The sequence below is a fragment of the Chionomys nivalis genome, chromosome X (genome assembly GCF_950005125.1).
Source record: "Chionomys nivalis chromosome X, mChiNiv1.1, whole genome shotgun sequence".
NCBI lineage: Eukaryota > Metazoa > Chordata > Mammalia > Rodentia > Cricetidae > Chionomys > Chionomys nivalis.
This window is the reverse complement of record NC_080112.1, coordinates 111,249,533-111,393,711: the sequence shown is the minus strand read 5'-3', so window position 1 is coordinate 111,393,711 and position 144,179 is coordinate 111,249,533. Positions and strand designations below refer to the sequence as shown.

The following is a 144,179-nucleotide window of genomic DNA, read 5'->3' as shown; positions in this document are numbered from 1 at the left end:
TTCTCATCCTGAACACAGTTAGAAACCTTAAGACTGTTTATGCACATCTGTAACCTGCCAATATTTTTAATGAGTTTATTGTACTTTGTCACTGTATCCTGAGATGGTAGAAGTAGTTAACTGTATCACAGATTGCATTTTTCCCTTGTTAATTTATCCATGGATGCTAGGTGCAGCTGACCAACATCATCACTTTTCTTATTCTTCCATAAATTTTATAAGATTTTATGTAGAGCATCACTAAAACCATTGGTTCTCACAGTATAATAAAATTCATTTGTCTTGATAAATTTTGAAATAGTTCCACCATGTGTTGGAGGAAGGCCACTTGTTCGTTCCTGGCTGCTCAGCCTTGAAATAATCACACAGAAACCATATTATTTAAATTACTACTTGGCCCATTAGTTCTAGATTCTTATTTGCTAACTCTTACATCTTAATTTAATGCATTTATATTAATCTGTGTATCGCCATATGGCTGTGGCTTAAGGGGTAAATTTCTGTCCAGATCCAGTGGAGCTCATGGCTTCTCTCTGACACTGTCCTTCTTTCTCCCAGCATTCTGTTTAGTTTTCCCCACCTAGCTCTATTCCCCTATATCTCTGCTATAGGCCCAAAGCAGTTTCTTTGTTCATAGAAGGACATCCCACACAAACCGTGGATGTTTGCTACTCTCTATGCTTTTCTGAGAGGCTTCATTAAATGTGACTGTAAATAATTTGGATTAATACAAACATGCTTTGAACTTGAGGTTAATAATTTATAACTAGTGTGCAGTATGCAATTTATTCACTTTTTTCTAAACTTTTTTTCATATTTATATTAGGAATAAGAGTGTTATACGAGGAGACTGCTTAATTGTTTCTGGATGCCCAGCCTCACAAAATAACCACACAGAAAATATATAATTTGAATCACTGCTTGGCCTGTTAGCTCCAGCTTCTTATTAGCTAGTTCTTATAACGTCTATTAACCAATTTCTATTCTTTTATATTTTACCTCACAGCTCATGGCCTACCAGCAAAATTCCAGCATCTCTGTCTCCAGCTCAAATGCTTCTCCTGACTCCATCTTCATTCCCCCAGAATTCAGAATAGTTTTCCCCACCTATCTATGCTCTACCTTATCACAGGCAAAAACAGCTTCTTTATAAATTAACCAGTAAAGCAACACATATACAGAAAGACTCCTCACATCACTCCTTTTTCTGTCTAAATAAAAAGGAAGATTTTAAATTTAGCACTGTAAAAGTACATATACAAAACAGGCATCAAGTAAGAATTATAGTGACAATATTTAGGCACTTGGGTAACAATAAACTGCACTTGCTTGGACTGCATGATGTTATGCTATGTGAGCTAGACATGTGGGACCCACAGAGAGATGACTCCTGAACTTGCCTAAAGGTGAGACTGTCCTTTGGCATTCCTGCTTCATGAAAGAGTCTGCCAGACATTCTGCAGGACACAGAAGAAAGTGCCTGATATACTGCCAATATAGATAAAACTGTCTTTGCAAATTCCTTGCTTCAGGAAAAAGTCTGCTGGACACTATGGACCTGTATGCTGAAGATGTATGTCCCAATGATACAGAAGGACTTTGGGTGACTGTCAGTAAGGCAGCAAGATTTCTCTGTTAATTATAGAGTTTTGGAAGTTGCTTACAATCTACTTCCTGTTAACTTAGGTAATATTATATCCTTCTGAAGTCTTTGATGAAGTTGAAGAATAGATAGTTACAGTTATAGTTTTCCTTAGTTATGATAAAAGATAAAGTAGATATAAATGTTGTGACTATAATTCTTACTTGATACCTGTTTTGTTATATGTGCTTTACAGTGTTAAATTTAAAATCTTCCTTTTTATTTAGACAGAAAATGGGAGTTGATGTGGGAAGTCTTTCTGCATGTGTTGCTTTTATTCATTAATGAATGGAGAAGTTGTTTTCAGCCAATGGCTTAACAGAATATAGCCAGGCTGGAAAAGATATATATATATATAGTGAGAGTAGGCGGAAGCAGATGTCACGCACCTGCGAGAGGGGTAAGATGCAAGTTGCCAGCGGGAACATTGGCAGTGGACCACAGACTTCATGGTAAAATATAAAATTAAAAGGAATGGGTTAATTTAAAATATAAGAGCTAGCCAGAAATACGCTTAAACTTTTGGCCAAACAATATTGCAAATAATATAGTTTCTGTGTTATTATTTCTAGTCTGTGCAGCCAGAAATGAACAAACAGCCTCCTACAGCATAAGAGTAAGTTCTTCTGGGTGTTATAAGAACTTTGATGATTAATTTTAGAAATTTGTAATGAGTCTAGATGTCTGATAAAGCCCTAAAAATCATTTTTTGTTTTAGCCCTATCTGTTCCCTTGACAAGGATTTACTCTGGTTGCCTTAGTTTATATAGAAAAGACATATTATACATAATTCTCTCTAATAATTGTGTTTTATTCAAAATATTATTTTCACAGATATGTAGTATTTGCTTCATCGTGAACTAGTACTTACTTTTGGTTTTCAAGATACAAATAATGTTTATCAATCAAAGCTTAACATATTAGATTTCAGTCACGGGCTGCTATGTAGCAAAAGTGTAAAACATTAAAAAAGCTTTTTAACTTCTATTAAGGAGTATGGATTCTTACTAAAGACAGCATAAGGTATATCACATTGGGACTATGTGACTCCTGAAATTCAACAATCAAAGTTAAACATGTAGGATGAGTCAAAAATATGATTAAACTGTTGGACCTGGGAAGAATCAGTAAAATTTGCAATTCATGATGAAAATGTAGAAAGAATTAATACTTGTAACAAAGACAACTTTAAGACAGTATTAAGAGTGACAATAGAATATATAACACATTTCTTTTTCCAAAATGTAGATTCTTCACATATCTTTTTTGAAAGTCCATCAAGATAACAAAAATATGAAGGCTGTAGGAATAGATCAGATGGTAGAATGTTCTCATAGCTCAAAGTAAATCCTACCTTTAATGCCAAGCACTGCATAAACTGAAAGTGTGTCCACATGCCAGAAATCATAAGACTTGCTCTGTGAAGACAGTATGATTAAGTATAAAGGTTATCATTGGCTGCATAATAAATTTAAGGCCTGTCTGTTCTAAATTATATCCTGACATACACACTCACATCCAAAAGTATAAACATAGATTATATATTTTTATTTGTTATTTCCCCTAATAGGATCTAAGTATACCATATTATTGATACATTTTTAAATTTCCTATGATGTAAATATTTTGAGATTAAAGATAGTTAGTCTGAAAAGTATCATATGTCCCAATACTAACCAAATGAAGTGCTTGTATGTTTAGCATGTATGTGTATTTGAATTTAGTTATATAATGCCCATGTTTTAAATGTATTTTCCCCTCCGTTTTCCCTTTTAGACAGAGTCTTGTTTAATATATGTCTTGTTAGGAATATACTATATGGAGTTGTTGCTTTCACTAAATGTAATCTACTTCATATTTTTATGACACAGGATATGTTTTCATTCCCAGTATTCCACAATGAGCTGGGATAGGACCACAAGCAGTTCAGACCTTTATTTTTTTATTGATTTTATTGAACTATACTTTTTTCTCTGCTCCCATCCCTGCCTCTCCTCTCCCCTTCAACCCTCTCCCATGGTCCCCATGCTTCCTATTTATTCAGTAGATCTTGTCTTTTTCTACTTCCTGTGCAGATTAGATCTGTGTATGTCTCTCTTAGGGTCCTCATTGTTGTCTAGGTTATTTCACTTAGAAGTGGTTTTTAAACAAATAGCAAAAAATAAAGCATACAAATTACAATTACAGTTCAGACATTTAAAGGCTGAGTTAATATTAGGGCAAATAATATTCAAGCTAATCATTGATCTAAGTTTCACATTGATAACTTGGAGAAGAATTCACAAACTTTCAAAAACAGATTAGCATCACATGTAAGAAACTCATATCTATACATCTAAGCTGTCAGTTGCTGCTGTTACTCTAGAAGAACTTATGATTAAATTATGAAAATATTTGCATTTTATGTAATTACATAAGCAGGAAGTCAATCATAGCTGGTCCATAAAAAAAAACAAATACCATAGATCTCAGTGATTACATATTTTTTTTATTTTCTTTTTACTTTGTATTTCATTACACAGAGAGATATTCCATTAACAAAGATGTTTCAGTTAAGAAAATACTTTCTCACTGTGTAGCAATGTACTAGAAAAATGTAAAGGCTCACACAATAAATATAAATGTATAGTTTGTTGATAGACTTAAGGTAATTTACTGCCTAATACTGTGTAGTACTTTATGTGTGCTAAAATATAATTTTATTTAAGTAACTGTCTTAATTTTATTTTAAATAAAACAGAAACCACTAAAGGTCACAGAAGTATAAAGTGTTCTGAAATGTATGTTATCCTTTACTTCATAAAACAGGTTTTCCAGATTCAGAAATGGTTCAGTAACTAAAATGCTTGCAGGACAAGTGTATGGACCAGACTGTGAAACCCCAGAACCCAAGTAAAAATTGAGTGGATCTGAGAATTCAAACTTTTATGATGATTACAGTACACTGGATAAAGTACAGCTAGCCAGCCACTTGAATAATGGTCCTAAATTTCTAAGGTAGACAGTGGTCTACTCTTTAAATAGCCACAACATAAGACATATGATTACTAAACAGAATTACTAAATCTTCATCCAGTCAACAAAATGACACTGTGTTCTTTTGTTTGTTCAATCATAATTTTCTTTTTTCCTATTTTAACTTTACAGATATTCATGCTAATATTCATAGCCTGATATGATTTTTTCTTGATTTTTATCAATTTTCCTTGTGGGTTAAAAATACAAATTATTTAAAGCATTTGTTAAATAACCAGGGTCAAAAAAAATCCTAATTTAAAGGATCCATGACAAAAAACTAATGTATGTGATTAAGGGGTGGGTCAGAGATTAAGAGTATTTGCTGCTCTTAACATGGAACTAAGTCTGGACTAGTTCTCAGATGGTACCTCAGAACTTTCATATTACAGTCTGTAATTCCAGTTCCCAGAATCTGAAGTACTCTTGCACTATTGGGGCACTAGGTACACATGTGGTGTAGACGTACATGCAGACAAAGTTCTCACAAATATGAAATAAAAGTGAAAAATAAAAATCAATGGATTTAGATATTTTATGCATTATTGCTTTGGATAGTAAAACTTAATGTGTTATTTTAGCAATATTACTCAAAATATTCATAGATGAGTACTCTTAATGTCAAATATGTTGCTGAGGGTTAATTAACAAATAAATTGATAGTAGTTACTGGAATAAGTACCATTTTAAATTAATTTATAAAAAAATGAGAAGAAACATTTCACATTATTACCATTTACAAAAGAAAAAAATGATTATGGAAACACCTATTGGGAAGAAAAATTATTAGCGAAGAATCCCACGTTAGTGAGTTTAAAATTCCAATGAGAAAACTTGGACATAGTTCAGAATAGTTTCTTTTATTTGAGTTGATTAGGGCATGGGTTAATTTAATTTTGCAAAACAGAAGTATTTTGATTTTCTTGTATTTTAAACAAAAAATATTTTCTAATGGCATTACTGAAAAATATATATACTACTCAAGAATAAAAATAGAACTGAGAATTTTTACATTTTTTACACTTCCAAAGATATAGCCAATAAATGTAAAAAACCCGTCTTCATTTCAAGGAAAGGATAAAATGCTATGGTATCATAGGTATGATTTCACTGTATCTAGATAGAAAACACTTCAAAGGTAAGTTATCATTTGAAACATAAAATGTTATACTCTTACATATGACCTGAGAGTTAACAAACAATTTAGTATAAAGAAATATTTGAAAAGTAAAATGTGTGACATTTTATGTGCTGGAATTTGACCATATCACAGTTGGTTTGAATTATAAAAGATAAATTTCAGGAAACATGTGAGTCAAACTGTAAAAATGATTGTATCTCTTCATGTCAAGTAGGGATAAAATGCAAAAGGTATAATCTTCCACACCTTTTTAATGAATTTTTCAAGCCGTGTTAGCCATGGCATTTTAATGCAGACAAGTTTGTCTCAGTAGTGAATCTCTGCTCTTCATTTTTAAGCTGTCTATAAATGTACACAAATAATGACTAGCAAAGAATTTTATGATTTATTATGTGTAATTGTATTTGTTTTGGGAAGTCATATTTGAATTGACCTTTGACAGATTGTATTTTATTTTCATGGTGAATAGAAAGAAAGCACAATGAGTCTAAAGAACACCTAATCTGTAGGTACCATGTTCAATTCTTTGTCTTCAAAATTTTATGTTCCTTATTTTATCATGTTTTTCTATCTGAGTCTTCCTGATTTTCATCATTGTTTCCATTTCCATCATCAAGGTATGCTGTGGAACATTTCTGTACACTGGTTCAGTTGTGGCACCGTGATTGGTTTAATAAAGAGCTAATTGGCCATTAGCTGACAGGAAGTAGTTAGGCAGGACTTCTGGAGACACAGTACTCTGGGGAGAAGAAAGGAGGAGTTGCTAGCCAGACCCAAAGGGAACAAGACATGTAGAAAGGGTAATAAAGGCCACAAGTCATGTGGAAGCACATAGATGAATAGAAATGGGTTAGTTTTAGTTATAAGAGCTAGTAGGACAAGCCTAAGCTATGGTAGGGGAGCTTCATAATTAACAATGTCTCCATGTTGCTTTTTAGTGAGTTGGAGGTTAAAAAAAAGATCCTTCTACAAAGCAGAAAGAAAGGAGAGATAAAAGTTTTACTCTTAAGGCTATTTTTTCTATTTCTAGTTGAAAATAAGTTGTTATATTAAAGGAAAATACTTTTGTTTGTGAAAAACAGGTCCATACAAGGTATTTGCAAACCACAAGTGCTTGAGACACACTATTTATCTTTAGAACACTTCACTATTGTGTTTCTTTTATTGATTTTTATTGAGCCCGACATTTTTCTTTGCTCCCCTGTGGTGTTTTTTATAACATGTTGTGTACCTGTATGACAATTACATTAACAAAAAACTCCATCACCATATCTACTTATTATACCGAATTATAAAACCTGAACTGCTTGGCTAAGGTACTCATTAGCCTTTTCAAAACATATAAAAGCAAATCTAATCACAAAGAGGTGGTAGAAAGCCTTGAAAAATTTGGTCCAATTGTCATGTACAGTATATTTTAATACCCAAGTTCTCGGTAAATTGGACAGTTTCATGAAATTGAATGAGGAAGTTCTATTTTATTCAGTTTAAAATATAAAATTTAAATTTATTTACACTGTAAAAATAATGAATATGTCTGAGATAAATGCTAAAAGACATTTACAATTTTATTCTAATTAAATTTCTTATATGCAATAATTTTATTTCTTTCTACATGCTTTAAGGCTTTAAAAGTTTGATTAAAAATGTATATTCAGTAATGAACATTATCAATTTCTCTCATTCTAGATTTTTTAAAAAGGCCTAGACAAAAATATCAAATGACTTATTTTTAACAAACAAGTACACCTGAAGTCTCATTTTGTTTATATATACTCTAATATATATCATGCTTAAAAATATTGAGTGTAGACAGAAGTGTCTGTCTCTCCCAATCCCACAGCCATTCAGTCCCAAAGAAACACACAGAGGCTTAAATAAAGTATAAACTGTTTGGCCTATTACTCAGTCTTATTACTAACTAGCTCTTATGATTTAAATTCACCCATAATTCTTGTCCTTGGTTAATCACGTGGCTTGATACTTCTCAGTAAGGCATTCTCATTTGCTTAATCTGTATCTGGATGGTGGCTCACACTCTGCTTTTTCTTTTCCCAGAATTCTCCTAGTCTGATTGCCCTACTATACTTTCTGCCTGGCTACTGGTCAATCACTATTTCATTAAACCAATATGAGTGACAAATCTTTACTGTATACAAAAACATTCTTCCACAGCATTTTCCCTTTTTTCTTTCCAAAACAAGAACTCTGTGATTTTTTCTGGCCATTATTTTTAACAACTTTTAATAAAACAACTTTTAAATAAAATGCTAAACAAAGACAAACATGCATAATGCATTTTTTTGAGGGGGATGTGGGCATAGTTTGATGGGCTACTTCTTGCTGATTGGGGATACTGATAATCTTATGGGCTCCCAAAGAAAATTTAGAATTATGGTCAAGTCCTGATTGGAATATTCTGTGATGCTTGTTCATTTCAAACAGCAGTCTAGAAGCTGTTCCTGATGCAGAACTCAGAGGAAACTGCAATAGAGGTGTCTTGAGTATTGGATCATCTGGGCCATCCATTCCCATTCGACAATTTTCAGAAGGTTTTGCTCTATCAAACCTCATTTTTTCTTATCCAGGAATGAACCCACAACAAAAACAAAAGCAAAAACACTTTTCCAAAAAACAAATCTTCTGACATAAATTTTGAAGTCAATGCATTTTCAAAATATATAGGTTGGATGAATCCAGCAGCATTTATAATCAAATGTTGTTTAGCAACTGTTGCTCCTTCCTCAGCAGTCAAACAATTCAAAGACAACACAATAATATACAACATACAAATTCTCTATGTATTTTCTACCTTTACATGGCTTTTATTTTATCTCTGTTTCTTTTCTTTTATTTTTTGAGACAGGGTTTCTCTGTGTAACTTTGGTTGTCCTGAAATTCATTCTGTACACCAGACTGCTCTTGAACTCACAGAGATCCACCTGCCCCTGCCTCCCAAATGCTGAGGTTAAAGGCTTGTGGCACAATGTCTGGCTACTCTATTTCTTTCCCTTTTTTTGGGGGGTGGGGGAATTACTCTATCCATTTTTTTTCTATCCCAAGTCTAAGTATAGCTTTAAATGTACTGAAAATGGTAATAGAGGGCTTTTATTAGGTCTGAATTTGTCTTTACTGTAAATATCTATTTTTTTCTGAGCTCATCAGTTTTTAATCTGCTAAACAGCATGGCTATCACTAAAGCTATGGCTTTAGTGGCTGACTCTGCCCCATTCTTTAGCTTCCTGAGATTTTATTGCTACAGTTCTGTGAATTTTCTAGGTCTAGGCCACCACCAAGAAGCCTGATGCTGGCTGCTCATAAACACCATTTAAATGTTTGGTAATAGAGCCTCTTAAACAACATGTGAGGTTTGATGACTAACACTAAGTCAGGAGGCCTCTTTTAAAAGACACCTCTGTTTGTCTTTTAGCAAACAGAGCCCACCTAAGAAAACGCTGCTACCAAGAAGCCGTTCTTAAGGCTGTTCTTTTTTTTTTAAAGAAAACAAAGTGTAGGAGCCACCCATGATAAGCTAAATTGAAACAGACCACCCGAAGGAAATTCTTTACTTCCAACCATTATCACCTTCCAGAGTAGGACTCAGCAACAGATAAGTTTCATGGAGGCCTGAGTCTCAGTAGTTTACCCTGAAGCAATACCTGGTTGCAGGAAAAAACACAGACTGAGATTACCCCAGCACCACCCAAGAACAGACCATCCAAAAAAAATGCCTAACATTCCAACCATTGTAGATAGGATCACCTTCCAGCACACTCAACAGGACATCCCTAGACAAACATCAGCCAATCAGAGGTCTTGAACCTCAGAAACCCCTCAACCCCACCTTTACTACTATAAAAAAATCTCTAACTGAACTGGAGGCAGTCTCCATTGGACATGCAAAACTTGCATAAAATAAAGGCTCTTTGCTTTTACATTTGGGACTCTGTCTCCTTGTTGGTTTTTGGGGGACTTCACGGATTGGGGCATAACAAAACTATCTTTTTCATTTTACATACCAATTCTAGTTCACACTCCCTCACCTCCTTCCATTCCCTTCAACTTTATCCCCACTCCACCCCCATCCACTCCCCAGAGAGGGCTAGGCACAATGCTATGAGGAAGGATCAAGGTGCTCCCCACTATATCCAGACTGAGCAAGGTATTCATCCAAAAAGAATGGGTTCCAAAAGCCAGTACAAACAGCAGAGAAAATTCTGGTGTCACTGCAGTGACCCCAAAGTGTGCCCCAGCCATATAACTCATATCCACATTCATAGGGTCTAGCTTGGTCCTGTGCTGGTCCTTCCCTGTTCAGCCCGAGTTAGTCAGCTCCCATTTGTTCAGGTAAACTGTTTCAGTGTGTGTCCCCATCACATCACTGAATTTGCTTATATTCTCACTCATCCACTCTTCAACTGGACTTTGAGACATCAGCCCAGTGCTCTGTTGTAGGTCTCTGGGCCTATCTTGATCAGTTGCTGGATGAAAGTTCTATGGTAACATTTAATAATAGACACCAATTTGATTACAGGGCAAGGCCAGTTTGGGCACCCTCTCCAATATAGCTTAGGGTCTTAGCTGAGGTCATCCTTGTAGATTCCTGGGAATTTCTCTAGTGCCAAGTTTCTTGCTAGCCCCATGATGGCTCCCTCAATCAAAATATCTTTCCTTGTTCTCAATTCTGTCCTTCACACATCTTGACTACACCGTTCCCTCAAGTTCTTTTCACCATTTCTGTTCTCCCCTCTTTCTCCCTTTACCCCACAGTCCCATGCTCCCAATTTTGTCAGGAGATTTGGTCTATTTCCCCTTCCCAGGGGAATTCATATACATTTCTCTTAGGGTTTACCTTGTTACTTACCTTCTCTAGTGCTGTGGACTATAGGCTCCTTATCCCTTTGTTTTACAGCTAATATCCATTTATGAGTGAGGATTTTTTTTAGTTCCATCCATTTGCATGCAAATTTCAAGATAGCAATTTTTTTACTGCTGAGCAATACTCCATTGTCTAAATGTACCACATTTTCTTCATCCATTATTCAATTGAGGGGTATCTAGGTTGTTTCCAGCTTCTAGCTATTACAAATAATGCTGCTATGAACATAGATGAAGAAATTTCCTTGTAGTATGATTGAACATCCTTTGGGTATACCCAAGAGTGAAATAGCTGGGTCCTGAGATAGGTTGATTCCAAATTTTCTGAGATACTGCATACTGATTTCCAGAGTGGTTGTTTACATTCATTCCCACTAGCAGTGGAGGAATGTTCCCCCTTACTCCAAATCTTCTTCAGCATAAACTATCGTTGGTGTTTCTGATCATAGCCTGACTGGTGTAAGTTGATATCACAGAGTTGTTTTATTTTCCATTTCAGTGTTAGCTAAGAATGTTGAACATTTTCTTAAGTGTCTTTCAGCCATTTGAGATTTCTATTTAGAGTTCTCTGTTTATATCTGTATCACCTTTTTAAATTTGATTATTTGGAAGTTTTGATGTCTAATTTCTTGGGTTATTTATATATTTTGGAGATCAGTCCTTAGTCTTATGTGTGGTTGGTGATGATCTTTTCCCATTCAATAAATAGACTGTCTTTTTGTCTTATTAACTATATACTTTGCTTACAGAAGCTTCTCAATTTCAGGAGAACCCATTTATTTATTGTTGTGTTTCAGTGTCTGTGCTACTGGCATTATATTTAGGAAGTGCTCTCCTGTGTCCAAGCATTAAAGGCTACTTCTACTTTCTCTTCTATCAGGTTCAGTGTGGTCAGATTTATATTGAAGTCTTAATCCATTTGGACTTGAGTTTTTTGCTTGGGGATATATATATGGCTTTACTTTAATTCTTCTACATGTTGACATTCAGTTATGCCAAAATCATTTGTTCAAGATACTTTCTTTTTCCATTGTACAATTTTAACATTTTTGTCAAAAATCTGGTGTTCACAGGTGTGTGCACTAATATCTGGGTCTTCTAGTTCATTCCATTGTTCAACCTGTCTGTTTTTATGCCAGTACCAAGCAGGTTTTATTACTGTAGCTCTATAACATAGCTTGACGTCATGGATGGTTATATCTCTAGACATTGCTTTATTGTACAAGATTCCACATAAAGTTGAGTATTGTTCTTTCAAGGTTTGTGAAGAATTGTGTTGGGATTTTGATGGGGATTGAATTGAATCTACCTATCTATATATATATATATATATATATATATATATATATATATATATATATATTACTTTTGGGTAGGATTGCCATTTTTGTTATGTTGATACTTCCTATCCAAGAGCATGGGGTACCTTTACATTTTCTGTTATCTTCTATTTCTTTCTTCAAAGACTTAAAGTTCTTGTTGAATAGGTCTTTCACTTCTTTGGTTAGTGTTACCCCAAGATATTTTATGCAATCTATGGCTATTGTGAAAAATGATGTTTCTCTGATTTCTTTCTCAGCTTCTTTATCATTTGTATGTAGGAGGGCTACTGATTTTTTTGAGTTGATCTTATATCATGCCACATTACTGAAGGTATTTTTCAGCTGTAGGAGTTCCTTGGTACAGTTTTTGGTGTCCCTTATGTATTCTATCACGTCATCTGCAAATAGTGAGATTTTGTCTTCTTCCTTCCAGTTTGTATCCCTTTGACATCCATATTTTTTTGTATTGTTCTTGATAGAACTTTAGGAACTATGTTGAATAGATATGGAGACAGTGAACACAACCTTGTCTTATTCCTGATTTTAGTGGAATCACTTTGAGTTTCTATCCATTTAATTTGATGGTGGCTGCTGGACTACTGTATATTGCTTTTATTATGCTTACATATGTTCCCTGTATCCCTGATCTCTCCAAGACCTTTATCATGAAGGGGTGTTGGATTTTTGTCAAATGCCTTTTCAGCATGTAATGATATGATCATATGTCTTTTTCTCAGTTCATTTATTTAGTTATTAACATTGACAGTCTTTCATATGTTGAACCATCACTGCATCTCTGGGAAGAAACCAACTTAATTATGCTGGATGATTTTTTGATGTGTTCTTGGTTTTGATTTGCCAGTATCTTTGCATTGATGTTTATTATGCCTATTTGTCTGTAATTCTTTCTTGGTTCAGTCTTTATGTGGTTTCAGTATCAGGGTAATTACACCCTCATAAAAAGAATTTGGCAATGTTCCTTCTGTTTTTATTATGTGGAACAATTTGAGGAATATAGCTATTACCTCTTCTATGAAGTTTTGGTAGAATTATGCACTGAAAGCATCTGTATCTGAACTTTTGGGGGTTGGGAGGCTTTTGATGACTGTTTATATTTTGTGGCAGGTTATAGATCTATTTAAATTGTTCACATGGTCTTAATTTAATTTTGGTATGGGGTACCTACCCAGAAAACTATCCATTTCTTTTACATTTTCCAATTTTGTGAAGTACAGGGTTTTGTAGTAAGACTTAAGGATTTTCTGGATTTCCTCTGTGTCTGTTGTTATGTTCTCCTTTTCATTTCTCATTTTATTAATTTGGATGTTCTCACTCTGCCTTTTGACTAGTTAGGATAAGGGTTTTTCTATCTTGTTGATTTTCTCAAAGAACCAGTTCTTTGTTTCATAGATTCTTTGTATTGTTTTCTTTGTTTCTTTTTTATTGATTACAGCCCTCAGTTTGATTATTTCCTGTCATCTACTCCTCCTGGGTGAGTCTGCTTCATTACAGTTATATTTAATACTTCAAGAAATTAAATATTTAAGTTTGTTGGTTGAGTTTTCTTCTTAGAAATTAATGAGCACTAATATTCTTTCATTACATTACTAAAAAATCAAAGCAGAAAAACATTATTCAGGAGCACCATATTCTATAAATAACTGAATAACTATTATCATCTATACAAATGCTATCACATTAATAGGCTCTTAAAATCAACAATACTTTCTTTAAGTAATGTTAGATAAAAGTTTACCAGACAATATAAAATATTTCCTCTTCAAGTTCAAAGATGTAAGAAAAGAATATAGATTCTATATGAATAAGAAAGTAGAAAAGTAAATTATACCAAAGTGCCATGCTATTTGAGTAATATCTTTTTTTAACTTTAAGAATTTTGGAATGTTTGTCAATTAGAGTAGTTTTTCAAACAATCACCTATACATGGTGAAATAAAACTTTTCATTTCCTCATACTAAAATGTATATATAACTTTAAAAGAAAAGTCTTGTTGGGTAAGCATGTCTAAAAATTTGGAGAAAATAATACCAACCATGTGAAATACTATGATATCTTATTCTGGTGTCTGATTATTTGTTCCACATTCAAATTATCTGTTTTAAACTATAGTTGAATTGATAGTTCTAGGGAGAAATACTATTGGAAGATGACTATGCCATGAAAGCAGATGCCGAATAAGTGGGATTACCTCAATAGTAGAGATTCCACAGATGCAGTCATATTCTCCTACTCGGTAAGAGTTCTCAAATAGATGCTGGTATCTTGATCTTTTGTCTCTAAAACAAAGGAAAATTAATTTACTTTATAAATCACCCAATTTACATATTTTTGTGCATAACAGCTTGAAAAGACCAAAAATCTGACTAAAAATATAGTATCTTATTGAGAAGAAGAATATATAAAATTAGAAATTACTAGCTTTTTGTTGCAACAGGACACTAAATCAGGCATACAAAAATGAGATAATACACACACCTATGGACATCTTAGTTTTGATAAAGAAGACAGAAATACATACTGAAAAAAAGATAGCTTCTTCCACATATAGTACTTGTCACATGGATATCTGAATATAGAGGAAAACAAATGGATACTTATTTATTACCCTGCACAAACCTCAAGTCCATGTGGATCAAAGACTTCAGACTAAAACCAGATAACACCAAACCTGATAGACAACAAAGTAGAGAATAGCCTTGAATGCACTGCCAAAGAAGAAAACATTCTGAACAGAACACATATAGTGCAGACACAAAGATCAAAAATCTCTACATGGGACTTCATGAAACTGAAATCTTCTGTAAAGCAAAGTACACTATCATTCAAAAAAATAGCAGCAGTGTACAGAATGGAAACTTTCTGCAATTCCATATCCAATAGAGGACTAATAAACAAAATAGATAAATAAAGAAATGAGATATCAAATAAAACAATCCAACTAAGAAATGGGGTACAGATCTAAGCAGAATTTTCAATAACAGAATCTCAAATGGCTGAGAAACATTTAAAGAATTGTTCGACATTCTTAGCCATCAGGGAAATGCCTACCCAGCACAAGATATATTGAGATAAAAGGATTACTTAAAATTCAAAGCCAAACTGGGCTGCACATTGAAGTTTGGGTTCAAGGTCAGTTTGAGCTACACAGTCAAACTGTCTCAAAAAATTAAATAAGCAAGCAAGCAAATAAACAACACTAAAACACACAAGCATTTGAATAAGAACAGAAAACATTTGGCAATAGATTGAGAGCACCTACCTCCTTTTTTCTAATTTCTGCTATCCTAAAATATGGTTGAACATCAGTTTTGGTGTATAAACAACAATTTATATACATACAATTTAGCACAGTTCCAGATATTAGCTTCCAGATTTATTCACATGCTAAGGAGAATTCAGCTTATTAGCATTGTTAAAAGAAACCATGTAATTTTGGTTATTGTTTTCTGAGCACTAGAAAATATAACTTGAGAGCATATAAGGAATACTAGGACTTTAGTAGTCTAAAATATGTCCAAAGTTATTTTGCTTTAAAGATTTGTTAGGACACAGCCTTTTAAGAGCATAACATTGAGCCTTTTTTTTTTTTGTATTACTCAGGACTGCTTCATTTATTATTTACCCAGAACTCATTTAGCCTCAAAGGCAAGCTGTGTTTAATCTGTCTAGCAATGTATTATTGGTCCCACATACAAACAAACATTACACCAGTAACATAATTTAACATAATTCATAGCAGGTATGTAGAATTCAAGAGATGTCTCAAAAGAATTGCCCAGCAATATTTTAGGATAATCTCGCCGGGCGGTGGTGGCGCACGCCTTTAATCCCAGCACTTGGGAGGCAGAGGCAGGCGGATCTCTGTGAGTTCGAGACCAGCCTGGTCTACAAGAGCTAGTTCCAGGACAGGCTCCAAAACCACAGAGAAACCCTGTCTCGAAAAACCAAAAAAAAAAAAAAAAAAAGGATAATCTCAAGGAGGTCAATCTATTGCTGAATTTACATGTTCTTTTTTTTAAATTGACTTTTTAAATTTCAAAAAACAATCTTTCTTCATTTTACATACAAATCCCAGTTCCTCTTCTATCCTCTCCTCCCATCCTCCCTTATTCCCCCATCCCATTTCCCATCTACTCCTCAGAGAAGGGAAGGCCTCCCAAGGGGAGTCAGCAAAATCTTGCACAATATATTGGGACAGGACCAAGCAACACCCCTTCCCAGTATCTAGACTGAGCAAAATATCCCTTCATAAGGAATGGGCTCCAAAAGCCATATTCATGTTCTAAGTATAAATCTTGGTCCCACTGCCAGTGGCCCCACAGAGTACCCAAGCTACACAACTGTCACCCACCTTTAGAGGGTCTAGTTCAGTCTTATGCAGGTCCCATAGTTATCAGTCCAGAGTCAGTGAGCTCCCACCTACCTGGTTCAGCTGTCTCTGTGGGTTTCCTTATCATGATTTTGACCCCTTGACTCATATATCACTTCTCTCTCTCTTCAACTGGACTCTGGGAGTTTGATCATGTAGTGATATTTCATTTGTATTCTAGTAAATAAAACTTGCTTGAAGATCAGAGAGTAAAACAGCCACACTGATCAATCATACAGACCAGACAGTGGTGGCACACACCTTTAATCCCAGTAACTACACTACTTTGTCAGATAAACTGGGAAGTAGTGGTGCATAATTTTAATCATAGTGATGGAAAGGAATATAAGATAGGAGGAGACGTTTCAGGCTCAGTTTCATTCTGCAAATTCCTTGGGGAAAGATGGCAATATTTGAACTGAGGAGGAGGAAAGAGCAAGTAGCTGGCTGCTTTATATTTCTGGTCTTCAAGTTGAACCCCGATATGGCACAGTGATTAGCTGTGGGTCTCTAAATCTGCTACCATCAGTTACTTGATGAAGGTTTTATGATGCCAATTAAGGTAGTCATCAATCTGATTACAGGAAAAGGACAGTTCAGGCACCATCTCTGCTATTGCTTGAAGTCTTAGCTGAAGATATTCTTGCGGATTCCTGGAAATTCCCACAGTGCCAGGTTTCTCCCTAACCTCACAGTGGTCCCCTTTATCAAGATATCTCTTTCACTGAGATACCATCTTACACCTGTCAGAATGGCAAAGATCAAAAATACTGTTGACAGCTTATGCTGGAGAGGATGTAGAGTAAGGGGAACACTCCTTCATTGTCAATGTAAAGAGAGAATATATAACTGTAAGGGGAGGCTGTAACTAAATATAAAAATGTAACTGTGCAGGAGAGAGATGTATGTATGTAATGAAAGATATGTAGATGTATGTAACTGTGTAGAAAGAAAGATTATTTTATTTGAAGTATAAGAGAAGTTTATCAACAGTAAAGCTTGTGAATGTTTCTTTTTGTTAGGTTTCCAGCAGAAAGTGTATGTTCCCTTATTTTTTCTTTCAGATTAAAAGTATAACAAATCTCAGATAAAAATTTTTCCTGAGACCTTACAACTCTGAGGTCTTCTTTTTACTACCTTGGAGCAGATTGGGTATCTTGCCTCTCAGTCTGCATTATCTGACTTAGTAAGATATGTAACATAAGTCCACACATCTAGGAAAGGCAGAAACACGCTGAAAAAAAGCAAAGCATCATTAAGAAATGGTCCTGGTCAAAATGGATGTTCAAAGAATGTATAAGAATGCAAATACATCTATATTTATTACATTCACAAAAGACTGAAGTCTAAGTGGATCAAAGACCTCAACATAAAACCAGATACCCTGAACCTGACAAAAGAGAAAATGGGGAATAGCCTTGAACACATTGACACAGAAGACAACATTCTGAACATAACACTTATAGTTCAAGTGTCAAGATAACTAATTATTAAATGGGACCTCATGGTATTGAAAATCTCTGTACAACAAAGGATGCCAGTCATTGGAGAAAGTGGTAACCTATGGAATGGGAAAATGTTTTTTAACAACTCTACATGTGATAGAGGTCTAATATCCAAAATATTCAAAGAACTCAAGAAATTAGATATAAACAAACTAGATAATCCTATGAAAAATGGACTACAGATCTAAAGAGGTGATTCTCAATAAGGGGCTCTCAAATGGGTCAGAAGCAAAGAAATATTTAACATCATTTAGCATTCAGTGTAAATCAAAACTACTTGCAGGTTCTAACTTATACTTTTAAGAATGACTAAAATAAGTAACAAAAGTGACAGTTCATACTGCTCAAGTTACGGAATAAGGAGAACTCTCCTCCATTGCTGGTGGAGGTGCAAACTTGTACAGTCACTATGGTAATCAGTGTGTCAGTTCCTCAGTAAGATGAGAATCAACCTACCTCAAGATTCAACTATATCACTCTTGAAAATACACCAAAGGATGCTCCATCCTGCCAAAGAGTCACTTGCTCAACTCTGGTCACTGCTATTATATTCATAACAGAGAAAAATTAGAAACAATCTATACGTTCCTTAAAAGAACAACGGATTAAGAAAATGTTGCATATTGACACAATGGAATATTTTCCATCTGTCTCCTTAGGAAAGTGAACTATAATAGATATGGATGGATAAGGACCCTGGAAAGGATTGATCAAGTAGGAAAGAGTAAGAGAAATGGGGGACAAGGTAGAGAATATCAGGAGACACAGCTAAAATTAGCCATCATTTGTGGGGAAATATAGAAATCTAACATAATAGAAACTTTCATATATATATATATATATATATATATATATATATATATATATATGTATGTATGTATGTGTGTGTGTGTGTGTATGTGTGTGTGTGAAATTGAGCAAAATTACCAAATAATGGTGGAGACATAACCCCAACTGAAAATCTTTCATCACTAAATAAAGCTTTGGATACTGAAATTAGGTTATACCTAAGTTTTTGGCCAAATGGGTCTTGTGGGTCTAAACAAACAACTCATGCTTTTTCTAAGACTATAGGGTGATCTCTACAAATTGACATCAGAGCCCCTATAAGTTTTATAGGTTTGCCAAAACCAATACCTATATAACTATTTAGACATGAAAAAGTGCCTACGTGAAGTCTTCCCCTATGTTCTAGTGTCTTTAGTACAGAACTTACTCTTCTTGCTACCAAAAAAGAAATGCAACCACCAACCTAGGCGCAAATTATTTAACTTCAATGCTGTCCCATTTCAAGATATGATATTGCAATGGTGGCACAAAGCCTGTGTGGATAACCAACCAATATATCATTTGAATCAAATCCCTCTCCATGAGATGGAAACTATACTCAATATTGTTTGTGTGGCCAAGTGATGTAAACCACAAGAATTATACAGTGAATCTACAGCTGAAAGATTCACAGACAGACCCACAAGTATACAAATTATGGGGAACCCAACTTTCAAAACTTTAGGAGTATGTGTCTTTTGAATAGTCTTTATCAGTTCTATAGAAATCTTGTGAAATATGGGATTTCCCACTTCCATAATGATATCTGTAAATGGAGGCTGACTATTCATTTCCCAACTTCTGAGACCCAAATAATCACACAGAAGCTCTATTCACTACAACACTGTTTAGCCTGTTAGCTCAGGCTTCTTATTAACTAACTTTTACATCTTAAATTAATCAACTTCTATTAGTCTGTGTATCACCATGGGTTTGAGGCCTACCGGTAAGTTTCTAGGGCATCTGTTTCCTTCAGCAGCTACATGGTGTCTCTTTGACTCTGCCTACTTTGTATATCTCTGTTTGGATTTCCTGCCTTGTTTAACTCTGCTAAGCCATTGGCTGAAACAGCTTTATTCATTAACCAATAGTAATAAAATATATTCACAGCACACAGGAGGAAACCTACATCAGGAATTCATCCCAAAATATCACAGCAGCATATAAATTCATTCTTTCAACCTGACTTTCCCTGCACTGACAAATACATACCTTTCCTCACACTGTGGTACCCTGGTGTAAAAGTATTCACTCAGCCAAAAATTTGTTCTAATAGTCAAATATACTTAAAGCTGGATTGTCACAATTGTTCTTATTGAGAGGACTCATTGACAAGAGAGGAGCTTTGAGTAGGAGGCACTGAACATGTGCCTCCTAAATAGGTCTGGGTGGCTTTGAATTCTCTAGCAGCTGACTCATGAAGGTGTAATCTACTGGTCTTTTGCTCTATGCTAACAAGCTATTAATATTCTGTACTTAACTTTACCTTTCATTTGCCACAACGTCTTATTCTAGGAAATTAACTGTTTGTACCTTTACCCATAACAGGAAAAAAAATTGGGTTGCTAAAGCAGTCCCAGAGAAAGATATTCCTTCTCATCTGGGTCCCAGTGGATACAGTTCCAGGATGCTTAGCACAGGGGCAAGCTCCATCTTAATGTTCTTGGTATTTGCCAGGGTGCTTCACAACCACACTCCCACTGAAACAAAGGGCACTTACCTTGTCAGTCTTTTATCCACCCTGTTAGCCCTTAAAAATAAATGCTTTTCAAATATGTCTGTGTGCGTATATAAATGGAAAACTTGTGGGATGGGTAGAACATTAAGGAACATCAAAAGGGAACCATGAGGCAGAGCAGCAAGGAACATAAAAAGCAGAACATTGAGGAGGAACATTGAAAATGAAACATTAAGAGAGCATTAGAGAGAGAGCATAATAAGGATAAATGGTACATGACAAAAAGACTCAGGTGAGCTAATTTATTTTGTTTATGCTCAGACCTTATTAGAATGGTTTTTACCTGCTCTAACGATCCTTCTGAATCCTGAGAAGTTTAGTCGGGCTTAATCACAACATAACCTCGATAGCCAAGAACATGACATATGATAGTCTAAGGACATAGAATAAATCCAAATAATATTGTTCTGAAAATTGCAATAAAATGATTCTTAATGACTTTCTGCTATACACATAGACCTTTGCCTTGTTTGGTCATCATCAAAGAAAATATGCAAAGAGTGAAAGACTGAAACACTCAGACCTAATGGGATATTTCCATTAAATCACTCCTGCCAGGGTTTAGGGAAACATGCTGAAGAGAAGACAGTGTAAGAACAGTGTAAGAGCCAAAGAGCCTAGAGGCACCAAGAAAACAAGTATCTCTAAATAAGCATGGGATAAACTCTCATAAACTCACAGAGATTGAAGCACCATACACAGGGCCTGCATGGGCCTACAAATAGGTCCTATGCTTAAATATTATAGCTTCAAGTCTGGTGTTATAATGCAATTCCTGAGTGTGCACATGATTGGGTCTGTAATTGTTGTGCCTGTTTTGTTTCTTTCCTTCTGTTTGTTTGTTTTGTCCAATTCCAATGTGTTAATTTTTTGTTTTATCTTATAACATTATATTTGAAATGAAATAAAATATGACAAATAAAAACATAGATAATCATACTAAACCACAAAAGTTTTCTCTTGGTCAACTATCCTGAGCATAACACTTGCCATAGTGTAGGGTTTGCATACTATAATCCTGTTATGGAATATTAGTTTAAGGTGTGTGATATTTGTTTATGCTGTGGATCATTTTTAAATGTGCAAAGATATGTTATATTTTATGTTGTATTTGTTTAATTTTGTAAAGCTATGTTATTTTGATTGTCTAAAACAACTGATTGGTCTAATAAAAAATTGAACGCCCAATAGCTAGGCAAAAGAGAAAAATAGAATCTGCCAAGCTGAGAGAATAGTATAGCAGAATAAGAGCAACAAGAAAAGGATAAGGAATTTAAGATGCCAGGGGCCAGCCACTCAGCCACACAGTGAGTCACAGAAGGAAAAAAAAAAGATGTATAGAATAAAGAAAGATAAAAAGCCCAGAGGTAAAATGAAATTAACGTGAAATGGAATAATTTCAGTTAGAAAAACTGGCTAGAAACATACCAAGCTAAGGCTGGACATTGACAAGTAAGAGTAAGTCCCTGTTATTTATTTGTGAATGGGATGGTGGGCCCTTGAATAATAATAATAATAAAAAATTGTCATTCCAACATGAGGGTTGTTTTTTTCATAGGGCCTGAGAAAGTTTTTTAAAAAAATCAGACATAGCTTCTTTAAGAAGTTCAACCTTATAGCAGATCACTCAAACAGCCTTTTTCATGCCAAGTAGAATTGAAAAACTAAATAAAAATGCCTGCCAGAGTTGAGGGCATGAGCATTCCAGATCTGCAGTGCTAGAATGTAGATCTTGGTAAACTATGGCTAACCCACCTATGAGTTTTATGCTTGGCTTTCAGAGACCCAGAAGTGGGTAGAACCAGGAGCCACAGTTATGGTAGAGGTAATAACTGCACAACTGAGCAATCTAAATGCTCATGTAGTCAAAAAGGCTGTAAATATGCAGTAATAGAGGTTCAGATGAAAAAAGAAACTTATCTAAACAGTTTCTAGAGTGTTTTAAAATGTGCATAGACTTAAGAAAGGAACAATAGAGTATAGCCATAGAAAGAAAAAAATATTAAAAAATAATAAAGCAAGCTGTTTAAAGAGAGAATGGAGGTAATATAAGAGCAAAATGGCACATAAAAGTAGAAAATATACAAATTGTCTGTATCCTATATAGTATGTATTTATTTTAAAATTTTGTTTGCTAATAAGCAAATGACATCTGGAATTGTGAACAGAGTGCTACATTGAACCAACTTAGATACTTAAGAAGGGCTCTCTTAAATTTTAAAAAGAAGTAAAAAATGTATTTTTCAAGTGAAATTCAATAATGCTTTTTGGAAGAGGTTAGTCTTTGATTTTCACAGGCAATGAGAGCCTGTGGATTTCCTCAGGATTGATCTAGATCAGATTTGATTGGCAGAGATTTTCTAAATCTTGACAGGTGGTACATATCAAGTAAGGTGGTGACTACTCATCTTCTCAGGACTTGGCCATTATATAAATTTTCTCAGCGACCCCTGAAGATGTCTTTGCTCATGGACAACCAGAAGCAGTCTGGAGAACAAAATGCCCACATTCCCAAGAAATTGGGTCGAGGTGTTGGTTATTTGGTGGGTTATGGATACCTGTTATCATTTAGTGGAATATAAGAATATAAAATAAAAAGACAACAATTAATCTCAGATTTTTTGCATTGGTATGGTTTATGGCATATTGATACAAATTTTGTTATTTTTATGATATATATATATATATATATATATATATATAGTGTGTGTGTGTGTGTGTGTGTGTGTTTTCTCATTGTTTCTGGGATCTTTGGTGAAATTTATGAATAATAGTTATAGTTTCATTATTTACAATATGAAATAAATTAGGTATAAAACTTTGAAATCACTAAGGTAAGATTGATAATGGACTTTTTTAATTTCATAAATATTTTGAGTAGACTGAATGCTGTCAATCTAATTCTTACTTGATAACTAATTTTGTTTTATATAGTTTTACTAAGTTGCTGTGGAATAATACTCTTGTACACTGTAAATATTTGTCACTTGAATTGGATTAGTAAAATGCTGATTGGCCAGTAGTCAGGCAATAAGTATAGGCAGGTTAACCATACTAAGGATTATGGGAAGGAGTAGGGAAGAGTCAAGAGTCACTAGCCAGATGCAGAGGGAGCAGGAGGTGAATGTGCCATGCTAATAATGTTGCCTCATTGCAGAGCCTAAATAAGAAATACGGGTTACCTTAAAATGTAAGAGCTAGTTAGTAATAACCCTAAGTTATTGGCCAAACATTTATAAATAATATTAAGTCTCTGTGTGGTAATTTGGAAGCTGCTGCTGGGATAGGCATCAGGTGGTCAGGAAAGAAAATATTAGATCACAATTGGTGTTCTAATGTGTGACAGAAATTTCCACATATAACCTGACAAAGTTTAATAAACATTCAACAGATGCAAAAAAATGTAATCAAGCACAGCTTTTTGGTGACTGTCTTTCAAGAGGCATGGCTCCTGTAAGACATGGCTTCCTAGTTCCTGCTGGAGGCATGGATGGCTCTTTTGGGAAGTCTTGCTACAGAGCACACAAATGGGGTTTGTGGGCAATAGGATGCTTTCTACTTTGTGGCAGCAGGAACCCAACAGCTTTCCAGTCCTGAGGTAATAAAGATGACTCTTGCTGATTATTCTTCCATGAAACTATGTTATCAGGAAGCTGAGTAAGGCAGAGCCAGCCACCAAAGCAAAGGCTTTGGTCCATGTCATATCATTTAGCAGTTTAAAGACTCATGTGGCCAGGTATGTGTGTGTGTGTGTGTGTGTGTGTGTGTGTGTATAAGCTTGAGAGAGAAAAGAGAAGGTAAAGATAGTTTAAAAAGGAAATATATTGTTTTAAAATAATAAAGTCTTCTAGAAGGGAGTAAAGTAATATAACAAGCACGTAAAGTTGGAAAATACACAGAGTATGAATACTGTATATTATTGAGTTGTCTTAGCATTGTTTAACTGTTGAGGAAGGAGCAAGAGGTGCTAAAACACATTTGACTATAATTGTTATTGTATTAATCCAACCTACATGTCTTAGAAATATCTTGATTTCAAAATTTAGGGTAAAAGATAAGTTATTTTATGGGGAGAAGTTTTGCTTTTATTTCCACAGGAAATGAGAGGCTGTGGATTCATTCTGGGTTTAAGAAATCAGGTTTGATGGAGTGTAGGGATAAGCCCCACTGATTAGGGGGCGTGTTCGCCTTGGGCTAATGTTTACTGATAAATCTGCCAGGTGTGATCCCAGAAGCCCCTCTTCTCTGCTTTCCTGTTCTCCGCGGGAACCTGTGGTCCTGTAAGTCTATTTCCCCATTAATGCTGTATATATTTTTATAATCTGTCTGCATTCATTTACGTCGTTACATTTTGGGGTCCAACGTCGGGCTATTTTGCCCCCACCCCAGCACGGGGGGGGCGCAAGCTCCATCTTTCCCAGCCTTTGCAAGCAAGTTAGCTACCAGAGCTCAGGAAGTGCAATTGGGTGAGCATAGCCTGCTAGCTTTCACAGCGTGCTCCCTGTTCGCTTTCCCTTCCCCCACTCCAGGCCACGATACAGTTGCAGAGCAGCTACCCCAACTCGGCCCCTTACATCTACGGTGGGCCTGCCCCTTCTTTCAGACTTACTCGGGCCAGAGCAGTTAACCGCTCCCTGCCTGGCTTGGCTAAGCCCCACTGCCTGAATTAATGCAAGCACCTGCGGTTTTGAAGCAAAAGCCGCCACAGCAGCAAACAAAGTGGCCCCTTCTGTGACCAATCTAACTTCTCAGGCAGTACAATAATTTTCGTTTTGAGTTAATTGTTTCAGACCGGCTCTGGCTTAGACCACGTGGACTCAGGTGCATTTCTTTTGCCACCACTGGCAGGAAAACATCATTACAGGTAAATAATTTTCTTTTATAAATAAGAAAAATGTCTGAAAACATTACCATTCAAGATTTTAACAGCCTTTTCAATTGTACCATGTGGGAGATTTTACAAGAAGTGTCTATCAGCCCACAGATATGGATCTTTCTGGGATTCGTAGTTTTCCTTGGTACTATATGGTTTGATAATAGAAATATGATAAAGTCTTTACGAGATGAGGTTGAATGCTTAAAAACAATTGAGAATGACAACAATCTTCTCAAAAATCAGTTTGAAGTCCTCCAGGCAGAGAACAGATCTTTGTTTAACACAACTCGACAAACTGAACAAAATTTAGAAGAGGTACAGGCTGATGTTAAGGAGAAATTCATTACTATGGAAGAGGGAACAGCTGATTTGGATCGTAAGCTTCAGTCCCTTTCTGTAAGAACTGAAACATTAACAGCTGATATTAAGGAGAAATTCATTACTATGGAAGAGGGAACAGCTGATTTGAGTCGTAAACTTCAGTCCTTTTCAGTAGGAACTGAAACATTAACTGAGAGAATCAAAACTGCTGAATGTGACAATCAGATTTTGTCTAAAGCTTATGACAGATTAGTGGAAAGATTGTCAATACAAGAAGGCACGGTTTATGCTATAAAAATTATGTCCAAAGATGAGATGTTATCTCTAATGGACAAACTTCATACTTTAGAATCCTCAATGAAGGCTTTGGAACATAATTCTGGAAAGGAGATTCAGACATTGCAGAAGGCAATGGTGAATAGAATTGAAAAGATTGAGGAATTTCTAAATTCTGATGAAGAAGAGCAAGGGGTAGAAAGGCAAATTTTAACTACATCTGTGGGTAAATCTCTCTGGAACAATTCCCACAAAGCTCTACCTACAGTTCTACCTGCCTTTCCAGTAGTAACAACAGAGAAAGTGGTTGGTTCCAGAAACCCTAAGGTCATCAAGGAAGATACATGGGAACCTGTCCGTATGAATGATCTCAAAGAAATTAAACAGGCTGTAATGACTTTTGGGATGCATGCCTCTTTTGTTAAAGAGATGCTAAGATCTTGGGCCACGACAAGCAAAGCAACTCCCTCTGACTGGTTACAGCTGAGCTCTGCTGTACTTGAGAGTGGACCGCAATTGAAATGGAAATGCATATTCAGACAAGAGGCTAGACTTTTAGAACAGCAGGAAAGAGCAAAGGGAATTGAGATTTACCTAGATCAAATTCTAGGAGAGGGGCTCTTTTCCGACCCTCAGGAACAAGCTAATTTGGATGAAAACATACTCCCCATGTGTACTATAGCAGCCTTAAGGGCTTGGGACAGGGTGGAAGACCCAGGACAGAGAATGGAATCATTTGTCAGAGTTAAACAGGGTCAGAGAGAACCATTTAGTGACTTTTTACAAAGACTAACTAAAGCTGTACAAATAGGGATATCTGACCCAGAAGCACGACATATAATGATCGAGTCTTTGGCTTATGAAAATGCAAATGTGGAATGCAAAAGGATTTTGGGACCTTTAAAGCTCAGATCAGCGCCATTGGAAGAATGGGTCTTGCATACACTGAATGTTGGTACATTTGACTATGGCACTGGAGCATGGGTAGAAGAAGCAATTTCCAATGGTAAAAGGAGACATCCGAATACCAAATATTTTAATTGTGACAAAATGGGTCATATAAAACGGAATTGTAGACAACAGATTTTCAGAAATAATAATAATGTATCTTCTAGAAAAAACAGAAATAGGAGGACTCAGCCTTCAGGTTTATGTAGAAGATGTGGAAAAGGCAGTCACTGGACAAATGAATGCAGGTCTACAAGAGATAGACAAAGCAACCTGATACAGATGGGAAACGTGAGAGGGGGGCCTCACAGGCTCCCATGGCAAACATGGTTCTGTCATTTCCAGTTACTGCAGAGAACGTGCCTCGTCAGGACAATTAGGAAGCCCCATGCCTACTGTTACAAGCAATAATGATCAGAAAGATGAGTTCTGTGTGTTCTGTCAAACTTCTATAAATGATCAAAGACCAAAGCTGAGAGTGTGTGTAAATGGCATTTTTATTACTGGCCTGCTGGACACAGGTGCGGATGTAAGTATCATTACCCCAGAATCTTCGCATCCATATTGGCCTCTTCAGAATGTAAATGTTCAGCTCCTGGGAATTGGAACCCGATCTTGAGTAAGGCAGAGCAAGAGATGGGTTGAATAATGTATAGGACCAGAGGGACAAATAGGAAAATTAAGGCCATATGTAGCCAATATTGCAATGAATTTATGGGGTCGTGACCTATTACAACAATGGAATACCAAAATTAACATTTCTGCTACTTCTAGAGCCTATATTTCTGAGAATAATATTAAAAAATATTACAAATGGAGAAAACCGGCCATTCGGGCTGTACAAGAATGAGCAATTGATGTCCCTTCAGAGATACCAACAGCCTTGCCTCTAAAATGGTTGACTGAGAAACCAATATGGACAAAGCAATGGCCTTTAGCTGAGGAAAAGTTACAGGCTTTAGAACAGCTGGTACAAGAACAAGTAGATGCTAGACATATAGAAGAATCTACCACCCCTTGGAATTCTCCTGTATTTGTGGTTAAGAAAAAATCAGGTAAATGGAGAAGGGTGACAGATCTCAGGGCTATCAACAAGGTTATTCAACCTATGGGCCCTCTGCAATCTGGAATTCCTTTGCCTTCTTTATTGCCAAAAGGATGGCCTCTCATAGCTATTGTTTTATAGGATTGTTTTTTCACTATACCTTTACAAAAAGAAGATAGAGAAAAATTTGCCTTCACAGTGCCTACTTATAATAATTCTCAACCTTCAGGAGGTACCACTTGGCCGTCCTCCCCCAGGGTATGTTAAATAGCCCCTCCCTGTGCCAATATTTTGTGAATCAACCATTGCAAATAATACGCAAGAAATTTCCAAAATCGATAGTATATCATTATATGGACGACATTTTGTTATCCGATTCAAACATGGATACCTTGAACAGACTGTTTGAAGAAATAAAAATACTTTTACCTAAATGGGGATTACAAATTGTTCCTGAAAAGATTCATAAGGGAAATTCTGTTAATTATTTAGGTTATGAACTAGGTTTGCAAAAAATTAGACACAAAAGGCACAAATTAGGAGAGATCGCCTACGGACTCTTAATGACTTTCAAAGACTGTTAGGAGACATTTCCAGTCTACGACCAGCTATTGGGATAACACCTGATCTAATAATTCATTTGAACAAAACCTTGGATGGTGACAAAGATTTAAACAGTCCCAGAGAATTAACAGCTGAAGCAGAAAAGGAACTGACAATGATTGAGGAAAAATTACAACAGGCACATGTGGACAGGGTAAATCCAGAGCTCGATTGTATTCTCATCATACTACCATCAAAAATTTCCCCTACAGGAATTTTAATGCAGAGAGATGATATTATCTTGGAATGGATCTTTTTACCACATAAACCAAGTAAGAAACTGAAAACTTATGTGGAAAAAGTCTCTGAGTTAATTATAAAAGGCAAGTTGAGACTTCGTCAACTGGCAGGCATAGACCCTGCAGAAATTATAGTGCCTTTCACTGCTGATGAACTAAAGAAATTATGGGAAGATAATGAACCATGGCAAAGAGCTTGTGCTAATTTTTTTGGAGACATTAATAACAACTATCCAAAAAGCAAGAGGCTTAACTTCATAAAGAGAACTTCTTGGATCCTTCCTCGAGTCTTCCGTGATGCTCCAATAACTGGAGCCCGTACATTCTATACTGATGCCAGTAAATCAGGGAAGGCAGGTTACAAATCAGAAGACTTGGGTAAAGTGGAACAAAGTACTTATGATTCTGTGCAGAAGGCAGAATTATATGCTATTCTTATGGTGCTAAGGGATTTTAAAGAACCTATTAATATAGTTACTGATTCACAATATGCAGAAAGAGTTATTTTACATATTGACACTGCTGAATTTATACCTGATGATACAGAACTAACCTCATTGTTTATCCAGGTACAAGATTTGATTAGGAACAGGCTTTGCCCTATGTACATAACACACATCCAATCCCATACGGGTCTGCAAGGTCCTCTAGCACAAGGTAATGCAGAAATTGATCAATTATTGATTGGTAGTGTGCTACAAGCCTCTGAATTTCATAAAAAACATCATGTTAATAGCAAAGGTTTAAAGAAAGAGTTTTCTATTACATGGCAACAAGCTAAAGAGATTGTAAAGAAATGCCCTACTTGCTCTTTCTATAACCAAATGCCACTGTCTGCAGGGGCTAATCCAAAGGGCACCCAAAGGAATAAAATCTGGCAGATGGATGTGTTCCACTTTGCAGAATTTGGCAAATTAAAATATGTTCATCACACCATTGACACGTATTCAGGCTTTCAGTGGGCAACGGCTTTAAGTTCAGAAAAAGCTGATTCAGTAATCACTCATTTATTAGAAGTCATGGCTATCATGGGTATACCTACACAAATAAAGACATATAATGGTCCTGCTTATGTCTCTAGGAAAATGAAACGGTTTTTTGATTATTACAATATCAAGCATGTTACAGGTATACCATATAATCCTACAGGTCAAGCAGTCATAGAAAGATCAAATCAAACTATAAAGGATATGTTGAACAAACAGAAAGGGGTGGAAAACACCCCCAGAAATAGGTTACATAATGCTTTGTTAACCTTGAATTTTCTCAATGCTAATGAGAAGGGAACATCGGCTGCAGAAAGACATTGGATAATGGAAAAGTCTACTGAACTAAATCAACCAGTTTATTTCAAGGATGTACTGACCTCACAATGGAAGCCAGGAGATGTGCTGCGTTGGGGAAGGGGATTTGCTCTTGTCTCCACAGGTGAGGAAAAATTGTGGATACCATCAAAATTAATAAAGGTTTGTTTTGATGAAGAGAAGCCACTTGGGAAAGATAAATAACAATTCAATCACATGGATGGAGATCATACTGATGGCAAGTAATACAGATAGGTTGGGGGCAGGGTTCTCTTCTTATCTCCACAGGAAAATACCCATCTTCAAAGAATTTAAGGGACCCTGAATATTTAATTACTGATGGAGGGACATGTTCTGTAAGTATTAATTTATATATATATATATATATATATATATATATATATATCTTAAACTTTCTTTGCCTTTTTTCATATCTGTGTCTTTCTTTATATGTCAATATATGTCCTTGTTGTTGATGTTTAAATTTCCCATAACAAGCAAGAGATTTTCCTACAGTAATCTTTGAAGTTTCAAGGATGAAGATGGGGCCCCACGACATCAACTCAATCTGGTTTTTGTGACGTCATGATTTTTTTTTAATGCGCTAATATTAGACCTGTTTTTTGGTACCAACTACACGAGACAATTTCGAATGGTGCACATTTTTGACAACACTCTGGCCGGACCTTCTCAAAACACTCAGAGACTAGTTACAATTTTCTTAGGTCAAAGGTTTAATTGGGAATTTTACCATCATTTGCTTTCACAGGACCCCCTAAGAAGAACGTTGCCCCCATGTCAGCTAGAAGCAATCTTAGAGGACAACATCCCCTCTCCCAACAGAGTTTGCCCTCAGGGTTAGGGACATCTTTTACTGGTTGGTTTAGGGTTGAGGGGATGGGGTGATATTTTTATGGAATTAGGGGTATTTTCAAAAAAAAAAAGAAGAAGAAGGGGGATTAACTGATTTTATGGGATGATTGGTATTTGTGAATTACTGTTTATAGAAAATTGTATTGGTACTGTTTCTTGTATATTGATATATTGAATATTGAATGTGAGTGTTCCTACCTCTATTTTTGTATGAGTATGCTTATAACTTTGTCTATATTGTATTGATACTTCTACCATATTACAATGTACATTTCTCCCTCTGATACTATGACATTGTTTAGAGTTGAAGATCATTGTCTTCATATATTGCACAGTTGTTTATTCTTTTAGTCTTCAAGTTAGATAGGTATTGAGAATTATATGTTTGTCATATTTATTTTTAAGTTAATCAAGTCTTTTAGTTACATAGAGATTATATTTAGTATAGATAGTATGATCTTCAGCGTCTTTGAAGAGCTGTAGAAAATGGACTTTAATCTAACCTAAAATTTCTGTGCCAACGAGACACAATTACTCCTGGCAACGCCACTCTACTCCCGAGAGAACGTTGAGCACCAAAGACACTCCACTGGGAGCTTGTCTTCTTGGCAGAACTGGCCTTTGGGTTAAGAAAAGCCCATACCTCAACTTCTGACAAAGATACAGAATATCCCTAAGTGGATGAAACAGGATTGTCTTATCCTGCCAAGACAGGGTAGGATAGTTCTAAGAATGGTATGTCAGTTATGTTAGGCCTTAGTCAAAGTTGGTTGACTCAACAATGCAAATGGGTGATTGCCCAGGTAGTCAGTTGTCTCTGTCAATTGTTGCACATGTTGGATATCTCTCATTTGCTAAGTAATATTTATTCCCTTCTCAGATCTTTGATGGAGTTGAAGATTATATAATTGTAGTTACTCTCTATGTTATTTAGACTCCTTGAGATAGAGTGTTTAGCAAAACTTTTGTTCTCAATATTGTTTGTTATATTTATTATTTGTTATTATTGTATATAGTTGTATTTGGTTTAGTTCTGTCTTATTTAGACAAAAGAGGGAGATGTAGGGATAAGCCCCACCCATTAGGGGGCGTGTTCGCCTCGGACTAATGTTTACTGATAAATTGCGGGGCGTGATCCCAGAAGCCCCTTTTCTCTGCTTTCTGTTCTCCCCGGGAACCTGTGGTCCTGTAAGTCTACTTCCCCATTAAAGTTGTATATATTTTTATAATCTGTCTGCATTCATTTATGTCTTTACAATGGAGGATGATTCTTCTGAAAAATCACCAAAGGGAGCATATGGTCCAGTTGATAAAAAGTTTTACCTGGTCTCTGCTGCAGTCTCCTTACATTTCTACAAACAGAACAGGTTCAAGGCTGCTTACTGAGATAATGCAGCCTCATAGAATACTCCAGTCAGGATTTGGCCATAATTCTAATTTTCTCAGGGTACCTCAATGCCCTAATCAGCATTCTAGAAGCAATCTAGAAAAGTACACCCATATTTCCAAAAATAAATTGTGAATGTCTGTCATCATTTAGAAAAGTTGCTTAAAAGCTGTTATGGATAATGCTCAGGACAAAAGCTAAAAAAAGAAGATTATATTCAGGAATCTTCTTCTGAAAAGAAATGGGTTATATAGAAATGAGAGGACAAAAGGGTATATTATTGAATCTACTTAAGTCCAAAAAGCAACTATTAATCATACATCTTTTGCATTGGCATGGGTTTTGTTTTATTAATACAAATTTAAAGTTATTTTTGCTATAGTGAATATACATTTCGACTTTAGTTTAATTTATTATGTTTATGTAGCTCATATAAAAATATAGATGGAATGAACAAACTAAGGATGATGGGAAGGAGAAGGGTACAATCAGGCATCACCAGCCAGTTGCAGAGGGAGCAGGAGATTAGCATGCCATGCTAATAAAGGTATAGCAACATGGCAGAGTGTAAATAAGGAATATGGGTTAACCTGAAATGTAAGAGGTAATTAGTAATAAGCTTGTGATATTGGCATGGCATTTATAAATAATATTACATCTCTGTATAATATTTTGGATGCAACTACCAGGATGGGGAGCAGGTGGTCTGGACAGAAAAAGATCTATTTACACTGTGTTACAATTCATTTTCATTGAGATAAAAATGGGAAAATGTGGAATATTAGTTTAAGATGTATTACATTTGTTTATGCTTTAGAATAATTGTTTAATGATGCAATAATGTGTTGCACCAATTTATGATACATTTTTCTATCTGTAAAGCTGCAATATTTGCCTGGCTAAAATACCTGACTTGTCAGATAAATAGCTGAATGGCCAATAGTTAGGCAGAAGAGAGAAACTGGCAGGGCTGCCCTGCAGAGTGAATAAATAAGAGAAGAGCAGTGAGAAAAGGAGAAAAGGATACCAGAGACAGCCACACCACCACACAGCCAACCAAGCAATAAGAAGGAAAGAAAGATATAAAATAAAGGTAAGTCAAGTGGCAAAATATAGTTAAAGAAAAATGGGATAGTTTAAATTAGAAAATATAGCTAGAAACAAGCCAAGGCCAGACACTAATAAATAAGAATAAGTCTCTCTGTATTTATATGGGAGGTAGGTGTTGAGTCACCAAAGAGTAAAAATAAAAAGCAACAACTTAACAACATAGTCCAATCATGCCTTCATATAATTTCTTCTGTTTGGAATGGGAAGTTATACTGTGATAATGTATCTTAGAAATTTGATAACACACTTTTGAATTTTGTAGTAGTTCAGAGATGAGATGTCCTCAAGTAAGATTTTAGAAATATACTATTGACTAATGGTAGAAGGACAAAGACTTTGGAATATCTAATCAAGAGAGGGAAAGCAGCCTTTGGGAATCAGGAGAAAAGTGTTATGCATTGAAGAAACTTTCAAAGATCATTTTTCAATGCTTAATTCCAAGAACTATTAGAAGTGGATACACACACACACACACGTATATGTATATGTATATGTATATGTATATGTATATGTATATGTATATATGTGCCACTAAAATCAAAGAATCCATGAATATGAAAGAGCACAAAAAAAGATATATGGAGTGTTTGGAGGAAGAAAAGGGGAGGATAAAATCATAAAATGATCTAATTTTATTTTACTCTCAAAGAATGTTAGAAAACTGCAAATAAGACTCTTACTGTATGGAAGTAAGATTATTGGAGCAAATCACTTGGTGTGCACTGCATATTAAGACTTCATGTTAATCTTTTCTGCTTTCTTTTGCTTCTTCTTATGAAATATGGCAGATGTGGGAGTTCCCTCTGTGTGCTGTAATTACCATTAATGAATAAAGAAACTGCCTTGGACTGTTGATAGGGCATAGCTTAGGTAGGTGGAGAAGGTGAAGCTGACTGCTGGGAGAAAGAAGGGCAGAGTCAGAATGAGATGCCATGGAGCTGCCACCAACAGAGATAGACGTGCTGGAGCTATGCTGGTAGGCCACGGCTTTGTGGTGATATACAGATTAATAGAAATGGGTTAAATTAAGATGTAAAAGTTAGATAATAAGAAGTTAGAGCTAATGGGCCAAGCAGTGTTTTAATGAATACAATTTCTCTGTGGTTATTTAGGGGCTAAGCTAGCCAGGCTGCCAGGATGAACAAGTGGCCTGCTGCTACATACGGTTTCTTCTACAACATTTTTAACATATATGATGCTTTCTTAGAGACCACCCAAAAGCACTCCATCAAACAACCATGTATTAAATCATTCCAAAGGGTTAACACAAAGATCAGTGAATGTTAGAAATTTCCAGAGAAACAGACTTAAAGAATATACAAACATATACACATACATGTAAATGCACACACACAAAAAAACAATTTCATTATATATATTATGTTCATCTTTGGTGAACACACTTGTACATATATATATATATATTTCTGTTAATTATGCTCACAAATCTGGTAAAATTAAGATGTACAGTTACAAAAAGGTTGTGAACTGCTGGTGCAAATTTATCATCTTTAGAGGTATAAACTTTTTACCATTTCAATCACTTGTTCAAAGTTTCACCATCTGTTTAAAATGGTATAATACTACATCAAAATATATACTTTGATTAATATAAGTAAAACAATTACTCCTATCATATACTATGAGCATAAATTTAGCTTTGAATTGTTAAAAATAGATTATTTTTAACATAAGACATGAAGCACGTATTCGGAATTAATTTATATCATAAATACTGTTGTAAGGTATAAAGATTATCCTTATAATACAGTAGTTGATATTAAGTACCTCTTTTACATTAACAACATACAAGTGTGCTGGCTGGATTGAACACATACCCACAGAACATTTGAGCTTAAGTGTCTCTTAGAAAATCAAGTACTCTGTGCTTACTGTAACTGCCTTTTAAAAAAATAGGATGCTTAAAAGGTAATACCACTTTATTGTTGTTTATATGCATCATTTCTGACACATTATCTGATAAATGCAAATTTGTGTCATTCAAAAATAAATATACATATTTAATATCTTCCTCATGCTGTGTACCACCTAACCAAAAACCTCTTTAGCTTGGATCAGATCATCAACTCCATCTGCTAATAGCTTCTCCCACTCATTATGCATCTTCCAGCCATTGAGCAATATTCCCTCTGGTCAGGATGCCACATGGTGTGTGACATCTTCAATTATTCCCCACTGTCTCACATTTTCCAAAATTTAGAGAAATGACTCAACTTGACATTTCAGATCTGGTGGAGTAAGAATTGGTAATGTGAAGTATTCTAAAGTTTGAATGAAGTATTTTGTCAAAATAGCAATGGTGGATTTTTTTTCACACTAAATTAACTTAGTCCTTATATTTTCTGAGGAATAAATAAAGAATAGAAAGCAAAAAATCATTCATCTTCAATTATCTTTCTGAATTAACATGAGAGCCATTTTGAATGGAGTTTATGTGTAAATTCATTAAATGAAAATAACCTTTGAAATTTTTTTTTAATTTTTTATCAAAAATTTCCACCCCCTCCCCTCCTCCCATTTCCCTCCCCCTCCCTTCTCCTGCTCTTACTCTCCAGTCCAAAGAGCAGACAGTGTTCCCTGCCCTGTGGGTAGTCCAAGTTTCCCCCCTCTCCATCCAGGTATAGGAAGGTGAGCATCAAAACAGACTAAGCTCCCACAAAGCCAGTACATTGCAGTAATTCGTAGCAGCATTATTTGCAATAGCCAGAACCTGGAAAAAACATAGATGCCCCTCAATGGAAGAATGGATAAAGAAAGTGTGGAATATATATGCATTAGAGTACTAGTCAGCGGTAAAAAACAATGACATCTTAAATTTTGCATACAAATGGATGGAAATAGAAAACATTATCCTGAGTGAGGTAACCCAGACCCAAAAGGATGAACATGGTATGTACTCACTCATAAGTGGATTCTAGCCATAAATAAAGGACATTGAGCCTATAATTCATGATCCTAGATAAGCTAAATAAGAAATTGAACCCAAAGAAAAACATATAGTTACCCTCCTGGATATTGGAAGTAGACAAGATTGCCAGGCAAAAATTGGGAGCTCGGGGGTGGGTGTGGGGTGGGGGTAAGGGGAGATGGGGAGAAAAAAATGAGAAGGGGAGGATGGGGAGAGCTTGGGGGAAATGGGACTGTTGGAATGGAGGAAGGGTGGATATGGGAGCAGGGAAGTATGTATCTTAATTAAGGGAGCCATTTTAGGGTTGGCAAGAGACTTGACTCTAGAGGGGTTCCCAGGTATCCAAGGAGATGTCCCCAGCTTGTTCCTTGGGCAGCAGAGGAGAGGGTCCCCGAACTGGCCCTATCTTATAGCCATACTGATGAATATCTTGCATATCACCATAGAACCTTCATCTGGCGATGGATGGAGATAGAGAAAGAGACCCACACTGGAGCACTGGACTGAGCTCCCAAGGTCAAAATGAGGAGTAGAAGGAGAGAGAACATGAGCAAGGAAGTCAGGACCATGAGGGTTGCGTCCACCCACTGAGATGGTGGGGCTGATCTAATGGAAGCTCACCATGGCCATCTGGACTGCGACTGATGGAGCATGTGATCAAATCAGACTCTCTGAATGTGGCTGACAATGAGGGCTGGCTGAGAAGCCAAGGACTGGGTTTTGATTCTACTCCACGTACCTTTGAAAATTATTGAGGTAGACCTAGTGGTACTTACCTACAATTGCAACGTTTTAAAGATAGGGGTACAGGGATCACCACAAGCTCCAAGCCAAATCCTGTGTATAAAATAAGACACTTCTCAATGAAACAAAATATAAACAATAAAAGAGGCTCATTCAAAATATACTGTTAATATTAATGGAAGACAACACATAGGAAAAATGAATGGTGAACTGTTGCTGGTTTATTCTTTTGAGGGTCCTGCCATCCACCTATCAAACAAATACACACAGATTCTTATTATTTATTATAAAAGCCAGACTTTAGCTTAGCTTTTTTTCTAGTCAGCTTTTCTTAAATTATCCCTGTCTACCTTTTCCCTCTAGGAATTTTTTCTTTTCTTACTTCTGCAATCATGATATCACTCTTACTATATGGCTGACTGGGTGGTTGGCTGTTCACATCCTCCTCTCCTTGTTCTCTCTTGCTCCCCTCTCTTCTCCCAGTTTTCTCTTTCATTTTTTCTCCTTATTTTATACTCTCTACCTGTCAGCTCGGTCTACCCCTTCTCCTGCCTCACTATTGGCCATTCAGCTACTTATTATACCATCAGGTGTTTTAGATAAGCAGACTCCCAGCTCCACACACTTAAACAAATGCAGCATAAACAAAACAACATATCTTTAAATTGTTAAACAAAATTTTCAGAGCATAATCAAATGTAACATACTTTAAAATTGTATTTTACAACAGAAAACTTTGAAAATGTGAGAAGAGAAGGAGTATTAGCTCTTATGGTTTCTTGGGTTGTAGGCAGAATTCTCACTCTTTTTGAGTTTCTGCATGTTTATTCATCTTAAAAAATGAAATAAAACTTATGCCATGATACTTTGGCAAGAATCAACTGAGCTCTGTTCTTTGACATGCTGTGCCATACTTAGTTGCTTATCTTCTTTTATTTAATTTTTTTCAAAATCAACTACAAATGTATAAATGTAGGTGTTCACTTTTAAGTGAATGTTTCCTACTAGAACACTGGAGACTGAGCTTCCATTAGTAAGAAAAGAAGCTTCAATTTATTTTTAAACAATATATAATAAGTTTGTTGAAGTATGATTAATAAAAACTCAGAGACAGAAATTAGGGTTCAACCTAAAGGTCAGAAAAGCAAATCAGCCAGCCACTGACTCATACCTTGGCCTCAGTCCAAAAGCGGTGATCCTCCAGGAAATCTCAGAAGGAGACAGAGAGCTGTCTCCTCCTGTTTTATATTCCTCTCTAGTTCTGGGATTAAAGCATGTACTGCCTAGTTTCTATGGCAACTAGTGTGGCTACTGGGATTAAAGATGTGTGTTACCACTGCCTGGTTTGTAAAGTTGACCAGTGGGGCTGTTTAAAGCAAGCTGTATTTATTAAAATACAGATGAAATGCCACTACAGTTTATTATTTCAATGAAGATTAGGTTTTAAAAGTGAACATTTTGGCCAAATCCCAGACTTTGGGATGTAGAGGCAAGTGGATCTCTATGAGTTTAAGGCCAGCCTGGTCTACAAGAGCTAGTTAGAGGACAAGCTCCAAAACTACAGCAAACCCCTGTCTCAAAAAAAAATCAATTCAACACTCTTCTCTCACCAATGGACAGGTCAATCAGACAGAAACCTAACAGAGAAATAAGAGGATCAAGGGAGGTAATGAATCAAATGGACTTAACAGACATCTATAGAACATTCCACCAAAATAGGAAAGAATATACCTTCTTCTCTGCAGCTCATGGAACCTTCTCAAAAATTGACCACATACTCGGTAACAAAGCAAACATCCACAGTTACAAAAAATATTAGTAACCACCTGTGTCTTGTCGGATCACCATGGATTAAAGTTAGAATTCAACAATAATGCTACCCCCAGAAAGCCTACGAACTCATGGAAACTGGACAGTCAACTACTCAACCACACCTGGATCAAGGAAGAAATAAAGAAAGAAATTAAAGTCTTTCTTGAATTCAATGAAAATAAAGACTCAACATACTCAAACCTATGGGACACTATGAAAGCAGTGCTAAGAGGTAAGTTCATAGCACTAAGTGCCCACTTAAAGAAAACAGAGAAAGCACACACATTGGAGACTTAACAGCCCACCTGAAAGCTCTAGAAAAAAAAGAAGCAGACTCACCTAGGAGGAGCAGAAGACTGGAAATAATCAAACTGAGGGCTGAAATCAACGAAATAGAAACACAGAACACAATCCAAAGAATCAATGAAACAAAAAGCTGGTTCTTGGAGAAAATCAACAAGATTGATAAACCCCTATCGAAACTAATCAAATGACCGAGAGAGAATATGCACATTAACAAGATCAGAAATGAAAAGGGAGACATAACCACAGACACAGAGGAAATTCAGAGAATCATTAAATCTTACTACAAAAGCCTGTATGCCACAAAATTGGAAAATGTAAAATAAATGGACACTTTTTTAGATAAGTACCATATAAAAAAGTTAAACCAGGACCAGGTGAACAATCTAAATAGACCTGTTAGTCACAAAGAATTAGAAGTTGTTATAAAAAACCTTCCTACCAAAAAAAATCCCAGGTTCAGACGGTTTCAATGCAGAATTCTACCAGAAATTCCAAGAAGATTTAATACATCTACTCCTTACTGTATTTCACAATATAGAAACAGAAAAGTCATTGACAAATTCCTTTTATAAAGCTACAGTTACCCTGATACCAAAACCACACAAAGATTCAACCAAGAAAGAGAATTACAGGCCAATCTCACTCATGAACATCGATGCGAAAATCCTCAATAAAATACTGGTAAACCGAATACAAGAGCACATTAGAAAAATTATCCATTATGATCAAGTAGGCTTCATCCCAGAGATGCAGGTCTGGTTCAACATACAAAAATCTATCAATGTAATCCATTATATAAATAAACTGAAAGAAAAAAACCATATGATCATTTCATTAGATGGTGAAAAAGCATTTGACAATATTCAACATCCCTTTATGATAAAGGTCTTGGAGAGATAAGGGATACAAGGGTCATACCTAACTAAAATGAAAGCTATTTACAGCAAGCCAACAGCTAACATCAAATTAAATGTAGAGAAACTCAAAGCCATCCCACTAAAATCAGGAACACGCCAAGGCTGTCCACTCTCTCCATACCTCTTCAATATAGTGCTTGAAGTTCTAGCAATAGCAATAAGACAACATAAGGGGATCAAAGGGATTCGAATTGGAAAGGAAGAAGTTAAACTTTCATTATTTGCAGATGATATGATAGTGTACATAAGCGACCCCAAAAACTCCAGCAAAGAACTCCTACAGCTGATAAACACCTTTAGTAGCATGGCAGGATACAAGATCAATTCCAAAACATCAGTTGCCCTCCTATACACAAAGGATAAGGAAGCAGAGAGGGAAATCAGAGAAACATCACCTTTCATGAAAGCCACAAATAGCATAAAGTATCTTGGGGTAACTCTAACCAAGGAAGTGAAGGATCTATTTGACAAGAACTTTAAGTCTTTGAAGAAAGAAATTGAGGAAGATAACAGAAAATGGAAAGATCTCCCTTGCTCTTGGATTGGGAGGATCAACATAGTAAAAATGGCAATTCTACCAAAGGCAATTTATAGAATCAATGCAATCCCCATTAAAATCCCATCAAAATTCTTCACAGATCTTGAGAGGACAATAATCAACTTTATATGGAAAAACAAAAAACCCAGGATAGCCAAAACAATCTTATACAATAAAGGAACATCTGGAGGCATTACCATCCCTGACTTCAAACTCTATTACAGAGCTTCAGTATTGAAAACAGCTTGGTATTGGCATAAAAACAGAGAAGTCGATCAATGGAATTGAGTAGAAGACCCGGATTTTAACCCACAAACCTATGAACACCCGATTTTTGATAAAGGAGATAAAAGTATTCAATGGAAAAAAGAAAGCATCTTCAACAAATGATGCTGGCAGAAATGGTTGTCAGCCTGTAGAAGAACGAAAATAGATCCATATCTATCACCATGCACAAAACTCAAGTCCAAATCGGTTAAAGACCTCAATATCAGTCTGAACACACTGAACCTGATAGAAGAGAAAGTGGGAAGTACTCTACAACATATGGGCACAGGAGATCACTTCCTACGTATATCCCCAGCAGCACAGATATTAAGGATAACATTGAATAAATGGGACCTCCTGAAACTGAGAAGCTTCTGTAAAGCAAAGGAAACTGTCACTAAGACAAAAAGGCAACCCACTGTCTGGGAGAAGATCTTCACCAACCCCGCAACAGACAAAGGTCTGATCTCCAAAATATATAAAGAACTCAAGAAACTAGACTTTAAAATGCTAATTAACCCAATTAAAAAAATGGGGCACTGAACTGAACAGAGAATTCTCAACAGAAGAAATTCAAATGGCCAAAAGACACTTAAGGTCATGCTCAACCTCCTTAGTAATAAGGGAAATGCAAATCAAAACAACTTTGAGATACCATCTTACAACTGTCAGAATGGCTAAAATCAAAAACACCAATTATAGCCTTTGCTGGAGAGGTTGTGGAGTAAGGGGTACACTCATCCATTGCTGGTGGTAATGCAAACTTGTACTACCACTTTGGAAATCAGTGTGGCCATTTTTCAGGAAATTTGGGATCAACCTACCCCAAGATCCAGTAATACCACTCTTGGGAATATACCCAAGAGATGCCCTATCATACGACAAAAGCATTTGTTCAACTATGTTAATAGCAGCATTATTTGTAATAGCCAGAACCTGGAAGCAACCTAGATGCCCATCAATGGAAGAATGGATGAAGAAAGTGTGGGATATATACATATTAGTGTACTACTCAGTGGTAAAAAACAATGACATCGTGAATTTTGCATGCAAATGGATGGAAATAGAAAACACTAACCTGAGTGAGGTATCCCAGACCCAAAAAGAGGAACATGGGATGTACTCACTTATAATTGGTTTCTAGCCATAAATAAAGGACATTGAGCATATAATTTGTGATCCTAGAGAAGCTAAATAAGAAGGTGAACCCAAAGAAAAACATATAGTCATCCGCCTGGATATGGGAAGTAGACAAGATTGCCGGGCAAAAACTGGGAACTTGGGGGTGAGGTGGCATGGGGCTAAGGGTAAATGGGGTGAGAAACGTGAGAAGGGGAGGAAGAGGTAGCTTGGGGGAATGGGATGGTTTGGATAAAGGAAGGGTGGATATGGGAACACAGAAATATATATCCTAATTAAGGGTGTCATCTTAGGTTTGGCAAGAGACTTGACTCTAGAGGGGCTCGTAGGTGTCTAGGGAGATGTCCCCAGCTAGTACCTTGGGCAACTGAGGACAGGGATTCTGAAATGTCCCTATCCTATAGCCATCCTGATGAATATCTTGCATATCACATTAGAACCTTCATCTTGCGATGGATCGAGATAGAGACAGAGATCCAAACTGAAGCAACGGACTGAGCTCTTAAGGTCCAAATGAGGAGCAGAAGGAGGGAGAACATTTGCTAGGAAGTCAGGACCAGAAGGGGTGCACCCACCCACTGTGACAGTGGAACTGATCTGTTGGGAGCTCACCAAGTCAAGCTGGACTGGGACTGAATAAGCATGGAATGAAACCGGACAATCTGAACATGGCGGACAATGAAGGCTGATGAGAAGCCAAGGACAATGGCACTAGGTTTTGATCCTACTGCATGTACTGGCTTTGTGGGAGCCTAGCCTGTTTAGATGCTCACCTTCCTGGACCTGGATAGAAGTGGGAGGACCTTGGACTTCCCGGAGGGCAGGGAATCTGGACTGCTCTTCAGTCTCAAGAGGGAGGGGGAATGGAGTGGGGGGAGGGGGAGAGGAGTGGGGAGAGGGGGAGGGGGCGATGTGTGGGAGGAGGGGGAGGGAAATGGGGAGGAGGCAGAAATTTTTTTCAACAACTAAAAAAATAAATAAATAAATAAATCAAAAAATAAATTATGAGTAAATAAATAAAGAGTTAACATTCTTCTAATGCCATTAAGCACTTAATGATAGATAGTGTGCCAAATTGTGGTCAATAATATTTATAACTCAAATTAATATTTGTTTCTAATTGCTGGTAGATGGAAGGGAAGAACCAGTAGATGGAAGGAAAAAACTGAGTGAGATATCATCATTAGTCATAAAATATAGCATAGACAGCTATAGATTTGAAAATCAGGATGATACTATAGTTATTTGAAATGTGAACTTATTTTTATTTGTCATTCATTATTATAATACCTTGTAAAGGAACTAATGTGTTTGTGACAAAGTATCTGTCATTCAATTATAACTACTTTTTACTGAATTAAATATTGAATATGAATAAATCATCTACTAATATTAATTAAATCCCTTCTAATTAAATGACTAAACCAAAATAATCTAAAAATTTTGAGTTTATATTATGCTAAGTACCAGATTCCAGATATATAGAATGCTGAATGATTATTTGCATGAAATAATTTATCATATAATACCAAATGTTGATAAATAATAAAAATTAACCAGCATAAATAAAATGAATATATAAAGTCCCTAATAGTAGTCATACAAATATACATTTATATGTACATGTACAGGATACTTTACTCTATTAATATTTAGTATTTTCACTTCTTTAATCACAGAAACACTTTAGTATAACATGTATAAACTTACAAGTGAATTTCTATTTAAAATGCTAAGTGAACAAATATCTTTTTCACTTTCCTTGTTTTTACCTATCAAAGCTTCAACATTTAAGATGATTGCTGGAAAAAAGAACACATTAGTTTATGAGGATGAGAGATACAAAGGCAAAAAAATGATGGTGACAATACATGTAAATTATTCTAGTAATGTTTAGCTTCTTTACATGTACCTTCAACACCTGTGCTCTAATGCTTTACAAAGCACTTAACTGTTTTATTTCATTTTGTGGAAGTACTAAACACTGTTAGAGACTAGTCTAATTATACTGCTTTATTGGAATTTTTTTACATAAGATCTGTTGCACTAAAAGCATAAAATATATTTTTTAAATAAGGACGATTTTAAGGGAAGAGAGTACATATAGACACTTTTGGGGGCTTGATATAGAACAACTATTAAGTGGTCATACTCATATTACTGAGGATTGGGATCATTTCTAGTCTCTAGCACACACTTTCAGCTGTTTGCAATTTATTATTCATATCTTCATGGGGATCTTATTCCTCTAGCATTCCGGAGTATTTGTAGAAATATTCACACATCCACACAGAGAACACACACATAATTTAAAATCATATAAATGTTTTAAATATACTTTTCAGTAACTATTCTGTTTCAAAATGCCTGAAACATATACAGACATGTACATAAATAAATATGCTTTTATAATACCACCATTTATACAAAAGTGGATACACTGATATAACATAAAACTGCCAGCAAAATACTTATGATTATACTTATGAACAAAAAGTATTCTCTGCTTTGATCAGAGAATCACCTCTTTCATAATGACTTTTGAAAGCAGAGACTCATCGCTGATTAAGAGGCTGATAATAACTGATGGTTTACTTCTCAGCCATAATTAACACATTTGTACCATCCCTTTCTAAGACTCAGGGGACACTGTGGAAGACAGGTAAGGAAGATAAGGAGAAGGGCTGTGAAATGCCATCTTCAGCTAACACTGACTTTTCCTACACTGGATCTATATAACAATAGGTCAGACACAAAAATAGGATATAAGTGGGGTCATATTCAAAGAGCTCTGACCTTCATAGTTAAAGTAGTAAACTACTTACTAGAGACAGATTCCAGGAGAGGGAGATTTACTGCTTTTGTTCGATATCCACTGGTGAGCAACACCAGACTAACGAAAATTCTAAAAATTATGTCACATAAATGGCCCACTTATGTAGTGATGAATGGCCAGCCGCTTCATGCCACCTGACTAGCTTTACCCGAAATAATTACACGGAAACTGTATTCTTTTAAACGCTGCCTGGCCCATTAATTCCAGCCTCTTATTGGCTAGCTCTTACATATTGATCTAACCCATTTCTAATATTCCGAGAAGCACCATGAGCTGGCTTACAAAGAAAGATCTTAACCTGTGTCTGTCTGGAGTGGGAAAATCATGGCGACTGCCTGACTTGGCTTCTTTCTCCCAGCATTCTATTCAGTCTACTCCGCCTACCTAATTTTCTGTCCTATTAAAGGGCCAAGCAGTTTCTTTATTAATTAACCAATGAAATCAACAGATAGAAAGATGACCTTCTTCCATCACACTTAACCTCAGTGAATACAAAGACAAACACACACACAAATATATATATATATATATATATATATATAAATATCCTTGCAGAGAGTTAGGTGGTTTATTTTTAGAAATGAAAGGTGTTGTGGCAAAGATGTGTTACATTTGTTTATGTTGTTGAATATTATTCTAACTTTATGAAGGTATGTTATATTAGTTTATGTTGAATTTGTTTAATGATGTAAAGGTATGTTTCTTTTGTTTATGCTGCATTTGTTTATAATTATCTAAAGATGTGTTGCTGTTTCACCTTGCCTGCCTAAGCACCTGGTTGGTCTAATAAAAAGCTGAGTAGTCAATAGTTAGGCAATAGATGAATAGGTGGGACTGGTAGGCAGACGAAATAAGTAGGAGGAAGAATCTAGACTTGTGGAAGGAAATAGGAAAGAATAAGGAAAAAAAGAAGGAGATGCCTGGGGCCAGACAGGCAGATGACAGCCAGCAAGATGCAGAGCAAGCAGTGAAAGTAGGACATACAGAGTGAAAAAAGGTGAAAATTCCTAAGGCAAAATGTAGATGAAAAGAAATGGGTTAATTTTAGTTATATGAGCTAGTGGTACAAGCATAAGATAAGACTGAGCATTTTTTTTTCTGGGAAAGAAGAGGTTTATTTTCTCTTAGAATTCCAGGTCACAATTAAGCCCTGAGGGTTGTCAGGGTTGGCATTCTAGGCATTAATTCAACGGCAGGAATGGAAAGCAGAAACCATAGAGGAGCATTGGTTGATCACTAACTTCTGTTTCACTACTTTCTAATATAGTCCAAGAGCTCCTATATAGTGGATGATACCACCCACAGAGGGCTGGTAACTCCTACATCAATTAGCCATCAATAAAATGCCTCTAAGATGTGCTAATAGGTCAAACTGTTAAAAGTAATTCGCTGATGAGAGTCCCTTATAAAATTCTAGGCTCTGCCAAGCAGACAGTTGAAGTTAAGCAATAGACCAAAAGACAGTGCCTTCTTAACTAATAATAAAACTTCATGTCATGATTTGGGAGCTGGTTGATGGCCCAAAAGAAATCCTGTTACAGGTTGGAAATAAAAGAGGAAGAAGAGTATCAGATTGGATTATATAAAATGTGAAATTGTCAATATTATCTAATAAAATATTTAATGTTAGTTTCCTATTTGTTGTGAGAAATTATACAAACAGTATATTTTTTCATTAAATAAAAAATATGTGTTGAGGCCTCATGAGATTTTTCCAATCCATATTGATATGTCAACTGATGTTTGTAGATGTGGGCTGCTCATTTGTTTCCCAGCCACCTAAATCTGAATAAAAACACAGAAATGATATTAATTAGAACACTGTTTGTCCAACAGCTTCAGCATATTTCTACCTAATTCTTACACCTTAAATTAACCCATTTGTATTCATCTATGTATCACCATGAGGTTGTGGCCTATCTGAAAGGTTCTGGCTGGCAGTTCCAGTCTTTCTCCTTTGGCAACTTGTTATAGGAGGGCCACTTATTCTTTTCCCGACCTCCTGGCATCGCAGACCCAAAATAATCACACAGAAATTGTATTAATTAAATCACTGCTTGATCCATTAGATCTAAAATCTTACTGGATAATTTTTGCATCTTAATTTTATCCATTTCTATTAATCTGTGTATTGTCCCTAGGTTGTGGCTTATCAGGTAAATTTCTGATAGCTGTCTCCAGTAGGGTTACAGGGCTTCTCCCTGACTCCACCTCCTTTCTTCTAGCATTCACTTTAGCTTTCCCAACGTAGGTCTACTCTACCTTATCACAGGCCTAAGGCAGTTTCTTTATTAACCAATGCTATTCACAGCATACAGAGGGGAATCCTATATCAGCAGCTACATAACATCTTTCTGACTCTGATTTCTTTTGTCCTCTATCTCTGATTGGAATTCCCACCATGCTATATTCTGACCTGCCATAGGCCCAAGCATTTTCTTTATTAACCAATGGCAATAAAACATATTCACAGGATAAAGAGCGGAATCCAACACCAGATGTTGTCATTGTTCAGAAATTATTTTAGAATCCATATTGTTGAGATTTCTTAGGAGTTATTTCTGTGTTATATCTAGAACACACAGTCTGACAGTAGGCTCTCTCTTCATCTGGGTATTACAATTTTTGTAAGAACAAGTTTTCTCATAAAATAAATACCCTGGTTAACTGAATATAGTATAGAAAAATACAATGAATTTGTGGGGGAGTGGCAAGGATAGCATGGGAGTGGTTGAAAGGAAGAAAGGAAAGAGGTAAATGTTGTACTTATATTTTAGTGAAAAATACAACAACATATTTAATACATGATTCACCTGTTAGTAACAGAAAAAAAGTGAAAAGGATTCTTGAATTCAGGTCCCATGGAATTTGTAAAATTATTATATCTACGTTGAAACTCTCAGAAGAGACAAAAGTGAAATTTAGTGTAATCACAAAGCAATTTCCTTTCTAATTTTCTAGATAATTAACCTCCAGGTCTGGGGAAAATATATTTCCAATTAAATACTTATATGTTTAGCAGCATTCTCTGAATATGTCACTGTTCTGAAATATTCTGTCTCCTTTCACCAATAAATCTGATGTAAATGTACAAGAATGACCATAAAAATATGCCATTTATAATTGTCATCTGACATCCACAATATTGAGAGATAACTATCTGAATCATTTTAGAAATGTGCCTGATGATTCTGAAGAGAAATTGCTTGCTGCCAAGTCTTATAGCTTAAGTATACACATATACACACACTCACACTCAGTCACACACACACACACACACACACACACACATGATGTGGGAGTCCCCTCTGTGTGCTGTGATTACCATCAATGAATAAAGAAACTACAGTAACCTGTAGATAGGACAGAACTTAGGTAGGCATGGAAAACAAAACGGAATGCTGGAAGAAAGCAGAGTCAGGGAGATGCTATGGAGTTGCTGCCAGAGTTAGACATGCCGAAAATTTGCTGGTAAGCCACTACCTCGTGGTGATATACAAATTAATAAAAAAGGGTTAAATTAAGATGTAAGAGTTAGCCAATAAGAAGCTAGAGCTAATGGGCCAGCGGTGATTTAATTAATATAGTTTCTTTGTGGTTATTTCAGAGCTAAACTAACCGGGCAGGTGGGACAAACAGCTACATGTCCTACTAATAAAAAGGAATTAAAGGAAAGCTTGTAGCTGGTTGTAATTACACATGCTGGTAAAGCAGAGGCTGGCAGATCTCTGAGTTTGAGGACCATCTGGTGTAGAGATCTAATTTCAGGACAACCAAGATTAGGCAGTGAAGAATAGAAATCTGGTAAATATGTAATTGAATGAGGGGACCATGTTACAGCCCCAGTTGTTAGTATAACTTGGCAATTTCAGCCATGTGGTTCTGGTTTTAGATTAAGGATAGAAGTAACAGTTTGCAGAATTTGTCTCCATGCATAAAGAATGGTGCTGAGGCCATGCATGTGTCAGGAATGTCCCTGAATCAAAGCTTAGTAGAGAGGACATTGAACGAAGCTGTGATGTTTAAGTCTGAAATGCCTTGGAGACACCAAGATGTTAGAGATACAAGAGCCCTGGATACCTACCAAGAAAAGCTGCTAACAGGAAAAGGAACCAGCCCAAGAGAAGTGTGCTGCAGTCATGCAGTCAAAAAAGCCAAAAGAGTTGGAGATCTATAGAGTGTTTTAAACTTAGATATGGTATTGCACAGTTTTGAGTTTACCAAGCTGGTTTATAGTCATACTTTGGTCCAGAATTTCCTCACTTTGCTTTCCTACATTTTTTTTTTTTGCTAGAAGTATGTTATGTTTTTTTTTTTTTTTTTTTTTTTTTGCTTTTATAGGAAATTCCAGTTAATAGATTGCAAAAATTGCAGAAGAGACTTTGAACTTTTAAATGTTGTTGAAACTGTGGTAGACTATGGGAACTTTTGAAGTTAGACTAAATGCATTTTTTGCATTATGTATGGCTACAAACCTTTGAAGGTCAGGGAGTCAAATGTGGTGGTTTGAAAGAAAATGGACCCTAAATAGAATGATACCATTAGGTGGTATGGCCGTGTTGGAGTGGGTGTGATCTCCTTGGAAAAAGTGTGTCTCCGTGAAGGCAAACATTGAAGTCTCATATATACTCAAGATACTGCCCAGAGTCTCGGAGCACTTATTGTTGCCTGCAAGATATAGGACTCTCAGCCTCTCAGCTACTTCTCCAACACTATTTCTACCTGCACACCATCATGTCCCAACATGATGATAATGGACTGAATCCTTGTACTGTAAGCAAGCCACCCCAATTAAATGTTTTCCTTATAAAAGTTACTGTGGTCATGGTGTCCCTTCACAGCATTAGAAAAATCTAAGTTACCTAGGTTGTCCAGAACTGATGACATCTTGATCTGTTCTTATTTGATTATAAATGCTAACTTGCTTAGTTACAGTTGTTATTGCTTTGAAGACACACAATGAACATGGCAACCATATAATGGAAAATGTTTAATTGGAGCTGTCTTACACTTTTAGAGGTTTAGTCCTTTGTCATCAAGGTAGAAAGCTTGGAGACATGTAGGCAGACATGGTGCTAAAGAAGGAGCTGAAAGCTCTATATATAGATCAGTAGGCAGCAGAAGCAACTGTGACACTGGGCATAGTTTGAATATAGGAGACCTCAAAGTCCAACCCAACACTGACATACTTCTGCCAAAAAGGCCACATATATTCCATCAAGGCTATAGCTCCTATAGTCCCACTCCCTATTAGAGGCATTTTCTTTCAACCCAACATTGCACATTTATACCTACATCATAATACACGTATCATCACGCATATATGTTTTTATAGAAGCTCAAGTTTAATTTTTGCTTCCCTAATAAAGTGCTTGTTTCTTATATTTTAGTGTGGAAAACACTGAAAATAATAATACTAAATATAAAGTTAAACCAATTAAGAATTTTCTAGGAGAATGGAGATATGGATCAAAGTGTAGTAAATAATGGTTTGCAGAGGACCTATATTTCATTTCCAGCATCCAGTTTGAGTAGTACACAACTTCATCAGACACTATACAAATGTGTACAAATTCATACTGAGACATGTACACACTTATTTATAATTTTAAAATAAAATTAACAAAATATAAAATCTTATTTAGTTGATTTTTAATTTTAAATGTTTAAATTATGAGTATTGAATGCAGTAAATTTCCATAACTTTTTCTACCCCCTCCATAACCTCCCTTTTTCCTGAATCCATCTGAAGTATATGACATCTTCTGTAAGTATTCTCTATATATACATATGCTATATAGCCATATACATACTGTATACATACAATACACATACATATACATCCTAACCAGTAAATCATTTAGGTTTGCCTATATGTATATTACTTAGGGTTGATTGACATGCCTTCTGGATTTCTGACAAATTATCTTACTTTCTATAACTCCTAAGGTATGTGAAATTAAAGTTCAAAGTGTATTTAGTCTTCTTATGGCACATATTTTCTTGAAACAGCAGACTTTTGTTTGCATCCAACATAAGTAAACTGAGAAGCAAATTAGAAACTATAAATTAAAAATTCCCTCAGATACCTTGAAAGATTACAGAGTCAACCCTTCTCTGAATAGTAGTAAAATTTACTTATCTTTACTCTTGATATATTTCATAAAACCAATTAAGTTCATTTAATATGCAGTATCTATTTATTTTAATAATTTTTCGATTTTGAAGGTAGAGTGTTGTTGGATTTATTTTTTTTTACTCTAGGCCCAGCCACATTGGAATGTCAAAATGTTTTTAGTTTCTTATTATTTTGCTTTTGGGGAATGCTACCTTGCTCCCAAATAAATCACACTGGATTCTTATTCTTTCTTATAAATGCCCAGCCTTAGTTTGGCTTCTTTCTAGCCAGGTTTTCTAATAGAGGTTTATGTTGGGGGTTAAGCCCAGTAAACCACTCAGGGTTCAAAAGGAACGCTATAGCAGGCGAAAACTGGCTTAACATATTTGCGGGTGTACACATTAGCACATGTAAGTCTTTTTCTTATGACTCATTTATTCTTCCTATGATCTTTCTTAGTATTTCCCCTTCAATGTTTTTTTTGCTGTTGCTCTTTGTGCTTGGTTTGCATGGGCATCTAACTGGTTAGATTAAAAAGAATCACTTTGGAGACTTTGCTTCCAGCTCTAACAGGGTGACTTCTGGCACCCAGGTGAGAATGAATTTCTTTCTCTGATATTGGTTTAGCCAGTCAAGCATCTTTTCTGTATCTGTAGTAAATACAGAATATTAATAGCTACTTAAGTTAGAGCAAAAGGCCAGTAGATTACACCTTCCTGAGTCTGTTAGAGAATTCAGGACCACCCAGGCCTGTTTATCACTAAGAGCAGACATGCTATCTTTTTGTTCAGTGCCTCTTGCTTAAGGCTATTTTCTTGTCAATAAGGATAATTGTATGGGACTAGCTTATATATATTTGACTATTGGAACAAAGGTTTGGCTGAGTGAATTCTTTCACACCAGGGCTCCATGGTTTGGGAAAAGATATATAGCTGCCCATACAGAAAAAAAAAATGACCCACTGAAGCAACTAAGCAGGGTGCATATGGGTTCACAGAGCATGAAGCAGGAAGTACAGGACCTGTATAAGTTTGCATCAGGCTCTCTATGTATATGTTATTGCTCTTAACTTAATGTTCTTATGAGATTCATAACAATGGGGGTGTGTCTGACTCTTTTGTCCTTTCTTGGCACTCCTTTCATCTTATCATGTTGACTTGTCTAGCCTTGTTATGAGGCCTTTTACCTTGTCTTACTCTATTTTGTTTGCTGTGTTTTGGTTTTGTTCCTTGGATGCCTCCTCTTTTCTGAGGGGAAATAGAGGGGGAGTGGATCTGAAGGACAAGAGAAGTGAGATAGAGCTGGGAAGAATAGAGGGAGCAGAAACTGTTCAGAATGTATAGTGTGAGAGAAGAATCTTCTTTCAATAAAATAAATATAAAAATTGCAGTATTTATTATAAATATATGCAGTAAATGAGATACAAGAGCAGTATGTAATCATGTTTTCCTTTTCTATTTTTATTGAGCTCTACACTGTTCTCTGCTCCCTCCTTGCCTCTCCCCTCTCCCATTTAACCCTTCCCCAAAGTCCCCATATTCCCAGTTTATTCGGGAGATCTTGTCTTTTTCTACTTTCCATGTAGATTAGATCTATGCATGTCTCTCTTAGGGTCCTCATTCTTATCTAAGTTCTCTGGGATTGTGATTTGTGGACTGGTATTCTTTGTTTTATGTTTAAAAACACTTATGAGTGAGAACATGTGATGGCTGTCTTTCTGTGTCTCTCGGTTACCTCACTCAAAATGATGTAATCACGTTTTCACATGAGGAATTATTGGACAGTAATAATGATAAAACCATATTGAAATCTACACTTTTATTATTGTTTTGGTTTAATTGTAGCAATACATATTTATACACACATCATATATTTTCTCAATATGATATCATACTGTACTTGTTTTCATCATATGTTATATAAATATAATTGAATTATAAACATATTGAATATGACCAGAAATTATATAATAAATTTTATTGATTCATTATAAAGGGGTTATAATTAAGGTTTTTGGTACCTTAAACAGTAAGTTGTAACTCTCTGCAAAATACACTTGAATAGAATTTCTCACTGTCCAAAAATTCAAACAGAAAGAAATGCTATTTATATATTCACAATTATTACTAGATTTCTCTGTCCATTTTATTTTTACTGATGAAAAGAGAATTTTGCATATTCTTAGCAAAACAGTACATTAAGTGTTCATGCCAAAATAGAATAGGCTATCCAATAAGACAAAATATGCAAAAACTATAAATCAAATTAATAGAAAAAATTTTATAATAGCTAATTAGTCAGTTCAGTGTTTAAGTATAGAAGCTATCTTAAATTCCTTTGAACAAAACCACATCTGTTGAGAAAACATTTTCACACTAAGGAGTTTCTGTCTTATGTTATTTCCTCTAGTACTCTATTTGGAAATCCCATAAACTCAATTTTAAAAAGTTTCCTCATAAAGTTGGAAATTGTTTATAGACAATGTAAAGAACATACAGAAGAAATTCCTAATATTTAAGTTAGTCCTATATTATTATTTTGTTTCTGTTATATGATCTTTTGATTTATTTTAAGATATTAACTTATAACTTTACTCCCAGAATACAAATATGTGTAATAGATGACTCAAATATATTATATAGTCATGCTCGCATACATTAAGATAGGTTTTATTAGTCTTGTTCTTTACAATTTACAAGCAACCAGTTAATTAAGATATAGTAGTAAGCAGCAAAATTCTTATCCAATGATTCTTAAATACCTTTGCACTGGCTCGTTTTACGTCAAAGTGACAAAATGCTAACTCTTATATGGCTACTCAGACTTCTGATATGATAGTTCAACATATAGTTTTTCTTGGAAAATAACATAATGTGCTTAAAGTAACATATATTGAGTCTGACTTATCTTCTGTTTATAATACTGTTTTTTGTTTGGACATGTGACATACACATTAGAATTTGATATTATATATTTCTGTACATTTTTAATATTTGGGGAATTATTTATTTGTTTTATCTTAATGAATATTTCTCTTCTCTTATTATGCTTGTTGGTACAAATATTTTAACTGACTAATAACTACTTTATATATTTATCAGATAAAATATGGAGGTTTAAATGTAGTATGAAAATCTTGAAACTGGCTAATTAACCAATCCATTTCTTAATTTTTAATAAAAAGATTTTAAGTTAATTATTTTAACAATTTCAAAATGCATAATACTTTTTTAGCATAGTTCATCTTCTGTACAACAAATTTCTAAAGTTATTCCTGTGTTGCAACTGAAACTTTGTAGTCATCTTCTGATTTGTTCCTCATTTTCTTTTTTAATGATCATTTTTTATTTCCATTAATTCAAATACTTTAGTACACATGTAATCTATTACATAAAAATTTTTAGGGTTAACCTTGATAATCACAAATAACAGGATGCCTTTCTATTTCAGAGTTATCAACATAAACGTATTCTGTTCATTTGATAATTAGTAGATGCTTTAACCAGTTCTCTATTACTATGACAAGACTATGACCAAGGCAACTTATCAAAAAAGAGATTATTTGCACCTTACAGTTCCAGAAATTTAAAGTTCATGACTATCATGAACACTTTTGTGAGTATGGCATGAAGTAGGTAGGCATAGTGCTAAAGCAGTAGCTGAAAGCTCACATCTTTAAATGCAATTGCAAAAGGCAGAGAAAGACAAAGAGCCTCAGAATAGCGTGGGATTTGAAAAGGAAAATGTCACCCTAAATTAAACATCTCTTCCAACAAGGCTACACTCTCTAATCTTTTAAAAGTCTTCCTACTGGGGATCAAATATTCAAATATATGAGCCTATGAGGACCATTCTGATTCAAACTACTATAGAAAGAAAGTTAATCTGACACCTTGTCTATTATAAGCATCACTGCATGAATACAAAATAGTTTATCTCTTTGAGACAATGTTTAAAAGTTTTTTTCAAAATATTGTATCATATATTAGGTATAATTTAACTTTCTAAGGAAACAACCTATAGTTTTACATAATGGAAATATTCACTTAAATTTCCATCAAGAAGAGTTGCCTTTTCCACACTCTCACCAGCATTGATTATGTATTTTAACAATAGTATTTCTAACAGTCTTTAGAGACTATCTCTTGTGTACACATAATGTTTAAATACCTATTTTGGTCCTTAACCCATTATTTAATTCTGTCATTTATTATTTTTAAACGGATTTATTTAAGAACGAATGATAACTTCTTAGATATTCTTTATTTTACTCTTAACTATTTAGCTTTCTGGTTTAAATCAATGGCACTTGTTTATGTTTTTTTCTTTGGTAATATTGACAGTTAACTTGCCCAGGACAACATCCTAAAATTGTTTTTATGTTATCTTGCCAATAGCTTTCCAAAGTTAAATTTTATATTTATTTATATTTTATGATTATTTTCATATGTAGTATCATATAAAATTTCAAATTTATTCTCTTTTTTGTAGATAAAAGGCACTTGCTCTCTTTTTAGATAATATTTCTATTTACTCTTGCAGAATTTAATGCATATATGCTATAGGTTTTGATCATATAATCCCCATTTTCTAATTCTTTATGTTCCTCCTAACACTTCACTTCCAATTTTATGTATGCTGTATTTTATGATCCACTGACTTTTTGGAATATTGCTTTCACTATGTAAAAGAGATGTGTTACATTTCTTTATGTTGTAGAATAATAATTTAACTATGTAAAGTTGTGCTTTGTTTATGATGCATTAGCTTAATTATGTAAAGATGTGTTGCTTTTATATGCTGTATTTGTTTAATTATGTAAAAGGTATTACTGTTTTACCTTGCCTGCCTGATTGGTCTTATTAAAAACTTAATGGCCAATAGCTAGGTAGTAGTGAGATAGGTTGGGTTGGAAGGCAAATAGAACTAGTAGGAGGAGGAATCTAGGAATGAAGAAATGAGAGAATGAGGGAGAAAGCAAGGAAGATACCCAGGGTCAGAAGCCAGTCAGACACACAGAGTAACAGTAAGATGTACAGAATGAAAGACAGGTATAAAACTCTTAGGTAAAACATAGATAAAGAGAAAAAGGTTAATTTGAGTTATACGAGCTAATGAGACAAGCATGAGATAATACCCAACATTCATAATTAGCATTCATAATTAATATTAAATCTCTATGTCATGATTTGGAAGGTGACTGTAACCAGAGAGGAAGGAGAAGTGGGTCAAGGAGAACAGGAGAATTCTGGAAAGCAGGAAGCCCATTCCCCTGCATTACTGGCCCAGCCACTGCAGAAGCAAGATGTGACTGCCTTGCTGAAAAAGGTAATGAGCCATGTGTCTATCACAGATAAGAATAATGGGCTACTATAAGTTATAAGAGTTAATAGGAAGACTGAGCTAATGGGTCAATCACTTTATAACTAATGTAGACCTCTGTGTGATTTCTTTGGGACTTAATGATTGCCAGAACTGGACAGGACAGAAAACACATTCAACAAGCCCCTGTTCCCACTGTTAGGATTTCCATAAGAACATCAAGCTACACAGCTGTAACATATATGCAGAGGATCTAGGTCAGATCCCTTCAGGCTTCCTGATCTCTGCAAGCCTCCATGAATCCTGGTCAGTTGTTCTCATGGTGTCCCTGTTCCCTCTGGTCCTCTAATTCTTCCTTTTTTCTGCAATACTTACTGAGCTCTGCCTAATATGTGTTGTGGGACTCTGCGTCTACTTATATTACTTGCTGGATGAAGTCTCTCTGGTTTCATTGATGAATATTGTGCTCAGCGCCAGTCTCAGAACATTTCAGGCAGATCAAACTAATTCAAAGTTGAGAGGTTGTTGAGCTGGGTTGGTGTCCAATTCCTACCACGTGAGGAATTGTCTGGTTACAGAAGATTGCCAGTTCAGGCTATGTGTCCCCCACTATTAAATGTCTTTGCTATGGTTACTCACATAGATTCCATGGAGTTTACATTGCACTAGGTTTCTACCTCACCCTGAAAAATAAGTTGTTACAGAATTTTCTCCCAGTATTTTCTTCTCCCCATCACTTGATCTCTCGTTTTCTCAACCTCAGCAGTCCCCAGGCTATCCTAGGCATATCTTCTGTTATCCTTTTTCAGAGATATTCTTGAATCCCCTCTTAATCCTTCCTTGTTACTTAGACTCTCTGGGTCTGTGGACTGTAACATGATTGTTTATATACACTATAGCACATTTATACAGTGGACTCAGCTGTTTATAACAAGGACAACCTGAAATTTTCAGGCAAATTGCTGTAACTTGAAAAAAATCATCGTGACAAAGGTAATCCAGAACCAGAAATATATAACAGTAAGTTAAAAAGGACTAAACCATGTTATAATTTTGAGTTAATTTCCACAGATTATTACCTTTATTGTCAGTTTTTTTATGTGGTTAATACTCATTTGTATAATTTCTCTTCTGAAAATTTTGGAAGATTTGGTATGATTTTTAAATATTTCCTGACTCTCTTTTATGTACTGGATACTTATATAATGTTTGTATGCCTGCTAGTTTTTAATCAACTTATTGGGTAATTCAAATGGTCTGTTTTTCAGTTAGGAAAGTAATTCTCCATGTTTCAGCTTATTATAAAATCTGTCTTGAATTTAATCACTATGTCATTAGATTCTTCATTTTCATTATTCTAATTTATTTCTTTACTTATGAATTCTGTTTCTAATGAAAACTAATTTTGACTACATACTATTTTCTACACTTTACTTCTTCACCTGTATTTTATCATATCTTTAAGCTTAGTATTATTTTGTGTTCTTTTTCAGGAAACTGATGAATCTTAATATGTGGGCAGTAGTTGTATGACATTTTTATGGATGCCATAAACTTGATTCTTTCATATACATGGGGCCTTCAATAGTCACGTGTGTTTTTAAAAAAGTAAATTCTTTATAAACACTTAAATTTCTTTCAACAATTTAAAATGATAGACAGAAAGACAGACAGACAGATAGATAGAATGATTTTTGTCTCTGAGACTGAAATTGAGTAGAATTGAATCCATATTATGAGACTGATCTTTAGTAAACAAGAGATCAATTTTCAGGTGTGTTAAGGAATGCATCTTTTCTTTTTCCTGAATAAAATAGAAAGTTTTCACAACTGTTCATCTCTGTGTGGGTTGAATATCTCAAGATAAAACAGAAGGCCTAGCGACAGGACAGAGTGCATCCAGCATAATAAAATAGATAAAATTTTAGTGTCAAAGAACTTTCTTAAGTAAGTGAATAACTATTTTACAACTATGAATAAGCAAATAAACTTCCTATTTGTTTTCAACTGGGTCCATATTTTTTTACTAAAATTAGTAAGGACATCACTACTATTAATTATGTTCTCAAAGATTTTCATGACAGATGTTCTTTCACAAGTGAGGTAAAATTATGAATAATGAGTTAGTAATTTATAAAACTGCAAAGTTTCTAGAAATTTACATATCATAACATTTTTAGTTTCTGATTCTCTGTGTCACATTTTCTGTAAATTCTTTAATTTAATCCCATCAATTTCTAGGACTTTGTAGAGGTTATGATACCTAGACTTCCTGCCTATGCCAGACTGACATGTGACTGTGTACATAAGTTGATAGATAGCAAAGTAGCAAACTGTGAAAAACATATAAACATGTTGTTTATTAGTGAAATTCTTTGAATTCAGTTACAGTAGGCATAAATTATATATAAGAGCTCTAATTTCATCATAATTCTTAAAACAAATAAAAACAGAAGTAAAATTTTAAAAGATAAAATTAAAAATAAGAAATATAAACCATAACATCAGATTTGCCTCTTAAAATGGGCAAAAATTTTATACTAATTGTCAAGTACTTGTTACTCTAAAATATTTTTTAATAGTATGAAAATGATCAAATATAAATATGGGCAAGGAGTAAATATGTGTCTACCCAGTAAATTTGTGTTAAACTGTGGAAACAGGGATAAAAACAGCAAGATTGATACATTAGAAATATTAAGTTAGTCTCTGTCTCTGTCTCCTTTCATCGCCTGATGAAGCTTAATATTCAGGAGGATGCCTATATGTTTTCTTTGGGTTCACCTTCTTATTTAGCTTCTCTAGGATCACGTGTATTAGGCTCAATGTCCTCACATTGGAGCACCGGACTGAAATCTCAAGGTCCAAATCAAGAGCAGAAGGAGAGAGAGCACAAGCAAGGAACTCAGGGCCATGAGGGGTGCACCCACACACTGAGACAATGGGGATGTTCTATCAGGAACTCACCAAGGCCAGCTGGCCTGGCTCTGAAAAAGCATGGGATAAAACCAGACTCGCTGAACATAGCAGACAATGAGGACTACTGAGAACTCAAGAACAATGGCAATGGGTTTTTGATCCTACTGCATGTACTGGCTTTGTGGGAGCCTAGGCAGTTTGGATGCTCACCTTACTAGACCTGGATGGAGGTGAGTGGTCCTTGGGCGGGGAACCGGGATTACTCTTAGGAATGAAGAGGAAGGGGGACTTGATGGGGGAGGGGGAGGGAAATGGGAGGCAGTGGCGGGGAGAAGGCAGAAATCTTTAATAAATAAATAAATAAATAAATAAAAATAAAAAAATAAAAAAAGAAATATTAAGTTAGGTTTTTTTGACTAAAAAGCAAAACATTAGATTGCATGTAAAATTAAATTGGTGATTTTAGGCATTACTGGGGAAATTTGATTGAAAGTAGAAGAGCCCACCCACACACTGAGGCAATGGGGATGTTCTATCGGGAACTCACCAAGGCCAGCTGGCCGGGGACTGAAAAAGCATGGGACAAAACCGGTCTCGCTGAACATAATGGACAATGAGGACTACTGAGAACTGAAGAACAATGGCAATGGGTTCTTGATCCTATTGCACGTAATGGCTTTGTGGGAGCCCAGGTAGTTTGGATGCTCACCTTAATAGACCTGGATGGAGGTGGGTGGTCCTTGGACCTCCCACAGGACAGAGAAACCTGCTTGCTCTTTGGGCTGAGGAGGAAGGAAGACTTGATTGGGGGAGGGGGAGGGAATGGGAGGTGGTGGCGGGGAAGAGGCAGAAATCTTTAATAATTAAATAAATTAATTAAAAAAAATTAAAAACAAAAACAAAAACAACAACAAAAAAAAGAATATATATATAATACTGGTCAAAAACTGCAAGTGTTTGTAAAATAGAAATGACATACATAAGATTTTGGAAGTAAAAATGTCATTCCATTGAGTATGAAACATTTAGAAATTCCAAAAATGAATAAAAGTAAGTATGCAGTTTTAAAAGCATTTAACTTCACATATCATTATGTTTCTTAATGCGTACTATACAAAAATAATTAAATGAAGCTCAAAGGTTTAAAATAGTAATTTTTATTCCAAAGAGACAATGGTGTAAGAAAATGAAAGAATAATTTTATTTGGTGTTGGAGATTCTTCTGTCTATGTGTTGTTTTTATTGGTTAATGAATAAAGAATCTGATTTGGCCTTATAGGGTAGAACAGAGCTAGGTGGGGAAAAATAAACTTTTTTTGGCATGTAAATTATATTTTATTAAAGCTATTTTTTCTATGTAAATAATTATGTTATTTTATTTTTATTTTTTTATTATTATTAAAAATTTCTACCTTCTCCCCTCCTCCCATTTCCTTCCCCTCCCAATCCCCCCTCCCCTTTCCTCTCTAGTCCAAAGAGCAGTCAGGGTTCCCTGTCCTGTGGGAAGTCCAAGGACCTCCCCCCTCCATCCAGGTCTAGGAAGGTGAGCATCCAAACAGACTAGGCTCCCACAAAGCCAGTACATGCAGTAGGATCAAAACCCAGTGCCATTGTCCTTGGCTTCTCAGTCAGCCCTCATTGTCCACCATGTTTGTTCAACTATGTTCATGGAAAAATAAACTTAATGATGGGAGAAAGAAAGAGGAGTTAGGGAAAAGCCGTGGAACTGCTGCTGGAGACAGACATGCTGAAACCTTGCTGATAGGCCAGAACCTCATGGTGATGCACAGATTAATGGAGAAGGGTTAAATTAAGATGTAATAGTTAGCCAAAAGAAGCTAGAGCTAATGGGCGAAGCAGTGATTTAAATATGATTTCTGTGTGATTATTTCAGGGCTGAGCATCTGGGGACAAACAAGCAGTCTTTTTCCTATACTTGTTGTCATTCCATGCCTGGTAATTAATTCAATCTGCACTAACAAAGCTGAATTTGAACATAAATTTAAATTTCTTTTGGGATTTAGTTATCCTATGGCGCTACATTTACCTTTTAAAATAAATATGAATGGCTTCTATAAAGGCCAATTCACAATAGGTAAATGATGTTGTTCTAAATAAAATATGATTGAAATAAGTAACTGGTACTTTTATTCCTGAAAAAAGTCACATTAAAATTTATTATATTGGCTTGTATAGTAGCTTTCTATGTTTGAACAAATGTCATTCATATTAAAGTACAAGAAATCTTATTTTAGGATGTTACAATTATTTCAAAATTGTAATGTTTTTATTTGGTCACTGCTGGTTTACTTCAAAACCCTCCCCCAAATTTTATGAAAAAAAATGCAGAGGTTTTGAAATTATACAAGATAGTTCCTCTAACATTTCATTCTACAGATATTTCAATTAATGTAGAAAGTGAAAGAAATGAACAAAAGAAGATAACAGGACAAATACAACATGTAGAAAGTCTTTTTAAAGTGCAAAATGAAAATGAATTAAACAAAAAAATTCTAAAAACACAAATGGCATGTATCTCAAGAATGGCTTAAAGAAAGATATGAATTTATGGTATGTGGAAGTAAACTCAGACTTGTAAGGAATAAATTGCAAAATAAGTGACAATTTGAAAACTTTATGACAAGATAGCCAACTCAAGTTGATTGTGTTAATGCCATAGGGTATGTGTTTAAGAACAATGAGCACCACAAGTAATAAAAAGAAATAATCTATCATTGTCATATTTTCAATTCCTTTAAATGACAACAGTCCTGAATATGAATAATGTATTTAATAACGGATTTTCACAATATGTGACACATAAAATGATAGAAAGGAAAACAAATGCACATTCATTATTATTTTAATACTCTTTGCAGCAAAAGCAATATAATTATTATGAGAGACTTTGAAAAATATGTTTTCAAATAAAAACATGATTTACACTTATAGAACTCTTCTTTAAAAACGGACAAGAAGACATAATTCTGATCAAATTTATGTTGCTAATTTCCAAGATCAGTCACACTGAGAGAGAGCAGGTCTGAATAAAGTTGAAAATATCAAAGACTTATATTGTATTTATGGTAAAGGGGTAGAAAGCCTAAATAAATCAATAATTCACCTTATTCATGTAGTAAAAAAACAAGCAAACTAAACCTAAAATATAAGTAAAGAATAGTATTAAGATAAGAAATGTGAAACATAATGTGGAAGTAAAGCACACTAATGAAATAAAACATGTTCTTAAATAAAACACCTCAAATGACAATAAAATTTTCAATTTTGTTATTGTGTGAATCAGTGAATAAGTGAAAAAAATAATCTGTAGCTGTCATGGTAAACAGAAAGCAATGGTTATTCAATTAATATTGAAATGGTACTATTTTGAATAATTAAAGTTGATTTCAGTGGAAAAGTACACATTGATTGCAAAAGCAGAAATTACAAATCAACCAAAGTAATTCATCCCAGTAATAGAAAGAAGTAAAATATTATAAAACCACCTCAATAAGTACAGGAAGGAATTTCATAAATTTTAGCCCTCATCCAACATAAAGTCTCTCTCGAGTCTAGAAATAGTAAAAAATTAAAGACTTAAGAAATGACATGTACAATAATCTGTATTTTGGTGATAAGCACTACAGAATTTTCCCTGAGAATTATAAATCAAGAATATATTTGATCTAATGGAAATAATAAAAATGTACATATTGTAGAACTAACACTGAATACACATTAATGTATACATTTCTCTTTGCATGTATCACTATTTTTAATAGAGATGTTCTTTTCACCATAGTACTGGAAGTTCAATACAATAAAAAAACGCAGAAAATAAAGGAATACAAATTGAAAGAAAAATGGTATACAACTATTTTATTGGAAAACAAAATGATTAAGTATAATGTAACAGAATACCTGAAACTTGTTAATATACAAAAAATTATTTCTTACAGTTCTGAATGCTTGAAATTATAATCACACCAATACCTAGCAAGATCTTTCTTGTTGTGTCATTGCATGATGCAAACTATTCAAAATAGAAAAAGGAAATGAGAGGGAGGAAGAAGATAAGAATGAGAAAGGAGGAGAGCATCAGAGAGGTTCTGAAGGGAGGAGAGGGAGAAGAAGTGGAAAGAGCAGAGGAAGAGGGAAATAAAGGGAAGAGAGTCAGAAGCAGAAATGTAAAGAAGGGAAATTAAACACTAAGAATGTGTATGCATTAAAACAAAAAATCTAGAAGAAGTCTTAAGAGAGGAAGGAGACTACAGAAAGAGAGAATAAGGAGGCCAGGAATTTGAAAACGAGCAAGGAGGGGTATGTAGGAAGCTATCGAGGGAGATCAGAAAAGACAGATGTGATGAACTCATATAATAATGTTAAACATAAGAAATATTAGGATGGGGAGATTGACCACTGAGGATTTAAAAACATAAGTATGTCTCATTTAAGAAGAGAGCAGAGGATATAAAGAGGACAGTGAGGAACAGGGATAAAAAAGAACATTATATGATTACACACAGACACACAGAGATACACACACACACACACACACATACTCAAACTACAAATACTAAAAAGAACCACATTATTTATATTATGCATAAAATTATTTATTTACAATTGCAGCAAAATATATCAATGAAACATTTTGACATCAATTATAAATTTAGAATCCAAAAGAATAAATGTCACATAATGAGCAATAGTTCCATAAAATGTAGCATACTGATACCTATTTTTCCTTAAAAAAATTATTTGGTCTTCCATATCTCAAAAAAACTCTCATTTACCTTATTCTGCAGCAAGGATAATTGCATGATAGAATCATTCATCTTTACATTTTTTGTCATGTCTCTACTTTTGATATTCAAACACTATCACTGTACTACTTTTTCTCCCCCTCACCATATACTTTCTAAATCTACTCCTTCTCAAAAGTCTTTGAAATTCTCAGCAAACTCTTTTAAAACACTGAGTTGTGTGGCTATTATATCGTTGTCATTGAAAACATATCTTCTCTATTTTATTAAAAATTTAAATAAAATCCCATGAGATGTAAGGAAAATAGATTTATTTCAATTGTACCTTTGCTTGTGAGAATGATTTATGAAGTATGAATTCATTCATAAACTGATATACCCAAGGGAAAATAAACTAAAATTTATTTCTTTGTTAGTAATGTTTATTATGAAATGTTCTCTATCAAATTTACATGGTATATTTAAATCCCATTTAACCAGATAATGCCATCCAAAATGAAGAGAAATGATGTTTGTCAAGCTTCATTTGTCATCCAGATCAGAATGCTTACAATAATAGAGAATGGTGAGTCAACTTTGCATGGTTGAATCTAAAATTATATTACCACAACTAAGTTCTGCTTTATTTTGGAAATTAGTATTCATTCTGCCATATTTTAAATTAGCTATTTATTGAAGATACATTTCCAGAAATAATACAGAAAATAGTCTCAAGGCATTGAGGTATTTATACAATCTGTAATTATTTTTTTCAACTGAAAGTTTAGAGTAGAAACTCCATACCTTGAGAGGGGAAGGGACTTGTCTCCAGGTTAGGCCCACAAGTGCTTGGAAAGTTCTACATCTACATGTACCTTCATCTCCAGCAGTTACTGTAAATATATTGGTTGTACTATTCCTGAATCACATGCATCTCTCAATCTCATCATTGAAATTCATTTGTGTAGTTGATGATGGTTCAGGCAGAAACACACAACTGGACAAAGTGCAGAGCATAAATGTCAGTGGAATACTCATAACTAAATGGACAACTATACTATTTTCCTTTCTCAAGGCTCAGGGATCATCATAGAAATGGTTATGAGAGACTGAAAACCAGAGGGCAGGGAGAAGTGGGGCTAAATTGTATCTTCTAGATATGATAGGATCACCACACACATAAATCCACAACTTATGTCTGCCTGTATAGAACCTGCACCTGATAAAGCCAGTCAATTTATAAACCTCAACCCCCATCTGAGGAGCTATTGAGAATTGTTGGCATTTGCAATACCTACTCATTATAGAGTTTAGGTATGAACCAAATGCAGACTGGAGAATACATGTTTCAAATGTCACAAGTTTTGTTCTGCTCCCATCTAGGCCCAAGAAAAGGATACCAGATGAACATTTCATCCTTGCTAATATGTGTATGCACCACAAAAGGATATCAATTTTTATAAGTCCCAAAGAAAGTGCCAGCTTGCCCAGTCTCACAACTTAAACCACCATTTTTAAAACCAATGATTTATCAAAGCTGACAAAAATATATATGAAGACAAATATACAATAGGAATAAATGCCAATGTACCCTGCAAAATCATTTCCAAATTATATCCTCAGGAAAAAATACTTAATAAAAAGCTACTTCATAAAATTGGTAGATTCAGGTGCATTTATGCATTTGAAAGTATTAACAAAGGGAAAGAAGAAACTAACACATGGATATTTACTTGATGTCTTTAATGAATTATAGTAGTTTTATATTATTTCTTTTATTTCTATGATTATAAATACATCATTTTCCTCCTTTCTCCTTCCTCCAAACACTGCCATATATCTTTTCATTTTTATTGCAAATTCATGTCATCTCTTCAAAATTTTAGCAAAGAAAATAAGGTTAATGAACTGCAAGAAAAATACTTCAGAATACTCTTTCTAAAAGGAATCAGTGAGAGAAACTAAAATACTGATAATCAACTAATTTAAGAAAATCATTCGTAGTCTTAATAAGCAATTCAACAAAGACATCAAAATTGATAAACATGATTAAACAGCAATTGGAGAGCATAAGAATGTAAGCCAAATTAAAATAGAGAAATTCAGGACGAGATGACATTAATTGGAAAAATAAAATTTCTTATTTCAAAACAATTCTCTTGTAAGAAATATAAAATTAGAGATAAAGGTCTCTGAGACTATAGAACATTACAATTTTGAAATGTATTTGAATTTTAGATCTCTGTAAAAGACAAGAGGAAAGAAATCATATGGAATATATTTAATGAAATAGTAGATGAGCATTTGCCCAAAATATATGCACATTTAGATAGAAGAGGCTTAAAGACCCTCAACCAAATAATTTTATCTTTAAAAGGTTCATTGTGAGATACATTTAACTCAAACTTTCAAAAGTGGCAAAAAAGAAATTTCTAAAAACAGCAAGAGAAAAGTACCAGGCACTTTTAAGAGAATGTTCTATTAGACTAATGACAAGTTTTTACGCAGAGACATTATTGCCCAGGAAAAAATGGGTGACATTTTCAAATTCCTGAAGTTAAAAATAACTCCAAGCTGCCAACCAAGAATGCTAAATCCAGCAATGACATATTTTAGACATGAATGATAAATAACATCTTTCTAAGAGAAGCAAAAACTAAGGAAATTAATCATCACTTTAGAAATCTTACAAAGAATATTTAAGTATTTGTACAAAGAGCAGAAGGAAAGATAAATTCAAACTTTAAAATACATGAAAGTATGAACTCTATCAGTAGCATAGCTCTAAAAATGAGAAACTCAAAATTAAAATTTATTAGTAAAGTAAAAAATTTTAAAATGCAGGAAAGGAGGGGGTAAAAGTAATAAAGTGTGCAAAAAGGCAGAAAATCCCTAACATATGTTAGAAATTAGCATTATAAAATATAATGCAAGTAGATAAAACTTTTCTATTATACTATTTAAATATAATTAGTGAAACAAAAATTAGAATCAATGAGGCTGTGTCACAGAGTTAAATCAAAAGAGTAAAATATTGTCTGATACAAATGCAAATAAAAAGTAGGCAGGAGTATGAAGATTTTAAAGATAAGTTAGAAGTGTTTCAGTAACTGTAATAAATATATAGTAACAAAGATCACTATAATTGTGTTGTCAATGCAAAATAAGATACTAGAATTGTAGATGTATATGCATCAAATGAATCACAAAACAAAAATATAAACTAAACAGTAAATATAAAACATAAAGTCCAAAACAGTTAAGGATGTAAGCATTCCACTAACATCAATGAATAGATCACTCAGAAAAAAATAACAAAGGACCATCAGAGTTTATGTATATTGTACATTAAGTTGATTTAAATTATATTTTCTGTAAACTTCATCTAATACCTACAGAAAATTCTTCTTATAGGCATATGAAACAATAACCCAGAGAAAGCATTTGTTTTGATATAAAACACCTCTCAACAAATGAAAAAAAATAAAAATAATATTATGGATCTTTTATAAACATAGTAAAACTAGAAACAAATAAATAGAAAGTTTTGAAGTATAATAATGCAAACATAAAAATGAATAGTTATAATACATAGTTTTAAAGACATACTTACAAATGAACAGAAAGTCAATGAGAATCAAGGGAAATTTAAAAACAAATCTTGAAAAAATGTAAAAATATACTTCATATTTGAAGACTATGAAGAGGGAAGTGTATAGCAATAAGTAACATCAAAAACTTAGAAATATTTCAAATAAACAACAGTATGATCAAACTCAGTGATACAGAAAATAAAGAATAAAGCATTACTAATATACTAGAAGGAGAAAACATGTGAGAAAAACTACAAATTATGGTCTAAATATAACAATCAATGAAATAAAATTATGCTTTTTAAAAGGCAAACAGAATTAAAATAAAATTTATTTGCAAGCCTTTAATTCCAACATTGAGGAATCAGACTCAGGCAGATCTCTGAATTAGAGGACAGTGAGGTTTACAGAGTGAGTTTTAGGGCAGCCAGGGCTACACAGAGAAACCCTGTCTCAAAAACAAATCTGACACACACACATATATATATATATGAATATATATATGTGTGTGTGTGTGTGTGTGTGTGTGTTTGTGTGTGTGGTATATCATATATTATACATTCACATATACAATACATACACACTATGCATATATACTGTATATATTGTACGTGTATGTAATGTATGTATTGTATATATCTATTCATTGTACATGTATGAATAACGTATGTGAGGAGTGTGTGTTTTTTCAAAGATTCAAAAGACATAAAATGAGAAAGGACAATGTATTCAATCAATGGTGCTGGGAATATCCACTAGTACATCATCCCTCACAATACATGATCATCAATTTAAAATGGATAAAATTTTCAAAATTTAAGACAGAGTAATGAAAATAAAGGTAAGAAAATATGGGATTAAATTTAAAGTTATCAATACAGTCAGGATATTTTTATATGACCTCAGAAACAAAACCAACAGAAGCATGAATTGACACACGTGACTAAATCAACATAGGGCCTTTTGCAAAGTAAAAGAAATAGAATATACAGTACAGATAAAAACTGTGCAATGTGAGAAAGTAAATAAATCTATCTGTTAGACAAAGTATTAATATCCATTTAAAAATGCAAATATATTAAATGACAACCCAAAGTCCAAAATCCATTTAAAACTGAGTAAGTGAGGTTGATAAACATTTCTTAAAATTAAAAATTATTCTCACTTAAGCCAAAAAGGTGCTGACCATCACTGGCTCTCAGAGAACTAAATACCCAATAAGGCATAATCTCACCCTAGTCAAAATTAATGTATTTGTGCATGTATATGTATATGTAACGTTAGCTAAATTTGAAAAGGAATCAGGGAAATATCAACTTCTGTGCCTGGTTTTTACAATGCAAATTAAAACACCAGTAATGCAAGAATAAGAGAACCATTTTTCACAACTAACCTGAAAAACTATAATGTATATATGCATAAGACCTTTGCAGAGCCATGTAGGACCTGTGCTTGTTGCTTCAGTTTCTGTGAGTTAATATGACGTTTGCTCAGTTGATTTAGAGGCTCTTGCTGTGGTATCCTTCATTCCCTCTGGCTGTTATACTCTTTCCACTTTTCCTTGGACCTCTTTCCCTTCTTTTGGTTTGCCTTGTTCAACTTCGGTGTCATTTTTTTAAAAACTTATTATGTATTATCTTGCTATGTTTTATTATTATATCTTAGGAGTCTGTTCTTTTCTTTTTGAAGGATGGGCACCATGTTTTCTTTTTTATTGGAAATAGATTTTTTTCCTCATACAATATATCACAACAACAGTTTCCCTTCCCTCCATTCCCCCTAGCTACCCCTACCCCCCCTCTACACCAGATTTTTTTCTATTCTTTTCTTTCTTTATTGATTTTTATTGATCTCTACATTTTCTCTTCTCCCCTCCCTGCCTCTCCCCTCTCCTTCAACCCTCTCCCAAAGTCTCCATGCTCCCAATTTACTCAGGTGATCTTGTCTTTTTCTACTTCCCATGTAGATTAGATCCTCTCCTCTCCAGGATTTTGTCATGACAGAGTGTTAGATTTTGTCAAGAAGTTTTCTGCACCTAATGAAATGATCATGTGGGTTTTTTTTTCTTTCAGTTTGTTTACATGCAAGTAACATTTCTTGCTCATGTTCTCCCTCCTTCTGCTCCTCATTTGGACCTTAAGAGCTCAGTCCATTGCTCCAAATTGGGTCTCTGTCTCTATCTCGATCCATCGCCAGATGAAGGTTCTAAGGTGATATGCAAGATATTCATCAGTATAGGATAGGGTCATTTCAGGTTCCCTCTCCTCAGTTGCCCAAGGTACCAGCTGGGGACATCTCCCTGGACACCTGCGAGCCCCTCTAGAGTCAAGTCTCTTGCCAACCCTAAGATGGCTCCCTTAGTTAGGATATATACTTCACTGCTCCCGTATCCACCCTTCTTATATCCCAACCATCCCATTCCCCCAAGTTCCCCCCATCCTCCCCTTCTCACGTTTCTCACCCCATTTCCCCTTAGCCCCATGCCACCTCACCCGCAAGTTCTCAGCTTTTGCCCGGCAATCTTGTCTACTTCCCCTATCTAGGTGGATAACTATACGTTTTTCTTTGGGTTCCATTCCTGTACCTCTGGGATGAAGCCTGCTCGATCATGATGGAGAATATTTTTGATGTGTTCTTGGATTTAGTTTGTCAGTATTTTATTAAGTATTTTTCATCTATGTTCATAGGGAAATTGATATGGAATTCTCTTTATCCATTGTGTCTTTATATGGTTTGGTTATCACAGTAACTGTGACCTCATAAAAAGAATTTGGAAATGTTCCTTTTCTATTTTGTGGAAAATTTGAGGAATATTAGCATTAACTCTTCTTTGAAAGTCTGGTAGAAGAGAAACCATTATATCAAAACTACAAGCTAAAACTATCTGGTCCTATACATTTTGGGGGAGCTGTAGGAGACTTTTAATGACTGCTTCTGTTTCATTGTCAGTTATAGTTCTAAGTAAATTCTTTATCTGTTCTCTATTAACCTTAGTAAGTGGTACCTATTGTGAAAATTATTCATTCTTTAGATTTTTAATTTGGTAGACTACATATTTTAAAATGTGTTATGTTATTTTATGAATTTTTTGTTGTTGTTGTCTTCTGTTTTGTCTCCTTTTTGTCTCTGATTTTGTTTATTTGAATGTTCTATCTTTTAGTTTAGATAAGGGTTTGTTTAATCTTGTTGATTTTCTTGAAGAATCAACTTTTTGTTTCATTGATTCTATGTATTTTTCTCCTTGTTTCTATTTTATCAATTTCCAGACATGAACTTGATTATTCCCTGCCATTTATTCTTCTTTGTTGTGATTGATTCTTTTTGCTCTAAAAATTTCAGATATGTTGTTAAAGTACTAATATTATACCTCTCCAATCTTTTTTGCTTTCTTATATAGGCACCTATAGACAATTTCATTGAATCACATAAGTTTTAGTATGCTGTACTTTCATATTTGCATTGAATTCTAGAAAGTAATTTCTTTCTTGACCTATTTTTAATTCAGTAGAGAGTGTTTCAATTCCTAGGAGTTTGTAGGCTTTCTGTTCTTTTCTGTTGTTATTAGAGTTTAGTGCATGGGGTCTGATAGGATTCAGGGAGTTGTTTTTTCTTCTTTTTTTTTTCAATTGTTTTCTATCTGTTGTTGTTAGCTTTGTGTCCATGTATGTGATCATGTTTTTTTATGAAAGTTGCATGAGGCGCAGAGAAGCTATATTCTTTTCTGTTTTGATAAAATGTTCGGTAAATATCTGTTAGGTCAATTTGATTTATAACATCTGTTATCTCTAATATTTCTCTGTTTAGATTTTGTCTGTATGACCTGCCTGTTAGGAATTTTCCTAATGAAAGGTCTCTACCGAAGCAAAAACCTCAATCAAGCCAAACCACAACAAGCCAAATTAAAAACTATTTAGGTTTAATGGGATTCCAGCACTATTGGGTGCCTTGGAGAGGGAATCGAAAAGCTGTGAAAGCAACTATGGGGGGTGGACCATGAGGGAACTTTCCAGGGGAGCAGTTTAAATAGACTGGGGGAGTGGTTAAGATTTTGGTGGACTGTCTTGGCTCTCCTCTCGGGAGGGGTCAAGGCTTGGTAGGCACAGGGACAGGGCTTCAAAAGATGGAGTCCAGAGACCGGGACTTACATTGCCCTTTGGTAAAAGTGGGGTGTAAGAGTTTCCCACGGTGTGTGAGGGACAATGTGTGATTTAAGCTGTTGTACTATTCCTTTCATAAACTTTATTTTTTAAATCACTGTTTGTCACATTGACTCTACCTTCTTTTTTATTGATTTTTATTGAACTCTACATTTTTCTCTGCTCCTCTGCCTGACTATCCACTCCATTCAGTTCTCCCACATGGTCCACATGCTTACAATTTACTCAGGAGATCTTGTCTTTTTCTATTCCTCATGTACACTAGATCTATGTATGTCTCTCTTAGTGTCCTCATTGTTGTCTAAGATCTCTGGGATTAAGATTTGTGGTCTGGTATTCTTTGTTTTATGTTTAAAAACCACTTACAAGTGAGTACATGTGATAATTTTCTTCCTGGGTCTGGGTTACCTCACTCAAAATGATGTTTTTTAGCTCCATCCATTTTCCTGCAAATTTCAAAATGTTATTATTTTTTCTGCTGTATAGAGTACTCCATTGTGTTAATAAATCACATTTTTTCTTATCCATTCTTCAGTCGAGGGGCATTTAGGTTATTTCCAGGTTCTGGCTATGACAAACAAAGCTGCTATGAACATAGTTGAGTACATGTCCTTGTGGAACGTTTGAACATCCTTTGGATATATACCCAAAAGTGGTATTACTGGGTCTAGAGAAAGGTTGTTTCCTAAGTTTTTGAGAAATCACTACACTGACATCCAAAGGGGCTGTACTAGCATGCATTCCCACCAGCAATGCAGAATTCTTCCCTTTAGCCAAAACCCTCTCCAGCATAAGTTGTTATCAGTATTTTTAATCTTGGCCATTCTTAAAGGTGTAAAATGGAATCTCAGAGTTGTTTTTATTTGAATTTCTATGATGGCTAAGGCTATTGAGCATTTCCTTAAGTGTCTTTCAGCCATTTTAGATTCCTCTGTTGAGAGTTCTCTGTTTAGGTCTGTACTCCATTTTTTTTATTGGATTTTTTTGTTGTTGTTTTTTGATGACCAATTTTTTGAGTTCTTTGTATATTGTGGAGATCAGACCTCTGTCTGATGTGAAGATATTTGGTGAAGATATTTTCCCATTCTGCAGGCTGTTATTTTGTCTTGTTGACCATGTCCTTTGCTTTACAGAAATTTTTCAGTTTCAGGAGGTCCAATTTATTAATTGTTTCTCTCAGTGTCTGTGCTGCTGGAATTATATTTAGGAACCAGTCTCCTGTGCCAGCACATTCAAGTATACTCTTCACTTTCTCTTCTGTAAGTTTCAGTGTGGCTGACTTTATGTTGGGATCTTTGATCCACGTGGACTTGAATTTTGTAAGTTCTTTATTTGTACAGGATTGTTTTGGCTATCCTGGGTTTTTTTCTTTCCATACGAATTTGAGTACCATTATTTCAAGGTTTGTGAATAATTTTGCTGGGATTTTGATGGACATTGCATTGAATCTGTAGATTGCTTCTGATAAGATTGCCATTTTTACTATGTTAATTCTACTTACCCAGAAGCGTGGGAGATCTTTCCACTTTCTGGTGTCTTCTTCAATTTCTTTCTTCAAAGATTTAAAGTTCTTGTCATTCAAGACTTCCACTTGTTTGGTCAGAGTTACTCCAAGATATTTTATGCTATTTGTGGCTATTGTGAAGGGTGATGTTTCTCTGATTTCTTTTTCAGACCTTTTATCATCTGTGTACAGGAGGGCTACTGAATTTTTGAGTTAATCTTGTATCATGCTACATTACTGAAAGTGTTTATGAGTTGTCAAAGCTTCTTTGTAGAATTTTTTGGGTTGCTGATGTAAACTATCATATCATCAGCGAGAGTGTGACTTCTTCTTTTCTGAAATTGAATCCTATAACTGGTGAAGAAATAGAAATAGTCATCAAAAGTCTTCCAACCAAGCAAAGGCCAGGACAAGTTGGTTTCAGCTCAGAATTCCACACGATTTTCAATGAAGGACTAATATCAATACTCCTCCAAATATTCCACATAATAGAAACTTAAGGAACATTGCCAAACTCTTTTTATGAGTCTACAAGTATCCTGATACCAAAACCACAGAAAGACATTACTAAGAAAGAGAATTATAGACCAATCTCACTCATGAACATTGATGCAAAAATACTAAATAAAATACTGACAAATTGAATCCAAAAAACATCAGAACCATCATCCACCATGGTCAAGTTGGCATCATCTCAGAGATGCAGGGATGGTACAACATATGAAAATCTGTCAATGTAATTCACCATATAAACATACTGAAAAATAGAAAACATATAATCATCTCATTAGATGCTGAAAAAGCTTTCGACAAAATACAGCATCCTTTCATGATAAACGTCTTGAAGAGAGTAGGGATACAAGGAACATACTTAAACATAATAAGGGCAATATACAACAAGCCAACAGCCAACATCAAACTTAATGGAGAAAAACTCCCAGAAATCCCACTGAAATCAAGAACAAGACAAGGTTATCTACTCTCTCCATGTCTATTCATATAGTTCTTGAGGTCCTAGCCAGGGTAATAAGACACCAAAAAGAGATCAAGGGGATACAAACCAGATTTTTTTCTTATAAGAGTCAGAGAATGGATCTGAATGGGAGAGGAGGTGGGGAAGAACTTGAAGGAGTAGAGGAGGTGAAACTATAGTCAGGATATATTGTATGGAAAGTAATCTGTTATCAATAAAAGAGAAAAATATTCTGGCTATATTGAATTGCATATCAGATCGAGAGGGGGTGCATAAAACAAAAACCAACCAATTACTCAAATGTAGAACCATTACATCATTGCATGTGTATCCCAAAGAAATGAACACATCTTAAAAACAAAAACTTAAATTCTCAACACTATAGGTCTTTTACAAGTTCAAACTAGATGAAATGCCTTCCTGAAGAAAAGGAAGTAGATGTAATCTCACCTCTAATCAAGAAGCTATTTGCAATACTGTATTTTTTATTTCAGTATCTATATATTGTTATCACAGAAAATGCACTTGCATCATTATATTTTATAATCCCTTTATAATTATGCATTCTAGAAAAAGGATAATTTTTCATTTTTCCTTATTTATATAATGTCTATCTTCATTGATCACACTGTATAGGACACATATTACTGTGATTAATGAAAATTTTGCCTTTTTTAATCTTAAGAGGAAAGCAGACCATATTTCTCCTTTAGTATCAAGGTAAGTACAGGCCACACATGACTTTAAAATATCCCAATTTTTCTTACTTTCTTAGAATATATTTACAATGAGTATATTATTATAGATTGACAGCTCTTCCTTTTGTTTTAATCATGGATTGAATAATTTACTAGGTTCTTGTAGTTTTCACACCTTCTTAGAAATCCGCTGTAGAATTATTTTTTATTAAAGAAAAAGGAAGATCATTTTTTCTCAGTTCTTTTAAAATGCTTCCATTTTTCAATCTATATAGTTTAATTATGGTATATCTTATTGCTCATTTTTTTGGATTTATCTTGTGTAGGATTGACTCGGATTCTTACAAGCTTTGATATAGTTTTGGTTTTCTTTCCATCATGTGAATTTTGATATTACTCTTCAATAAGACTCAATGAACATTAAACACTTTTACACTTGTAGGTTTGTGGAAGATAGTCTGTATCTATTTTCTCATTTTTCCAAATATATAAATCCTGACTTAACAAATTTATCACTATTTCCTCCTGTCTATTTTGCTAATGAGCACATCTATTGAATGATTTGTTTTAGTTTTGATTTCTCACATGCAAAATTTTTATGTATTTCTTTATATGTTTCTGTTTTACTGTTATTTTTCTTTTTGTTATTCACTGTTACTTTCATCATTTTTTTTTTGTGAACATCACAGTGTTTTAGTGAAACAAACTATGGTTTCTTTATAATCTTCATTAGAAGATTCTAATGCCATTGACATCATTCTCTCTACTGGGCTTAGCATTTCATTAAATTTGAAAAATATCTCATTTCTTGATATATGTTATTTATTTTAATTTGTATTTAATATTTGAAAAATTAATACAAAGGAAAATGGCCTGATTCACAGATACTACCTGTCTCCACCTCTTAAATGTTGGAACTAAAGGTGTGTACTCTCACACCTGATTTACATATCAACAGTTTAATCAACAGTGTGATTTTGGAACTTTAAAATTTTATTTGTATTTAATGAGCATTTTGTTGCTCCTATACCATGTGTTCTAAAGCCCGCAGTTTATCTGTTGCTCAGGGTCATTGCTTAACCCAGAGTTTTGTCTGTCAACCATTTTAAAGGTAGGGCTGTTGGTACTTATGGAAAATCAACAGGGGTTGGTCCCTATTCTTTGCACAGCCTGAATAGTCAGTGACTGTTCTTTATAATATCTTGTAATATTTTCCCAGAAACATATGTTAATTTATGGTTTGTTTCTAAGATTGGGAGAATGTTAATCTGATAATTTCATTGTTGTAACAAATTATGCCCCCATAAATTCATTACTATGTTAACAACATATGGTTTTAATATTCCTCTCTGTCCATTTAGCCCTACATATTCAACACATCTTTCACTCTGCTTTTTCTGAGATAAAATTCCAATCCCTAAAGACTAAACATTTAGCTCTTTGGTCACATATCACCATCCAGCTCAGTCTGTCTGGCGCTGGGGGCAAATCCTCAGGGCAAGTAGGCAGGCGAGACTTCCTTTGTTTCTCCAGCCTGCCCGCACCAAGCAAGGTAAGGCCTTTGTTTACAAACTACCCAACCTGCACGGAGATCTGATCTAGGCACCAGAAGAGACAGCAGCGGGATGAGTTTGTGACCTGACCGGCGGCAGCGGAAGCAGCCCTGGACAGGGAACTCTGAAGTTCCTCATCCCCCACCCTATACTCCCTGGGCTCCCTGCAGGGGCTCTACAACCTGCATACTACCTCTCTCTTCTTGTCCCACACAGCTTGCATCCAGAAGCCTTCTTCCTTCTGCCCCCTTTCCTCTTTGGGCACATAACACCATCCAGCTCAGTCTGTCTGGCGCTGGGGGCAAATCCTCAGGGCAAGTAGGCAGGCGAGACTTCCTTTGTTTCTCCAGCCTGCCCGCACCAAGCAAGGTAAGGCCTTTGTTTACAAACTACCCAACCTGCACGGAGATCTGATCTAGGCACCAGGAGAGACAGCAGCTGGGTGAGTTTGTGACCTGACCGGGGCGGCGGAAGCAGCCCTGGACAGGGAACTCTGAAGTTCCTCATCCCCCACCCTATACTCCCTGGGCTCCCTGCAGGGGCTCTACACCCTGCATACTGCCTCTCTCTTCTTGTCCCACCCAGCTTGCATCCAGAACCCTTCTTCCTTCTGCCCCCTTTCCTCTTTGGGCACATAACACCATCCAGCTCAGTCTGTCTGGTGCTGGGGGCAAATCCTCAGGGCAAGTAGGCAGGCGAGACTTCCTTTGTTTCTCCAGCCTGCCCGCACCAAGCAAGGTAAGGCCTTTGTTTACAAACTACCCAACCTGCACGGAGATCTGATCTTGGCACCAGGAGAGCCATCAGTGGGAGAGCTAATCTGGGTACCAGGAGAGCCATCTTTGGGCACGGAGATCTGATATTGGTACCAGGAGAGACATCACTGGAGCACCAGGAGAGCCATCACTGCAGGGTGCCATCACTGGGAAAGTACATCAGTAGGCAAGGAGACCTGATCCGTTAAAAGAAGATCCATAGGGGAGCATTCGGAGAAAGGGATGGGCAGGCGCCAATGCAAGAATTCACCCAACAATCGTGAAGAATTAGAAGCGGTTATCAAAAACCTCCCTTCCAAAAAAAGTCCAGGACCAGATGGTTTCATTGCGGAATTCTACCAGAACTTCCAAGAAGACCTAATACCTATACTCCTTAAGGTATTTCACAATATAGAAACAGAAGAGTCACTGCCAAATTCCTTTTATGAAGCTACAGTAACTCTGATAACAAAACCACACAAAGACCCAACCAAGAAAGAAAATTACAGGCCAATCTCACTCATGAACATCGACGCAAAAATCCTCAACAAAATTCTGGCAAACCGAATCCAAGAACACATTAGAAAAATTATCCATTATGATCAAGTAGGCTTCATACCAGAGATGCAGGGCTGGTTTAACATACGCAAATCTATCAATGTAATCCATCATATAAATAAACTGAAAGAAAAAAACCATATGATCGTTTCATTAGACGCTGAAAAAGCATTTGACAAAATTCAACATCCCTTTATGATAAAAGTCTTGGAGAGATTAGAGATACAAGGGTCATACCTAAATTTAATTAAAGCTATATACAGCAAGCCGACAGCTAATATCAAATTAAATGGAGAGAAACTTAAAGCCATCCCACTAAAATCAGGAACACGCCAAGGCTGTCCACTCTCTCCATACCTCTTCAATATAGTTCTCGAAGTTTTAGCAATAGCAATAAGACAACATAAGGGGATAAAGGGGATTCAAATTGGAAAGGAAGAAGTTAAACTTGCATTATTTGCAGATGATATGATAGTGTACATGAGCGACCCCAAAAACTCCACCAAAGAACTCCTACAGCTGATAAACACCTTTAGTAATGTGGCAGGATACAAGATCAACTCCAAAAAATCAGTCGCCCTCTTATACACAGAGGATATGGAAGCAGAGAGGGAAATAAGAGAATCATCACCTTTCACGATAGCCACAAAAAGCATAAAATATCTTGGGGTAACTCTAACCAAGGAAGTGAAAGATCTATTTGACAAGAACTTTAAGGCATTGAAGAAAGAAATTGAAGAGGATACCAGAAAATGGAAGGATCTCCCTTGCTCCTGGATTGGGAGGATCAACATAGTAAAAATGGCAATTCTACCAAGGGCAATTTATAGATTCAATGCAATCCCCATTAAAATCCCATCAAAATTCTTCACAGATCTTGAAAGGACAATAATCAACTTTATATGGAGAAACAAAAAACCCAGGATAGCCAAAACAATCTTATATAATAAAGGAACTTCTGGAGGCATTACCATCCCTGACTTCAAACTCTATTACAGAGCTACAGTAATGAAAACAGCGTGGTACTGGCATAAAAACAGAGCAGTCGACCAATGGAATCGTATAGAAGACCCTAGCTTTAACCCACAAACCTATGAACAACTAATTTTCGATAAAGGAGCTAAAAGTATACAATGGAAGAAAGAAAGCATCTTCAACAAATGGTGCTGGCACAATTGGATGTCAACCTGTAGAAGAATGAAAATGGACCCATATCTATCACCATGCACAAAACTCAAGTCCAAATGGATCAAAGACCTCAATATCAATCTGAACACACTGAACCTGATAGAAGAGAAAATGGGAAGTACCCTACAACATATGGGCACAGGAGATCGCTTCCTATGTATAACCCCAGCAGCACAGACATTAAGGGCAACATTGAATAAATGGGACCTCCTGAAACTGAGAAGCTTCTGTAAAGCAAAGGACACTGTCATTAAGACAAAAAGGCAGCCTACTGACTGGGAGAAGATCTTCACCAACCCCGCTACAGACAAAGGTCTGATCTCCAAAATATATAAAGAACTCAAGAAACTAGACTTTAAAAGGATAATTAACCCAATTAAAAAATGGGGCACTGAACTGAACAGAGAATTCTCAACAGAAGAAGTTAAAATGGCCAAAAGATACTTAAGGTCATGCTCAACCTCCTTAGCGATCAGAGAAATGCAAATCAAAACAACTTTGAGATATCATCTTACACCTGTCAGAATGGCTAAAATAAAAAAAACCAAGGATAGCCTTTGCTGGAGAGGTTGTGGAGAAAGGGGTACCCTCATCCATTGCTGGTGGGACTGCAAACTTTTTTTTTTTTTTTCAGGCTATTGTTTACTTTATTTTTTTTTGTTTTTCTTTTTTTTTCTTTCTGATTTTTATTAATTAATTAATTTAATTATTAAAGATTTCTGCCTCTTCCCCGCCACCACCTCCCATTCCCTCCCCCTCCCCCAATCAAGTCTTCCTTCCTCCTCAGCCCAAAGAGTAAGCAGGTTTCTCTGCCCTGTGGGAGGTCCAAGGACCACCCACCTCCATCCAGGTCTATTAAGGTGAGCATCCAAACTACCTGGGCTCCCACAAAGGCATTACATGCAATAGGATCAAGAACCCATTGCCATTGTTCTTCAGTTCTCAGTAGTCCTCATTGTCCATTATGTTAAGCGAGACCGGTTTTGTCCCATGCTTTTTCAGTCCCCGGCCAGCTGGCCTTGGTGAGTTCCCGATAGATCATCCCCATTGCCTCAGTGTGTGGGTGCACCCCTCGCCGTCTTGAGTTCCTTGCTCGTGCTCACTCTCCTTCTGCTCCTCCTTTGGATCGTGAGACTTCATCCCCTGAATATTAACCTTCATCAGGCGATGAAAGAAGACAGAGACAGAGACCAACATTGGGACTGCAAACTTGTGCAACCACTTTGGAAATCAGTGTGGCGGTTTCTCAGAAAAATTGGGATCAACCTACCCCTGGACCCAGCAATAGCACTCTTGGGAATATACCCAAGAGATGCCCTAGCATATGACAAAAGCATTTGTCCAACTATGTTCATAGCAGCATTATTTGTAATAGCCAGAACCTGGAAGCAACCTAGATGCCCTTCAATGGAAGAATGGATGAAGAAAATGTGGAATATATACACATTAGAGTACTACTCTGCGGTAAAAAACAATGACTTCTCGAATTTTGCATGCAAATGGATGGAAATAGAAAATACGATCCTTAGTGAGGTAACCCAGACCCAGAAAGAAGAACATGGGATGTACTCACTCATAATTGGTTTCTAGCCATGGATAGGGGCCACTGAGTCTATAATTTGTGATCCTAAAGAAGCTAAACAAGAGGGTAAACCCAAGGAAAAACATATAGATATCCTCCCAGCTATGGGAAATAGACATGACTGATGGGCAAAAAATTGGAATCTTGGGGGTGGGATTGGATGGGGATGAGGGGTGATGGGGAGAGAAAAGTGTGAAGGAGAGGATGAGGGGAACTGGGGGAATTGGGGTGATTGGGGATAAAGGAAGGTTGGATAGGGGAGCAGGGAAACTCATACCTTAGGTAAGGGAGCCACCTAAGGGGTGGCAAGAGACTTGAACTTGGAATGGCTACCAGATGCCCAGGGCAATGTCCCCAGTTATTTCATTGGGGCACCTGAGGATAGGGAACCTGAAATGAACCTATCCTATAATCATACTGATGAATATCTTGCATATCGCCATAGAACCTTCATCTAGCGATGGATGGAGATAGAGCCAGAGACTCACACTGGAGCACCGGACTGAGCTCCCAAGGTTATAATGAGGAACAGAAGGAGAGAGAACATGAACAAGGAAGTCAGGACCATGAGGGGTGCACCCAACCACTGAGACAGTGGGGCCGATCTATTGGGAGCTCACCAAGGTCAGCTGGACTGCTACTGAAAAAACATGGGATAAAACCGGACTCTTGGAATGTGGCGGACAATGAGAGCTGACGAGAGGCCAAGGAGAATGGCACAGGAACTTTCAACTGGCGATAGATCGAGAGAGAGACAGAGACCCAAATTGGAGCAACGGTCTGAGCTCTTAAGGTCCAAATGAGGAGCAGAAGGAGGGAGAACATGAGCAAGGAAATCAGGACCACGAGGCGTGCACCCACCCACTGTGACAGTGGAACTGATCTATTGGGAGCTCTTCAAGGCCAGCTGGACTGGGACTGAATAAGCATGGGTTGAAACTGGACTCTCTGAACATGGCGGACAATGAAGGCTGATGAGAAGCCAAGGACAATGGCACTAGGTTTCGATCCTAATACATGAACTGGCTTTGTGGGAGCTTAGCCTGTTTTGATGCTCACCTTCCTGGGCCTGGATGGAAGTGGGAGGACCTTGGTCTTCCTGTAGGGCAGGGAATTTGGACTGCTCTTCAGTATCGAGAGGGAGGGGGAATGGACTGGGGGGAGGAGAAGAGGAGTGGGGATGGGGGAGGGGATTGGGGGGAGGGGGCAATTGTGGGAGGAGGGGAGGGAAATGGGAAACGGGGAGCAGTTGGAAATTTTAATTAAAAAAGAATAAAAAAAAGAAAGTCAAAAAAAATGGGGCACTGAACTGAACAGAGAATTCTCATCAGAAGAAGTTAAAATGGCCAAAAGATACTTAAGGTCATGCTCAACCTCCTTAGCGATCAGAGAAATGCAAATCAAAACAACTTTGAGATATCATCTTACACCTGTCAGAATGGCTAAAATCAAAAACACCAAGGATAGCTTTTGCTGGAGAGGTTGTGGAGAAAGGGGTACCCTCATCCATTGCTGGTGGGACTGCAAACTTGTGCAACCACTTTGGAAATCAGTGTGGCGGTTTCTCAGAAAAATTGGGATCAACCTACCCCTGGACCCAGCAATAGCACTCTTGGGAATATACCCAAGAGATGCCCTAGCATATGACAAAAGCATTTGTCCAACTATGTTCATAGCAGCATTATTTGTAATAGCCAGAACCTGGAAGCAACCTAGATGCCCTTCAATAGAAGAATGGATGAAGAAAGTGTGGAATATATATACATTAGAGTACTACTCTGCGGTAAAAAACAATGACTTCTCGAATTTTGCATGCAAATGGATGGAAATAGAAAATACGATCCTGAGTGAGGTAACCCAGACCCAAAAAGAAGATCATGGGATGTACTCACTCATAATTGGTTTCTAGCCATGGATAGGGGCCACTGAGTCTATAATTTGTGATCCTAAAGAAGCTAAACAAGAGGGTAAACCCAAGGAAAAACATATAGATATCCTCCCAGCTATGGGAAATAGACAAGATTGATGGGCAAAAAATGGGAATCTTGGGGGGTGGGGTGGGATGGGGATGAGGGGAGATGGGGAGAGAAAAGTGTGAAGGAGAGGATGAGGGGAACTGGGGGAATCGGGGTGATTGGGGGTAAAGGAAGTTTGGATGGGGGAGCAGGGAAACTCATACCTTAGTTAAGGGAGCCACCTAAGGGTTGGCAAGAGACTTGAACCTGGAATGGCTACCAGAAGCCCAGGGCAATGTCCCCAGTTAGTTCATTGGGGCACCTGAGGATAGGGAACCTGAAATGAACCTATCCTATAATCATACTGATGAATATCTTGCATATCGCCATAGAACCTTCATCTAGCGATGGATGGAGATAGAGACAGAGACCCACACTGGAGTACCGGACTGAGCTCCCAAGGTTATAATGAGGAGCAGAAGGAGAGAGAACATGAACAAGGAAGTCAGGACCATGAGGGGTGCACCCAACCACTGAGACAGTTGGGCCGATCTATTGGGAGCTCACCAAGGCCAGCTGGACTGCTACTGAAAAAAACATGGGATAAAACCGGACTCTCTGAATGTGGTGGACAATGAGAGCTGACGAGAGGCCAAGGAGAATGGCACAGGAACTTTCATCTGGCGATGGATCGAGAGAGAGACAGAGACCCAATTTGGATCAACCGTCTGAGCTCTTAAGGTCCAAATGAGGAGCAGAAGGAGGGAGAACATGAGCAAGGAAATCAGGACCACGAGGCGTGCACCCACCCACTGTGACGGTGGAACTGATCTATTGGGAGCTCTCCAAGGCCAGCTGAACTGGCACTGAATAAGCATGGGTTGAAACTGGTCTCTCTGAACAAGGCGGACAATGAAGGCTGATGAGAAGCCAAGGACAATGGCACTAGGTTTCGATCCTAATACATGAACTGGCTTTGTGTGGGAGCGTAGCCTGTTTGGATGCTCACCTTCCTGGACCTAGATAGAAGTGGGAGGACCTTGGTCTTCCTGTAGAGCAGGGAATTTGGACTGCTCTTCAGTATCGAGAGGGAGGGGGAGTGAACTAGGGGAAGGAGAAGTGGAGTGGGGATAGGGGGAAGGGAGCGGGGGGAGGGGGCAATATGTGGGAGGAGGGGGAGGGAAATGGGAAACGGGGAGCAGTTGGAAATTTTAAGTAAAAAAGAATTAAAAAAAAGACTAAACATTTACATCCTGAATAGTCCAATTTAGATCCCAAGAGTCTCATGAAATTATTGTTATATCTACATCTGTGTCTACTAGAACTTCAATAATAGTGTCATTTATTTTCATTTTTAATTTTGGCCTTTTTCATTTATTATAGTTTGTCAAAATACTCACTTTATGGTTTCTCCTGAATTTTTTGTTTTCTCTTCTATATCTGTTCTATTATCAAGAGCAATGTGGTTTCTTACAATAGGCATTAGTTTCTTTAATTTTTCTGGGTAGGAGTTTCCTCTATGATGGCAAGAAACAACTAAGCCATATTTGGCTTAGGTCCCTTTAAGAGTTCCCTCAAGGAGCTTCCTGGCCGCAAAGTATTACCTTGAATATCCCTTTTTGACCACATTCATTAGTCCAATGTGTGTCTTTGCCATACCTTCTTCATCATCCAGAAGAAAGGGGTGTTATGAATGAATTATACTTTAAAAACCATTTTTTTCTAGAAACACTTTGTTTACAATCCATTTTAAAGTGACCATGTTTGCAACAATTGAAACACTTAACATTTTAATTTCTCTTCAAACCTCTGGAAATCACCTCTGTCATCCAAGTATCACCATGGTCATGAGATTCAATATTAATTGTATCGCAGATCCATTCCTCCAAAAGTGCTGACCTTGCCTTTAATGGCCAAATTAATCTTTTGCACTGAGAATTGGCATTTTCAAAAGCCAGAGATTCAATTATAATTTGTGTAGTTTCTAAATTTGGTATCATTCTATTTACTGCTGACATCAATCTTTGTAAGAAATCCATGAAGATGTATTTTGGGGCCCTTTATGACTTTAGTAAATGATTCAATTGTTTTCCTACTTCTTCAGTTCTGTCCCAAGCACTGAAAGCAGCTGCGTGGCATAAAACCAGGATATGACCATCATATAGAAATTGCCTTTCTAAAGTAGCTTAACCTCCTTCTCCAAGAAGTTTATCTTGGAAGATTTCCATGCTTCTAGCTTTATTTCATTGTTCAATAACCTTAGACACTTTTCTGAACCAGGTACTCCATTGTAATTGTAAACCATTCTCTAAAATATTTTTGACAAACTCTATCCAGGCTTTAGGGATAATTCTATTACAAACTGACACAAAAGGTGAATTCATGCCATACGGGACTATTGCTTCCTTGAATCTCCTGCTTAAAATCTAAAATTGGCACAGGAGTTCAATTAGCTCTTACAGAACCTCTATCATTTGGCAATTCCTATAAGGTTACTGGATATATTAAGGTTGGTTGTTTGAAAACCTTAGACTGTTCCTCTCTAGTCTTATAATGCAATGTTGAAATTGGCTCTCAATTAAATTCCTCTATCTGGATTTGAATATATCTATGTTCTGTTTAATTAAGTTTTTCTAAAACTTGTATCTTAGCACTCAGATTAATCAACATTTTTAGTGATGAAGCACAAATGATAATGGTGATAATGTTTACAATTAACATTACATAAATACCATCTAAATTATTCTCTCACTTAATTGTTTGATTTTCAAAATGTCCAGCATATTATCATATAAGTCCCAAATCCCTCCATTGCAATGGTGTTTCCGATTTTTTAATGTTGGAAAAAAAATCTCTATTTTAAGTAATTCCTACCTTTAAGAATTCCTAATTGTCTTACCAAACCTGTCATTGATGATGAGATGTGAGGCTTATTGTTGCTGCATAGAACAGTAAGAGCCTGACTGGATTGTGTTTCAACTACCTAGCTTGGCAGCAGCCTGATAAGGGGTTCAGAGGGAGCCTTCCTGGAGAGAAGAAAGAAAAACTGAGCCAGTAGGGCAGAGACTTTGTCTATGTTTAGCTATGGCATATGCCATTGATTGTAAAGCCACAGACAAAAGCTTTTTCATGAATTTGTACACCAAACCTTGGGTGCTACATGTAATGCAAATAATAAAAACCCAGATACAGATATTGGAGTTCAAGCTGAAGATAGAAAGCAGCCAACCACTACAGAGACTTTTACCTCTACCAAATCTTCAGATCCAAAGAGTGAGATTACGCCTTTAGAAATTCTCATATTCCACACCCCATTGAGTTCCTGTCTCTTCCCCTTTGTATTCCTCTTTCTGCCCAGTCATATCACTCCTGTCTCCACCTCCCTCATGCTGGTATTAAAGGTGTGTGATCCCAAGTGCTGGGATCACAATCACCTTTTTGTAAGCTTTGTTTCTCTTTAAGATTCATGTGTAGCCGTGAGTGGCCTTGAATTTACAGAGATCTGTCTGCTTCTGTCTCCTGGGTCTTGGGATTAAAGGTGCTTGTCATCATTACTTTCTGGTCTGTATGGCTGACTAGGGTGTTTGTGTGTGTGTGTGTGTGTGTGTGCTCCGATATTCAGGCAAGCTTAATTTATTAAAGCATAAATAATATACCACTATACTGTTGTATTCTAAGAACTGCATAATCTCAAATGATATGTTTCAAACATGGAACTCATTTCAACACTCCCCTCCCTGGTGTGGGAGGTCCTTCTGTGTGTGTATTGTTTTAATTGGTTAATGAATAAAGAACTGCTTTGAGCCTATGGGAAGACCAGAACTAGGCAGGGATAGCCAGGCTGTGTGCTGGGAGAAAGAAGGGCAGAGTTAGAGAGAAGCCATGGAGCAGCTGGAGACAGATGCTGGAAACATTAGCCTGTAAGCCACAGCCAAGTGGTGATATATAAATTAATATAAATGAATTAAATTAGAGTTATCAAATAAGAAGCTATAACTAATGTGTCAAGCAGTGTTTTAATTAATACAGTTTCTGTGTGATTATTTTGGTTCTGGGTGGCCAAGAAAAACAAGAAGCTTACTCCAATACCTTACAATATGGTTATTAGGAGATTTACTAAATAGTATATTAATAAGGGTATTATTAAAATAACCACCAGGCTATGAGAAACATGAGACAACAAGGAGAAAAATACTAATAAAAAATAGGGATTTTGGAGATTGCTCATTAATTAAAGTACTTGCCATGCAAAAGTGAGGAAAAGAGATCTGATTCCAAATAAACATGAATATCAAGTTGACACAGTCGTTCTTAATACTATTTTATTGGCAACACCTGAGTTTCACAGGCTTTTAATTAATGGTAAAGCTTCCTTTTCCTGATGCTCTTCTGAAGAGGCTGAGTGCTCCTTGTCTCTTCTCTTCCCCTTCATTTCTTTCACTCTTGCTTACCCTTTACCTTTCTATCAATAAATTCCTCACTTAAAAAATGAATAATGATTAAATTAGTACATGTACCACTTACCATGAGTGGGCATTTAATAAATGACATTGTTTAACAATAAATTGCAGAATGAACTCAGAATAATTTATGTAAATATCTAAAAATGCACAAACAACTCATATGACATATGCGCATATTAGAGATATCTACCTGGATAAACTAACTCTGATGATGCTTTCTGCTCCTTTATAAAATAGCTATTTGTAATGTAAGGGCCACTTTAAGCCTTTTGAGAAATGTTAATAGATTTCTCACACCAAAGTTTAAATACTACAAATGTGTTGGTTAAGTAATTATAAATAAAAAGCAATATAAAACTTGAGCTAGTCTTTCATTTTTCTGTTACAATATTTTTTTTTCCATTCAAAAATCTACACTTCCACCCCTCCTTTCATTCCTCTCCAACTCCCACACTCCCCCTCCTACTCCCTCCTTAAGAGAGGGCAGGGTACCCTGCCCTGTGGGAAGTCCAAGGCCCTCTCCTCTCTATCCAGGCCTAGGAAGGTGTGCATCCAAATAGACTAGGGTCCCAAAAAGCTAGCACATGCATTAGATACATATCCCAGTGCTGTTATCGATGGCTTCTCAGTCTGCCCCCATTGGCAGACAGGTTCAGAGAGTCCATCCAGCTGAATTTGGTGGGCTCCCATTAGATCTGGCACACTGTCTCAGTGAGTAGACCAACCCCTCCCGGTCCTGACTTCCTTGCTCATCTTCTCCCTCCTTCTGCTCTTCAACTGGACCTTGGGAGCTCAGTCCATTGCTCTGATGAGGGTCTCTGTCTCTATCTCCATCCATCGCTAGATGAAGATTCTATGGTGATATTCGAGATAATCATCAGTGTGATAGTGGGGGAAGGCCAGCCTCTCCTCTGCTGCCCAAGGACCTAGCTGGGGACATTCCTGTGAATACCTGGGATCCGCTCTAGTCAAGTCTCTTGCCAACCCTAAAATGGCTCCCTTAATGTACATATCTTCTTCCCTGCTCCTATATCTGCCCTTCCTCCATCACCACCTTCCCACTCCCCCAAGCTCTCCCAAGTCTTTTTCTTCTCCCTTCTCTTTTCCCACTCCCCTTCCCTCATCCCTACCCCCACCCCTACCCCCACCCCCAGGATCCCAACTTTTGCCCAGCGATCTTGTTTGCTTCCAATTTCCAGGAGGATCTATATATGTTTTTCTTTGGGTTCACCTTGTTATTTGGCTTCTCTAGGCTTGTGAACTATAGGCTCAATGTCCTTTGTTTATGGCTAGAGTCCACTAACCATATTCATCTTTTTGAGTCTGGGTTATCTCACTCAGGATAGTGTTTTCTATTTCCATCCATTTGCATGCAAAATTTAAGATGTCATTGTTTTTGAGCTAGTCTTATACTCAGGAAAGTATGATAGATTTAGTGTCTGTTTTCTTCTGAGGATGTGAGGAGTGTATTTAAAGAATTCAGTGAATTCCCTCATCTCAACAGTGCTTTTACTATTGCTTATAAATGTTTTTATTTTAAGTTTTATTAGCTGTAATTTGTCATTTCTAGCTGTAATAATAGAGAACCTTTCCATAATACATGCATATTTTGTTACTTTTAATATTTAAATTCCAGGAAACCATATTTAAAATTGCTACTATGAAGCATCTTCATATTTTCAAATTAGCATTAGGATAGTCTATATTAGTCTTATAGATAATTACAAGTTTATCAGTCATTGACAGAATTTTGGCAATGTGATTTATAGACTAATACTGATAACAAAACATGAACAAATTGTCATACTGAGTGAGATTATTTTTTTCTATAGGAAGTAACTTCATTGGCAGTACAGATACCTAATTTCTCTAAGCCCTGTATAAAGTAAAATATACTCTTTAAACTTGATGCTTGGCATTTTCAATACTGGATTAATAATTTTTATTTAAGAAAAATATCAGTATGTTTATGTAAAATATCTATGTTGATTATTGTAGTGGTTTGAATATAAACTCTTAAGGATAGCACTATTAGATGTGGCTATGTTGGAGAAAGTGTGCCATTGTGGGAGTGGCATGGAACTGGACCAAGAGAACATGTTGCAGTCAGCAGAGTTTTAAGGAGTTGGAGATCTAAAGAGTGTTTTAACATAAGATATGGAGTTTCAGAGCTTCTAATTTTTACAGCTGGTTTATGGTCTTGCTTTGGTCCAGTATTTCATCATTATGCTCACTTTCCTATGTTATAGAACAGTAATATATATTCTGTGCCATTATATGTTGGAAGTGTGTGATTTGTTTTCTTATTTTGATTTTATAAACAATTATAATTAAGAAATTGCCTAAATCTCAGGACGAGACTTTGAACTTTGAAATTTGAAACATCGTTGAAATGGTGGTAAGCTGTGGGGATTTTTGTGGTCTGACTAAATGCATTTTGCACTATGATACTGTTACAAGCTTATGGGAGCTAGGGAGTAGAATGTGTTAGTTTGAATGTAATTGTGCACTGCCCCATAATCTCATAGGGAATGGCACTATTAGGAAGTGTGGACTTGTTGGAGGAAATGTATCACTGTGAGGACAGACTTTGAGGTCTCCTATGCTCAAACTATGCCTAGTGACACACACCATTTCCTGTTGATTGAGGGCCAAGATGTTAGACTCTCAGCTCTATCTCCAGCATACTGTCTGCCTGTGTGCTGCCATGTCCCACCACAATAATAGACCAAATCTCTGAAAATAAAAGCCACCATAATTAAATGTTTTTCCTTTAAAAGAGTTGCCATGGTCATGGTATCTCTTCACAGCAATAGAAACCCTAACTAAGAAAATTATACAATTTAAAATTTTAAATTTTTTGATGTTTCACTATCTCAAAAATTTGAGATGCCAAGTTATCATTCATTACACAGTACTCAGCTGAGCAAATTGGAAAAATATAATAACTATAACAGATGCTGTGGGTGACTGCAGTGCTCTGCCATTAGTTTGACTTGTGTTTTTCATTTTGATACTGGATGAGTCACCCACAGAGAGCTATAAAGTAATACAAGGAAGATTCAAGATTTTAATAAGACATTACCTTGAGTTCTTTACACTGAAGATATTTTATCTCTGTCTGGATACATATATTTATATATGAGAACACTCACACAAAGATAGAAGACCCAATATACAGGAATAATAAAGTGCTATGTGAGTGAAGATAGAACTCTGACTACTTCAGGTATTGTGGTGTGTGTGTGTGTGTGTGTGCATGTGTGACAAAAGTCACATTGTTCTTTAAAAATCTGAAAGTTCAAATATATATTTCTATCTAATATTATTTCTCAGCAGAAAATCCTGATCCTATTACCAATGCGCCTGAATCTTTGCTTGAGTAATACTTCTTTAACCAAGGGGGAAGTATAGAAATTGACTACATATTATCTGAGAGAATATAACTTTTATTTTTTTCATAATGTACTGACTGGTTTTGTCATCAGAGAGGAAGGATCCTCAGTTGTGGAAATGCCTCCATGAGATTCAGCTCTAAGGTATTCTTTTCAGGTAGTGATCCATGGGCCAGTGCACACAACTCATTGTGGATGGTGCTGTGCCTGGGATGGTTTTCAGGGTTCTATAAAATATCAGGGTCCATGGGGAAGCAAACCAGTAAGAAGCACCCCTCAATGATATCTGCATCAGCTCCTGCCTTCAGGTTCCTGCACTGCTTGAGTTCCTGTGCTCACTTAATTCAATGATGGACTATTATCTGGAAATGTAAGTCAAATAAACACTTTCCTCCTCAACTTGCCCTTTGTCCATGGTGTTTCACCACAGGAAAAGAAACCCTAAGATGCATAATAATACTATGTTCTTAGGTGTTTAAATGAAAATCACTTAGAAGAATTAAATGAAAGATATAAGAAGGAAACTAGTAAAGGTACTTAACTGATTTTGTTTACATTATTTAAAACCAATGATTTAATTTATTATTTATTAATTCATTGAATTCATCTACATAGAGCTGCATCAAGCATACATTATCAAGTGTGTCACTATAACAACTAATAGATAAAGTCTATGAAAGAAAGTACAAATGATCAATTTCAGTTATCATGTCTCTATTCAGTTTTATCCTTCCAGTGGTAAGTATTTGTGATAATTATTTGTTTATTTGCAAGTCCAGGAAGTCATGTTGAGGAGAGGGAGGAAGGATTGTATGAGCCAGGGGTGGGTGTTCATCACAAGAGTAAACACAGAAGAAACTGGCCTGCTCATGAGAGAACACAGACTATGGACTTGTAACACTTTTTAGGTGAGAATGTCTATATAAAATAAACCCTATTTTTTCCCTGTAAGACATTCTTAGTAAATATATTTCTATGTATTAAGGTAGTTATATGCTACCACAAGGACAATTGCTCAACTGTGTTCATAGCAGAATTATTTATAATAACCAGAAACTAGAAACAACCTAGATGCCTTTCAGCAGAAGAATTAGTTTAAAAAAAAAGTGGTACATTTACACAATGGATTATTACTCAGGGGATTAAAATAATTTTATGAAATATGCAGGTGAAAATTTGCAGGTGAATGGATGGAACTAGAAAAAAATCATCTTGAGTGAGGTAAACTAGACCCAGAAAGAGAAACATAGTATACACTCATTCATAAGTGAATATTAGCTGTAAAGTAAAGGATAACTGTTGTGGACTATTACTTTAACTAGGCAAAGATGTTTTAAATTTGCTTATTTTACAGAATATTACTTTAACTATATAAAGGTGTGTTGCATTTGTTTATGCTGTATTTTTCAATTGTGTAAAGGTGTGTTGATTTTGCTTATGCTACATTTGTTTAATTACATAAAACTGTGTTGCTGTTTAGTCTTGCCTGCCTAAGACACCTGATTAGTCTAATAAAAAACTGAATGACCAATTGCTAGGGAGGAGAAAAGATAGACAGACAAACGGGCAGAGAGAATAAGTAGGAGGAGGAATCTAGGCTCAAGAGAACAGAGAACTAGAAAGAGACACCTGACAGAGAGACATGGAGGAAAACTCAAAGAATTAAGGAAATGTAAAAAGCCCCAAGGCAAAACATAGATAAAGAAAAACAGGTTAATTTAAGTTATAAGAGCTAGTGGGAAATGCATAAGTTAAGGCTGAGAATTCATAACTAATATTAAGTCTCCATGTATTGATTTGTGAGCAGTTTTGTGCCCCCCTCACAAAGACTGCTACAGATAACCATGCTACAATCCACAGACCCAGAGACACTAAGTATCAAACATGGCCCAAAGGGGCTCTCATGGATTTCTCTGGGAAGAGGAAATAGAAGAGATCTCCTGATTAGACTGGGAGTGGTAGGGGATCATAGCTTGAAGGATCTATCTGGTTGATGAGTGGATGGACAGGGAGAGTTATGAAACGGATTTCTTCATAGGAGGCACATTTTGGAGTCATATAGAAACCTGATGCAAGCGAAACTACCACAGGTCTTCAAGGATGACCCCAGCTAAGACACCTTGCAATACTGGGTAGGTATCTTGAACTGTTCTTCCCCTGTAATCAGACTGGTTACTACATCAATTATCACGAGTAACTGGAAATAAAAAAAAAAGAAAAAGAAAAAGCACATTCAGATATTCACATCCAAGCACTGGGCCAAATCCATGGAATCCCATTGAGGAGAGGCAGGAAGGATTGTATGATCTGGGGGAAGAGTGTTATCACAAGAGAAGCCACAGAAACAACTGACCTGCTCGTGTCATGAGAGCACACAGACTATGGACCAATAACTAGGAAGCCTGCATGGGACTTGCCTTGGCCCTCTCCACATGAGGGATGGTTGTTTGACTTGGTCTTCTTGTGGGAGTCCTGGTAGTGGAAGCAGAGACTTTCCCTAACACTTTAGCTGGCTTTTGAGAACCTGTTCCTAATTTTGCATGGCCTTGTCTATTATTAATGCAAGGAGAGGTGTTTAGTCCTACCTCACCTTGATATGCCATGCTTTGTTGGTACCCATGGAAGGCCTGCCCCTTTCTGAAGAGATGTGGAAGTGGGGTGAATTGGGGAGGGGGAGAGACAGGAGGGATACAGGGAGGGAATGATTTTGGATTCCCTTCTGTATGCTGTGACTAACATTGGTAAATAAACTGTCTTGAGCCTACACAGGGAATAGAGGTAGGTGGGTAAAAATAAGCTGAATGCTGGGAGAAAGAAGGAGGAGTTGAGAAGAAGCCATGTAGCCCTGCCTGAGACAGACACTGCAACTTTAGCCGGTAAACCATAGCCATGTGGTGATACATGGATTAATAGAAATGGGTTAAATTAATATGTAAGAGTTAGGCAATAAGAAGCTAGAGTTAATGGGCCAAGCAGTTATTTAATTAATACAGATTCTGTGTGATTATTTAGGGGCTAAGCATCTAGGAACCAATAAGCAGCCTCCTTACAACAGAGGAGGGGAAGGGAAAGCTGAGATCAAGATATGAAATAAATTAATAAGTTTAATTGAAAAAAGATTTCGGACAGATTTAAAAAATAAGTTATTTTTTATTATAATTATAAGTTAATTATATATAAGTGATATATATAGTATATATTTATATTATATAAAAATATAAATAAGTAAATTATAATCTCAAAGTAAAAACAATAAGCAAAAATAGTCTGTTTTAATATAATGGATAGAAGAATTTGTAAAATATTCATCTTCTTTTTTTAGTGACTATGTACCCAATTACACCCTTGTAAATTTTGGAGCAATAACTTTTTATATCCACCCTCTCTTTATCTCTTTATGTTGGAGGAAGGCTGCTTATTTGTTCCTGACCACCCAGATAGCTTAGACTCAAAATAATCAGACAGAAACTGTGTATATTAAATCACTGGTTGGCCCATTAGCTCCAGTTTCTTATCATCTAATCTCTTACATATTAATTTAACCTATTTCTATTAATCTGTGTATTGCCACATGGCAGTGACTTACTGGCAAAGTTTTGGCATGTCTGACTCTGGTGGTGGCTCCATGGCTTCTCTCTGACTCCGCCTCCTTTCTCCCAGCATTCAGCTTAGTTCTCTCTGACTCTGCCTCCTTTCTCCCATCATTCAGCTTAGTTTTTCCCACCTAGCTCTGTTCCTCTATAGTTTGCTGTAGGCCCAAAGCAGTTCCTTTATTTATCAATGATAATCATGGCATACAAAGGAAAATCCCACATCATCTTTATCCTCTTTGCATAATACTTTTCTCTTTACAACACCACATAATAAAACTGATCTTTCCATGTTTGTCAGAGCTGAGAATAAAATAGTGTAGGGCTTGCATTATTAGTTTATGACCCCAGATGTATGAATGTGTTAAATTACTGACTGAGAGGTTTTTTTGGTATATTTCACAGCTAGACCCCTTCTCATCTTCAGAATTATAGCTGAAAATATGAGAGTAGGTAAAACCAATAGATGTCATGGTGTTTTAAAATGAACGAAAAATTTGGTCATATACTAAATAGAAATATATTAGAAAATATTTTGAAGATGTTTGTGACTAAGAAGAGAAGGTCAGAGAAATTTTCAAAAACCACAGATTCTTCCAATTGATAGGTATGAAGTAATATCTTCTTCACCTATATGCAGGTCAGAAATATTTATGTCACTATTCTGCAGCCACTTTGATGTTGTGCTTATCCAAGTCTCACAGTGATTCCCTGGAATTGATTTGGTTGAGGAGTTGAGAAGAGAAACATAATATTATGAACTTACCAGATATTTGTGGGAATAAAAAGAATTTTATATTTAATTTAACATTGAATTCTTAACCTGCCTTTATAAAAACAATATAGCTGATTATTTACTGTTATAAATGTTCTTATAACTATTTCCATAAACCTTCATACTATGTTAAGATGGATTCTTTCATATTTAGCCTGTTTCATATCTTTGCTATCATTACTTTCCTTTATCATTTTCCTTCCTCATACAATTCAGTATTAGAAAACTATTTTCATTGATTTTCCTCTCTGTCTTCTAAAGAAATGCACATTACAATGTGGACTTTTATAATATTCTATAAATATATGACATATGTAACAAATTTACTATTCCATTGCCTTCTATAGAAAAACATGTTATTAATAATATTGCATATATTCTTATATTTATTGTATCATTTTTCTTTCTTTCATTTAAAAAAAATGGGATTATAAGATATATCTTATTTGCATGTTATTAATTTTACCTAGCAATAACATTAATGACAATGTACACTAGAAATTTATTTCTCCAGTATTTTATCAACGGCATAATGTCCCTTTTAATGGGAGAGGGACTAACTAGACAAGCACACATGTACAGCTTATCAATGGTGCTTGCTACCTCAAAAATCAGTCCTATGTTCAATGTGGAAGTATAGCTTGGAACGTGAAAAAATGGTCAGTGAAAGTTGACTTCTATGACAAAGGTCTTATAGATGTATCTTGGGTTTGAGTTGATATTTCTCAGTTTTATCTGTCAGACACTCTCTAGTTTCTGATTTCTAGTATACTGTCAATATTCTAGTATGAGCCAGGCAAGGGTGGTGCACTCCTTAGTTCCAGCACTTTTCAGGCACAGACAGGTGAATCTTCATGAGTTTGAGGCCAGTCTTGACTACCTAGTGAGTTCCAGGTATGGCTCCACAGTTACAAAGAAACCTTGTCTTTAAAAGAGAAATATGGTATGATTATGGTCTTCTTTATTATAGCACTAACATGGAGTTTTCCAATCCATTTTTAATTTCAGTTCTTAAAAGATACTAAGAAAGGCCGGGCGGTGGTGGCGCACACCTTTAATCCCAGCACTCGGGAGGCAGAGGCAGGTGGATCTCTGTGAGTTTGAGACCAGCCTGGTCTACAAGAGCTAGTTCCAGGACAGGCTCCAAAACCACAGAGAAACCCTTTCTCGAAAATAACAAAAAAAAAAAAAAAAAAAGATACTAAGAAAGTAGGCATCATCAATTATGAGGCAAAAGATCCAATGTATTTTTTTAAAATTGTTAGTAAATAAGCTCTGTCATGTTTGATCTAAGTGATTATACTAGCTTTCTTTTAGCTTCCATTCCATTGTATACTTTTTCCTTTTGACGTTAGCATTTTATCCACATAACCTCAAAAATAGTTTCAGCATGCATGTTTTCCTGACCCATCTTGCTGATTCCCAGGGAATTAATATACTTTTGTTTAATACTAACTTTACCCTCCAGAGGTATTATTTACTTTTAAAGACCAATGATTATATTTAATGTTTTTCATTATAAATAAAATTATAATTTTATTTTATTTATTACTTAAATAATAATTCTGAGGAAATGACTATATTTCCTGTAGTACATCATTTATTCTCATGACCAGGAAACATTTGCAGAGACCTACTTTTATGTTACTGAATTTTGAAATGAAATATAATTAATCACCTGAATGTGTGTAAAAGAGAGCTAAGGGTGAGGTAGACATCAAGTTGAGGTCAGAGCAGGTGATGAGGTGATGGCCCACCTATGAAGATGCCATGGTTTTTATAATGTTTCTAGGCATGCTGGTGTTGTGAGTACTAAATATAACACTTTATGTTAGAATTAGTGGCCCAGAAATACTGCAGCTAAAATACTGCTTTGTGATCTAAGTCTGACTTTCCATTCTTCAAAAAGATATCAGCTATGGACAAATCTGGGCAGTCCTAAGTGCTCTGAAATATTGTCTAGAGAATTTAACTATGAAACTGGCTGGCATGTATGACAGTGATCAAGATTCAAATCGTAATTTACATATTGAAAAATTATCATTTTGTTTAGAGGTCATGATGGATGTCATAGTATTTTTTGTAAAACATACCACTTATATTTTCTCACAAATCTTTTGTTGCAATTACTTCCTAGTATACTTTCTAAGCATGTGTTTCATTTTTCTCTAAAAGTAATAGAGTATCAGCATTTCAAAGTACTATCCTCCTAGCACTGAGAAATTATACCATATCCTTATAGTCACTTCTTCACTGGGTATACTAACCCAATATGTGGCTCAGATTCAACATACTAAACTCAGTTGGTCACTTTCCACTTGCATCTTCTATGCTAATGTATCTACATTTATTTTTTGCCACAAATCTTGTGTCCAAGACAGAGTTTCAGCATTCATCATTTTTTTAGTTTCTTACCTTGATATAAAATTCCAAATATTATTTTTTACTTTATTTCCTGCTCATGTTTTAATCTATTAATCCTCATATTTTTCTTGAAGCTCTTTCAATGTCATCTGATTCATTTAGCATAACTGAAATCATGATATTGTAGACTACAAAACAAAAATAATTACAGGTACTCTTGATTAACTCAATTCCGTGTATGCAAATTTACACCTTGTTTACTTGTCTGATAGCATTTATATTGCTTGTCCTTATTTCCTTATGTTCTTCATCATTGTTTTAGAATGTAGCTTTTATGATGACCACAAAGGTGATTAATTCATTCACATTGGCCTAGAAATATTAAGACTTGGAGCATATGAGAATTTGATGGTACACCGTGAAAAAGGTCATGACAGTCCTCTACCCATCATTTACCCAAAATTTAATTTCTAGGAATTCTTCTTTACAAATACTTTGACAAGTACAAGAATATATGCATCTAAATACTTACTGCATCAATAATGCCTGTCAAGAATACAGCATTCGGACCGGTAGTGAGTAACATACAATAAAGTCAAATTAGTTGCATCTATATGAATGTTTAACAAAAGTGTATACATATATAGAGTTTATTTTATTATTTATGGGTAAATCACATATTCACAGGTATCCTTAGGTATGCATTGAATCTCTTTAAGTGGCTACATACACACAAAAATGTGGTAAACTATGGCCAGAGAACAGATATCCAGCGGTGGGAGACTTTTCACTATATATCTTTTGAAAACATTATTTATGTATATGTTTGTGTGTCTATGCGAGTGTTGTTAATAAGCGTTCAAAGTTCTGCAGGGGACTGAAGAGGGTGTCAAATCCCCTGGAGCTGGAGTTAAAGGCAGTTATGATCCTCTGAACACGGGTACTGGGAACTGAACTCAGGAATAGAGAAAGAGATCCTAACTGCTGAGCCATTATCTCCAGACCCAGTATTATTTATCTTTTAATCTATAAAAGTTTCTTTACAAAAGCAAATGTGCAAAATGATCTGTGTATAGCTGAAGCCAAAGCTCCTCTCCTAGAAAATGTTGATTTTGATAAATACATTTCTATAAGTACAATTAATAATAAAATGCATATTTAATCATTTTAAAATTTAGTTTAATTGCTATGATGCTGAACACATTTGTATTCTATTTTTTCTACAATACATCACATACTAAGAAGTGATCCACATAAAATGATCCACACAGATCCACATTTATGCATTCAATACAAAAATCAACTATACCTACTCTGGAGATAACTACTGGGCTTTCATTGCTGGACTGCTTCTTGAAAAGTTAAAGTAATATTAATCTTCAAAATACTTTCTCAATTACCTTGAAAATTAAGATCAGATTTGATTAGTTATGAAATTCTTAAACATAGATGGTACTGAGGAAAGCAGTTCATAATACAGTACTTTTAAAAGAGAAAGTTTTAGTACTTGTATATGGTAGTGCTTAGGTTTTTCTGAAGTAAAGAAAATTTGATTAATAGTTTGAACAATATAATATAATTCTGTAATATAATATATGCTAGAACATTTTATGTACCCATAAGGTACAATCAACCAGTACTAATTTTCCCTACATTAAGATAAAAGACACTCCAAATGGTAATAATCTAGATCTTGAAGCACACTTTCTAATTTGATTGGGTTTTAAATGATGGATATTTTCTTAGATCAGCCCAATAGACATTTTATAAACATGTTTTCTCAAAATGCCAAATACATGAAATGTTTAAACGACTTGAACATATTATTGAGACTCTGGTAAAGCTAAACTGCTGAATTGCAGGGAAAACAACGACTACATTAACCTAAAGAAAGAAAATACATAAATCACCCTGGAAGGGAAAGATTAAGACTAATTCAATTTTTGTATGATACAGCAAAAATGTAGTGCTCTGAGAAAAGGTGCCAAAGCCACATCAAGTTTTGATTCTCTCTCTCTCTCTCATTCTCTCTCTCTCTCTCTCTCTCTCTCTCTCTCTCTCTCTCTCTCTCTCTCTCTCTCTCTCTCTCTCTCCTCTCTTCTCTCTCCTCTCTTTCCTTTCTGTTTTTCCTCTCTCTGTGGCTGAGCACTAGAACGTTGGGTAAATCCCCCTTGGAGATAAATCACACACAATTAGAAGTGTGCATTCATACATCACACCCAAGCACATATGTGAAGAACCTTAGCCTGAACTGAAAGATAAATCTGTGCACGTTCACAAGTGCATAGAGACTTTAGCTCCAGAGGCCTGCATAATTGCCATGGAGGCCTGAAGGGAGTGGACCTCCACCCACAAAGAGCTTCATTTCAGGCCAGTTGTAGCAGTGAGTGTAGAGTGCATTTGGGAATTCCTCAGTGCCACCAAAGTAGTTCACCCAGAGTTCATCTTGGTTGAGCCAGCCTCTGCCACAGGTGAGTTTGAGCTTCCTACCTGTGCGCACGAGAAAAGAGTCTGGACTGGCTGAGGCCCTCTCCTCCAGGAACTTCTGTGCACGGATGTCATAGAAGAGCAGGGAACCATGTCCAGTGCCCACGGTAATGATGTGCTGGTAGAAGCTCAGAGAACGCACACCTGTGCCTCCCTCTCGGGAACACAAGGGTCTGATATTCTGCTGGCGTTGTCTTGGATCCAGGAATGAAACATGAGACTGGGATCCGACAGCATAGAGGGACAACTCGTCACAGTAGGTGAGACACACGTTCTCTCTGCAGTAGGGCAGCCTTAGGGACAGCAGCCTGGACAGAGAGCTCCGGGCTTTCCACAAGTGGAAGTAGCCATCCAGAGATACTGCTCCCAGCTCCTGGTTTTTGCCACTGAATGCAAGGGCTCTCACTTTGCGATTACCTGGGTTAGTGGTGGCCCTGGGAATGGCCTCCATGTCCCTTGGATGAATGTGCGAATACCGTGGAATCTCTGAATTATTGTGCCAGGGAATGTTTCCACTGAACATGTCAGGATCAACCCGCCAGAGTGCTACAGTGCCGTCCCGTGATCCACTTACAGCCACCGTGTCACTCATCCATGCAATGGCGAAGATCCAGTCCCTGTGGCCATTGCGATCCCCTAAACACACAGGGTCTAAGGTGGGCAGCTGGTATACAGCTAGACTGTTGGGGTTTTCACCCCCTGTGGCCAAGAGGGTCTTGGAGGGATTCAACTGGATGGCGTGGATGCCACAGGTGGGTTGGGTACGGGTTTGTCCAGTTCCTCTGTCCTGCATGAGGGGAATGCGGGTAATTCTGCCAGTCTGGACGTCTATCACGAAGAGCGTGTTGCACTTGGTGCCACACACCACCTGCCTGGCATTTAGCCACTGGGATGCGAACACCTTGTTGAGGGAGCCAAGCGCCAGCTGGCGCTCCCTCAGCAGCTCTGGCAGCCTGAGGACCCCATAGCTGCGCAGGTCGCCCTCGAAGCCCGCCAGCCCCGGGTGGCCCTCGTCGCCCAGAGCCCGGCCCTTCAAGTAATGCACCAAGGAACGGCGAGCCACGGGCCGCCGCGGCCTCTTGGCCAGCAGCAATGGCCCCTCCGCGTGGCCGGTCCCCGACGCCGCCGCAGCAGCCGGGCCGGGCGATGAAGAACTCCCGGCGCCCCCCTCGACCTCGGCGGCTTTCCGCTTCCTGCTACCTGTTTGCTGAGGGGCCGTGGAGGGCGGCGGGCGGGCTGCAGAGGCGGTAGCGGCGCGGCGGCGGCGGCGCGTGGCACCCGTGTTGGCCATGGTGTTGTAGGGAACGGCTGTGTCTCCGAATCGATCAGGCTGGCACTGGGTTCCTGGGGCGGGAGGCTGGGAGATCCCTGGGGCTCCGTGTGTCCTGGGTCCCGGGTGCTTTGGTGGCAAAAGAGGCGAAGGTGGCAGCGTGGCTTGACAAGAACTGTGAGCTTTGGAAGGAGCTGGGCGCGGGCAGAGAGAGGTGTTGAGGGTGGTGGCTGTTCAGGGGATCTGGTCGAGGGTGGAAAGTGCTGCCGTCTTGAGATGGTGAACTCAGTGTGGGACGAAAGAGTCTGCTAGAGACCTGAGGGTGAGGGGCGGAGGCAGTGGGAGGGGCAGTTGGCCGTGGGGTGCTGGGTAGCACAATCCAGTCTGGGTGGGGGCTGGGGAGAAGCAAAGGGGATGGGCGCGCTGGAGGGCTGTGTGGAAACTCTGGGGATATTCCTAGAGGGCTGAGCTTGGTAGCTAACACAAGTTTTTTTCATCAACCTCACAACAGCTTCCAACTAGCCTTAAAACCAAAACCTAAAATATAGTCAAGCAGAAAATCAAAAGGAGCACTGAGCGTGACATGTGGGAAGAAATAAATTCGCATGTGGGAACACTTTTGACAAAGGTTGTTCTTTGAACTGGACCAGGAATGGGAGGCTTTTTAAAGTACCCTCTTTAGTTTCTTTGTGCACTGTTCTTGTAAGTCCCTCTGCTGGTTGCGTTTTCAACCATTCTAACCTTATTTTTCTCTTGTTCCTCTTTATTTTCCGAACTTGAAGTTCCTGAGCGACTGAACTTGAATCTTTTGAGGATATCTTGCTGATTCCCACACCTCGACCCCAATTCGAGTCAGGATATGGTAGTGAAAGTGTCGAAAATGAACCTCAGGGTTTTAAGTGGGCAAAAGTGGCATACAGGTAGGGACAGCCTATTAGAGGTGAAGGGAATGGTGCTTCCTTACCTACTAACTTCTCAGGAACCTCAGAAGCCTTAGATGATAGGGTCCAGAGTAAGGGCAAGGAAGGGGTCCTAGAGAGAAAGGCATGCTCCTGCTGTCCAGTTAGGGAACAAACAGTCCACATAGTCAGGACCAGGACTTCTGCCAAACTCCATTTCCTATGAGAGGTCATGTCAACCTCAGGAAGGGGCTTGAGGAACACACCAGATATCCCCAGGCACAGTGAGGAAAGAAAAGCGTTTCAATGGAACAACATGGACACGATGTGAAAATGCAGATATCCAGAGTAAGGGTTTTGGCCCCCTCCGGGATTAAGGGAATGTATGGCTCTTGTGCAGCTTCAGTGTATCCAGTTCCTTTGTAGTCACACACTAAGCCTGACCAGTAGCAACACATGTGCATGAGTGGGAGATTGGTGGCTCTCACAGAAGTGCATGCACCAGATCTCTTTCACAAAAATCGATTTGTTAAGATAGAGGCATGTATTATGGATGTGTGTCCAACTTAATGTATCTAACCGGCCATATGAAATAATGGAGCTGTTTTATTGTTGACTTTCCTTGTACCAAGCCTTACAATTTTTTTTTTTGTAAAGTTATCTCAAGTCTACAAATTCCAGGTGCAAAATCCCATAGGCCAGTTTAAAATGTTATGGTCACTTGATAAAAAGAATAAACAAAACAATTTATACAAAAAGTTGGAGACATTTTGAAATGGAATTCCTTGATTTGACAAAATAAAATATTTTGAGTTGTAATAATGCTGTGGAATAATCCTTGTGTACACTGAGAATATATAATACTCTCCTTGTTTTAATAAACTGCTAACTGGTCAATAGTTAGGCCGGAAGAGGTGTAAAATGGAGATAATATCACCTATCACATGGTCATTTGTGAGTAAATGATCCTCTCTCTCTTTCTCTCTGTGTGTGTGTGTGTACTTCTGTATATGATTTTTTTGTGTCAGAAAGAAAGAGAGTGGAGGAGTCAACAGGAAGATAGAAACAGAAATTTACATGATATTAGCACTTAATAAGATTCTCTTAAAACACGGCTGATTTTCTTCCTTTCCACTATTTACCATTAGAAAGGTAGTGTGGTATCCAGGATAATGGAGTTTTTGAGACCCACCATAATGCAAAACAAACATATCCATCATTACTAAAAACTGTATATTCTTGAAAAAAAGTTTGTAGAATTGGCTACTCTTCTACTTCCATAAATCTCAATTGTGTTGTAAAACTGTAGATGAATATTCATAAGGGAATATTCTAGAAATAAATTTATAGTGTGTGCTAGTGGATCTTAAAGGGGAAATTCAGAGGGGTTCTTCTATGAGACATCCAGATTTGGGCTTCACTCTTAACAGTTGCTAATATAAATATACATTGCAAAAATAATTTAAACTTTCTTCCACATAGAGCAGTTCATATCTGGTTATACTAGGTAAATTTGATAGAAGTGGTGAAAAAGTTATACAAATCATGCATTGATATCAGTTAGTTATGTAAAGAATGGATAAAATCAAGCCAGTGAAGTAGATTGAGATAGCTTTGTACTCTGCACTCTGCAGTATTTTAACTGAAAATAGATTTCAATTATTTTCTTTACCCTTCATACCTAATTATCACTCAATTCAAAAGTATCATATATGCCAATAATTCCTAATTTTATATTTCCATCACAAACTTTTGTTCAGCTTCCTACTTGACATTTTAGATGTCAAAAGAGAACTTCAAAGTCAGCATATATAATCCCAGAATCTTGACTTCAATCCTTTTTTTAATTACTTTATTAATACTAGGAATCAAAATTTCCACTTCCTCCCCTCCTCCCACTTCTCTCGCGCTCCCCTACTCCCCCTCCCCCTCCAATCCAATACAGGGCAGGGTACCCTGCCCTGTGGGAAGTCCAAGGCCCTCCCTCCTCCATCCAGGCTTAGAAAGGTGTGCATCAAAACAGACTAGGATCTCAAAAAGCCAGTACATGCCATAGAGACAAATCCCAGTGCCATTATCATTGGCTTCTCAGTATGCCCCAAAGGTCAACCACATTCAGAAGGTCCAATTTGATCCCATGCTCGATCAATCCCATTCCAGCTGGCTTTGGTGAACTCCCATTAGTTCTGACACACTGTCTAAGTTGGTGGATCAACCCCTCATGGTCCTGACTTCCTTGGTCATATTCTCCCTCCTTCTGTTCTTCAGTTGGACCTTAAGAGCTCATACAGTACTCCCATGTGGGTCTCTGTCTCTGTCTCCATCCATCACTGGACGAAGGATCTATGGTGATATTCAAGATAGTCATAAGTCTGACTACGGGATAAGGCCAGTTCAGGCACCCTGTCCTCCACTGCCCAGGGCCCTAGCTGGGAACATCCCTGTGGATATCTGGGACCCCCTCTAGGAGATCGGTGTGGGGGGTTCTCAGAAATTTGGGAATCAACCTACCTCAGGATCCAGCAATACTACTCTTCAGAATATACCCAAGAGATGCCCAATCCTACTACAAAAGCATTTGTTCAACTATATCCATAGCAGCATTATTCAAGAACCTGGAAACAACCTAGATGCCCCTCAATGGAAGAATGGATAAAGAAAGTGTGGCACATCTACACATTAGAATACTACTCAGCAGAAAAAATTAAAAACAGTGACATCTTGAATTTTGCATGCAAATGGATGGAAGTAGAAAACACTATCCTGAGTGAGATAACCCAGACCCCAAAAAGATGAATATGGTATGTACTCACTCATTAGTGGATTCTAGTCATAAACAAAGGACATTGAGCCTATGGTTCACGATCCTAGAGAACCTAAGTAATAAAGTTAACCCCAAGAAAAGCATATGTAGATCCTCCTGGAAATTGGAAGCAGACAAGATTGCCAGGCAAAAGTTGGGAGCATGGGGGTGGGAATGGGGTTGGGGAAGAGGAGAGGGAGAGAGAGAAGGGAGAAGGGGAGGGTTGGGAAGACCTTGGGGGAGTGGGATGGTTGAGATGGAGGAAGGACCGATTGGAAGCAGGGAAGAAGATATGTTAAGGGAGGCATTGTAGGGTTGGCACGATTTCAATCTCTTATTTCTGAAATTTTCTTATTACCTGTCTTCATGAATTTCACTACCATGCATTCAGTTGTTCAAAACAAATTTCTAATAATTATCCTTGACACATATCTCTCCCATGGGTTTAATTCTAATATTCATTCTTCTAACATTTGTATAATCATCTAGTTCTCAATTTTTCACTGTTACTCCTAGATTTCCAACCTATTTAATCTTGATTGTATAACTGTAGTATCATGCTATGTCATTTTCAAGGGATGCACCCCCTTTTCCTTCTCCGTTGTTTTCCACTTTAGAGTCAATGCAATAACTTATTGCAAATCCTGTCTTTCTACTACACAGTTTTAGACAAATTTGTACTTACCTGCTGTTGTAGAACATATATCAAAGTCCACAAAATGCTCTACCAAGCCCAGCATGATATAATTTATGTTGCCTTGCCAGAGTTCTTTTTTTTTTTCATTATTTTATTCTTTAGCCACAATGGACCTTTTTAATGTTCTCAAACTGTCTCATAATATCATGCTTCAGATCTTTCTTGCAACATGTTCTCTCTGCTTGAAATACTTTCTGCCTGTGGGTCATTTACCTTTTACCTCCCACTGGTATCTGAGTTTGTTAACTGCTTATTTTTAATACCATAGTTTAAATGTCACATTATTGGAGGAAAAAAATCCCCTGGAGCCCCAGAATAGGCTAGAATATGGTACCCTATTATAAAACATTGTCAATGTCAAGTTTTATGATTTTTGTCACATTAAGATTTTATGTGGCCAGGCGGTGGTGGCGCACGCCTTTAATCCCAGCACTTGGGAGGCAGAGGCAGGTGGATCTCTGTGAGTTCGAGACCAGCCTGGTCTACAAGAGCTAGTTCCAGGACAGGCTCCAAAACCACAGAGAAACCCTGTCTCGAAAAAAAACCAAAAAAAAAAAAAAAAAAAGATTTTATGTGAATATGTATCACTCATTGTATAATTATTGGTGACTAGAACACTGCCTGGGAGCAGGAGAGGAGGAATTCATTTGACTTATTTTTTGTGCCCAGTGTCTAGCCTATCTTAGAAGTAAGAAATCAGTATTTGTTGAGTGACTGTTCAGAGACCTTGAAACTTTTATTGATGTATCTTAGTCTTTCATGCCTTGTGATCAACCATGTCCTTATTTAGTAGAACTTGAAGGTACAATTTTTTGCTACCTGACATTCTATGTTTTCAAACTGTTTATTCTCCACTTACTTGAGTCACAGTTCTCAAGTTTGGATATACTAAAAATACAATCTGAAATAGCTTATTTCTGTTAATCTCAAGACCTAATGATGTGATAGACAGCTCTCGAAAGCATATACAAATAGATCAGAAACACAATACAGTACTGTCAACCACTGATGTATTCTCTTTCAGTTGTGGAGATATAAAAAAAACCAAAGCTAAAAGACCATTTTCAGCTTTGTGCTGTTATCATAACTTCAGTGACAAGCACCAAGAAAGACAGGGTGCTATGGTTTTAAATAGAAACTTAGTCATTCAAAGCTTAGCTAAAATGGACATAATTATCATTAGATTTAACAACAATTCCGTGAAATAAATTTCTAAAACAATTGAAGTGTAATGTTTATAATTATTTAGAGGGTACAGTATTGTAATCATGCCCCTGTATGTGTGTGTGTGTAAAATAAATTGTAACAGATATGTATTCAATGTATGATTATAAAGTCAGAGTAATTTCATCTTCTTGAATATTATGATTTCCAAATTTGGGGAACTTTGAAATGCTTATCCAGTTACTTTGAAATATATAATTAATTGCAGTTTATTATTATGCTAATACCATTGATATTGAAAATAGTCTCCTAAAACTCAGATGTTAAATTCAAAATTATTTCTTGAAGAATAGATACTTTAAAGAATGTGGTGTATTTGGCAGCTGATACATCATAAGATAAAATGTAGTAGTAAATTACTGCTTTCTAAATGACTTCATAAAGTTTCTGTATATTTACAGAACATGTTTTGATCATTTTCTCAACCAAAGCTATGTACATAAGAATTCAGGATTATAAAGGGAACATTTGATCAAGTGCATTAAAACATCTTAGGTGATACCCGTTTTCTTCTTAAGTTACTGCCACCAAGTTTCTTTTTTCTTTAATTGAGCTCTATATTTTTCACTGCTCCCATCTGTGCCTCTCCCCTCCCCCCTTCAACCCTTCCCCAAGGTCTCCATGCCCCCAATTTACTCAGGAGATCCTGTGTTTTTCTACTTCTCATGTAGATTAGATCTATGTAAGTCTCTCTTAGTGTCCTCATTGTTGTCTAAATTCTCTGGAATTGTGGTTTGTAAGCTGTTTTTTTTTTTTTTTGCTTTATGTTTAATGAACAAATAGAATGTAGTTTCATCAGAATGGAAATATAACTCAAGCTTGCCAAAACCGATAAGATAGAAAGTTACCAATTGTTATACTACTGTAGATGACAGCATAAACCTTTTTAAATAAAAAAACATGAATTTTTACAAAACTTAGTGAACCTCCTTTCTGTCTCATTTTACCACTGAACATGTTAAATTTTTTTTCTATTAGAGTGGTATATAATTAAATGATTGGAAAATCATAGATGATATAAAGTATGAACATAGACCTCCAGTATTTCAAATTTCTCCCAAAAATTTAACTAAGTGACTCTATCTGTGTATTCTTTCCCCCTCGTGTACTTGTTGAAGTTATCTACCTTTTTTACAACCTATCTCAAAGTATGACAATTTACTTGACTATAGCTTTAAGTACATCTTCTTTTGTATAACATACACAATTTCATTATAGTAATTCATTTTCCTTCCTTCAAAAATTGGCTTGTTTTATTTATTAACTAGAAATAAATTTCAACATGCATATAAACACCAAACACATGCACATATATTTGGATCTCAATATCTTGCACAGTGATGGCATATTAGTTGTACAAATGCATTTGCTGATTGAATGTACAAATGAATTCATCTTCTATCAAGACCATTGTTAATTCAATATAATAGCATTCAGAAGGTTGATTCAAATACTCTCACTTTATTCTTGAATCACCTTAGGCTACTGTTCCATAAGATCATATTACCTTACTATATGCTTAATCAGTTTCACTCACTAGCACTTTAATGTTATCCTTTAAACGGTTCTCAGAGGTCATTATAAACAGTTCTATGAATATCCTCTCTGCATTTATTGTAAATGTGTTATGAAGGACACTTTTCATCATATTGCTAAATGACTCCTTTGTACAAAGTCACACAGTAAATTAACTTTTATAATTTGATGTCAGAAGCCTTTATCTCTGTGAAATTATTATATTCTTCATTTCTGGTGATGTGAACTGTGTGAGAGTAGGAGCTGTGAAGTGGGAGAGACCTTGTAGTTCCACATAGAAATTCAGTTATTTTTCTAAAGTCATTGACTTTACCTATAAAATGAGGATTAAATAATCTCCATGAATACATATGCACATATATATGAACATATAAAATATCACAATATATATGGTATTTTAATGTAATACTTCTTCAATGTGTATTAAAATATTTTCTTTTTTATTTGGTTAATAGGAAGCAAAATGACAATTGCAATGATTAATCATCATTGCAACTATATGAAAATTTGCAGTTTCTTCGTCCTGAAGTTTAACTTTGGAGTTTGATAAAAAAAAAAAATATTCCAAGGGCCCAGAGAGAGGGCTCAGTAGTTGAGATCCCTAGTTGATATGGGATTCCCCTCTGTATGCTGTGAATAAGTTTATTACCATTGGCTAATGAATAAAGCTGTTTCAGCCAATGACTTAGCAGAACAAAGCCAGACAGGAAATCTGAACAGAGACATAGAGAGAAATTAGGCGGTGTCAAGGAGATGCCATGTAGCTGCTAAAGAAGACAGACATCCAGAATTCTATCCAGTAAGTCACAGCATTGTGGCAATACACAGATTAATAAAAATGGGTTAATTTAAGATATAAGAGCTAGCTAAAATTACAGTTGAGTCATTAAGCAAACAGTGTTGTAATTAATATAGTTTTGTGTGATTATTTTGGTTCTGGACATCCAAGAAACAAATGTCTCTGTCAATACCTAGCAAATCCTCCTGAAGACAAATTTCCATTTCCGGTCCCTACATGGTAGCTGACAATCATTCGCAACTACAGGGAGTCTAACATCTTTTTCTGTCCTGCATGGGCACTGAACATACATGGTGTACATATATGGACACAACATACACATATAAAAATTACAAATAATGTGGAAAATAATTAATTTACATTCATTTGTCTACAGGTTTTATAATTTTATTTTAACCTACTTATCTCTTCATCAACTGGTGAACATATAGGCTTTTCCTGTTTCTTAGCCATTATGAATAGAGTAGCAGTGAGCATGGCTGAGTATGTGTCTCCATAGTAGGCTATAGAATAAGTATCTATGGAGTACTTCGGTACAAAAAGGGATCTCTATATCATACACTTTTCCCAACAAGTCTCAGAGACTTTGCAGAAGTAGGAGCAGAAATGTTGTAAAAGTCAGAAGTCAAGGAGGTCTAGAAAAATCAATGTGCTCTGGACTTTACAGGATGTGTGCATTCATAAACTACAAGAAAGTATTGGTGCATATGTAACAGATCCAAAAAACATCAAATCATTCAACACTGCACCAAGGAGAAGCAGAGGTTCCTGAGTCCATACTCCTAGCTTAGGAGCTATTGACAGCTGATAGCTTCTCAGGGAGGAGCCTTCAGTCTTTATTAAAGGTATTATCTCTTGTGGGTCAACCACAATCTAGACTCACAATGTAACCCCACATTCATGAATATATGAGTATCAAGAATTGGACTGAGTAAATTATATTTTTTTTTAAAGTGAAAAAGGGGAGAAGTAGGGAATGAAGCTGGGAAGACTTAGAGAGAGAAATAGGGATAAATATGATGAAAATACATTTGTATTCACATATGAGTTTTCAAAAAATAAAAGTGTTTTAAAATCAATATAACCAATTAGTATAAAGAAGATTAAAACAGGTTATTTACACTTTTTGAAAAAATAGCTCTAATTTCAAAGTCTAAAGTTATGATTTTCAAACAGAACAGGAAATATTGAAATGCAACAGTGATGAATTCCATTGTTTTTGTGTTTCTGCTGGATATTCCATGACACCATATATGCCACATTTAGAGACTATTCTAGTGAATACACTTCTGGTAAGAATTTTGAAATATAGCCAGGTGGTGGTAGCACATGTCTTTAATCCCAGTACTTGGGAAGCAGAGATAGGTGGATCTATGAGTTAGAGGCTAGCCTGGTATACAGAGTGAGTTCCAGGACAGCCAGGGCTGTTACACAGAGAAACCCTGGCTCAAGAACCACAAAAAAGAAATATAAATATATAAAAATTATAAATGAAATATAAATATTCTGGTGTATATTTAAGTAGTATTGATGTGTTATAATTAAGAACAAGGACATTAAAGATGGAGTTATCCTTAGAATATAAAGAAATGAGTTATAGAAAGAAAAATCATGCTAAAAAATTGAAATAAAATGAAATTAAAAAAATTAATACAGAATAAATATTCAGTATTTTTCTGTAATCTCACTGTGCTTTGTAGTGGCATTTCATTTGTATTTTGTAGCTTGCCTGAAGATCAGAGAGTAAAAGAGTTGCACTGGTAAACATTACAGACCAGGCAGTGGTAACACACACCTTCAATCCCAGTAGCCACAGTAGTTGCCATAGAAACTGGGAGGTATATGCCTTTTATCCCAGTAGTGCATGCCTTTAATCCCACCCTAGAAAGGATTATAAAATGGGAGGAGACAGCTGACAGGCACAGTCTCATTCTGAGATTGCTGAAAGCAGGATTGCCATTTTTGGACTGAGTTTGAGGTAAGAGCTAGTACCTGGATGCTTTGCTTTTCTGGTCTTCAGGTTAAACCCCAATTTCTATCCCTGAGTTTTTATTTATCAGGCTTCAGTGTTTCAGAGTAACCTAATCATATCATTCTCTGTAAGATAGCTTAAAGGAGAAATAATGAGTTTTAGCAAGAAGGTTCAAAAGGTAAAGATGCTTGCCTGATGATAATCTTGAGAATCTGAGTACAATACTCAGAATTTCTTTTCCTCCCACAATTTGTCTTCTGATCTCTAAAAGTACATTTAGGTATGTTTATACAAATGTTTTCTCTCTCTCTCTCTCTCTCTCTCTCTCTCTCTCTCTCTCTCTCTCTCTCTCACACACACACACACACACACACACGTGCACACACATACACACATACATGAACAAATAAATTATTTTTTTAAAAAGAAGAAACAATAAATTTCCAACATTTTCAGTATTTAAAAAGAACAACTACAAAGCATATATTTGAATTTCTCAGTGCTGTGTCTTTGAAAAAAATGGAGAAAAGGTGGCACAATATGATTGTAATTAAGTAGATTGCAATGAAAATAATAAATAATTGTTGTAATTATTAAAAGAAATGATTAATAAAATTCCTGTGATATGGTATAAACACAATAATAGGAAATACAAAGATTAATGAGATTTGAAGCCTTTGCTTTAAGTGGATTGGCATTTGCTTATGACAAAAATATAAGATGGGTAGATCATGAAATATAGAAGACTCTCTCACTAAATAATTATTGGATAAGTTCTGCATGTTTGGAACTTGTCAGAAATTTGTAAGAGCAGAATATATTTATGTATTTCCTATTCCATGTATAATCACATATGCAGTAAATATACCTTTAGTTGTATGGTTAGATAAGCAAAGATTATAGGTACCATATTATTTTATCCTTTTCATGAGCCATGACTACAGACTTAACAATTATCTTATATACTACACCATAAGAAATAGAAAAAGCATTGGAAACTATTTTGGCACAATTTAGATGTTCTTATCTCTGCAATTTATTTGCTGCATCATTTATTTGAGAAGGTAGTGAAGATGGATCATGAGCTCAAGGTCATCTGAGCTCCATAATGAAACCTTATCTTAACAACCAATTTAAAATTGTAAGGGCTGTGTTCCTGGGGCTCTGGAGGCTGGATTTGCCCCTCATAGCCTTTCAATATGGAGGAGGTATGTTTACCACCAGCTCTGAAATGGCCAGGTAGTAGCCATGCTCACCGCCTCAATTCTGGAAAGGAATGTGCAGCACATAAATCTTTTTTTTTTCTGAGTAAAAGCTAAATCTGCCATGCGGCTCACTGCACAGCCATGCACAGTCTGCCTATGCAGACCTAGCAGACCCGATTTAACTGGTTGCCAAGGTTGGGAGTGCTGAGCTGCTGGCATGTTCTCAGTTAACTTTCTCCTAACTCCAAGTGGGCATACAAGCACCCAGACCTGAAGTGGGTGGTGGGCATGTGGGATAACCCCAAATGTTTGGGTATCAGATGAATGCATATTAAAGAGTTCCACAATCACCCAGAATGGAGCATTAAAAAAGCTTATTTATTTGAGGACCGAATTCACAGTAAGGGTAAATATCCATGGTCCTTGTGTGCTCAGGAAGCTGGGAACCAAATTCAATAGAAAAAGGGGACGTGCATGCTTTTCATCTGTGCTTACAGTACCTTAGACTATGCCAAAAATGGACTAGTATCTAAAACACTATGGACTGATGGAATTCCCACAACCATTTTTTGCTTATTATAATATAAAACACATATTACTGGTGGTATAACACAGAATCCTACAGGTCAGGTAGTTATAGAAAGATTAAATTTAACTATAAAAGATATGTTAATTAAACAAAAAGGGATGATAAATAACCCCCCAAATAGATTGTATAGTGCTTTATTAACCTTGAATTTTCTTGATGCTAATGAGACAAGAACAACAGTTACAGAGAACACTGGACAATAGAAAAACCTTCAGAATTAAATCAGTCAGCATACTCCAAGGATGTATTGACCTAAGAATGGAAACCAGGAGATATGTTACATTGGGGAAGGTTTTTTTTTTTCTTCTTAAAAAAAAAACAGGCATGGGTACCATCAAAATCAATCAAGATTCATTTTGAAAAGGAGAAGCCTATGGATAAAGAGAAATGACAGCTCTTCCACCTAGGTGTCAGTCCTACAACTTGCAAGGAATCCTCATAAGTGTTGGGGTAGGGTTCTCTTCTTGTCTTTGTAGGAAAATAGAAAATACCCATCTTCGAGAATTCAAGAGATCTTGGTCATCTAGATGCCTAAAGAAGAAAAATCGCTATCCAGAAAGAATCACCATGCACAGAGAAATCTGACTTACGATATCAATATCCTCTGCAGGGTAAAAGTTCACTACCTAACTCCTCACTTCTCAGTCTAATGGTAGTCCTGACCCACTTAAAAATCAAAGCTGACTTTGGAGTTAAACTATGGCTCTACTTCTCTAAATCAAAGAATACTGTCAAAAGAAAAATTCAGAGTTTCTGTCTCATATCAGGAGCCACCTGGTGTGGAACAGAATATAAAATCTACGGTTTAAGGTTATCAAAACTTTATTTTTGTCTCTGTGTTACCTTTTTTCAATACATGTCTATATAAATTCAAACTTTCTGTTTTGATATGAATAATGTTTTTTTCCACAATGAACAATAAATTTTCCTACAGTAAACTCTGAAGTCTCCGGGAAGAAGATGGGATCCAAAAACATGTTTCCAACTGGTTCATGTGATGCCATTATACAGATAGCACCACTCTAAGATTAATTTTGTTCTACATACTGCTCAAAATGATTCCAGCTTCGTGGGTTTACATCATTCTGGACAGAATTTCAAAAAATAACTTCAGAAAAACCCTATCAACTACTAAGAGACTATTTACAAGTGTACCAGATAGTAATCTTGACACATATAACCATCATTTTAGATTTTACAGGATCCCATAGAAATAACATCGCCCCCATGGCAGCTGGAAGTATTCTAGAAAATGATATCCTCTTTCCCAACTGATGGAGGAAGGTCATTGGTTAATTAATAAAGAAACTGCTTGGCCCTGATAGGTTAGAACATAGGTAGGTGGAGTAAACAGAACAGAATGCTGGGAGGAAGAGGAGGTGAGGTAAGACACCTCAGACAGATGCCATGCAGCTCATCGCCAGGGCAGATGCGATGAAGCTCCGACCCAAGACGGATATAGGCTAGAATCTCCCTGGTAAGTCACCACCTCGTGGTGCTACACACATTAATAGAAATGGGCCAAGCAGTGTTTAAATGAATACAATTTCTATGTTGTTATTTCGGGGCATAAGATAGCCAGGCAGCTGGGAGCCAGGCAGACAAAAAGCAGGCCTGCAGCTCCTACAACACCCAACAAAAGTTGTTCTCAAGGTTAGGCACAATTGTCAGCTGTTTGCGTTGCTTATAAATTTTATGGGATTGGGAGTAAAAATGAAGTAGGCTCTGGAATCACTTTTTAAAAAAAGAAATGGATGAAAGGGGATAATAGTTAGATTAGTGTATCTACTTGTGAACTATTACAGAAATTTACATTGGTATAGATTGCTGTATCTTGAGATATATGTAAAGTTATCTTTGCATTTATTCCTAGGATAATTTGTATATTGATACAAATTCAAATTGTATTTGTTGTATTGCATGTGTTACTATTTCTGTTTACAATAATTGTACACACATACAAAGTTATTTTGTCATATTGTATGCATGCATGTTTCTACCTTTGCTAAGATATTTTGTATATTGATGCAATTTTAGGATTTATTTATCATATTACACTATACATTTCTATCTCTGACCAAGATACACAGAAATGTATATATATAAAACATTATTTTGGGGTCATTGTCCTCATTCCCTGTATATTTTTTAAAGATTATTCAATCTTAAAATGTGAAGCCTTAGTCTTTAAACTATATAGGTATTAATAATTACAAGTCATGTTTGTCATACTTATAGTTAGACTAATCAGGCTCTCTAGATGAACAAAAATTGTCTTCCACATAGATAATCTACAAAAACTTCAATGAAGTATAGAATATTGCATTTGAATAACTAAGAATTCTATTAAAATGAGACATGATTGTTCCTGGCAGTACTGATCTATTCCTGAGAAAATGTTGGACACTGAAGGCACTCCATTTGGAGCTCTTTTTCTTCTTGGCAAAACTGTCCTTTGTGCAAAGAACTGCCTTTGCCTCAACTGCTGAAAAATGCACCAGGACAAGCAGGATAAAAGGAAAAATGACTACCAAACCTTGCTAAGATAGGGTAGGATAGTCTTTTGAATTTTCCTTTCTCTGCAAATGCTCTATCAGATACTCTAGGCCTTAGGCAAAGTTGATTTCCCCAATGCTACAATTTTAGATTTTGGGTGATTGTCCAGATAGCTGACTGTCTCTGTCATTTCTTGCATCTTTTAGAAATTGCTTGATTACACTTCTTGATTATTCAGGCAATATTATTTCCTTATTCAGGTCTTTGATGGAGTTGAAGACTAGATAGTCATAACTACTTTCTTTTCATGACTTAGCCAAGACATTTTAATGGAAGACTTAGACCCCCTTAGGATAGGATAACTATTAAAATAATATCTGATATTTGTTTATTTTTATAGCTTCACCAATGCTTAAAAAGTATATACAAGTGAGGCATAAAGAGAGAACTAGGTAAGATGATATAATGTAGCCTTATTGATTGATTTGGAGATTTCTCTTTAAAATGAATGGCTGGATTAGACACTTGAATATAGCACAGTCTTCCTACCTTACCTTTATTTTTGGTCTGATATAAAAAAGTTAACTTATTCTAAATAATATATATTGGAAAAGTGATGGAACAACACTTGCATGAATAACTTAAGTAAAACAACATCCATTTCATTTTCTTAGTAGATTATCTCAGTGGCTCATTCTAATGGGATGAAGCTTCTATATTTGGAACATCTCTTTGAAGATATTCAAGATGAGAAACCATTGTGAGTTCACAACTAATAAAGGACTAAAGCTGTTATTATGTCCATATGAGTGATCATTTTCCATGTTTGACCCTAGGGGACTATGATATTATGTCATTGTCATGACAATTTGAATGTAGTTTATGTTGAAGCATCTTCATTTTTTAATAATTTGATTATTTTTATTTTATTTTTGTTGGTGTCATTCTTAAATGTATGTCTGTTTGAGGGTGTCAGATCCCTTGGAACTGGAGTTACAGACAGTTGTGAGCAGCCATTGGGTGCCAGAAATTGAACCCAGGTCCTCTGGAAAAGACCCATCTCTCCAACCCCTTAATATAGTTTATTTAAAGATTCTATAAGTTAGAAATGTTGTGCTAGACTTTCTTGGTTCAACATAAGTTTAATGGAAAGGCTGTTCTTTTTTTCTGACAGTAAACTGGCAAACAGTTTACACTGAAGCTACACTTCCTCTTAATATAATTGTGAGATTCTTTGTTTTAAACAAAGTTGTTTTTTACAAAACTAATAATTACATAACAGGAAAAAATTTCCAGACTGATGAAATTGATTTTAACTGGATTGCTCATTTAACAAAATAAACATACTCCCATTATTTTAGCCCTTGAGATAAACAAACAGTTGTTCTGCCTAATAGTAGGGGATTTTGGAGCCTCTCTCCAATCTATGCTTTACTTTTTTTGTTTGTTTTTCAGAGGCACATGGCATTTTGATATATTTCTTAAATTGTTGAAGTCTCTGTATTTTTTCTTTTGTTTGTTTTAAAACAAATTTATTTATTTTTTGACACCCCAGCCACAGTTTTCCTTTCCTCTCCTCCCAGTTCCTCTCTCCTACCCCTCTATGATCCCACTGCCTCAACCCACCACCTCCATTTCTGTTACAGAAAGGCAGGTCTCTCATGAGTATAAACAAAACTTGGCATATTAAGTCATTCTGTTGTTTTTAACTGTCTTAATTTTGCACAAACATTGTGAAGGTCTTCATATATGCTGAGAGTTATTGTTGAACACAGTCATATGAATAATCAGAGGAAATCATTCCATAACATTTATTCCCATTCTCAGCTTGTTACATTTTTTTCATCCACATTGTACAGTGTTGGCTGAGTTTTGAAGGGTCATGAATTGACATATATATCCAATCTACTTCTGTGACTAAGTACTCATGGTTACTTATTTTTAGCACTATAAATAGTAATGAGTCCATAGTTAACCCACTCTCTACTACAATAAGAAGGTTCTCTGACCAAGGATGGAGGCAATTCAGATTATATATATACACATATATATTTGTAATAGTGTGATAGCATGACCATTTGGGGAAAAAAAGAAACAATTGATTTCCCTGCAGAATCTATCACTGCCCTATCCATGATTTTTCATCAGGTTTAGAGCTTCATTAGAGATAACCCATGCCTAGCACTGAAATTTTCATTTAATAGCCCTCATCTTTTGGGAGTAGCACTAAGCTCTAAAGTGATAGGCTTTGTGTTCAAAACTATTTATGTTAAACAGACCATAAAGCTGTGGAATTTCCTAAGGCTTCTTTATAGATTCTTATTTCTTTGTTAACTCATACTAAGTCCTTCTTCTTCCACATTCTTCCTGTCTCTTCTTTATCATTCTAGCCTAAACCTTTACATACCATTTTCTCCCCTTATGACACATATCATCTACTCTCCAATTTTATTGTATTTTTACATGGATTGCACAGTTATAGGTTCTCATCTGGCTTCTTTATGTTCACTTCAGTTTGATTAATCTTTAGGGCCCTTTCTTTCCTGTATTCCTCCCTCTACCTAACCTACTTTAATGCTCTGTTGTAATAAGAGTGGCGGGCTACGTTCCTGGCACCCGGCCGCCCGCACGGCTAGTTTATATCCGAAATAATTACACGGAAGCTGTATTCTTTTGAACATTGCCTGGCTCATTAGTTCCAGCCTCTTATTGGCTAGCTCTTACACATTAATCTAACCCATTTCTAATATTCTGTATAGCACCATGAGCTGGCTTATCTGGAAAGATCTTAACCTGCATCTGTCTGGAGTGGGAGAATCATGGCAACTCACTGACTCGGCTTCTTTCTCCAAGCATTCTGTTCTGTCTACTCTGCCTACCTAATTTTCTGTCCTATCAGGGCCAAGAAGTTTTCTTTATTAATTAACCAATGAAAGCAAGAGGTAAATACAAGACCCACCTCCATCATTTCCCCTTTTTCTGTTTAAACAAAAAAGAAAGGCTTTAACATAGTAAAATTACATATAACAAAAGTAAGAATCACAGTTACAATATATCTATTTTATCTCTTATCATAACTAAGGAAAACTATAACTATCTATCCATTCTTCAACTCCATCAAAGACTCCAGAAGTAAACAAGAAGTAAGAAACTTCAAACTCTAGAAATGACAGAGACATCTCGCTGCCTGGACAGTCACCCAAAGTTCTTTTGTACCGTTGGAGCATCCATCTTTGGCCTACAGGCCCATAGTATCCAGAGACATTTCCATGAAGCAGGAAATTTCAAAGGCAGTTCAGTCACTATCTGCTGTGTCCTGAAGAATGTCTCGCAGACTCTTTCATGAGTCAGGAACCCCGAAAGACCATCTCACCTTTAGGCAAGTTTAGCAGTCCTTTCTCTGAGGGTTCTCTGTGTCCAGTTTATGCAACAGTCCAGGCAAGAGCAGTTTCTTGCCCAAATGGCTATCAAACTCCATAAGGAGCCTCTGCAATGCCCATCATCCTCTTGAAGTAGATTGGTGCTGCCAGGAGCAGACGTGTCTCATTGTCATGAAAAGCCCCAAGTTATTAAAATATTAAATGTCATGTTCTGTAGTCTTTGAAAGATATGAAGAATGCCTATCTTACTGAAATATATCTCTATATATCTAGAAAATCTAACTAACATGACTACAAGCTTGACTATTATTGATGTTTATCCATTAACAACATATATTTTTAATTATACATTACATTTTTTTTTTTTTTGGTTTTTCGAGACAGGGTTTCTCTGTGGTTTTGGAGCCTGTCCTGGAACTAGCTCTTGTAGACCAGGCTGGTCTCGAACTCACAGAGATCCACCTGCCTCTGCCTCCCAAGTGCTGGGATTAAAGGCGTTCGCCACCACCGCCCGGCTATACATTACATTTTTAAATGAACTACACAATCACAATACCTTAATCAAGATCAGAAATACATATACATATAGCAAAATTGACCTTAAAATCCACACCAATGCAAATTATTCATATCTATATCATATCCCCCTTTAAATGTAAAAGTATATTTATAAACCATATTTGGGAACATGGTTGCAGTTTTTCTCTCCAAACTGCTTCCTGCTGAATGGGGGCATCATTAATTAGGTCTTTCATGGTATAACCTGTGTGCTAGATTCATCTCAGTTGGCAGTTGAGCAAAGTAATTTTTTGAGGGTGTTCACAGCAACCTCTCAGGAGGACGTGGTCTATTATACCATATTGGGATAGAAACAATCCACAGGGTCTCATCTTCTGTGAAAACAAAAGAAGACCCTTTCCAAAGCATCATATCCTTAGACCCAAATCCTGAAGTCATAATACCCTTATACCCATTCTGGTTCTGCTTGGCAGCCCATATAATGAAATGTCTCTCTGTACTTAGCTCCTTAACAGTCAAAAATTTTAAAGAAAACACAATGTACATAATCCAGACTCTCTGTGAATTTTCCATTTTTACGTGGTTTATTTTTCTTTATTTCTTTTAATCTATAACTATCTGTATTCTGTCTCTTTAAAGACTTTATCCCCCTTTTTTTAAGGGCATTAACTTTATTCTCTCTATATATATTTTTTTCTCTCTCAAGCCTACGTACATTCATCCAACACTGTGACTCATTTAGTGGTCTTTTATGTCTGAATCTGTTTTATTGTGAATTTGTAATTTTTTTACTATCCAGGAGCATTTCTTAAAATGTTAAACAGTTCTTAAAAACTTAAGTTGCACCATGTACAAGTAATAAGGTACTGCCTGTGTCCTGCCCAGTCAAAACTTTAACTGTGCTATTATTATGGTAATTACGGTAGTTCCTGCCTGAGACCAGCACAATTCAGCAAGGTGGAGCTGAGCTGCTCCTGCCTCAGAGCCATTTGGTGTCCCTGAGCCACTCACAGTTCCAGGCACATAGCAGTCCACATTGCCACCAAGCAAGCCGTAGCACTTTACTCCAAATGCATCATTCAAAAGCTCTGTCTCCTGCAGGAGCCAGGCAGAGATCACAACGGCGGAATAGCCCAGAAAGATGGCATTTTCAAACAGCCAGTTTTTTCCTGCTGCTGAGTCAGGAAAATTTCTTTGTGGCAAGCCACCCACAAACAGCCAAAGCTGTGTTAAACTCTCTCTCCCTTTCTTTAAAGCCTCTCAGGTTTTTAAGTGGATTTAGTCCATTACGTTGGAGCACCACTCTGTTGAAATAAGAGCTGCGGGCTGCTTCCCACCACCCGGCTAGCTTTATACCTGAAATAATTACACGGAAGCTGTATTCTTTTGAACATTGCCTGGCCCATTAGTTCCAGTCTCTTATTGGCTAGCTCTTACATATTGATCTAACTCATTTCTAATATTCTGTGTAGCGCCACGAGCTGGCTTACCAGGAAAGATCTTAACCTGCGTCTGGAGTGGGAGAATCATGGCGACTCAATGACTCGGCTTCTTTCTCCCAGCATTCTGTTCTGTCTACTCTGCCTACCTACTATTCTGTCCTATCAGGGCCAAGCAGTTTTCTTTATTAATTAACCAATGAAAGCAACAGATAAATACAAGACCCATCTTCATCACTTCTGTTCCAAATATTATTTCTATACTTCCACTTTTCCATTGTTCTATTTTATCCCCAGGCTAAATATCTCTCCAACCAATATTCAATTCTAGTTTTATAGCTTCCACATATATTCCATATTAAACCCATGAAAAGGTTTGAAACTAGGACCTTCATATGAGTAAGAACACAAGGTGTTTCTCTCTCTCTTTAAAAAAAATAGTATTTATTTATTTATTTTAAAAAATCAGTCTTTTCTTATTTTACATACCAATCCCAGTTCCCATTCTCTCCCCTCCCCTCACTACCTCTACCTTCTGCCATTTGATCCCTCAATCTACTCCTCCAAAAGGGTAAGACTTCTCTTTTAAAACCTTGGAGATTTTGCTCAGTATAATTTTTTCCAGTACCATTTATGTACTGTGTATTTTATTATTTTATTTTTCTTTACATCTAATATATATAATTTTCATTATCCATTGATTAGTTGATAGGCATCAAAGTTAATTTCATTGCATAGATGTTGTGGATAAACCAGCAATATACATGGATGTGCATGTACCTCTGTAGTAAGATACAAATTCCTTTGTTATGGCCTCAAAAGGTATAGGTAGATCATAAAGTACATATATTTATATATTTGTGAGAATCCACCAGACTAATTTCCAGTGTGGATATAATAGTTTACAGTTTCAGCAACATTAAATAAATTCCTCTTTCTGTACATCCATGGCTGTATCTTTAATCATCTGTATTCATGGGTATGGCCATTCAGACTGTAGTGAGATGGAATTGTAATTAACTTTTAATATTGTATTTAATTTCCAAAATGCACACAATGTTGAACAAATGTTTGTTAATTCTTTTTATTTCTTGTTCAGTTCCTTAGACCAATGTAAGTGATTTTCTTAGTGTTTAGATGCTTGCATTATTTGTGCATTCTAGAAACTAATGCTCTGTCAGATGTATTCCTGGCATTTTATTTTACCAACTCTTTAATCTGCCTCATTACTCCATTGACCATTTTCTCTGCTGCATCGAACCTTTTTACTTTTGTGAGATCCCATTTGCCAGCTGTTCATCTTTTACTCAAAAGTACCAGAATTTTATTTAGAAAACCCTTACAAACTGTGCCTACAAGTTGAAGTGTATTTCCTATTTCTTATGCTAGCAGCTTCAGGCTATCAGGTCTCATATTAAGATCCTTGATCCATTTGTGTGACTGAGGTTTCTGTCCTACCAGGTCCCATATCTATTTAGTCCCAAATAAACACACAGAGGTCTACATTAATCATAAATTAGTTGGGCTAGCAGCTCAGGCTTTTCTATTAGTTAATTTTTATATTTTATATTTGCCCATTATTCTTGTCTATGTTAGCCACGTGGCTTGGTACCTTATTTGATGAGACAGTCACATCTTGCTTCCTCTGCATCTGAGTGATGGCCAAAGACTGAAACTTTTCTCTTCCCTTAATTCTTGTTGCCATGCCTCTACTTCCTGCCTGGTCACTGCCACCCCACCTATACTTCCTGCCTGGCTACTGGACAATCAGCATTTTATTAGAAATAATACAGGTGACAGGTTACAGACCATTGTCCCACAGTACTTCCCCCCTCTTTATTTAAACAAGAACTTTGAATCTAATCTCCTTTGTGGAGCTTTTTGTAGCTGGAGCAGCGGGCTGCGTTCCTGCCACCCCGACTCCTGGCTGCCTGGCTAGCTTATGCCCTGAAATAATTACACGGAAACTGTATTCTTTTAAACACTTCCTGGCCCATTAGTTTCTAGCCTCTTATTGGCTAACTCTCACATCTTGATTAACCCATTTCTATTAATGTGTGTAGCATCACGAGGTGGTGGCTTACCCGGAGGATTCTAGCCTGCATCCATCTCGGAGAGGAGAGCTATGGCATCTGCCTAACTTCCCTTCTTCCCAGCATTCTGTTCTGTTTATTCCTCCTACCTAATTTTCTGTCCTATCAAAGGGCCAAAGCAGTTTCTTTATTAACCAATGAAAGTAACAAATAGAAGACCCACCTACATCATCTTTTCACTGACAACTATCCATAACAACTCGTAACCAACAATCTAAACAAAGGCAAACATCATTGTCCCACAGCACTTCCCCCCTCTTTATTTAAACAAGAACTCTGAATCTAATCTCGTTTTTGTAATTTTTCACTGATAATTATCCATAACAACTTGTAACCAACAATCTAAACAAAGGCAAACATCTATTATTCGTTTGGGGGGAATGTGGGTGTACTTTTCAAGGCTACTTTCTGCTGATTCCGGGTGCTGATAATCTTATGGGGACATAAGAAAAATTTAGAATTATGATAAACACCTGACTGGAGTATTATGTGAGACTTGATCACCTCAGGCAACAGTCTGAACTCTTCTGGATGTAGAACTCAGACATTTGGGCCATTCTTCCTATCAAAGATTTCTCAGGGGGTCTTCCTTGGTCAAACCTGATTTTTCTTAATGCAGATTGAATCCACAGCACCTTATTTCATGTGGAAACAAAAGCAAAACCTCTTCTCCCAAATAACATATCTTTATCTTAAGTTTTAAAGTCAAAGCATTTTCAATATATATATATATATATATATATTGAATTAATTCAGCAGCATTTATTATCAAGTGTCTTTTAGCAGGTTTTATTCCTTTCTCAGTCATTAAGCAATTTAAAGACACTACAATAACATACAGGATCCAGATTCTCTGTATATTTTTCACTTTTACATGGCTTTATTTTTACATTGATTTCTTTTATTTTTATTTTCTAATTTTTGGCTTTTTGAGAGAGGGTTTCTCTGTGTGACTTTGGCTGTCCTAGAATTCATTCTGTAAATCAGGTTGTCCTTGAACTCACAGAGATATGTCTGCCTCTGCCTCCCAACTGTTGGGAGGTATAGTGTATGACACTATACCCAAATACTCTCATTTTTCTTTTTTATTTTAAGAAATTTATCCTTTTTCCCCAAGCCTACATATACTTTTAAACACACAGTAAATAATTTAGAGGTTTTCTTTGACTTTGAATCTATCTTTACTATATATCTCTCTTATTCTGACCACATGCTAAGTGATATGGGTAGGATTAAAGCCTTGGCTTTGACAGCTGGATCTAGCCTATTCCTTAGCTTTTTTATTTTCTGAGAGTCTATCCTCATGGCAGAGGTACTGGCTGGAGCCATGTTTATTGCCACAACTCTATGGTGTTTAAAAGGTCCCTGCCACCATCAAAAAGTACGCAGTCAGCTTTTCATCAACACTATTTAAGTGTTTTGTTGCAGGACCTCTTAAAAGAGTTGCAAGATTTTGCAGCTAAAGCTGAGTCAGGAAGCCTCTCTTAAATGAGAACACTTGTCTCTAGGAAGCAAAACCCACCCAAGAAAGTGCTGCTATCAAGAAGCTATGTTTAATTCTATTCTTTTCTATCTATAATGACTTTTCAAGCTCCCACAGGCTTTTAAGTAGATTTGGTCAGCCCCACGTTTGTCCACCATTCTATTGTCTGAAGTTTCTGTCCCACACATTCTGGTACAGCCATTTAGTCCCAAATAAACACACAGAGGCCTACATTAATTATAATCTGATTGGCCTATTAGCTCAGGCTTCTTATTAACTTACATTAGCCCATAATTCTACTCTGTGTTAGCCATATGGCTTGGCATCTTATTTGATGAGACAGTTACATCTTGCTTCCTCTTCATCTGGGTGATGGCTGCAGATTGAAATTTTCCTTTTGCCATAATTCTCATTGCCACACCTCTACTTCCTGCCTGGTCACTGTCACCCCACCTACACTTATTGCCTGGCTTCTGGCCAATCAGCATTTTATTAAAAATAATACAAGTGACAGGATAAAAATCATTGTCCTACAGCACATTTGGAGTTGAGTTATGTGCAAAATGGAAGTACAGATACCGTTTGATTTTCCTGAATGTTGAAACATAGGCTTTACAGCAACATTTACTTAACATGTTTTTTTTTCCCAAACTATATTTTTGGAATTTATACCAAAGATCATATCACTATAGGTAGAGAAATTATGAAACCCTTTCCTATATTAAAAGTATGTGAATAACCCTGAAAACAAACAATATAACTATGAAACTATGCTGTTTATCATTGCAAAACCAATGTACTTCTGAATGTAGAAGCTACACAACACACAAATACAGACCAGATTTATGTCAATAAATATAAGCAACACAATGAATGCTAAACAGATATATGTATACAGAATCACAAAATAACAAGACCATTTTAATAAAACATGAATTATTCTCTCAGTTTAGTGAAAGTCTCTAAGTGAATAAACTACGTGAAATGTGGAAACACTTTCATTCCCTTGTGAAATTATAAGAAAAAGAAATTTAATTTAATGTATAAATATATCAATAGACATACACCAGAGATTTTCTAGGATAGAACCAAACACACTGGAGGAAAAAAATGTTAATATAATGTTGCCTAATGATATTCTGCTATACTAATAGATTTGTGTCTAGCACAATTGTTATAAGAGAGGCTTCATATAACAATTGATGGAAACAGATGCAGAATTCCACAACCAAACATTAGGTGGAGCTTGAGAAATCCTGGAGAAAATGGAGGAAAAGGATTCTAGGTGACAGAGGGTTCAAGGACACCATAAAAAACATATAGATGCAAATAACCTGGGTTTATAGGGGCTGACAGAGATAGAACTGACAACTAGGGAGTATAGACTAACCTATATATTATAATTGTGTAACTTGGTTTTCTTGTGGGACTCCTAACATGGGAGCAGAGGCTGTCTTTGAAACTTTGGCTGACTTTGGTAACGTATTCCTTATACTCAATCACCTTGCTCAGTCTGAATACCTGGGAAGGTCCTTAGACTTACTGCAACTTAATGTGTCATGTCTTGTTGGTATCCATGGGAGACCTTCCATTTCTGAACAGAAACAGAGGAGGAATAGATTGGAGGTTTTGTGGGAACATAGTGGATGTGGGGAGGCAGGGGGAGGCAAAAAGAAAGGGGAAACTGTGACCAGAATGTAAATTCAGTAGAAAAGAGAAAAAAGAAAACCTGTTGGGTGTGTACTAGCATACCAGTTCTTCAGAGAACATTAAAGAAATAACAAGTGCTCTGGATCCTCATTGGTTAACATAATATGATGAGCATGAGTTAACATTTATAATAAATTAATTGCTAATAAAAGGAGACATAGAATACCTTGTAGTAGAGTTGAGGAGATTTATAACCATAGGTTATTTCATGGAAAGAAGAGTTAATAGAAAAGTTGCGGCTTTCTTAAACCACAAAGTTTATTTAAATAACATGGGAACATGGGGTAGACAATTTTGTAAAATAAGAGGCTTAATTGAAGTGGAATAGAAGTCTTTGAAAATAGTGATGAACCATAGAAAAATGCCTTATGTTTTGAAAAGATTATGGGATGAGTACAGAATCATTAACTGTGTACTGAAACAACGAACAGTATTGTGAAGACAAGCTACACCAACCAATACACAGTGAAATAGGGCTTTACAATATATTCTATTTTTCTAATATTTTCTTATAATGCTTATAAAGCTTGTGTGATATATGTTTGAAATATTAAAAAACAATATTACAAAAATGAAAACTCAATTATTTTCAGAGTAAAAGATTTGATGGGGAAGAATTATCTATAAAATTATGAAATGTATAAAGTTTTGAGCTTAAGAATTCAAAACTAAGAGCACATATAAAGGAAAAACAAGGAATGTGATAAGGGAGATATCTACTTGAATCAAAAATTGAGAGACTGACCTAAGATGACAAAATAACAATAGTGGAAAATATGTATCTTTATAACTTGCCAGAGACTTTTGAGTCAAATCTGTTGTTATCTCTTGACTCCTTCATACTAGAATCTACAACAACAATACCATAGTATTATGAGTTTCTTTACCTATTAAATATAATACAGATAGTATAGATTTTATAATTGTCATTTTAATATCCTAAAATAATCATTTTAAAATTCCTTAATAAACTGTGGTGGTAGGTATTTAGGAAAGACTGAGACTAGTTTAACACCATAATCACTATCAACTTTTAAAAATCAGATTTAAATTTATAATTTATTCGATTTTTACTTTAAAAATTACAATCTATTTGCATCATGCCCTTTTCTTTTTCTCTTATCAGTCCCTCCTCACATGCCCTCAGAAGGTATAGACATTGAAAAGAAATCAACAAGAATAGTAGAAGGTTGAATGAATTTTTCTAACTGCTATAGAGATAGTAACATTAACTCTTGCCTGGGCAGAAAATTTCTCTTTAATTAGAAAAACAACAGCTTTCATTATCATTGTTTTTTTCCAGGTTGATATAATTATAGTATACCTAGGTGACATTAGAAAGAGATTTATCAACATTAGAAAAGGCATACTACAGATACTGGGATCCTTGGCAATAAATACTATGACATTTACATACTCAAATATTCCAGGTGTTTATTAGTGATACAGCAAAATATCCAAAATGAAAATTCTCAAGAGGTTTGAACTTATAAAATTTGGAGTTATATATGTATTATGCCAAAACAACTGATTAAAAATTTTAAGATAACCAGTGAGATTTGTTTAATATATTTTACTTCAAGATCAATTTGATCTATTTTAGTAGAGTGTTTTGCTGTAAAACCCAACATTTATAAACTGTTTCATAAGAAACTAAAATCTTGTACTGTACTTGTAAAAGCATTACCTAGGTATCAAGACTGACAATGAAATTTATGACACTGGTTCTTTTAAAACTATAATTTACCACTCCCCATTTCAAGTGGATATAGTTCTTATTGATACAAAGTGGGTTCAACAAGAACTTAGATACTTTTTAAATTTTACTTTGGCCTCCATCCTTTGAACATATTGGCATATCCAAGAATAGAAAGATTGACAAGGTAATACATGGAAATATGCCATTTGCAACAAGAGAAATATCTTATGATTTACCTTAGAGTTCTTTAAACTTTGAAAATGAAGAGATTTTAATTTACACCCATGTAGTATTATGCACTTAAAAGAGCTATTTTTGTTCTTCTGCATGCAGTCTCTATCTTCTGTTCCTGCTGTGTTCCAGAGACAAATCAAAATAAATTTACAGTGACAAAATTAAGGGTTTAAACATGCTGTTCTTGTGTCTGTTCAGAAGTTTCTTTTTCCCCACCTACTGCTCTTTAATATAAAGTTTCAAACACTGTTCACTTAGTAGCAAAGCTATTTTATACAAAAGTATAACAATGTGATTTTGAAACCCTAATAATTTTAAAAATTATGTTACATGCCTGATAAAATGCAAACCTTTACGGTTGCAAATATCATTGACTATGTCAAGTGAATATACATGAAAGCATCAACAATCCTTTTTGCTTTAACTTTCAAATAAAAAGGATTTTCAATTTTAGAAGAAATCATATGCTAAAATTTAAGTCATATGCTTTCCTTGGCATGAGAAAGACTGCTGACCTTCCTTAAGTACATGAAGCAGGGTGTCTCATGTTATTTGAAGATATTTTAAGTTTTCTTTTTAATGTGAGCTCTATGTGAACAAGGAGCCTTACTTGACTGTTTTGAAAGTGGAGAGGAATGCCAGATCCCAATTCTCCAGTGGAGAGCTGGCAAGTTGCCTAACTCAATATTCATCCACTGAACAGAAAAATATTAATACTTAAAGAAATTAATAAAATAGGCATTTAAAATGTATAAATAGAGGGTTTCGTTTTTATAAACATTTAGTAAATGGGAAAAATCAGACATTCTAACTGTATTGATGCATTGATAAAACAACGTTCAAAACCAAAATAAGTCATAAAGTTTATGCAATGTGCAGTTTCTTTAAATTCTCATACCAGTATGATTTGAAGCACATAAATCTGAATCTTATTGAATTTCTTAAACTCTGCCAATGAAAGAATAATCTAAGTTTAACACACTATGTACAGAGAGTGATATTGAAGACATTTACTGATCCCTTTTTGTCTTGTGTTTATCTTATTGATTAATTTAATTATACTGGGCTATTGACTCATTGATTTGCATATCAAAGCAGTTGAAGGTTTGAAAGTGGATATTTCAAAAATTATTGTATATGTTTGACAAGATTACAACAGTAAAGATTGCTGGAACAAGTTAAAACATATACATCTATAAATAAGTTAGAAAACAATTATATTTCGTGAAATGTGTAAATTTTTACACAATATCATATTGGAATTCAACTATACCAAAACCTACTTCTTTCTGTAATTAACAGCTTTGGCAATACTATGTTACTCTATGTCACTGAGGAAAACTGGGGCAGATGCTGATTCTTAACATACATTCATTAAGTAATGTGAATGAAAAAATAATATTGCTTTTGGCAGCATTTAGAAAAGGTTCTGCTCACAAATATTTTTGAGTTTACATGAAATTTAAAAGTAAAACTGTCAAGAAATTAGAACCTTGTAGAATATATTTTTTATTTTGTGAATGGTTGATCTTGGTTAATAGATATATGCCTTTTTATTAATGCTCATCTTTCTATTAGAGGTCCAATGTAAGCTTCTTGAGTAAATAATGAATTTTTCTCTTTAAGATATTGGACCACAGCTTAAACCCCCCTCCATTCTCTGACCACAAGGGAATGTTTCTGACAAACGAAACATTGAATTTGTTTTTGTTTATTTTAGAATACAGTCGATACACGTATCATCATCAAGTTTTAGTTACAAACCTCAATTTTGAGCTCAGAATATAAAAATTCAGCCTAGAGTTTCGTTACATATTTACCAAAAGCATTTATGTGTGAAATGTTCAAATAGCATCTAGCCAAGAAGCTTTTAATTACAAAAATTGCAATTTTTGACTGTTTAGATGGCATAGGAAAAAATAAACCCTCAGAGAAAAATTCATCTTTTGGAATTATCTTTTGCTGGTAAATTGATCTATACAATCAAAGGTGAGTCATTAACTTCTTTAACTGATTTTGTTCACACATAAAATATGGTGTCTTAGTTCTTGTTCCTATTTTTGTGAAGAGACATCATGACCGTGGCAACTCTTCTGAAGAAAAACATTTTATTGGGGTGGCTCACTTAAAGTTTCAGAGGTTTAGACCATTATTATCATGGCAGGAAGCTTGAAGGCATATAGGCAGACATGGTGCTGGAGAAGGAGTTGAGAGTTCTACATCTTGATCTGTAGGCATCAGGAAGTGACTGAGACATGATTTTCAGGCAACAAGAAATTCGTTGTTTCACACTGGCCAGGACTGAACATTGAAAGGCCTCAAAACCTATTCCCTAGTAACATGTTTCCTCCAACAATGCAAAACCTACTCCAGCAAAGCTACATCTTCTAATATTGCCACTCCCTATGAGCCTATGGGACCATTTTCTTTCAATCCAATACATATGGCATAAAATGTTGATTTAGGTAATTACATAACAGGTGGGTAAGGTCAATATGATTTAAAAAATAGGATAGAGGACTTATCAAATATTAAACTTGATTTTAGTCAACATGTAGAAGAATGAAAATAAATCCATATCTATCACCATACACAAAACTCAAGTCCAAATGGGTCAAAGAGCTTAACATAAAGCCAACCACACCTAACCTCATAGAAAAGAAAGTGAGAAGTACACTTGAATGCATTGGCACAGTAGACCACTTCCTAAATAAAACCCCAGCAGCAAAGACTCTGAGAGAAACAATTAATAATTGGGACCTCCTGAAACTGAAAAGCTTCTGTAAAGCAAAGGACATGGTCAACAAGATATAACGGAAGCCTACAATGAGAAAAGATCTTGACTAATCCCACATCAGACAGAGGTCTGATTTCCAAAATATACAAAGAATTCAAGAAATTGGTCATTAAAAGAATAAATAATCCAATAAAAATGGAATACAGACCTAAACAGAGAACTCTCAACAGAGGAAACTAAAACTGCTGAAAGATACTTAAAAATGCTCAACATCCTTAGTCATCATAGAAATACAAATCAAAACAACTCTGAGATTTCATCTTTCACCTGTAGGAATGGCCAAGATCAAAAACATTGCTGACAACTTATGTTGGAGAGATGGGCGGGGTGGGGGGAGGATTGGGGAAGGGAACACTCCTACATTGCTGGTGGGAATGTAAGCTGGTACAGCTCCTTAGATATCAGTATGGCATTTTCTCAGAAAATTAGGAAACAAACATCCTCAAGACCCAGCAATACCACTTTTGGGTATATATTCAAAGGATGCTCAATCGTACCACAAAGACATGTGCCCAATTATGTTCATAGCAGCGTTGTTTGTCATAGACATAACCTGGAAACAATCTAAATGCCCCTTGACCGAAGAATAAATAAGGAAAATGTGGTACATTTATCTAAGAGAGTACTACACAGAAGAAAAAAATAATGACATCTTGAAATTTGCAGGAGAATGGATGGAGCTAGAAAACAAAATATTGAGTGAGGTCACCCAGACTCAGAAAGATAATTATCATATGTACTCACTCATAAGTGGTTTTTAAACATAAAGCAAAGAAAACCATCCTACAAATCACAATGCCAGAGAACCTAGACATCAATGAGGATGCTAAGAGAGACATACATGGATCTAATTTACATGGGAAGTAGCAAAGACAAGATCTCCTGAGTAAATTAGGAGCATGGGTACCATGGAAGAAGGTTGGATGGGAGGGGAGAGGCAGGTAGGGGAGCAGAGAAAAAATGTATAGCTCAATAAAATCAATAGGAAAAATAAAATTAAAAATATGATAGACAGATAATACTAAATTTCTGAAAGATATTTTGTGTTTTACTATTTATAACTTTGGGAAAATTGCAAAGGTATGATAAACTAAGATAAAATTATTTGAGAAATCAGGTTTGCATTTTCAGACAATGTCTAAAGTAAGTTTTGGGATAACACTGCTTTATTTTAATGAGCACCATAAGTGGAAGCAGAATATCTAGATTAAGTTTTTTGACTGTTCCACTTTGTAGCTCCATACCTTTAGTAATATAAGTAAAATGGTATTAGTTACTTTTTATTACTATAGTCAAACACCACAACCACAGCATCTTAGAAAAGAAAGAGTTTAACGGGGCTTACAGTTCAAGAGGGTTATAGTCTATGATAGTAGAGCCAAGGCATGGAGGCAGGAACAACTGAGAGCTCATGTCTTCAGCATGTAGGAGGCAAGCATATAGGTGCTGAGAGTGGCAGGACTCATTTGACACCCAAAGCCTTCCAGATGATATACTTCTTTCAGCAAGGCTACAACACCTAATCCTTCTCAAATAGCCAGCAACTGAATACCAATTATTCAAATGCTGAGACTTAATATGTGACATCTCATTCAAACTACTATATAACCCCTTCAAATGTTATTGTCCCTAATTCTAAAATAAGGATGATAATTCCCTCCTCACTGCTGTTAAGATTATTGCGAGAGACAGAAAACATTAATATGAAATATTTAGCATAGTTCAAGTACTATATGTTTGCTAAGTATTGTTTCCCTGTTTCAGACTCAGCCTGATAGTTGTGTTCATTGATGAATCAGAAGCTATTATTTAAGAAACCTAACTGAGAAAGAAGGATGGCAGAGATTGCTTTGGAAATAAAGTACACATTATTGACAACAATAAATGTATACTTCAGTCTTTCCCATAGATGTGATTTGTGACTTTGAAAAATTAATTAAATTATTCATTCCTCAGAACTTAAAATGGGAGCAAAACTCATTTCATTTATTGAAGTTTAATATGTTCTTTGCAAACATGATCTCAGACAGTGTGATACTGGGTTAAGGACACAATGATTGCAAAGACATAAGGGTGTTTCCCATTAACAATAAAGATTTTTCATAATCAAATATGTCTCTTTGGCTATGAAAATCACTGATGCAGATTATCTCAATATACCACTGCTTGGTATTTATCCACTCAGGTGGAACTTGAGTAGTTCCCAAATGTTAGTAATAGCAACTCACTCAGAAGGAGTATACTGTCCACTGGGACAAGGAACCTGCATAGATAAACCTTTAATGTTTACTCTATATAAGGCTTCTTAAAATATATAATTATTGAGAATTTTCAAATTCAATATCAGTAGTCTTCAGTGACTTTTAAAAGTAAAAGAGTAATTTAATGTAATTTCCAAGTGAAAATCAGGACCATTGATTCATACATAATCTGGCATTAATTCCTTGCAGCATCCCAACCAACATTACTATGCTAAATATTGTTTTTAAAGATTTTTTTTTTCTGAGCGTTGTTGTCAATGGTGGATTTAGGGAAAGAAAAGAAGTTTGTGAAGGAATAAAACAGTGTTGGTAATAGACACATTTAATCTAGGAGCAATGCAACTAATAAATGAAAATAAATGTTCATCCAACAGTTTATGTAGATAAGAGATTTGTATGTGTGGCAGAAATATTTAAGTCACTAAATGCTTTCATTCGTGAAGGAATGGTACTATGTAAGCACTCAAATCAAGAACTTTTACCCATGACAGAATGGCTTGTTATTTTGCACAAAGGACAATAAACTTGCTTATTAGCAAAGTGCATATTTTTTAAAAAATATGCTACTACATGTAAATAATCCTTATAACTCACCTGCAAAGACAATCATATGTAAATGCTAAGGGAAATAAAACATAAATCATAAGACCAAGAAAGCTGGGATAAATCTGTGGCAAAGGTTGAAGAGACATTGCCTTATATTTAGAAAGTCAAATGGGTCCATGAAATAGGTAATCACAAAATCTGACAATTTACCATCCTGCTTGTGAACATCCAGAATGGAAAATCTTACTGATAGATTGCTACATTTATTTGTGGAGAAGTAGAAGAACTCTACAACTAAGTTTTTATTTCTCAGTTATTTACCATCATTTTTTATGAATCCTTCCCTTACCCAATATGAGACTGATTTGTACTTTTTGTTTTTATACATCCAAATAATACACTTTTTATATTACAAACAAGAACATGATGATAATTATAAACCTATTTATAGAAAATACAACTTTTTACTTTTGAGGAGTATATTAATATTTCTATAAAAGTTAATGTACTTTTACCTTTTATAAGATGTTGCTGAACAATAGCCAGGTAATGATGATGATGTTGCTGATGATGGTAATAATTAAATAATGCCTGAAACAAATACTTTTCAATTAAGCTATTATATGGTGACTCTCTGCTAAGTCTAATGACAAGATATAAATTAATGTATCTGTTAAATTATTATTTGTGGTTTGATTTGAGATGTTTTCTGAGTGATTTTATAGAATCTTTACTAAACAAATACATAATACATAGCAAACATATTATTAAAAATATGTCTTAGTTGTCTAATATGAAAACTTACATTGAAATGCTTAATAATATTTTTTGCAAAACTAAAACATCAGTTTATTCTAATTCTGGAAAATATGTTAACAGAATTTTTATCTGGTTTTGATGCATTTTTTTTCAATTTATAATAAAATATTTAGTTTAAGCATATATAAACCAATGACAGAAAGACACATGGGTAGCAAAAAGATAAGTAGGTAGATGGAACAAGATGGTTAATGAAAATCATAGAAAGAGTGTAAAAGAGAATAGTTGTACATTTTCATGAGTACAAAGAAATGTTATGATTATTTTTATTAAAAATTCCTGCCTCCTCCCCACCTCCCATTTCCCTCCCCCATCCCCCTTTCCCTCCCTCACTAAGGCAAAGAGCAGTCAGTGTTCCCTGCCCTGTGGGAAGTCCAAGGTCCTCCCCCCTCCATCCAGGTCTAGGAAGGTACAAATCCAAACAGACTAGGCTCCCATAAAGTGCGTAGAAACAGTAGGATCAAAACCCAGTGCCATTGTCCTTGGCTTCTCAGTCAGTCCTCATTGTCCGCCAAGTTCAGAGAGTTTGGTTTGATCCCATGATTTTTCAGTCCCAGTCCAGCTGGCCTTGGTGAGCTCCAATTAAACCAGCCCCACTGTCTCAGTGGGTGGGCGCACCCCTCGCAGTCCTGACTTCCTTGCTCATGTTCTCTCTCTCCTTCTGCTCCTCATTTGGACCTTGGGAGCTCAGTCCAGTGCCCCAATGTGGGTCTCTGTCTCTATCTCCATCCATCACCAGATGAAGGTTCTATGGTGATATGCAAGATATTCATCAGTATGGCTATAGGAAAGGCCCATTTCAGGCTCCCTCTCCTCATCTGCCCAAGAAACTAGCTGAAGACATCTCCATGGACACCTGGGAACCCCTCTAGAGTCAAGTCTCCTACCAACCCTAAAATGGCTCCCTTAATTAAGATATATACTTCCCTGCTCCCATATCCACCCTTCCTCCATCCCAACCGTCCCATTCCCCCAAGCTCTCCCCATCCCCCTTCTCACTTGTTTCTCCCTGTCTTCTTTTACCCCCATCCCATCCCCACCCCCAAGTTCCCAATTTTTGCCTGGCAAACTTATCTACTTCCAATATCCAGGAGGATAACTATATGAAAATCAACAAGATTGACAAACCCCTATCCAAACTAATCAAATGGCAGAGAGAGAACATGCAAATTAATAAGATCAGAAATGAAAAGGGAGACATAACCACAGACACAGAGGAAATTCAGATAATCATTAGATCTTACTACAAAAGCCTGTATGCCACAAAATTGGAAAATGTAAAAGAAATGGACATCTTTTTAGAGAACTACCATATACCAAAGGTAAATCAAGACCAGGTGAACAATAGGCTTGTTAGTCATGAAGAATTAGAAGCTGTTATCAAAAACCTCCCTAACAAAAAAAGCCCAGGTCCAGACGGTTTCAATGCAGAATTCTAACAGAACTTCCAAAAAGAGCTAATACCTATACTTCTTACTGTATCTCACAATATAGAAACAGAAGAATCATTGCCGAATTCCTTTTATGAAGCTACAGTTACCCTGATACCAAAACCACACAGACTCAACCAAGAAAGAATTACAGGCCAATCTCACTCATGAACATCGACACAAAAATTCTCAATAAAATACTGGCAAACTGAATCCAAGAACACACTAGAAAAATTATCACTTATGATCAAGTAGGCTTCATCCCAGAGATGCAGGCCTGGTTCAACATATGCAAATCTATCAATGTAATCCATCATATAAATAAACTGAAAGAAAGAAACCATATGGTCATTTCATTAGATGCTGAAAAAGCATTTGACAAAATTCAACATCCTTTATGATAAAGGTCTTGGAGAGATTAGGGATACAAGGTTCATACCTAAATATAATAAAAGCTATTTACAGCAAGCTGACAGCTAACATCAAATTAAATGTAGAGAAACTCAAAGCCATCCCACTAAAATCAGGAACACGACAAGGCTGTCCACTCTCTCCATACCTCTTCAATATAGTGCTTGAAGTTCTAGCGATAGCAATAATGTTATGATTTTTATTGAGAGAATCATGCTATGTAATCCCATACAGATAGGCCTGAAACAGAGGCTCCTCCTGTCTTAAATATTTAGTTTAGGTATGTAAATGTTTTTTAATTATATCTTCGATTATACCATTCTTCCAGTATAGGCAATGCTACTACTTGGTGTGACATAATCACCCAAACAACCGTCAGATTATGTATTTTAAAAATGATGAACTAAAGTCAGGCAGTGGTGGTACATGTCTTTAATCCCAGGGCTAGGAAGGAAGAGGCAGGTGGATGTCTGTGAGTTTGAGGCCAGCTTTGTCTACGAGAGCTAGTTCCAGGACAGGCTCCAAAGCTACAGAGAATCCCTCTCTCGAAAAAACAAAGAAAGAAACAAATAAGAACAACAACAAAAAAAAAAAATAATGAATTAGCCACGTTGGAGTTCAAGGACATCATGATGGTTTTTGAAGAACACTGATAAATTTGACCCTATTATACATGCAAAGATGTACATGATTTGTTATAAGAATAACTGGAGAAATGTTTACATCTTGAAAAAATAATAGCATTTTAGAACATTAATTATATTCATTGTTTCACTACCCGAGCATCACAGAAAATCTACTAGCTCAAAAAGATGATTCATAATTTGTTCACCATTATTACTTGAGGTATATCATTCACAACTATAATTATATCCTGAAGCTATTACAATAGCAAAAAGAAAAAAAAATGACAATAAGCCTATTTGACTTTGTGGTTCATTTCTTAATGGGAGACAGAGATTTTGGAGTATGGGTGACACACTTGAACCCAAATAGTGTTCAGCAAATCATTTCTAAATGGCACTAACTTAGGCCTTTTTCAGAAAAGACTTTGCTTTATGTTGAAAAAATTGTTACACTATATTTCATTACTTTTCTCCTCACCTCTTCTTTTTAAGAATAAATGCTGAGGCTTTCAGTGAAAATTAAGCACTATCAGGCAGTAACTCAATGGCCCAAACACTATTTCAATTAGAACCTCAAATCCTGTGGAAAAATAAGAAATTAAATCATTAATAAAATGAATTTCTGAAAAAACACTGTGTTGGTATATACTAGGTTATGATAACAATATAAAACTTTTGTTATTATTTTTCTGTAAGGTTCCCTTGATTATAACTGTGAAATGTCAAAATATCAAGCAATGTAATTCAAAGTTACATACTTGAATTTAGTCTTTAGGGTAAGTTCAAAGTTTCAAAAATTAACACAAATCCGTATCCATTTTGTTTTAACAAATATTAGCATTGCTGTAACAACATTAATCTTCACAATCCCTTACAATGCTGTAATCTGGTAATTGATAATGCAATTCCAGAATTAATACAAAGGCATTTCAACAACAACAAAAACAAAAATCTAAACTACAGAATAATGGTAAATAACCCAATCTGCCACATAATGGAAATGACATTATGTCGATATTTTTCAAAAAATTCAATTGTAAGTTTGGTGAGTTATAGGTTATACTCTTCAAGATACTGGAGTCCCCTTTTAAAGAAGTACCAATAGAAAACATGTGGAGAAGAAATTGTATAGAAAGGCATATACATTATAATTTTGTTCAACTGAGAGTTATTAATCAATTCAGGGCCAAGTTTTGTATAAGAATAATGCAAACAGTATCTTGAAAGCTTAAATTCAGTTGTAATATCAACTGCAAATATGTCTATCTATGTATATTCAAAAAGATTTTGATGTAATTATTAGCTGGTCAAGAAGCAAAATACTAGGAAATTATGCTATTCCATTACATTCAATGTAGCTTTAAAGTGATATAAATTTATCTCATAAAAGTCTTATTTCTCTATTAAATATTAAAGTATATATTATATTAGATACTATTAAATAATATGCTCAATAATATATATATATAAATCATTTTTATTTTATAATTGTATGATTTTCACAAGGGAAACAGCATGAATCATATATGGTATAAACACTGTAGCAGGTCTTCTTTTGAACCACCAACAAGCTCCCAAATAAAGAGATGGAGACTTATTATTAATTATCAATGTTTAACCTTAGTTTAGGCTTTTCCACTATCTCTTATGATTTATTTTAACTTGTTTCTCTTCATCTACGTTTTTACCTTCTGGTGTTTTAACTTTCTTTCATTCTGTATGTCCTACTTGCCTGTTTCCTCATGTCTGGCTGACTGGTGGCCCAAAGAAAATGCCAACTACATATGGTGCCCCGTGTTGGGCACCAAAATGCTGGATTACCTTCCTCACAATGGCTGTACTTTAAGTTGCTAGCAGCCAGGTGCTCAGGCTGTAGCCTGGGGGAGTTCTGTTCCTACAGATAATGGCTCTGTTGCTGATGTTAAAGGTAATAGCTATATCACCATACTCTAATAAAACTCAAGTTTCAAAAGCTATTTTAAAAACATGCAAGCTCAGAGATTTAGAGTCGCAAGTAGATAACTTTCTTTCTTTGGTGGTAGTCCCAGAACCACCTCTCCTTTCACGCTGCTCCCCCAAAACACAACTTTGCTCCTCCCTGCTGCTTCCTGTCAACTAGCTAATAACTCTGTCTGTATAAGCCCAGGTTAATTTGATTTAATTAATGCAAATGTAGCACATCTTTACATAGTTAAACAAATATTATAATACACAACAAAACACCTACAGTTTTTCTTATTTCTCATTCTAGTTTCATTTCTGCTACTGTCATAAAATAAATACCCTGACAATAAATGACATAAAGGAGGAAGCATTTGTTCAGCTTACAATACCAGGTTATAATCCATCATTGCAAAGAATTCATAGCAAGAACATAAAGCATATGGTTACATCATATCCACAGAGAAGAGCATAGAGAGAATAAGCCTATGAATCCATTCTTCTTGTTTATGTTCAGCTAGCTTTCTCTACTATTACACATTTCTAAATCCATTCCATGAGTTTGTTCTTTCTGTATTTTGGGTAGGTCATCCTGTTTTAATTAACAAGTAAAACAATTCCCTACATACCACTGTTATCTAGACTATTTGAAAATGCTCTCTTTCCAGGTACTTCTTGTTTGTGTCAAAATTATAGTTAAAATTTATCCCTATATTTGCCTTGCATCACATTTCAATTTGCTATTGCATGGTAAAACTCAAAATAGCATGATATAAACTAAATAATCCACATAATCCTGTACTAATTTATAGCTTTTTAAGGGCTACACAGTTTTTTCCTAAGTATTCAGTCATTAATTGAATTATTTTACTTCACAGCCTTTGTAATTTTCTGACATATTTTAAGATCATCAAAATGTTTGTGGATCTTCACTGCTTCTTCTTGTTATATGTATCACATCATCTAAATATCCCTTTCATAAACAAATGATACCAATACTTTTAAGAAATAATATTCTTAAATCAAAATGCCATATGAACTGTAAAATAAAATAGAAAAAAGTGATAACACATGAATTCTTCCATCCAGTCATTACACAACACTTCATTACTAAAGTTGAAGGTAGACTTTGAAAACTGTCAAAGAAACATAGGGAATATGGTATAGAGGGTTAAAGGAATAACTTATGCTTATATGCAAGGACAAAGGAATACTCTGTTAAAGGTGACATTTTAGAAAAATCTCATGATTTTGCAGGGATGATTTTGGATGGAAGAAGAGCAAAATGTACAGAATAAAAGGGAAAGTTCAGGGAAATTTGGGAACTTAGTGAGAGGATTTCTTTAGATGAATTTTGTGGTACTTGGATTGAAATAGTATAGCAGAGATCGGGTAAGAAAGAGAAATAATTATCAGGTAATATAAAACATTAAACAAAAGACTAGGTAATAGAAGAGCTTGTTTCTTTATATGATAAAATTCACTAGAGGTGAAATGAGTATATGACCATGCAATTAACAGTGATGAGGAAAGAATGAAATGGATCATTTCTGTTAAAGACAAGAAAAGTAGGAGACTTTCTATTTTTTTTTTAATTTGTAGCACTGTGCTACTAGAAAATGATAGAGATCTCCTGGTGAAAAATAAAAGGTATAAAAACAGTCCAGAAAATTCTATAATTTATAAATAAATGGTAGAAGCATCTGTATTCATTCACTTAATTAGTATATAACAAGCAGACAGCCAGACATTAAATTATAAAGGTAAATACAATACTACTCCTGTCCTTTGAAGTTAATTCTCTAATAGAAGGAAAATAAAGTAATTAAAACTTTAATTAAATTTTGGAAGTTCATCATAATGTAATCATACATATTAGATACTTGATATGTGTTGAAAGAGTCAGAGAACAAATCTGAGAAGTGGTGAGACTTGATCTCAGTTTTAAAGATTAGGAAAATATTTGCCAAGTGAAGAACCAATATTTGTAGTAGAAAGAATAATAGCCAAGATGTAAAGGTAATAAGCAGATGTGTCTCTGTGTAAAATTTTTCCATTTACCAATTGTCTTACCAAAGAAAATATGGCAATTTAGAACATGGAAGTGATGGAGGGAAGAAAGAGATAAGGAGGGGTAGAAATTGCATAATTTTTAATTAAAAGTAAGAGGGAACAAAAAAGGTAGTAAGGTAAGTTTATAAGCAGGATTCTTCCATGATCCCTTCCTCTCATCCTGTTTGGTTTTCTGTCCTGAAGTTCCTCCATAATAGACACTGATTTACAAGTGCCTCCCAAACAAAAGAACAAAGAAGTTTAGGACTAGTTTGATGACATTGGTGAACATCAATTTATGTAGTTGAATGTATTTAGCAGTCTACACGGAACTAAGGAAAGCTTGCCTTGAAAGGTATTATTTTAGTGCATCATGCATCAGAAATATATGTAGAAGACAATTAGAAAAGGGGGAAAGCTTTTGGTAAAAATGGAAAGTTATAGAGACAAAAGGGCAAGAATTAATTGCTAGAATGTGCTAGGAAACAACCACAACTTATAAGCTCATTTTCAAACTATATTTAAGTTATTCATCTGTGCATCTCTGTTGGCAGTTTGTACAGTGTTTCATGCTATAAAGTTGCCATGACTCTATATTTTCAAATAACAAATAGCATATCTAAAATCTGTATCCTGTTCATGAATGAAAACATGATGAAATCACAACTCACTTAGAATGTAATGAAGATATATTTGTAGGTCCAAATATTTTGTACCTATGTGTTTTTTCAGCTTATGATTCCTTATAAAGTTTAGATTTATTTATTTATTTATTTATTTATTTATTTATTTATTTCGCTTTCTTATGTTTGGTTGTAATAATGCACACTTTGAATTTCATTATTTTAACTAAGTAATTTTAATAATTAATTGATTAAATAAATCAATTTGGCTATGAAACAAAAATTCATGTTTTTCTTCTGTTTCTATGTATTCTTTCTGAATGACCAATTAAAATAGTAAGCAGTACACAAACATTTCAAACAATTTCTCCATATGCCAGTTATTATTTTACACTACCTATCCAAAGTTTCAAAACTCATTGAAAATTAAAACTAAATAAAGACAGATTTCTATGACTAAAAGTAGTTCTGTTAATGTTTCAGTTCAATATATTTTTTTACCTTATTGAAGCAAAACATTATTAAATTTCTAAGTAAAAAGGAATAAATGCATTTTAAATATTAAATTATAGTTTTACAACTTTGATTAATATGGTATTGTTTTAATCTGAAAGTTGAATACAGTAAAGAAAAAATATTGTCAAGTATATTTTAAATTGACAACTGTGATTATTATTGAGTTCTAAGAACCTGAATATTATATGACATATAGAAGTTTTTCTAGAAGTAGTTCATAGATGAAACCTGTGGAGAAGATACTCCAAAAAGTGAGTAGGTCCACACATTAATATAGGGGTCATTTGAGAAAGAAATACAATGACTAGAGAGTGATGATTGACTTCCCCTAATAGCTCTGTATAGAAGTATACAGATTGAAAGAGCAGGAGGAAATGATCACATTATAAATACTGTGATCTTATGTAGAAAAATCTAAATATTACATATTTAAAATATTATAATAAAAATTAACTCAACAAAGTAGTAAGATATAAAAGAAGAGTCAATGAATGTGCCAAATACAACAAAATAGTTATATGACCAATAATATACTAACAGGGAAATCTTTAGGAAGAACAGTAATCAAATTATTTTTAAATTAAAGAAAGAAAGAAAGAAAGAAAGGAAAAAGAAAGAAAGAAAGAAAGAAAGAAAGAAAGAAAGAAAGAAAGAAAGAAAGAAATTAAAATATGCCTCAGGCCTAAATATAAGAGTTGAAACTATAAAGCTGCAAGAAGAAAACAGTAGGCAACTTTCATGATTTGGGGTTTGGTATTTCTTGAATAGGACTCCAACATCACAGACTAAACAAAATGAAAATTGGACTTGAGTTAAAAACATATTTCTTATACACAAAGGACATTGTCAACAGAGCCAAATAATTCATGAAAAGAAAAAAAAACTAGAAATCCACATATATGAAAAGAGCTTTCTATTAAGATGTAATATTTATTTTTACTACTGTGTTAAAATACCATGGTCAATGTACCTCATAAGAAGAAAAGACTTATTTGGGGCTGTGGTTCTGGAGAAATAATTGTCCAGGATCATCATAGTGCTGTTGTATGGCTGCGGATAGGTATCAAAGCTGGAGCAGTAATCTGAAAGTTCACATCTTTAATCCCAAGCACAAAGTAGAGAAAATTAACTAAATATGGTGCAACTTTTATTCACTTCATGCCTGCCCCTCATACCATACTTTCTCTAACATGTCTGCAATCCTTAGTCCTCTCCAATCAGTGGTGCACACATTTAATCTCAACTTTCAGGAGGCAAAGACAGTTGGATCTCTGTGAGTTTCAGGCTAGCCTGTTCTATAGGAGTGAGTTCCAAGACAACCAAAGCTATACTGTGAAATCCTGTCTCAAAAAACCAAACCAATAAAATAAAATACACTCTCATATATGCTATTTTAAGGATTCTTAACTCAAAATTGGGCATGTTGATGAATGATAATTTGATTTTCCTTTCTTCTGTCTTCATCAGTGTTGTTCATGGTATTAATAATCCTGGCTTCCCTAGTAACATACTTCTCTAAGACTATCTCATGAGTACTAGATAATATTCTTCAACATAATAAACCTCAAAAATACTTTATTAAAAATATTTAAAATATTATAAAGAGTTCATATTGTATTTTTTAAGAGATTAAAAATAAACATATCAGGATTGGTTGGCTGAAGGGGCAGATTCCCGAGAGAATGTTGAGCACTGAAGACATACATTCCATTTGAAGTTTGTTTTTTTCTTGGCACATTTGGCCTTTGGACAAGAAACTGTCCATGCCTCAACCACTGACAAAGTACATGGTATCCATAAATGGATATGCAGGTCACAAGGAAAAAAAACGTCAAATCTTGCCAAGACAGTGTAAGACAGTTCTGAAAAATTTCCTGCTTCTGAAAATGGTCTGTCAGTTACAATAGACCTTAGCCAAAGTTGGTTTCTTCAACAACGCAAATGAGACTTTGGGTGATTCCTCAGGTAGCTAATTGTTTCCATCATATATTGCTTACCTTGGAAGCTGTTTGATTGCATTTCCTGCCTACTCAAGTAATATTATCTCCCTTCTCTGGCCTTCAATGAGGTTGAATTTTAGGTAGTCATAGATACAACCCTCTTATGATCTGGCTAAGCCATTTCCAATACAAGACATAGACTCCTTAGGATAAAATGTTTATTAAAATATTTAGCATACATTCCTTGCTTAATATTGTTTATGCTGGTTGAAATTCTAATCTTATACTTGATATCTGTTCCTAGTGTATATAGTTTTATTGGGTTTGGAATTCTCTTATTTAAACAAAAGGGGGAGGTGCTGTGGAAGCACATTCCGCTCCTTCAGTCAATAGTCTTTAAGATACCAGACCACTTGGGCATGGTCTCTTATACTGTAAAAGCAGCTATAAACATGTGCTCCCTCTCTTGCTTCCTGCTCCTATTTCCAGCTGCTAGACTCTTCCTGTTTGCACAGAGGACTGTTTTCTTGGACAATGATTTGTACT

The 144,179-nt window shown here is 35.7% G+C and overlaps 1 protein-coding gene across 1 annotated transcript; it reads right to left on the bottom strand.

Moving 5' to 3' along the window:
• Window positions 1-99,430: 99,430 nt before the first annotated feature.
• On the bottom strand, window positions 99,431-100,915 carry LOC130868572 (DDB1- and CUL4-associated factor 12-like protein 2). Its single transcript, XM_057760734.1, has one exon. The coding sequence runs from the start codon at window positions 100,913-100,915 to the stop codon at window positions 99,431-99,433; it is 1,485 nt and encodes a 494-aa protein (XP_057616717.1).
• Between the last annotated feature and the right edge of the window lie 43,264 nt (window positions 100,916-144,179).

Excerpts from the sequence above, each read along its gene's own strand:
- LOC130868572 (XM_057760734.1), bottom strand. The coding sequence starts at position 100,915 with ATGGCCAACACGGGTGCCACGCGCCGCCGCCGCCGCGCCGCTACCGCC.